Below are 144,179 nucleotides of genomic sequence, written 5' to 3' on the forward strand. Positions count from 1 at the left end.
CAGGATTATTTCTCCAGACTTCTTGAAGGCACTCCAAAGTGCTTCTTTGGCTTCTGGCTCTCTTTTGATCTGTTCTCTGTTGCGTTTTTTTAATTAATTAATTTATTTTTAATAATATCCTGTCCTGTCTGACAGCTTTTGCAATCAGAATATAGAAACAAATAGAAATGCACACACTTTTTTGTGGTTATGTTTCAACGTTATGTTAACCTTAACGCATTGACGCTGATTAATCCGTCATCATCATTGGCACAGTTAAGATTTTTAACTAAATTAACCCATCTGGAGTGCAGAATGACTTAAAATCTCTGAAATGTCTCTGTCAACGGGCAGTTTGTCCAAAGTTTGTCCGTTCTGCGCTGCAGATTGGTTAAATATGTTAAAAATTTTAATTGACTTAATCGTGATGACGCATTAGCGCGTTAACGTTGATAGCTCTAGTTTCAATATGGTCTATTTCTCTACCCAGGTATGCTTCTAGTGCATTCACACTGTGTTTGGGATCACTGTCATGCTGAAAAATGTCAATCAAATACTTTCCAGATCATATTGCATGGTGGATCAAACTCTAACAGGACCTTTCTATGTTCATAATTGATTTGATAAGACCCCCAACACCACTGGCTAAAAATGCAGACCAACTATGACAGAGCTTCCATCTACTGTGTTCTACAGATCATTGTGTATCCTCATTATTGTCATACATACCAACAATAATTTGGAACAAAAGATCAAATGTGAAATCATAACTCCATACAATCTGTTGCCACTGGTCTTCAGTCTATTTCTTGTGTAATTTGGCATAACACGGCCTTTTCTCTCCCCATTTCCCTTCTGGACAGCTACTCCTTCACTGAGACGATTTCAAGTTTCATCAAGCAGTAGATGCATCAACTAGCCCCATCTCAGGTCTTTATTGGGTTATTTTCTCTTTCTTAAGGAGATGATTTTCATACTCTGTTCATCTACTGTAGATCATAGGCCTGACACTTCTTTTGTGCCCAAAATAATGAGATTATAAAAGAGATCTCGACTGGCTTGGAAATGCATTGACGGCACAGCTGAAGCCAAATGGTGAATATCACAGGTGGGGAGAGGGAGCTCTGGATATCGCTGCTTAAACTGCTGCCACTGGATAAGTGGCAGAAAATAGATGGATGAATAGACTTCTGAAGCTTTTTCTCCATTTTCATTTTTAAGTAAAGAGAATTTCTGAAATCTCCACAACAACAAAAAACGAAGCAATACATTGCGTTACTTATACTTGTTAGCTTAGTGCTTTCCCACCCTCTTTCTGATTTATTTTCTTTGTTTTGTATTGTCTTTCGGAACCTCTCTCTGACGAAACCTCAGATGATAAAGAAAAGATGACCTTCATCAGTCCATGCATGCCCAACAATCAATAAATCATTGAATATCTTTACATGTGGACTTGTGTGTCTCATGTGCATGTGTTTAAACTCTCCAATGCCATTGTAAGATTGCAATGCAGTGGTGTAAAATTGTTCTTTCTTCTTTTGGCTGGGCATTAAGCTGCTAGGCACAGCACCTTCTGTGACTAGTGGCAGTCTGACAAGTCTGCAGAGCTTCAGATTAGTGCCACACACCAGTGCACTGTGGGCACAGTCAATGCAAGTACTCTAGAAAACCCACCAGAGAGTGTGAATGAGTCCACACTGAATATAGGCCAAGTGTTAGAGAATGAATAACAAGGGCATAAGAGCACTGACTCAGAGAGCTCATCATGCTGTGCTTTAAGAAAACAGGAATCGGGTAAAACATTGCAAAGTTTAAACATTTTCATCCACTGCTGGTGTTTACCAGCAGATATCTAAAATAGTCATATAAACCATGTGACTAAAACCATTAAACAAAATAAATTTCATTTCAGCTCATTTTACCAAACCTCTCTTGACTTCATCAGCAACAGTCACCATGGCAACAACAAGCAAGTCCCAGCTGTGTTCAAGTTGTAAGTTCCACACAAATGTGACAAAAATGGTCCCACTTTCAGGTTTTCCTCATTTCAGCTTAATATTTTTTATTATTGGACACTACTAAAGTAGCATTGCATTATTCCATATCAAAATAATCAAGTGGTATAAATTAGCAAAACAGGGAATCTGATGAAACACAAGATGGGATAAAATAAAATAATTCAAATAAAAGGAGGTAATAAATAATATGACATGGGCTAAAACTCATAACTGGAATAACAAAAATGTCCCAATAGGAACCAGCACAAAACCAAAACCCTTGTTAGAGCTAAAGCTTAAGATTACTAAAATGATAATAAAATCAAGCAATTTTCCAAAACTAAACATTACAACACAAACCCCGGACTGGAAATTCATGGCCATTGACCTAGTCAACCTCCACAACCTATTTTCTGTTTGCATACAATGGTAAATGGACTGGTTCCTATATAACGTGTTTACCCGAGCATTCATTTCTACTGAATATTTACACTCCAGTGAATGCATCGGGGTTAGTATCTTGCCCAAGGATATTTGGCATGCAGAATGGAGCAGCCAGGAATTGAACTACTACCCTTTTGATTAGCCAGATAACCTGCGCTACCTCCTGAGCTACAGCCACCCAAACAATACACCTTCCTGATTTGCCAGTTGGTGTTAAACATACTATAAGAGACACAGTACTCTTGAAATCTATTTTAAATAAATGGACAGTAGTCTTTTGAAGTTTTACAGAACTGAGATAAAGATAAAGTCATCCATTCACACACAAATTCATACGGTATTTTAATCTTTACACTTTAAGGCTTTTTTTTTTTTAATTCATCACCTGCACCTTCAAACTCTGAGGTATACACAGGGGGGTAAATTGGTGTTCTGTGTTCTTTCCCCATGAACACTTCAATATATACTGGGGAAGCAGAGGATCAAACCGCTGACCTTATGTTTAGTAGATGGCCGACTTATTCACAGTAATTCACAGCTGTTCCAGAAATTCTAGTAGGGTAAAATCTCCTGATGTGCAACACATTTTTAGTGAGCTGCTGCCAGCTTTACAGTAACTGCTGCATTCTTACTATTGTTGTTAATCGCTGATAAAAATGTAAATGTTAAGAAGGGTCAGGGCAGTGGGTTCAGGGGGAGGCTGCCCGACACAGCTGGCAGTCAACACTCTAATTATGTCTTCCCTATTTAAGCAGCACCTTGAGTCCCAGAGGAGAAGGAAGGAGAGCTGTGTGTGGTGTGCTGGGCAGCAGAAGGCAGTTGGCCCTGCTGAGAATGTATGCAGGAAGGAGTTTGGCTTTATTTTGATGGGCACGCCATGCAGCCAATCACATGCAAAGACAGACTCTACCATTATGTGAAAAAAGGAAGGGGGCAGACGTCACGCCACGTAAACGGAGGAGCGCTGGATTTAAATGCAAGCTAAAAGAGTGGGTAAACAGATACAGCAAAGGGATGTAAACAGAAAACGCGGGTCCGGACATGCCGTCACGTGTTAAAGTCGACATCTCACCGAAAATGCAGATTCCGTCACTCTGACCAAAAACCAGCAGCAAAAGAAGACCTAAACTACACTTCACTTTTGAAAAAAAATGTGATGAATTCCTTCTTACTTTTAATCGAAACTTCCTGGACAGCTCTATCTCTCAGTGTGCTTCGGGACCGCCTTCCCATCAAAAATCTCTGCTTTCTTTCGCTTGCTTGTCACGCACCGTTGTGTAGTGTTGTCGACCGCTGCTTTTTCAACTTTCACAAAACCTGACAAATTATAAAACGCTTAGCTATGTCTCTAATAAAACCTCTGTAACTTTGTGAAAAGTTAATTTTTTTACTTTCTACTATAAAAATCTAAAGTTAATCTTGAAAAAAAGTTGACCAACCAGAACTTTTTCTGTAATTTTACACATTTAAATCTTACATTTTAAGTCCAAATAGTTGTGCTGACAGCAGCTTTTTCATACAGAAAAACAGTTAAATATGCAACTCTTTACACTGACAGAAACGGGATCCCGAGTTTCTTTGGTCCGGTCCGCTTAAGATCAAAGTGGGCTGTATGTGGCGCACGACACCCCTGGTTTAAAGCCACATATTGTATTACACCATACCAAAATTATCTGTGATATAATGACGCACTACAAAATTATAAAGAATAATGATAATATTAATTAATATCTAATATTGTCAATTGTAATCACTTAAAATTCGTAATTTTAGTTTTTACTGAGAAGTTATTTTTTATATACCTATTTCTTTAAACAATGACATTACTACACACCTTAATTAAATATGATTGCATGTGAACTCTGTGCATAATGGTAGAGAATATGAGTTATAATCAAAGATTTGACAACTGCAAAAAATAAATAAAAATATACTTAAATTCAAGATCTATCAGCAGGTTCCAGGGAAAACTGGAGTTTTAATGTACTGGTGTCTTTATAATCTGAGAATAACAGCAAGCCATTGTCTACCACTATGCAGGATATTGAGAAGATGGATTTTTGACTACACCAACTCAATCTTCTTCACCACCTGCCCTACTTCTGAAAATTTGTTTAGTTTAAAGGTTGCTGGATGAGATCATTGCAGAGGCAAAAAAAAAAAAAAAAAACACCCCAAAATGTAACCATGCTGGAAAGCAAAAGTGACAGTCTTGAAGGGGACACTGATCAATTTTGAACCAGATTATCTTCGGGTTAATTCCAGTAACTTTGTGATCATATAGCTTGTTCCCTCAGTATGTACCAACAGAATGTCAATGTCACGGTGTACAAGGTGGACTCATGCGCTGCACTCCGGGGATTGATGCACACAAGAGAATTTATTAATGAACAATGTCCAATGAGTGTATCTACAAAGGTGCGGGGCAGTGCTATATACAAAAGGTGAGAGGGGCAGGGCTCCGGGGGAAATCCAGGTGAACACTCTCGTCTCTCTCCAAACACAAATCCACTCGAACACTTGTCACTCAGGGAACACCAGGGAAAACAGTCCAGAGGGTCTGCACACAAAGAAACGCTCGTTTTGCTCATTTACCATTTACCTCAATCACATATTCAATTCAATTCAATTCAATTTTATTTATATAGCGCCAAATCACAACAAATGTCGCCTCAAGGCGCTTCATAGATACAGAGAAAGCCCAACAATCATATGACCCCCTATGAGCAAGCACTTTGGCGACAGTGGGAAGGAAAAACTCCCTTTTAACAGGAAGAAACCTCCGGCAGAACCAGGCTCAGGGAGGGGCGGCCATCTGCTGCGACCGGTTGGGGTGAGAGAAGGAAGACAGGATAAAAGACATGCTGTGGAAGAGAGACAGAGATTAATAACAGATATGATTCAATACAGAGAGGTCTATTAACACATAGTGAGTGAGAAAGGTGACTGGAAAGGAAAAACTCAATGCATCATGGGAATCCCCCGGCAGCCTACATCTATTGCAGCATAACTAAGGGAGGATTCAGGGTCACCTGGTCCAGCCCTAACTATATGCTTTAGCAAAAAGGAAAGTTTTAAGCCTAATCTTAAAAGTAGAGATAGTGTCTGTCTCCCGAATCCAAACTGGAAGCTGGTTCCACAGAAGAGGGGCCTGAAAACTGAAGGCTCTCCCTCCCATTCTACTTTTAAATACTCTAGGAACAACAAGTAGGCCTGCAGAGTGGGAGCGAAGTGCTCTAATAGGGTGATATGGTACTACAAGGTCATTAAGATAAGATGGGGCCTGATTATTTAAGACCTTGTATGTGAGGAGCAGGATTTTGAATTCAATTCTGGATTTAACAGGAAGCCAATGAAGGGAAGCCAAAACAGGAGAAATATGCTCTCTCTTTCTAGTCCCTGTCAGTACTCTTGCTGCAGCATTTTGGATTAGCTGAAGGCTTTTCAGTGAGTTTTTTGGACATCCTGATAATAATGAATTGCAGTAGTCCAGCCTGGAAGTAATAAATGCATGAACTAGTTTTTCAGCGTCACTCTGAGACAGGATATTTCTAATTTTAGAGATGTTGCGCAAATGGAAGAACGCAGTCTTACATATTTGTTTAATATGTGCGTTGAAGGACATATCCTGGTCAAAAATGACTCCAAGGTTCCTCACAGTGTTACTGGAGGCCAAGGTAATGCCATCCAGAGTAAGAATCTGGTTAGATACCATATTTCTAAGCATAGACTCCGGAAAGCACAGCTGAATTTTATTATAGGATCTACCTTACAATATAAAGCAACTGTTGTTGTGATTTGGCGCTGTATAAATAAAATTGAATTAAATTGAATTGAGCTAATCATCTCTATCATTTAGGAAATGTCAGCTGTGAAGATAACAACCTACCAGAACTTCAAAGTGTTTAAACTGGACCTCTCTGCCCAAAGGCTCACAAATTCAGCTAAACTACAGCTATTCCAGGTATCTCCATTTTTCTGCTGATACTGCTGTCCTGATGTGGAATTTTACTGATGTTCATATTTCCATTTTGAACAATTAATCAAATGATCATTTTACTACAGGTCACGTACACTGCTGTCAAAAACTCAAACTCAATTGTGAAGAATATTCTTCTTGCACTTGACTCTCACCATCAGCTAAGTAACACTGTTACTAAATTGGTTTCCCTTCATCCTTCAGTATTAAATATCAGAATTGGCAGCTGTGTTCCGGGGTCCTCCCTGAGGCGAAGTCAGGCAGTCTCCTGCACCTGGGACTAATCAGCTGCAATGTGGAGGCTGCATTTAAACCCGGCCTGGCCTACTCTCCTTCACCGATCCGTCAGCTACTCATGGTGATAACAAGCTGCTTATCTCTGTGTCTCCTGTGGTTCAACGTTGGCCTTACCTGTGTTCTCCTTGTGCTTGCAGCTTGCTTCAATACTCACTCCATTGGCAGCCTCAAGCTGGGAAACCTCATCATTTGCATCGATCCTGCTCAGTCTTGACTTAAATTACCTTCACTCTCTCTGCCTGCCGTCTGCTTCAATGTACTGGACTCACAGGTCGGACTTCTTTCCCTGTCACAAAACCACTCACTCGGATCAGCACTCCTCCCCAAAACTGAACCGTCTCTTTGTACGAGTAAGCAGCAACACCTACTGATTAACTCTTCGGTCTCCCTGCCTTTGTTTCCTTCACTTACTCTGCTCTCCCTGTATCCTAGAGACTCTGTGCTCCCCGCCCTGGAAAAAACGGTCCTTTGTGCTTTCCCAACATCCCCAGTGTTTCCGGAGAAACTTCATGGAGCCCTGCACATTCCCCTTTGAACATAGATTCTTGTAAATAGTTGTCACCAGATTAGGTTGAGGGTTTAGGTGTTGTTATTCACTGCCGTCAATAAATAGATCACTTGTGTAATCATTGCTGAGTTCACTCTGTCTGCATCTAGGACCTCCTGTTTTGTGCCAGCCTCTGGGCCGATTGTAACACATTATATAACTACTATATATACTGATCAGCTATTCTGTTATCAGTTATCCTGTTTTTGTTAACTAACCTAGTTAAGGAGATGAGAGATGAGATAGCCTTTATTTGTCAGTTGCAGGTCTTTTGCCCACAACCGAGATGACAGACCTTGCCGACCGTACATGCAATACACAAACATCACATTGGGGAGACAGGTCAGGCTAGGTAGAGAGGAAAAAAAACATTGAAATGTGTAACACAGAAGGATAATACAGGAATGCACAGAAATCAACACACCATAGCACAATAAACACAGACAGCAACATAAAACACAGACAGCAACAACAACAGGAAGAATTAACTGCCACTTTTTGTAAGGTAGACCTTACAATAATACATACAGGGAAAAACCCAACATTCATATGACCCCCTATGAGCAAGCACTTTGTGACAGTGGGGGAAAAAACTCCCTTGTAACAGGAAGAAACCTCCAGCAGAACCAGGCTCAGGGAGGGACAGCCAGCTGCTGCAACCAGCTGGGGTGAGAGAAGGAAGACAGGACAAAAGACATGCTGTGGAAGAGAGCCAAAGATTACAATTTATCACCTAATAGACAAATCCAGATATTTCAGCCACAATAAACGAAAAAGAGAATTTAAAGCTTAAGCTGCAAGAGGCACAGACACCAAACTGCCTGTAACAGGTTATCAACTTGACTTGGCAAAATGGAATCCAAGATTGTTTGATTTGGGGAAAAAAAAAAAAGATTAAGCTTACCATTTTCCAGCTCACCTTGTACATATACATTGCCATCTGCATTATATTTTACCGCACTGTTGCTAATATTTGCAACTTGGTTGAAATGCGTATGAACTTGAGTGTGATGTCCCTTTTTTTTTTTTTAAATGCAGGTGTTGCACGTTCAACTCTTCTGGGAAGACTTTCCAAAAGTTTCAACCATGTATTTATGGGAACTGTTGACAGTTTTTCCTGAAGTATATTTGCGATGTCAGACACTAATGAAGATCTGGCTTACAGTCTCCACTTTAACTCATCCCAAAGGTGTTCTGTTGGGTTGAGGTCAGTCAACAGTCCTTCCATACCTAACTTGTTGAACCATGTCTTATGGGCGTTGCTTTGTGCACTGGTGCGCAGTCATGTTGGAACAGGAAGTGACCATTTCCAAACAGTTCTCACAAAGTTCAAAGTGTCGTAGCATGTTGAAGCATTAAGAGTTCCTTTCAGTGGAACCACTGAAAAGGAAAGGAAAAAACACACGCCATAATCCCCCCTCCACCAAACTTTATATTTGGCACTATGCAGCAGACAAGTACTGTTCTCCTGGCGACTGCCAAACCCAGACTCATCAATCAGATTGACAGACTTAGAAGCATGATTTGTCACTCCAGGGATAATGTCTCCACTGATCTAGAGTCCAGTCGTGGTATGCTTTACACTTTGGGGTGGCTGTAGCTCAGGAGATAGAGCAGGTCATCAACTGATTGGTTGTTCGATCCCTGTCTCCCCCTATTTTGCATGCCAAATATCCTTGGGCAAGATATTAACCCCAAGTTGCTCTCCGATGCATCTATCGGAGTGTGAATGATAGTCAGTAAGCACTTAACAGCACAGAAGACAGTGCTGGTGTATGTGGCATGTTGTATAGAGTGCTTTGAGTACGCCGGGAATAGCAATATATAAGAATCAGTCCATTTACTGCATCCGACACTTGTTTGCATTATGTTTGGTGACGTATGGCTTGGATTCAGCTACTCGTTCATGGAAACCATTTAATGAAGCACTTTATGAACTGTTCTCGAGTTCATCTGTAGTGACTACGGAAAGTTGGTTACCTCTGCACACTATGCACTTCAGCATCTGCTGACCCCATTTTTAAAGGGCCTACCACTTTGTGGCTGATTTCTGTTGTTCCTAATCCCTTCAGCTTTGTAGCCATACCACTAATAATGACTTCTAATTTTCTGCTTCTAAATTCAGATGGTACCTGGTTCTAAAAATCCTAGAAACATGGTGTCTAACTAGATACTTACCCTGGATGGCCTCCGGTAGCACTGTGAGGAGTCCTGGAAGTCAGTTTTGAACAGGATGTGTCCTTTGATACACATATTACAAATACAACAGGTAAAAGAAGTATTGAACGCATCAAAACAATCCAATCTACACATGCAAAGTAATCACACCAAAAATGTCCATAAATTATATCTAATAATGACAAATTACACAGGGAAAAGTATTGAAATGTAATTAATACTTGAAAAAGAGCCTTTGTTTGTGAGAACTGTCATAATGAAAATTGGTGACGTGTTCAATACTCCTTTTACTGTATGTAACACTGCTTGTTTTGTACGTTCGCAGTATCTCTAAAATTAGAAACATTGAGTCTTAAGTGATTCTGAAAAAACATTCCTGCATTTATTACATCTATCCTGGACTATTGTAATTTGTTATTATCAGGATGTCCTAAAAACTCCCTGAAAAGCCTTCTGTTGATCCAAAATACTACAGTAAAAACACTGAAAGGGACTAAAAGGAGCATGTTTCTCCCATATCGACTTCTCTTCAGTGGCTCCTTGTTAAATCCAGAATCAAATTTAAAATCGGTCCTGAGTAACCAGGCTCTATCTTAAAACCTCACAGTACAGAATTTTGTGATTCCTACGATACTGGAAGGCTGAAGTCTTTTGTAAGACCAGCTTCCAAGTTTGGATTCAGGTGACAGACGACTTCTATACTTTTAAGATTAAGCTTAAAAATGTTCTTTCTGATAAACCATATATTTAGGGCTGGATTATGTAAGCCTGAATCATCTCTTGGTTGTGCTGCTAGGCTACTGGCCGTTTCCCATGATTCATTTTTTTTTTTTACTTCACTCACCTTTTTTTCCACAATGCGTTTATACACCACACATTTAATGATTAATCATTATTAATCTCTGGATCTCTTCAATGTGACTTTTGCTTTGTCTCCCTCCCCTCACCCTCAACCATTTGCAGTAGATGGCTGCCCCACCCCAAGCCTGGTTCTGCCTTTTCCTGTTAACAGTGTTGAAATTGGGCTGCATGGCCGGAATTTTTATGGAGAGAATTTCTAGGCGTAGTCAAGCGCTCGAAGGCTTTCACTTGGGTGGTCATCTCTGCTTTTCGCAGATGACACGGCTCTGTTGCCTTCATCGGGTGATCGCCTCTAGCTCGCACTAAAACGGTCCACGGCCAAGTGTGAAGCGGTGGGAATAAGAATCAGCGCCTCCAAATCTGAGGCCATGGTGCTTCGCTGGAAAAGGGTGGACTTCCTACTGCATGCCAAGTAGCGTTGGGCAAAATACTAACCCTGAGTTGCTCTCTGATGCATCCATCAAAGTATGAATGTATCTGAATGTTAGATAAAAAGCACTTCAGCAGAAAAACCAGAGAAAAAAAGTGCTTGTACAGATGAATGAGGCGAGTTGTATAAAGTGCTTTGAGTGCACAGATAAGAACCAGTCCATTTATCCCTAATTTCAAATTTCAAATTATTTATCAAATTATTTCTAAAAGTGTTTGATCTTCTTAAAGCATGAAGAATATTTGCTATTAAAACTTTAATATATGCCTGAAATGTTAGACTGATAAACCCAACAACACAGTGCAGAGACACCTTTTCATTTCCTAAATAAAAAATATCTCTGTACAATACATTAAAAATGTGAAACCTTTATTTTCACATTATGTTAAATCTGTTAGACGAGGAGGGCAAAAGCTATAATACAGTCTGTAGCTTTGATTTTTTTGGTGCACATTGCCAACTTGTTGAAGCTCTACATATCCATCCTGGAGGACAGAGCTTAGATTCAGAGGCAATCAATGAACAAAAAGTTAAAAAAAAAAAAAAAAACTGACAAAAACACAACAGCCAAAACAAGTCTTTTTTTCAATGTTAGAAAAAGAATGACTTGACACTGGTGAAGTTTCAGAAACTTCCACCTTGCTCTGCTGAAGCAGACATACATCCTACAGGACCATTTTCTAACCATTGCTCTCTTCCTCTCATTTTCATCTTTGTCACATTTCTGCCAGTCTTCTTTATAGGGATTGTAGATTTAGGTTGATGCTCTCCATATACAAGGCTATATATAGAGAATGAACTGACAGGTGGCAGAGGAGCCCGTCTATTGCCCAGTCTTCTTCTCCTTCTGGAAACTGAAGCTGGTCCGGCGGCTCAGTTTTCGCTGTTTCTGGGCAAAGTAATCAGCACGGGAGGTGCTGGCCCGGGACTCCAAGATGTAATTTACCTGAAAAAAATTGGGAAAAACTGGCGTTAATTATGAATTGACTTAAAAGATTTGTGTGATGCATTCATTTGCATTTCAAACACTGCACTACAGTACTGTGAAAAATTATTGAGCCACCCCTTTTTTCTTTACATCTTCTTTCCAAGGATCCAGACTTTCTGCTGTTTCTTTCTTTCTTTCTTTAATAACTGGTCTTCAGTATTAGCTGAAGGTGTTTCAAACTCAGGGGATTAAACACTGTCACATAACAACTTAGCAAAGAATCCATTTTAAAATTGTATCTTAACGCACTTTGTTTCTAGCGGCATAAAACAAAAGCGCATAATTTGCTCTCATTTCTTCAAATCCCAACAATCACACAGTTTGATAGTCACAAACTGCACAAACAAGATGGAAAGGATACAGGCAGTCATAGTAAACATTTACTTTCAAGGACAGATCTGCTGGACTGGTTCAGCTATTTCCCCCTTGCTTCAGCAGCTCTAGGCTGGAAGCAGAGGACTAACCCTTTGCCTATGCTAAAAGGCTGAAGGTTGCAGGAATCAGCGCCAGCACCAAAGAGAAAACTACCTGCTGCCCCATCAACCCAACCAAAGCTACCAAACGGCACTCTCGTTAACCCTTTATTCATGCATTTCACTCCTCAGAACCTACAGGTTACAAGCACTTCTTCCAGCTCTTAGGAAGCCACGCACACATCAGTCCAGAAGTGTTGGAAATGCAGACAGCTACCTGATCCATGTGGTCAGCCTTATAACACAACCGGCATTGATTGACTCGAGCTGTACACAGACGCTGATTTAACAGAACCTGGTTTGCCCTGGGGCTTTGGCGGAAGCAGAGTGGGTTGAAGCGTACATGGTGACGTTTACAAATATCCCACGGTGATTAGTGGACATAAAACACAGGCAAAATGAACAGAAATAGCTCCTAGTTGACTGACCCAGGTTTAATAAGTTGGTAGAGCAATGTTTGGAGGTGTACTAACAAGAGCTATGAATATGTAGTGTCCATAGCACAAAAGATACAGGAGAGATAAGGGACAGACTTTATCAACTGAGTCCTGACACTCGCACTGAAGAGGAACAGTTTTTGGTGGGAAATAATTGTGGAGGCATATGGTATGCTAAAAACTTTGGACCAAACTATGACCCAATTCTAGTGGCTGGGTATCTGAAGAGAGCACTGCTTGTGTGTATCCTGCTCAGAATGTTAAATAGCACCAACTAGCCTTTCCAAAGTCACCTTTATGCCCTTTCCTATTAATGGATGTTCCATTTGAGCGCACTGGCAAGGACCTCATTGAGCCATTTCACCGACTGCACGAGGATATAAGTTTTGGTTTTGTCCTGTTGGATCATGAAACATGATATTCCGAAGCACTGCCTGTGTGCAGCATCTCTGCAAAGAGTGTCACACATCAGCAACTACAGACATGCGAGTCTCTTTGTACTCATGGTGTACATTCACATTTGATGGTGACACATTGGAACAAAGCTACTTTCCATCGTTCTGATGAAATCTAAAAATAAAAACGATGCAGTTTTTTAACGAGTTGAAGGGTACTGCAATCTAATCAAAGCTGACCAACAAAAGGAAAATCATCAAGGGAAATACGTACATTAAACTGTACTTGCGTAAACACTCATTCTTTTAACATAGCAGAGATTGTTCTGATCTGCTTAGTTTCTTTTGCCACTCCTGCTTTGCCATATTTAGCAGGTATTAGAATAACTAACTAAATCAAAACTGTTAAATCTTTGTCCTCACAGAAATGTGTTCCAGCACAGACATTCAGCTCAAACTCACCTTCAGCACTATTTCATTGACAGTAGCAGCATCAGACTCAAAGTAGAGAGGCTTGTAGTCATGATTGCTGAGATAAGTGAGTTTAAATATTGCATGACCTGTAAAACAAAAAGGAAAAACATGTTTCATTAGACAAAAATGATACAACAAACTTGTCCAACAACCATTCTGGGCTGACTGCAGGATAGGAGCAGGAGATGAAACCATTTGAATGTCAACAAGAATGTCAGTATGATTTGGCGTGTGTGGCTTCTAGTGCACCTTTCATTAATTTCATTAACACCAAAACAGCTGAAATGCATCAATAACCCCGTAAGCTACTTAAATTGACCAGATCAATATACCAGAAGTTTAACTGACTTCTGGGAAAAGGAACTCAGTGTTCCTTTAATTTTTGAGTAGTGTAGATGTAGATAAATGGATAAAAGCAAAATAAACCTTAAAGGTAACGAAAGTTTAAGTACATGAATATTGTGTTGACATGTGCAGGGTGACCTAATGTTTCTGTGCTCCACTCACTAGGGCTTCTTTCCTCCACAAGGTCACAAGCACAAAGGTGGTCCGAGTCAATGGAAATGGGTTTCTGCCGAATCCAGAACTTAGTACTGGCTTTCTGATTGGTGACAGGATCAATCTCCAGTTTTTCTCCTGAAATCCCTGATGAGATACCCATACGTAAAACATGATGGTCAATGTATTTCATACATGATACACATTCACCGTTGGCGCTGCAGAATGCTGTGGTAGCCACGCATTTTTTAATTTTAGTTTTTTGTTTTTCAGTCTTCCTCGTGGTCGTCGGCTTCCAGGGTCGAGTCAGAGGGCTTTTCTTGACACCAAATTCTCCTCAGCGCGCATGACATGTCCATACCACCGTAGGCACGCTTCCCTCATCTTTTTTTCGATTGGGGCAACTCCGAGTCATTTTCGAACACCTTCATTCGTCACACAATCCAGGCGGGTTAAGCCCACCATCCACCTGAGCATCTTCATCTTCACATTGAGGATCTGCTAATTTATTCCATCATGCATACTTGCATAATTGCAATAAATTCTTTCAATTCATTTGTTTGTTTTTTATTTGTTACCTCTAGTTGTTTTATTACAAGTTTAAACAATGAATTTAAAAAAAAAGTGTTTTTTCTTTTTAAATTAGTAGCCAATACAGCTGCTATTCAAAAGTCACTAAAAATGAGATGCATCATTCTTTGTCGAGAAATAGGGACCCATTGTATTTCAATTATTAATAATCATAAAACATCCATTAAAAAAATCTTTGTAAGCTGCACACAATGAATTTAATTAAAAAATACTGACTACAAATTGTAAGCAGATAACGTGCATCAAGCAGTTTGTACCTAGCTGGACATCTGTGGTGAAACGCAGTTTGTGGATCATGCTGATCTTGAAGGACTTGTAGTGATGACTGCTCAACATGTCTTGGACTGTGGTGATGTCAATAGGAGGGTCTTCCTCTGAACTCTCCTCACCTCTGGAGCCTGAAGACAGAAAGAAAACAAGAGCACTCAGAGTGCAACTACCCCTGAAGGGCAGGGGCTATACTAAAACTTTGATGTTGCTCTTCCAGAATGAAGGAAATATGTAAGCGGTTTGTTTGTTTGTTTGCAGTCTAGCGTCCACATTTTTCAAAATATCATTTTTTTATTCTGTGGGACGGTAGATAACAATAATAGCTCCAGCTGGTTTCATTTTGGTAATAACTGGGTCAAGGTCACACCAACTCCAGGTATTTTAATTTAGCTGAAAATTGGGTCAACATCAAGATCACACCAAATCTGAAAATCAGTTTACATTTTGTATTTTTTAATGAATTGACTTTAAAATTCACAGTGTAGTATGACTTGGGGGATAATGAGTACCTAGGTTGGCTAAGCGTCTGACCTCGACCTTCCTGTTAGTGCCCAAGGTCAAAGTTGGCCGTGAAATTCTTTTTAAAGAAACCATATCGAGTACTATATCATATGAAAGGACATAAAGCAAGCTGTACAACACACCTGACATATTCTGACATCAAGAATATGCGTCAGGACTTCTTTAAGTTTCTTGAAGAGGTCTTCTCAACCGAGAAGCTTCTTCAGTTCTAAGAGCAATTGGTGGCTAGTCCCAGATTTTAAGCCCTATTTGGGAATGTCCCCAAAAGGGTTATGGACCCTCTTCGGGTCCTCTGCCTAATCACACAAGCCAAGGTGTGTAGAAGCCAGGTGAAGAAGCTTCTCAGATGAGAGGTGAAATGTCGTCAAGAAACTTAAAGAAATCCAGACACTTATCTTTCCAAACATAATAACTTTTTTATGTACCTTACTTAGTCCATGCAAGAGGTTTGCTGTCTAGAGGTCTCATGACAACAGTCATTGTAAGATCACTTACTGTTTTCTCTGACCAGGCAAAATTCCAGGGTACTCTGGCTCTCCAGTGAGGAGTCCAGGTCTACTGCTACATTTGGCTCGGTCTGCTTCTCGAGACGATACAAGGGCCCTGTTTGAGAAGAAGAGTATTTACATCAACACAGCACTGACAACTTTTATTGATATTGCAAAACTCTTATGAGAAAGTTATTTTTTAACACCTTGGGTCTTGTTTTTAGTTGTTACTTTCAAACTAGTGCCAGACTAACTGTATGACTGTGCTGCAGTTGTTCAAGTAGAATGAAATGTTAACTAATAGGAAAGCTACTGGTAACAACTGGAACTGTAGATATATAAATATATATTTTTTTAAAAAAGAAGCATATCCAAAATAATCTGGGATCCTCCTTTGCCCGTGACCTTCAGACTAATCAGATACTGTAACTCCTCCTGAAGTCTGCGTATCTCATGTGTAAAATTGTCAAATTCATATTCATTCATGTGTCAAAATCATATTTTAGAAGGTGAGTTTCAAAGTGAAACGTTTTAGGCTCTACAACCACTGGTTGCTGTCACTAATTAGAGACCAGTGTCATTAGGGTCACTGCAGCTCTACTCCACCAAACTTCCCTTTTAAGATCCCAGATATTCTATGTATTATTAAATTTCTAGCCTTTCCTTTTGTCTCCTCCGAATTCCTGTAATGTGAACCTTCTTTGGTTTGACTTCTTTAGATCAAACGCAGTTAATAAAATTACTGTCTCTCAGAAACAAAACTCTTGCTGATGAAAAAAGACAGTTATTTCCATCACTGACATGCTATCCTCACATACACACACTTGGTAACATTCTGCAACTTAATGAAAAGTGTGTTCATAGTAGAAAGCAGAGATGTCCCAGGAGAAGGAGGGAGGACTCCCAGCATCTGGGAAGTGACTGGAAAATGGCTGACACTCAGCTCTCATAACTGCCACCCATTGCTTGCTAAGGGCCTGTATCTGTACAAGGCACTCGGGGTGGAAAGTCAAGTTACAATCTAGGCAGTCTGTAGGTTAATCACTCCTTATCTAGCAATGTGAGGTATATAGTAAAACATGCCAAAAACTATTTTCAGACACAAAATACAAAGATGTAGAATTATGCCAAATGTATCCAAAAGAGATTATATTTATGGATAAAGATTATATTTATGGATTATATTTATGGATAATTCAAGGAAGACAGCACACTGTCTTTTTATGATTAACAGATCATAAAAAGACAGCACACTGTCTTCCTTGCATTAAAGAGAGAAGGGAATAAATGGTGCAAACATCATTACCCGAGCCTTTCTGTGAACCTTTCCTCTTCTTGAGAGCTTTCTGGAGAATTTCCTTCATAGTCACCTTCAAATTGTCCACCGGAATTAGAGAAAAACCATGAGCAGCATTTCTAAAATAGAAAAATAGAAAATAATTAAGAATGCATTGAGCAACATTTAATTGTTCTGATTGTTTCATAGCAATAAGATCCGAGTATCAGAGTACTGCTTTTTGTGCTAGCACAAACTGCTAAGCTGAAGACACGAAGACAAGATTGTAATCTGAATAAATAATCTACTGTGTTCTGCTTTCAATTTGCAAACAGCAGGAAGCTTCAATATGTTGTTTGTTTTGAATAGCCACCTCATGTATTTTTAATCTCAACTACTTTATTTGGAACATTTTACTTTAAATAGTTTTTGGAGAAATTATTATCATAGACCTTACTTTTAGCAATTAAACATTATTACTGTTGTATACAAATGCCTTCCTGTTGCCAAATATTTATTTTAATGCAGCACAAAATAATCAGCCTGTAAAAATTTACTTGTGCACACCCTAACATCGTTTAATACTGGAAACATTTAAATGCTTTTTTATTTATATAGCGCCAAATCAGGCAGGGCGTCCATCTCCCAAATACAAACTTGAAGCTGATTCCACAGAAAAGGGGCCTGGAAGTTAATACTCTACGTCCCATCCTTCTTTTAAATACTCTAGGAACAACAAGTATGTTTGCAGTCTGAGAGCAAAGGGCTTAATTGATGGGATTAGATTATTAAGATAAGATGGGGCCTGTTTACTCAGGACCTTGTATGAGGTGAAGGATTTTAAATTTGATTCTGGATTTAACAGGGAGCCAATGAAGGGAAGCCCACATAGGAAAAAATACGTTCTCTCTTTTTAGTCCCCGTCAGTATTCCTACAGCAGCATTTTGGATTAACTGATTTTTACATCAGTTTATAGGACATCCTGATAATAAGAAATTACAGTAGCCCAGCTTAGAATTCAAAGAAGTCAGCATCACTCTAAGACATGATTAATATAAGCATTGAATAACATGCTCATATTAAAAAAAAAAAAAGGGTCTAAGATTCCTCACAGTGTTGCTCGAGGCTGAGGTAATGCCATCCAGAGTCGGCATCTGGTTAGATACTATATTTCAAAGACTTTTAGGGCCAAGTACAATAACCTCAGTCTTATATAAATTTGTGAAAAGAAAATTTGTGGTTATCCAGGTCCTCAGATCTTTAAGCCATTCCTTCAAGTTGGATATCTTTTAATGATACTGCCAAAGGGAAGCATGTATAATGTAAACGGAATTAGTCCTAGCACAGAACCCTCTGGAACTCCATAATTAACTTTAGTGTGTGAAGAGGACTTCCTGTTTACATAAACAAATTAGTCTATTAGATAGATATGATTCAAACTGCTGAAGTACCTTTAATACCTACAGCATGCTCTAATTGCTGTGATACATTATTATGGTCAACAGTATTGAATGCTGCACTGAGGTCTAGCAGAACAAACACAGATGAGTCCACTGTCAGAGGCCATAAGAAGATCATTTGTAACCTTCACCAAAGCTGTTTCTGTATTATGATGAGCTCTGAAAGCTGACTGAATCTCTTCAAATAAACCATTTTTCTGTAGATGATCACTTAGCTGTTTTACAACTACTCTTTCAAGAATTTTTTTAGACAGAAAGAAGATTGGAAATTTGCCTATAATTAGCCAAGACAGTTGTTGTAACTTTATTACAGTTTATTGTTTGATAACAGCATTTTGGTTATTTTGTAAGTGATTTAAGTGTTAGCCACATGTTTAGTGAGTGCTGTTAATTATAGATTTAATTTTCTGCTAAAGGGGAGCATTTAACAGGTATTTTCATCAGAAAACTGCGTTTCCCAGAATCCTTTGTGGTAGACAAAAGTTACTCTGGGTTTAGCTAGCAAAGAAAGTTTCGGGAAGCCATTATATGTTGCTTTGATGTCGAGAAGTTTATTTGTTGTACATTCCCCTTTTTGAAGCCTTATATAAAGACTATCGTTTCTACAATTGATGTCCAATCCATTTTTTTGGCTAAGTGGATTTGGCACAATAACAGTAGGGTCAGGTGATGGCTTTTTAGGCAACGGTTTAACTACCTCCTATCACCCCTTATCACCAGAGGTTTTGCATGAAACCATTGTGAGACCTTGCCTCACCCTATCTTCTGACCTACTGAGATCACCTAACGCAAGATGTGCGACTCCTTTGTGGATCTTCGGAAGTCCATATGTACAGGGTATAGCATTGATGGGGCAAATGTAGACAATGGCTTTTTCCCTTTCAGGCTGTTGTAGCCAACTGATTATTTTCTTCTTTTTTTTTAAGTTGCTTGTGGTGTCTCATCTTAAGACTTCATAAATATTGCTGTCACTAAGGAGTGTAGTCATTTTGTATGATAAGGAGTGGGTTCTTTTTACTGTGAATCCTGAAAAGGATGTGCTAGCTAAAGGTCTCATTTCTACCATAACTCCACAGCAGCTGCCCATAGTGAATCTCCTCATAGTTTAATAATGCTTATTGTTGTTTCTGTTGCTAACAACCGGAGGAAATCAGGATGAAGCTTTCAGCTATCCTCTCCAGTGCAAGACCATCTCCATCCAACATCACAATTGAAGAAAAGGCCATTAAATCTCTAAATAAAGAACAAAACATCACCATGCAACCAGCTAAAAAGGGGAATGCAGTCTAACCGTTAACCGTTGTTCTAAACTCAAGTTGCGTTAGGTGACCTTGATAGGTCACATGACAGGACAAGACAAGGTCTCACAGTGGTTTTACCCAAAATCCTGATGCTAATGACCCATGCCTTTTTTCACAACTTATGTGATTATGCACATGATTAATAGTGGGTCAATAATCACCTCCTATGGGACAACCCAACTACTGTTTAAATACAATGGCTGTCAACTTTTAAAACTGAAGAAGCCTCTTGTTTGAGAGGTGAATCGTCTTCACAAAAACAAAAACAAAACAAAACAAACAAACAAACAAACAAACAAACAAACAAATAAAACTTAAAGTCGAGTTGCCTTCCTGTTTAGCTCTTACACTCATTTCATACTTACATTCTAACAAACAGTGACTGCCTGGAAGCGATGCCAGGGGAGGAGTATTTCTCCACCAAGGCCAGAGTGCTGAAACCAAACTTGTGTATTGGCTCATTGGAGTCTAGCGGAGGGAAGTCAGTGTCTACCTCGCCATCATCTTCAGCAATGTGAAGGCAATAAGCATTCACATTTTCACTGTTGGATATGTGGTGGTGGAAGGATTTGGATATAGAGAGACAGAAAAAGTGTGTTACAAAGAAAAAGACATCCTGTGAAATGTAGCAGTTTTATTTTTTTTAGCCATTTTGTGCTCACTTGAGTTTGGGTTCTCGTCCCTCGCTTGTGTATTGCCAACAGATAAGTCCAATGAGGTCATGGACACGGGCATTGGCGATGGTCACCACTGTCATTGGATGTACTTTCTCCTGAGTCATTTGCATTGATAGGTAGACGTCTATCTTTTTTGTAGCTGTGGTGCCGATGTGGCCCTAAAAGTGAAGAGAGGATTGTGCAGTAAAAAAAAATTACATCGAATAAACAGACAAAACGTAGACAAATATTAACTTATTGTTTTTCAAATAAACACTAACAGGCAAGTTATATTTTCCACATCCACAAGGCTGCTAGAGTCAGCATGGGTCAAAGTGATGTACATTTTGTCATCAGATTAGATCATTAGCACAAGCACGTTCGTACGTCTGTCAATTTTGTGGCTGCACAGATTCACCTGCTGAGAATGCTTGATCGCACCATATGCCTTTGAGGCAGACTTCAAAACACAACGCTGATCCTATAAGTCCTACCAGACAAATGAAATTATTTATTTCTACTGTGGCATTCTACCATCAAATGCCAAAGGAGAAATAAATACACAATTAGATTGAAACTGTGTTGTGATTATTTGGGTAATAACGTCAATAAAATTTATAACTGCTTTTTTAGTTAGAAACAAATTTTTCACCCTGAATTGAGTGAAAATTGAGTACTGTCTTGACTATCATGATATATGGAAAAACCTATACAAAGAAAAAGCTTATCAATTCTTGAAGAAAATCAATTTGAAGACAAAGGTTTTCCCACTCTACAAAACTGGATTCAAATCCTATTATTTAATGTCCAAATAAACCTAAATAAAATGTTGAATAATTCACCTTGCCATCAAATTTAGAGTATTCATTGAAGGGATTATTGAGCTGCTGGGGACACTGCTCAAGCCTCAGCGACAAAGTGGATTTTGTACCAGTTGTCTGCGGCCTGTCTTTAAAGTTGCGCTTTTCAAACAGAGACCCCAGATCTTCCACTGGACAGAACACACAGAAACAGAAAAAAAGAGTTAACGTATACTGATGGAGTTTTGTCAACTAAAGAGCTTTTGTGTCTAAATCTAAACACATTATCTTAGAGGTTTTGCTGAGAATTTCAGGAGACTTTAATCAAGCAGCTTGTGTTGATACAGTGTGAAAAAACATCTGACCATTTCCCGATTTCCTATTTTTTGTATGTTTGTCACACTTAAATGTTTCAGATCATCAAACAAATTTCAATCTTAGACAAAGATAACCAAAGTAAACACAAAATGCAGTTTTTAAATGAAGGTTTTTATTATTAAGCGGGGAACAATTCCAAACCTACATGACCCTGTGTGAAAAACTTATTGCACCCTAAACCTAATAACTGGTTGGGCCACACAACAACAGCATTTGCAGCAACAACTGCAATCAAATGTTTGCAATAACTGACAATGATTTTTTTTTCCAGCAATTTGGAGGAATTTTGGCTTACTCATTTTTGCAGAATGGTTGTAATTAAGCCACACTGGAGGGTTTTCGAGCATGAACCACCTTTTTATGGCCACCGAATCTCAGTTGGAATCAGGCCACTCCAAAGTCTTCACAACAGCAAGGTGGACTTGCTATTGTGTTTTAGATTATAGTCCTGCTGCAGAACCTAATTGTGCTTCAGCCTGAGTTCAGGAACAATTAGCCAGACATTCTCCTTCAGGATGTTTTGGTAGAGAGCAGAATTCATGGTTCATTTACCACAGCAAGTTTTATGGGTCCTGAAGCAGCAAGACAGTCCAAGACCATCACATCACCATGATATTTTACTGTTGGTATGAAGTTCCTTTTCTGAAATTCTGTATGACTTTTTGATCCACCACCCTGTAATAGGACACACACCTTCCAAAAAGTTCAACTTTTGTCTAGTCAGTCCACAGAGCACTTAGCCAAAGGTCTTGGGGAATGTCACGATGTTTTCTGGCAAAACTGAGACGAGTCTTTATGTTCCTTTTGCTCAGCAGTGGTTTTCGTCTTAGAACTCTGCCATAAACACATTCATTTAGAAACTGTATTTTGTCTACTTGTGTTATCTGTGTTGTGTTATTTGTTTGATGATCTGAAACATTTAAGTGTGACATACAAAAAAAATGGAAATTAGGAAAGAGGTAAACACTTTTTCACACCACTGTATAGAAGTGCCATTCACTTCACTGGTTCAGTTACTGATTCAGGTTCAATGATACAGATTTTTGTCTTTGATTACTTAAAATGTTAACATACTCTTCTATAAATGCTTCAGTATATGTTACTAATGTAGTGGTCAGTGGTCTGTGGCAACAGAATATTTGATGTCATATTTTAGACAAAATCATTTGAACATGCAGATCCTCAGCAAACTACGTAATCAGAATGACATTAAGGGATATAAATGACAAGCAAAAACAACGTTTGGAAAACATGGTGTTACAAAGTTTGTAAAATGTTCAATTTAAAAAAGTAAAGGTATTTAGAAATGACTAGGAACAGTACCTGACTGGGAGGATGCCCGCTCTTTCCACTGAATGTTTTTGCATTTGATTTGGTTCTGTCGTTCTTTTCTTAGTCTTTCAAGTCTTTGGGCTACAAAGAAAGGACAGCTGGTCATTAACTTCTTTGCATACAAAAACAGAGTCACTAAAACTTAGTTAAACAGACAACAGATCATCATTTACGACACATCATGAAAATTATTGTAAATTCCTGTAAACAACTGATTCTATAGAATGTAGATCATTGAACAGTCATTGTTCTCCAAAAGTTTGATTCAGTTGACTTTACCATTTTATTACACATGTAACAAGCATAGCCGGTATAATGAAATTTGCAATATGTTGTTGTATGTTATTGTGCAGAAAGCAAAGTAACATAAAACACAGAATAAGATAAAAGATTTAAAAAGAAGGGAAATTCAAATGCATTACAATATCATACAATAAAATATAGAATAAGATGTATATAAAATATAGGATTAGTAACTTATTGCTAGTCTGTTATTGCTGAAGTGGTGGTATATCACAGTTTCAGATTCAGTCATTGTGTATGTGTATAGCAATATAGTGTATGAAAGTGTGTTTAATAGAGTCCATTTGATAAAATACTAAGAAATATGGTCAGAGATAGAGTTACACTCATGTCGGATGCAACACTTTTAGATGTCTTTGATGACAAGTTGCTGACAGTTACACTATTAACAGTGTGCTCAGCTTCTTTTACTACCCACTGCAGGGCCCTTTGACCAACGGTCGCCTAGTTACAATACCACACTGTTATACAAGATGTTGTAATGCTTTGTACAGTGCAGTAGGAGATGCTACCAAGGTATTTTTCAACCTCCTCAGAAAGTGTAGGGATTATTGACATTTTTGTATCAGACAGAAGGTGTATCTATAGAAAATGACATAGATTAAGGAATTTAAAGCTTGTTGCCTGTTCAGTTTCTGCAGTTGATGAAAACCGGGTTTTCTCTGCATTTGCTGGACAAGGTGAAATAATTTCATGACCAGCTTAGAAAGGAGAGAGGTAGTAATGGTACGGACATATAATCATTAAGTAGTGTTTAAGGGCAAAGTGAAGTAAATTTACTTCTACTTCTATAGCACGTTTTTACTCTGAGCTTTTTACCACAAGTCTCTCACACATTGATAGAACCTTTAACTCTTATTGATATAGCTTTATATGTAAGGCAATAATTGGATTGCTGCCTTCTATATATGTTCCCTCCTTGCAATCAAACATGCTGGTCGTTATACTCTTCATCCACAAGATTACTTGTTGCTTTCTGTTTCATTTGCAAACTGAACTTAGCAAAAGAGCTTTTGTCCATTTAGCACCCTTGGCTTGGAACGAGCTGCAGAATGACTGGAAAATGACAAAATTATTTTTCATTAAGTGCTTTTAATCCATAACATGCAACTGTTTCAATTAGATTGCTTGTCATTTTAATTAAATTTTATTTGCATTTTTGTGTATGTGTGTTTTGTTGTTGTTGCGTGTGTTTAATTGTGACATTTCTGTAACTGCGTGATACTTGCTGCTGCCAATCTTGGCCAGGTCTCCCTTGAAAGGTTTCAAGGGTTTTTAATCAAAATGGGATCTTCCTAGTTAAACAGAGGTTAAATTAAAAAAACAAAACAAAAACAAAAAAAACACCTTTATATCTACGAATGTTTAACTTTCTAACAGTCGCACTCTGGTGACTACATCGGGGACAACTTGGGGATTCAGGATCTTTCCCAAGACTGAACTAGCTGGAGAACTGATCCACCACCCTTCTAACTAGTACATAACCCACTGTACCTCCTGAGCCACAGCAGCCAATAAATAGTACAGTGAAGACAGTACTCTCCATCAACCTGCTGGAATGATAGGCAAAGAGATGATGGTCGAGAATGGTGGTGGTAATGGTGGCTTTAATATGGGTAAACACAAGTCTCTCAGAGTACTTCATTACAGTAGGAGTAAGGGCTATAGGGAGGTAGTCGTTCAGGCATAGGATAAGGGTCGTCGACTTGTAAGCATTTGAGGACAAGTTAAAGATGTTAATAAACACCTCGACCAGCTTACTGCCACATGCTCTGATCATGGGTATACCGTCAGGGCCAGCAGCTTTGTGTTAACTCACTCTGTTTAGGGAGGACCTGACCTCAGAGGGCAGAGGTACATGGCCATCTGGTGGTGGCAGGGTTTTGATGGGAGTCTCTGTATCGAGTCTGTCAAAATTGGCATAGAAATGGTCTAATACAACAGGGAGTGAAGCATTATGGACAATAGGGGAACTGTCTGTGCTCATGTGATCAGTTATTGCACGTATTCTTTGCCACGGGCTCCGTAGGCGATTGTGTTATAGGAGGGCATTATCAATTTGTCATGTATAGTTTTGCTTTGCAGTGCTCTTTTGTACTTGCATCTGTGGGCTAGAGTGCCGCCAAATCTAAATGCAAGGTATGTCTATCAGCAAGAGACAAACGTCATCCTTTATCCAAACTTTATTCAAAGTTTTCTGATTTGGGTATACGTCTATTAAGTTCTATATTGTGACAGACTATGCAACTTTTTATACTGAGGAGGAATATACTTCTATTTCTGTGTAGGAACCCTGGGTAGCTTCGTGATGATACGGATTCCAATCAGTACTGGAAAAACAGCACTTGAGGGTAGACTCAGCCACTTTTGGCCAGACTGTAACCATCTTAGTTACAGTTTGTCCATTTCTGTAAGTGGTCTGTTTCTGAGTAGTAAGAACAAAGAGTGGTAGTCTAACATGAGCGCAGGGTAAGCTCCTTTGTTGTTAGTACAGTAGAGATCAATTTATGTCCAAGGTAAGCCAAGGCAGCTCAACAGTCCACAATAATAGTGGTAATAAATGTTGGAAGGGTGGTATATCAGTACCATGCTGAGAACCAATTAAGTGAGCTCTTTAGAATGACCCATTTCTCTCAAAAATGTTTAAAGGCTTTCAGAATGACTAGGTGCTTAATTTTATACCCCTGAATTAAAAAATTAAGAGATGTGACTCACTTCTTTTGTCCATATAGAGTACCACTAATTGAGCCTTTAAAGAAAAAGACCAGTTTTCATGAAGCTACACTGACTATCTGGCATGTAAATCTTTTTAATAATATGACCAACCCTTTAAATACAGTCGTGTACACAAATAAGTATAGCAGTTCAAAAAGGGCTAGCATAAAATAAAACTTGCATGGTTGTTAATCCATGTCTTACCAGCAGCCACTGGTTTGTCACAGCTATCTTGGTGAAGTCCTGATGAGAGCCACAAGAGGTCAGTATCCAGTGTCAAGTCTGAAAGTCTCAGAGGATTGCAGCTTTCTACCCACAACCCAAAACCATCCCAGTCACTCTCCAAAACCTAATACAAAAGTCAAGGGAGCCAAAAGGAGACAATGTCTACCTTTGGACTCCCTCTTTCACCAAAACCAACTTTTCCTTCCAAATAAAATTTCTGAAAGTAGTTGCAAACTCACTTTAACCTCACTATAGACAATTTTTACAAAACAAACAATATAGTACACCAACACCCTCAATTGATGACTGATTAGATTAGATTATAACACCAAACTTTAGGATTATAGGGAAAATAGAAGAACATAACACAACCAAGTCTGTATTCTGGTGGGTGGCAAGACTCGTGGGTTAGTGAGGTCTGTTAAGCCAGATAGTCTTTTTCCATGGCATATAGTCTCAGCTGAGGATATCCCTGATGAGCCAATCAGCAACAAAATGAATACCACTGTCAAATGACGTTAATTACATAGATTATTTTAACAATTTTGGATTCTGATGTCCCAGCATAGACAACACTGGAGACCAAGCACCCTTCGCAGCATTATTTCGAGTCATTCTACCCTCCAAAACTCCTGAGGTCCTCATCCCATATCCCATTAAGATTAACTAAGACATCCAGCAACAAGCCCAACCATTCACCCATGGGATGCAGAAGATCTACTGCCTGCATCCCATTACTGGACTCTGCAGAACAGCCCCAGCCCTGAGGTCCCTTTTTTCTGTTGGGTCAAAGTTGTTTTGGAAGCACAAGTAGAGATGCTTTCTATATGTTAGGAGGGCACCATCATCATTTTGCACTAAGAGTGTAAAATACTGGTGGGTGTTTGCAATTTAATTGCTTAACAGTAATTAAATGGCAAGCAAAAACAGAGCATGTGCTTTAAGATAATCAAATCTAAATGGTGAATTATTCTATTAAATTCTGGTCTTGTTTGTAGTTCTGAATGTAATTTTTAACAGTAGAAATACAGCAATTTTGAAACTGAGAATGAAAACTTTTTTTAGGGGGTTGTTTTTCTGTGTTACTCATCCATTTGAATAATTAACAAAATATAAAAAGGACAAATGAACTTAAGCATGGTTCGGAAGAATTGTTGTCCCATCAGTTTCTCAGTGCTCGGTAGCACACTAAATTTCACACATGATATGAAATTTATCTATTCATTTATTTATTTATTTATTCATTTATTATTCATTCAGCTTATACCACAACACTAGCTGTGGCTTTTCAAATTATATAATACACTACTTTTATACTGGCTACCAGGAGCACTAAAGAGCACATTTAGAAAGGACCTGTATTAAATTAGCACAATTTTTACTGTGATTCTAACCACATAAGGACAACAAAACAAACTTCTTACACAGGGCAAAATATCCGGACACACAATTTGTGAAACTACGGGTAGGCAATATAGCCTCAAAATTATATCACACTATTTCAATGAAATTTACTGCAATTGTGTTTCTGAGACTATCGAGTCAAAAAAACAAACAAACAAAACAAAAAAAACAGAAAAAAAAAAAGAACTTCATCTGTGAGAGCAGTTTCGAGGCAGCAGTATTTATTACTGCAAACAAAGTTAAGGATAGCTTAGTCATTTCTTTCCAATGAGCTATTGTCATTGATAGCAACCATGTAATTCACAGTGTGACTATACTGCCACAAGATGCCAGGAGTAGCAGTATTATAGTGGAATATTCTTGCATTACAGCAATACGATGATACACCATTAGTCAAACATAAGCACAAAAGCAGCCTAGGTAATGTTTTCCCTGCTCAGCCCACTCTTGCACAGGAATAAATTACCACCCCAAGTGGGGGGCTTCAAATATCTCACAATCTTGTTCATGAATCATGGCAGAGCAGAGCTTCAGCCTTGCATATAGACTGAAGAGCTCGGCCACTTGAGAGGGGCTTGCAGTGGAGCCGCTGCTCTTCCACATTGAAAGGTGACACTTGAGCTTGTTCAGGCATTCAGGTCTCTTGGAAGGCTCTGAGAGGAGGTGTCCAAAGCATGTCTGGCCCAAAAGGAGACGTATGCCCCAGAAATTAGCTGGCTTGGAAGCGTCTGGGTATACTCCTTCCAGAAGAGTTAGAGGTGGTGGTCAGGTAAAGGGAGACCTTGGTTACAGGGGTAGCCTAGACCTAGCAGAAAATAGATCAGTCCAAATGGATGGACTGTTCTTTTTCCACTGTGGACTGATTGTACAGTTTATATTTTTAATGACTTAATTTAATGAAACAAGTATTGTTGGAACAGTGCTTGGGTCTAAAAGCCTCATCTTTTCTCCTCAAAACACACATCCTTTTACTTTCAAATACACACCTTAAAGCATAACTCATAAGCTGGAGAGGAAATGGCAACTCACTCATTAAGAAGATCATACTTTAGCCTGGAAGATTAGTTTTTTGCTCTATAAAAAGCCCTCTGTAAAGCTGGAAGATCTTACTATTCAATACTGAGTGAAGAAGAACCACCCTAGGTTTTTCTTCAGCACTGCAGCCAAAATTGTGCTTTTTAGATTCCATTCCTACAAGACTACTCAAAGAAGCACTATTTACCATTAATTAATGCTTTAAGCTTAAACATAATCAACCTATCTCTATGACTTGAGTACGTAAGACAGGTCTTTAAGCTGTCAGTAGCTAAACAGTTACTTAAAAAGCCATAACCTGACCCAGATGTCTTAGCTAATTTTACGGGCCAATCTCCAATCTTCCTTTCATTTCAAAAATTCATAGTAGTTGTAAAACAGCTAACTGATCCTCTGCAGAGGAATGGTTTATTTGAATTGCTTTAGTCAAGTTTAAGAGCTTATAATAGCCCAGAAGCAGCTTCAGTGAAGGTTACAAATGTGGACAAACAGTGGACTCATCTCTGTGCTTGTCCTCCTTGGCCTCAGTGCAGCGTTCCATACTGTTGACCATGATATAATATTACAGCAATTCGAGCGTGCTGTAGGAATTAAAGGCACTGCAGTGCAGTGGCTTAAATCATAGCTAACAGACTCCAATTTGTTAATGCAAATGGAGTCTTCTTCACACACTATAGTTAACTATGGAGTTCCACAGGGATACCCAACTTTATTTATCCATGAAGCCAGATAATATACATAAATTATTTAAACTGCAGGAATTTCTTACAGACATAAAGACCTGGATGACCTGATTTTCTGCTTCCAAATTCACATAAAAACTGAGGTTATTGTAGTCTGACCTAAAACTCTTAGAAGTTATTATTGGGAAGGTCTTTACCTTACAATATTAAGCGCCTTGAGGCGACTGTTGTTGTGATCTGGTGCTACATAAATAAAATTGAGCTGAATTGATTGCAAGCCAAATAGTTCAAGCTTTGTCTTGTCTGACCATAGCGATATTTTCCACATTTGGCCTGGGCATGTGGGCAGCTACAAATTTCAGTTGAGCTTCTTTATTGGTCAACATCCTCTCAGTCCATGACAATGTAAAACTCGCTACAAGTCTTTAGGTAAGTCATTAAAAACGTATGCTGAATCACCATTCCATCCTGAAAAATGAACAGTTTAAAGACATTATTAAAAGTGCCAAATTACTATTACATTCATGCCCATGATCCACTGGAGCCACAGTAGTAATGGTAATAACACAAACAAAGAACAACAACGATATGAAAACCGAAAATGTAAAAGTGAATTCCACATTTGCTGAAGTAGTGGGTTTCCCTCACTTTTTGTCATCATGGTGGAAATGTTTGCAGAAATTTGGTTTTATATAGAGTAGGCACTTGATTTTGGAGCACACAGAAGCTGGGTGACACATAGTCAATGATTATTCATTTTGCTGTGTCATTTGTCATCTCCATAACCATATTTAATGCAATATGTCACATCATATAAATTACTTAAATGCACTATGAACCACAGTGTAATCCCAAGCTTTTCACATGCGCTGCACACAATTTAACTCAGTGAAACCACTGGCCCTGATTAGCCACACAAAACCCCTTCAAACAGCAGCAGAACAGGCTTTCTGGCTGCCTCCTACCATAATGACAGGAGGGAGGTCTGACAGAAAGCTGGCCCAACTAACAAGCTAAAGTCTGAAGATGAGTTTACCTGTGTTGGAGCGCCGACGAATGCCAAAGTCCCAGCTGGAGGTGATGTCCATAGACTGAGAGAGGTCACAGGGATGACTGTCTGTCACACTACTGCCCCCCTCATTCAGGAGGCCTGACCCAGTTGACCCAAAGCTGCTACCAGGCACCAGAGAAAGCTGGCACTTCTCAAGATCAACATCCTGATCTATTAGCACCATCTCACACATTCCAGTATCATCACTGGTCACATGAGATTGTCTGATGTGAGCCAGGATAATGGCCGGATTGTCCAAGAATGCCATTTCCTGTTTGGCTAAGTGTGTCTTTTCGCTTTGGAAATTTTCTCACCCTCTTGCCTTTATGCCAAAGGGTTCCTTTTCTTTTCTTATCAGTCTCTGTTTGAGAGTGTTACAGCTCTGACTGATGACAAGAGAGGTGTCACCTTTTCCATCTTTTGATGACTATTTTTTCAGGTCCAAGGTAGGCAAAGTAGTCCCTAAGGAGAGCAAAGAAATTGTTATTACATGTTGCAGTCTAGAAGTAGGATTTCAGCTCAATCTTTTAAAACTGATATATTTAAAAACTATAAGCTCAATTCACACATCCCAAAGCCCACTTTAACTTCCAACTTTCACAATTTAAATAAATAAATACAATAAACTAAAACAAGAAGCAAACCTCTGCCAAGGCAGCTCACTATCTGGGCAGTATTTGCTTTTAAGGGACTAGTATTGTATTTTATACAATCTTTTGTTTTTGTTCTTTATACAGTTGAGATCAAAAGTTTAAGACCACTTGAAAAATGGGCAAAAGAAGTTGGGTTTTTTTTTTTTTCATATTTTGCATGGTTGGATCTTAACAAGGTTCCAAGTAGAGCTTCAACGTGCAACAAGAAGGGATGGGAGTGAGACAAAACATTTCTTTTGAGCATGCATTTTATTGAAAACAACACTTAAACTGAAACAGGCTGTTTTACACCCGATCAAAAGTTGAGGACACAGCTAGCTGTTTGATGTGGGACAGTAAACTTTAATGTTTAAATGGATCTATTTTAAAGATGTAGAGCTCTAATGTGCAGCTGCTGCCTTAAAAATCCTCAATGGCAGCAAAATCCCACTCAGTGATAAAACTGTTAAGTAGAATTAAAATTATTATTGTTTGCACCAAATCACCGGATTAAGTAAAGAATTTTCTCGTCATTTTTAAAAACAGTGATGCATTTTACTGGTATATTTTTATAATAAAGATTTTTATTGCAATTTGATAACATCTCTAAAGTATAGGTAGCACTCACAGGGATAATTTTCTACAGAAGAAGAGTTACATGATTCCTGAAACGCCTATTTTGTGATTGGTCAGATGTCTGCCAGTGCCACACATTTCGTGTGAATGCACAGGGGAGACCCTTCGTTCCCACAGTGACTTGATAACCAGCTTTGTGTGATCGGTTATCCTGATCGTCAATTTTAGGATAAGTGAATCCAGACAATGGAGAGATACCCTAAATATACTGAAAACACATAGTTTACCCAACTTCTGCTTTACAGTATAGGCCTCAGCTTGGCTGAAGAGGCTTTAAAAGTCTCAACAGTTAAAACAAAGATTGTCATTTTGCCAATAATCTCTTTAAATGGGTTTGAACTTTGATACCAATAAACAAAAACTGAAGTTTGAATGTCCGTGATATTAACACTGAACATAAAGATGTTGATAATTTCAACATGTAAATAAGAGCTGTAAGCCAGGCCAAAACAACCCCACACTCAAACTAGGTTGAATGAGATACCAACGTTAACACGTCCAATAAAGGATCAGGACCAGAGCACCAAGATTTTTTTGTAACTTTAGTAAACAAACGTCAAACTATTAATAAAATATTGTTAGGTTTTGAATAGTTCAAATTGTATGCGGCGGGCCTAATCTTACATTAGAAGATCCAGTTATTGCAAAGAGCTTCTAGACGACGCTAACTGCAACTAATGAAAAGCTGTAGTGAATTGTCAGGTTTGTCCTTGCTGACAACTTAAGGGTCTTCTTCTCTAAAGCGAAATGTGTTATGGCGTGTAATGCCAAGTGATACTGTTTGATACCTGCAACAAGCACCTTACTTAATGATTCATCGTAGCTGTTTTTAATGATAGGTGATGTAGCTATTGTCTTTTTTGCTAACCATCGTAGCCGGCTGACTTCAAAGTAATACTTTTTTAAATCATAGTCCGCCTGCTTAGAGTGGCAAAAAGGTTTGTTTTTAGTATCAGGATTGGAAAAATATTTCACCAGAAGCGGTTCAATCTAGTAGCTTGCAAGCTCATTTAAGCTAACGCGACCAGCATTTGGTTGCACCTCCCTTGTTTAAGACGACGTCTTACCTTTAGATTTATCCACCATTCTCCATATTATACAAGCATGATCATAATAGAGTCAGAAACTCTGTTCATCACGACTAATGTTCCACATTAAAGTCATAATACAAACACAAACCAACTCAACCTGGTACGCTCTGCCTAACAACCAACCTACAACCAACCCGGCTATACTTCCGGTTCCGTTACTTCGTGATAAAAGAAAAAAAAGATTTCGTTTTCACAGAAAGCATCAGTCATCGACATATTTTGCAACATTTTTATCCCTATTACGCTTTTATTAAAATATAACTGTTTATGAAAATATCATGTGACTTAGTTTGATTAAGTCTAACATTATACTAAATTATAATTAATTATAATTTAGTTATAATTATAATTGTAAAAGATATACCCGACAGTCAGGGAGGGCATTTTATGTGCTTCGACCTAAAATTAGGTCCATATATATTTGGAAACTGTGTTTTTTTTTAACCTGTTTACTGAAACATATTCCAATTATTGTTATATAATTGACATGGACATAATATGTAGAATCTCACCTTTCATCTGAGGGTATCCACTTTTAAACTGTAATGAAAAGTTCAGGAGATTCAGGTCCTTAAAATGTGCCACCCTTTTTTTAAAGACACCAAAAGTAATTGGACAATTGGCTCAAAGGCTAGGGGAGCCTATGGTGAAAGAGTTCATTACGTTTTGTTCTGCACTGATATCGATTGGACAGTGTTAACTGCACAGTATTGCAGGCAGCATTTAGTGGAGATGGACAAGCCGCAAGGAAATGCTCCAGCGAGCCACGATATAAACATGCCATTATTTGCATCTGTCACTTTTACATTGTGTTAATCAGACCCTTCCCAGCTACATCAGCTCAGAAGTGTTGTTGCTGGAATAATTTAATAAGCATTTGGCTGCATCCTCCTCTGTGCAAGGATGATTGAAGGTATGTTTAAATTCTTCCAAAAAGTCCTTAAAGAGATGTGAGTACAATTATCGATTTCGTCAAGCCTGCTAAAGAAAATAAAGTGCTTAATTTATTAATCCATGCATAATTTTAAGAGAATGCCGTATAAGCTGTATAATGTGTGTATTTGTCACGTTCCATGAGAGTGTCTGTTGGTGTGCTCCCAGGGTCCGCCCTCTGGGGCGGAGGTTTTGGTGTTGCATCAGATAGCATCACCTCAAGGGTTGTCAGGTCCTGCGCAGATCAACTGTATGGGGTGATGGAGCACATCTTCGAACTGAGCCTGAGGCTGTGGAGAGTTCAACAGCTCTGGAAAACCTCTTGTGCTGTACCAGTGCCAAAGACTCCACGTCCCAAGAACTTCAAAGGCTACAGGCCGGTAGCTCTGACATCCTACCTGATGAAGACCCTGGATCAGTTGGTCCTGGCTCAGCTTCAGCCCCTGGTGAGCTCATCACTGAACCAACTTCAGTTTGCCTGCCAACTTGGCATTGGAGTGGATGATGCTGTCACTCTCCTCCTACATCGTTCCCTCTCTCACCTGGAGACTGCTGGGAGCAATGTGAGAATCATGTTCTTTTATTTCTCCAGTACCTTTAACACTATTATTCCCACAGTCCTTAAGGACAAACTGGAGAATTCAGAAGTGGACCATCATCTCACAACATGGATACTGGACTACCTCAAGAAAGGACAGAGCAGGCTGTACCTGCTGCAGGGGCTCAGGTCTTTTGGATTGAGGGGCCCACTCCTGAAGACCTTCTGTGGCTCTATGCCCCGGACAACATCGACCCTGGAATCCTTGGGAAACAAAAACCTGTTCTAAACTGCAGCAATTACCCCTCTTTGTTTTCCATAACTGGGTGTACTAATTGAAGCTTCTTCTGTGTCTAAAAAATAATAATAGTTATCTGAATACCTAAACAGTTATCAAAATACAATAGCTATAATAACATGCTCAATCATCCAGGTAAGTAAGTTGGACTACAGATGAAAGTTTGAGCCTGTTTCAGCAATGCTAAGCCCCCAGCATCCAACATCAACATGGAGTGGAGGAAGGCACTCACATCACTTATAATGACAATAACATTATCTGGCAGACAAGGGTAGGTGCATGGTTGTGCACCAGAAAGACTATCATGAGAAAATGTTGTCACTGCTCAGTGACAAAAATACTTATGAGCTCCTGAAACGAGACCCAGGAAGTGGTTACAGGAAGAGGGTGATAGATTGTCTCAAGCAGTTAGAACAAGAAACTGCTATTGACTGGATCTCATACCACATCTCATACCAGGGGAATCGACACCAAGTCTGTATGGTTTACTGAAGATGCATAAACAGGGTGTAGGGTGTACCAATTGTCTGTATGATCAACTCGGTCACCTATAACAATCCAAGGTTTCTGGTTTGAAAACACTATGCCCAGATGAAAAGAATCAACCTTTTGGGATTTGTTGCATGGTGGACACAAAAATGTACATTTACAATTAAACAACAGGATAAGGTTTCAAAAGATTAAAAGAAATGTTCCCAAAATCTAATAAACTACAAAAAGAAAAAAGCACAGGTTAGAAGGATCATGATTATTGGAGAAAATACTGTGATTCCCTGGGTAAAAATACACCATTAGACAGGGTTTGGTGTACTTTAAAAAAAGAAAAGAAAAAAGAAAAAAAAAACCTTTTCATTTCCCCCATGTAAAGGTTGGCTACAATAGGTGACACCGAGGAGCCAATGGCACATCCATGTTTTTTTTTTCTGTAAAACCCTTGCTGTAATTAAAATATGTGGTGGTAAGGCAGAGGTCTAACAGTGTCCTTAAACACTCCTGAGAGAGAAGTATTACTGAGTAATCTTAATAATAACAAAAAAATTTAAGGATAAGGGAATTCTTTCAAAGAGACTCAGGGAATATAGTTTTTGCTGATATTTTTACATTTTTGAAGGAGACAGGAATTTTAAAAAGAAATACATTGCCGGTACTGTAGATTCTGTGCTATACTCCAATCTAAAAGGTGGCGGTATTGCACCTAGAAGTTATTTGCCAACCGCCAAAAAACAGGAGAAGAAGAAGAAGAATTTTTTGCTACTTGCCAACCAATAAATATTAAGAAGAAGAAGAAGATCGCGACGACTCCTCCGAATCCGAACGGGTTCTTTCCGCTTTTCGAACAATGATATCTTCCTGAAACCGCTAGCTGGAAAACTGTTATGCAGATATGAACAGAATAGGTTGTGTTTAGTACTGGTTTGATGAATAAGGCAATTTTCTAACAATGCGAGCTTTTCCAAAGCTGTGAAACGACCTAACCAAACAGAACACTGGGGAAAATTTTCTGAAACCTCTCACATCCAACTGTTAGCCTGTTTCGGTAAGTGGTCATCCCAGTTAGATTGCTAACATTATCATTTATTGCAAATCCTGTGTCTTCTCAAGAATGTGATACGTAAAGCTGCCTTTGGTGGTGTAATTGACTGAGGTATGTGATATAAGCGCTTAAACGGTCCAAGGGATAACAGACCGTTGGCTGGCCAGTAAAACCATAGCTGACGTCTGTGGTCGGTTGCAGCTGGCGTGTGGAAGATACACTATGTTACCCGACTAGCTTGTTAGCTTGATCGTTTATTTATTATTTCACAGTTAGAGTTGACAAACGAAGGCGAGTTATGCTCGCACAATAAATAATTTAGTTATGGCTGTTGTTAGTAATTTGTGTTAAACCTACGAATCAATGCGTAACTTGTCCTGTATGGGGAGAACTTTTGAGTGACATCTTTTTATCTCATAGCACTACTGGAATTTTGAGTGTTTGGACGTAGAAGAGAAATCCAGTCCTTTGCAGAGGAGTTCGCTGGAGACCAAAAAAGCAAATTTATGTCCTTAACGTAAGCTGTTTGTTTATACCCCAGATTTTTTTGTGACTTATGTAAAATAAGTTGCATCAAGATTTAAAAAATATGGCAATAGAAGTTTTTTATCACAAGCCAATAAAAATGTACATGGGCCATTAAAACTCTGAGCCATTGTCCTGAGGGTTGTTTGGTTGGACACAATTCAATTCAATTTTATTTATATAGCGCCAAATCACAACAAAAGTCGCCTCAAGGCGCCTCATAGATACAGAGAAAAAACCAACAAACATATGACCCCCTATGAGCAAGCACTTTGGCGACAGTGGGAAGGAAAAACTTCCTTTTTTAACAGGAAGAAACCTCCGGCAGAACCAGGCGCAGGGAGGGGTGGCCATCTGCTGCAACCGGTTGGGGTGAGAGAAGGAAGACAGGATAAAAGACATGCTGTGGAAGAGAGACAGAGGTTAATAACAGTTATGATTCAATGCAGAGACTATTAACACATAGTGAGTGAGAAAGGTGACTGGAAAGGAAAAACTCAATGCATCATGGGAATCCCCAGCAGCCTACGTCTATCGCAGCATAACTAAGGGAGGATTCAGGGTCACCTGGTCCAGCCCTAACTATATGCTTTAGCAAAAAGGAAAGTTTTAAGCCTAATCTTGAAAGTAGAGATGGTGTCTGTCTCCCAAATCCAAACTGGAAGCTGGTTCCACAGAAGAGGAGCCTGAAAACTGAAGGCACTCCCTCCCATTCTACTTTTAAATACTCTAGGAACAACAAGTAGGCCTGCAGAGCGGGAGCGAAGTGCTCTAATAGGGTGATATGGTACTACAAGGTCATTAAGATAAGATGGGGCCTGATTATTTAAGACCTTGTATGTGAGGAGCAGGATTTTGAATTCAATTCTGGATTTAACAGGGAGCCAGTGAAGGGAAGCCAAAACAGGAGAAATATGCTCTCTCTTTCTAGTCCCTGTCAGGACTCTTGCTGCAACATTTTAGATTAGCTGAAGGCTTTTCAGCGAGTTTTTTGGACATCCTGATAATAATGAATTGCAGTAGTCCAGCCTGGAAGTAATAAATGCATGAACTAGTTTTTTAGCGTCACTCTGAGACAGGATATTTCTAACTTTAGAGACACTGAATTACTATTTATAATTATTATTATTATTGACATCTACTGGGGATGGAACAGTTTACAAAATCTGTGGTTCTGTTCATAGCACAGTTTTGGGGTCACAGTTTTTGATTCAATTTGGTATATCTTGGCTCTTGTAAGTTAGTGCTCTAATACAGTGATACCATACTTTAAGATCATTAAGATACGCATCTGGTTAGATACAATATTTCGGAGATTTGTAAGGTCTTATATGGAGGTGAACTATTTAAACATTTTAAAAGACCTGTTTTTTGTCTTTTGAATATTTAGTACTGCTCATTAATAAGTATTTCTTATTCGATTTTTGATGCAATAACAGATACTCAATTACTAAAATGATCTAAGATGAGACCCAGTACAGTCTCTACTTATCTGAAAAAAAGAAATGTCCTGCAAAACTCTTATAGAACATAGTGCAAGCAGTTTCAAAATTAAGTGTATTTCAAACTAATGAAATGGGAGCGGTAGGGTGAACAAAAAAATTAAATGTATTGATGATAAATAATTCACATAATCACAAAATGTATTTTTCTAATAAATTATGTGAGGATAATGCCATGATCAAAATATAAAAATGTGCTTTTTCAAAACTAGACTATATAATGGTGTTAACTATGTGCATTTCAAATTATGGCCAAGTGTGATATGTATAGCTTAATGGTTTCTGTCTCAATTACGAGTTTCTGAATGTGTTATTTGATCCAAGATTTGTCATTGAAAGTAAATTCATAGATTTTATTATCTGACTTGCAACAATTAAAAAAAACTATGCAAGTGCTATGCAAGTTGCAGCTAGGGCTGGGCGATTTTTTTTTTTGTGTGTGTGACTATGTTATGGGTTTGTTTTTTTTTACTTTGAATACAAAAAATCTGAGTGAATTTAAATGTTTTATTTAAACCATTTTTTTAAACCATCAGCTGCACACAGAGGTTGTTCGGAAATGACAATACTGTCCCAGTAAGTCTCTTTCTGTGGTAAGACTTTTAACAAACAAAAGATCATTACATCAAGCAAGAATTCATGAGGCAAAATAAAACAATTTAAATTTAAAGGTGCTATTTTGTGCTTATAATGTATTTAAAAAAGTAAAATAAATATGTGATGATCTCAAATTACAGAAACAAAGTCTAGATAGTGACTATAAAAACAACTAACCAAGAACAGTCACAGGTATGACAGCTTTAACTTAAAAAAAAAACACAAAAAAAAAAACCAAGTGTGTGGCATATCCAATATAAAAAAAATTAAAAATATATTAAAAACATGGCAGACCCAAAAGAACATCATGATGATGTCATTCTTAACATATCTTTGATTACAAGATTTTGATCCACATTTTGAGTTCATGAAAATTAAACCTTTGTATATTCCATATTGCATTACAGGTAAAGTGATATACTTTCATAAAATAAAATATTCTGTAGTTTGTACTATTTAAACCGTATATAATAGAGTATATCTCATGGTAATCTCAGGAGATTGGAAAGAAAAGCATCTGGACTCCTTTAAGTTTGAAGATGTTTCACCCCTCATCCGAGAAGTGTCTTCTAAGACCATTAGGTGGAGAGTAGCAGATTTTTAAGCCCTCTTTGGAGTGTCCCTAAGAGGATCCTGGACCCCCTATTGTTCCTCTCATCTCTCAGTGAGCTTCATGATATAGTCACCTGAAATGGTTTCCATCAAGTGCTAGGCTAGCCTGGCTTGCACGAGGACCACCCAAGGAAAGGAAGACCAAGAGTCACCTCTTGTAAGGTTCAAGTGGAATATGCAGAGGCCTGCAGAGCAGTAAAGAAGAGCATTAGGATGGATAAGAACAACTACATAGATGGACTTAGAAGCTGACACTGAACAGACTGCATACAACGATAAGATGAAGCAGCTCTACAACACAAGCAAGAAATTGTGTGGGAAGCACAGCAAGCCAGAACAAGGACAAGGAGGGAAAGGCCATCACAGGACTAGTGCAGCAGATGAAAAGATGGTCTGAACACTTTGAGGATCTCCTGAAGAGACCTGCACCACCAAATCCACCAGACATCAATCCAGCCAACGAATATCTCCCCATTAACTGCAGCAGACCAACCAGAGAAGAGATCAGGAAGTCCATCACTCTAATGAAGAACAGGAAGGCTGCTGAACCTGGCGATATACCAGCAGAGGCCCTGAAAGCAGATTTGGAAGCACCAGTGGAGTTGCTATATACACTCGTCTAGAAGCTCTGGGGAAAAAGAGGAGTAACCAACTGCGTAGAAAGAGGGATATGTAATCAAGCTCCCCAAGAAGGGTGACCTCAGCAGCTGTAACAACTACAGGGGCATCACACTCCTGTCAGTAACAGACAAGGTCTTCAATCGGGTCGCTACTATGGGATGAGCAAGCAGGCTTCCGACAGAATTGATCAAGCACAGATTAGACCGCAGTGCTACGCGTCATAGTTGTGTTTGACAGTGTGGACCGAGAAACTCCTCTGATACTACGGCATCCCAGCCAACATGGTCAACAGTCTGTCAGTCTGCCCCAGTCTGTAGCTTGCCTCCACCAGTGTGTGAATGTGAGAGTGAATGAATAGTGGAATTGTAAAGCGTTTTTAGGGTCTCGAAAAGCCCTATATAAATTCAATCCATTGTTGTTATTATTATTATTATTATGGCCAAGGGCTCATATGAGGGCACGACCTGCAGAGTGATCCATGGAGGGCAGCTCATCAACAGCTTCCAAGACCAGAGTCCAACAGAAGGTCAAAAGCTAGCAAATGTGTCCTCCTGATTGAATTTGATAATGGTATATTTTTTAATTACTGACTCTCTGTCTCTTTTCCTTCAACAGAGCTTGAACTACTTAATTTAAATAGTCTTTAAGTACTTGTGTATTAGAAAGAGGTTTGTTATTTTTTCCTAGCATGCAGAACCATTCCTGTAATCACCATTAAAACCTTTACTGGGAAAAAGTGGGAGTGAGGTGTGTCTATTACACATTTCTCTGATACTGGGTTGAGGCGGAGTTCTTCATCAAACCACCTAATCAACAAACTCCAACATCAAGAAAAGTGAACTTTGTAGTTGCTCCATCCACAATTGTTTGTTTTATACAGGAAACCTCCTTGGTAAAGCTGCAGAAGTTGCATTAAAAAATGCAGCTGAACTGTTAACTTGATACCATGTTTAAAATGCGCAGCTTGCTGACGGCTGCCATTCCACTTTCTGTCGCCTTTTTTTTTTTTTTTTGTCTTTATTGGAAAACTTTAAATCATATTTGCTTGGAAAATAAAACAGTGGAGATTTTTGGGGGGCGGATGCTGCAACAATGTAACTCCACTTAATGCAGTAACCTGAGCTGTCCATGAAAGTGACCAGTCACATTAGGACACCTGCTTTCTTTGGGCTCCCCCTCCAAACAGTCAAAAATCTAATGATTTAAGCAAGCAGGATTCATATCAGAGTTGTGCCCAAGAAATTTAATTATTTGCTCGGATTATATTTTTTCCCTTTGTGACTTATGGTACAAAAAATAATTCCATACTATAATTTCAAAACGGTTAGATCGGAGCTCAGTAAGTAGAGTAAAAGAATTTACCCTGTGTGAACAGCAGAGAAAAGTACATGTCTTATCTTACCAATCAATCCTGATGTTTATTCCCGTTCCCTCATTGTCCTACTTTCTGTGCCTGTTTTCCAATAATGTCATCTGTGGGGATTTTTATTGCAGATCTCTATAAAGATGCCTGAGGTTCGGGACCTTTCTGAAGCTTTGCCAGAGATGCCAATGGACCCAATCACTGGAGTCGGAGTAGTAGCCTCTAGGAATAGAGCACCCACTGGATATGATGTGGTAAGCAACATAACATAACTCAAGAATGATTGGTCAGAATTGCCAAATACCAGAATTTTCCCCACACTATTAGATTTAATTTTTTGCAGTAACAGAAATATCTAATTTGCGCATTTATGCACTTGTGTGTCCGCACGAAAGGAGGCACTTACATGCTTTCTTAAATTAATTTAATTTCTTAAATATTCTATTGTGACAAAATTAATGGAGCAATAATTGCATGTGTTTCCAGTGAGGGCTTCTCTCGTGGATAAACTCCAACATCTGACATACAAACCTGTTTCTGATTTGGTGCACATTCTGGTTAGCAAAATGGTTAGCTGGTTGTTAGGAAAATATAAGCAGTGACTGAACTTGAGTGATGCACAAATTCCTTTTTTTTTTTTTTTTTTTTTTTTTTTCTTGACTGATTTTATTTTATGTTTTTTAAACTTGCCAATAGTGGTTCTGTTTTTTTGTTTTGCTTTTTTGTCGTTGTTTTTTGTCTGTTCACCCAATTCCAAATGTCTATGGAAAAACACATGTATTATTCTCCGTGTATATGATGATAGCCCAGACTTCAGAGTGTTTTGCTGTGAATTAGTCTTCATGTATCAGGTGGATGACAGTGTGTGTTTGCCAACAGTAGCAGCTGCTTTAGCATTTGTAGCAACTTTTCACCTGGTAGTTTACAATTAAAGAGGAGCAGAATCACTATCCTTCTTTCCTATGAAATAAGAGATGTGCATGACTTGTTAACCAAGCAACTAATCGTTGCTATTGTCACTAGTCAGTACAAGACGTAGTAATCATTTAGCCTAATTGCTATCATTTTAATAGATGCGAAGTGATGGTAAATTGTTGTGCCTAAATGTTATACAGTCATGTGCTGCCATTTGGTGCATCATTGTTGAGAAACTCCATTAATCTGTTAATTTTGGGCTAATCTATTGTTGTTCTTTTATAAGCGAAAGAAAAAGATTGAGGATACGAGTAACAAATATGAGCGTGATGGGCTTTCCGTTAGAATAAGATTAATAGTTCAATTATTTGTGTGGGGTTCAGAGTAGGACTGCCACGATTAGTCGACTAGTCACGATTACGTCGACTATCAAAATCGTCGACGACTAATTTAATAGTCGAGAATTCATAGCGCAGCCCTGCACAGTTTCCAACAATGGCAGCAGCTAGTTAGTTTTAACATTACTCTTATTATTCTATCTGGGCCACAAAATAAACGTTTAAAATATTTTCAGGCGAGAATGTAGCTGTGTAAACCTCAAATATCTGCTTGGTTTATCAAGACACCACATATTTTCAAAAGCGCTCCGACGTTTTCGGAGACGTCTGTTACCCACTATCTCGATAGCTAACCGGGGTTCAAGGCTCACTAGAGCCGGTGAGAACACCGGACTCCCGGCAAATTGTTTTCAAACCCACCGCCATTTTTCGCTACTCAGGTTAAACATGATATATAAGTCACTTAGATAACTTAAAAATGTTATTGTTTGGCTTTTTTCAGTATTTTATTTGTTCCTGAGTAAATCGGTTTGGCTGAGATTAAAGTTATAGTTTTTACACAGCTGAATAAACGTCAAGCAGACAACTGATTATCAGAAGTATGAGATGCTCGAGAGTATACTCCGGTGTCCTGTTATATTTTAGATAGCAAGGAGCAGATGGCTGAATTTATTAAACTCCACCGAAACAATCTGCAAATGTCATTAAAATTTAATAAACTATCATCTTGTCTTTATTTTTAGTTAGCACATACCTTAAACACTTAAAGCTGTAAGCTAATGATAGTTATATAAGAGCAGATGCATGCTGGTGCAATAAGCTGTACGTTTTACATCCAATAGATGCATGATCTGATTAGTCAACTAATTGCAAAAATAATTGGTGACTAGTCGACTATCAAAATAATCGTTTGTGGCAGCCCTAGTTCAGAGTAGAGCTGCTGCTCCTGCACACAGAAAGGAGTCAGTTTAGGTGTAAGGTAAAGGTGTTTCCTCTCTTACCGGGAGACGGTCCGGGGTAAACCCAGAACACTCTCAAGAGATTACATCTATTGGCTGACCTGGGAACGACTCGATATTTCTCAGTATAGGCTGGAGGAGGTGGCTGCAGAGAGGGATGTCTGGGCTTCCCTGCTTAGACTCCTGCCCCTGCAACTTCAGATAGGCGGAATAAAATTGCTGGATGATTTATTGATTTACTATTTTAGATATTCATTTTTTTTCTTAATATCTTGTCCTGTCTTATTCCTGTGTTATTTCACATATTACGTTATACAGTGGGGCAAAAAAGTATTTAGTCAGCCACCGATTGTGCAAGTTCCCCCACTTAAAATGATGACAGAGGTCAGTAATTTGCACCAGAGGTACACTTCAACTGTGAGAGACAGAATGTGAAAAAAAAATCCATGAATTCACATGGTAGGATTTGTAAAGAATTTATTCGTAAATCAGGGTGGAAAATAAGTATTTGGTCAATAACAAAAATACAACTCAATACTTTGTAACATAACCTTTGTTGGCAATAACAGAGGTCAAACGTTTACTATAGGTCTTTACCAGGTTTGCACACACAGTAGCTGGTATTTTGGCCCATTCCTCCATGCAGATCTTCTCAAGAGCAGTGATGTTTTGGGGCTGTCGCCGAGCAACACGGACTTTCAACTCCCGCCACAGATTTTCTATGGGGTTGAGGTCTGGAGACTGGCTAGGCCACTCCAGGACTTTCAAATGCTTCTTACGGAGCCACTCCTTTGTTGCCCGGGCGGTGTGTTTTGGATCATTGTCATGTTGGAAGACCCAGCCTCGTTTCATCTTCAAAGTTCTCACTGATGGAAGGAGGTTTTGGCTCAAAATCTCACGATACTTGGCCCCATTCATTCTGTCCTTAACACGGATCAGTCGTCCTGTCCCTTGGCAGAAAAACAGCCCCATAGCATGATGTTTCCACCCCCATGCTTCACAGTAGGTATGGTGTTCTTGGGATGCAACTCAGTATTCTTCTTCCTCCAAACACGACGAGTTGAGTTTATACCAAAAAGTTCTACTTTGGTTTCATCTGACCACATGACATTCTCCCAATCCTCTGCTGTATCATCCATGTGCTCTCTGGCAAACTTCAGACGGGCCTGGACATGCACTGGCTTCAGCAGCGGAACACGTCTGGCACTGCGGGATTTGATTCCCTGCCGTTGTAGTGTGTTACTGATGGTGACCTTTGTTACTTTGGTCCCAGCTCTCTGCAGGTCATTCACCAGGTCCCCCCGTGTGGTTCTGGGATCTTTGCTCACCGTTCTCATGATCATTTTGACCCCACGGGATGAGATCTTGCGTGGAGCCCCAGATCGAGGGAGATTATCAGTGGTCTTGTATGTCTTCCATTTTCTGATGATTGCTCCCACAGTTGATTTTTTCACACCAAGCTGCTTGCCTATTGTAGATTCACTCTTCCCAGTCTGGTGCAGGTCTACAATTCTTTTCCTGGTGTCCTTCGAAAGCTCTTTGGTCTTGGCCATGGCGGCGTTTGGAGTCTGACTGGTTGAGGCTGTGGACAGGTGTCTTTTATACAGATGATGAGGTCAAACAGGTGCCATTCATACAGGTAACGAGTGGGGGACAGAAAAGCTTCTTACAGAAGACGTTACAGGTCTGTGAGAGCCAGGGATTTTCCTTGTTTGAGGTGACCAAATACTTATTTTCCACCCTGATTTACGAATAAATTCTTTACAAATCCTACCATGTGAATTCATGGATTTTTTTTTTCACATTCTGTCTCTCACAGTTGAAGTGTACCTCTGGTGCAAATTACTGACCTCTGTCATCATTTTAAGTGGGGGAACTTGCACAATCGGTGGCTGACTAAATACTTTTTTGCCCCACTGTATATGGTATAGTATGACGATGTCTAAGGCAAGACTGGCAAGAGAGGGGAAAAAAAGAGGAGAAAGTGGTGTGGGACAAAAAGAGACAAAAAACCCCAAAACAAAGTGGGTGTGGGAATGCCTGCGTCTTTGTAACAAATGCTGCACCAAACAAGCAGAACGGAGTCAAAATGCACCGCAAGCCGCCTGTTGACTTCCGTCCCACGCAGGCCGTGGATTTTTTTTTGTTTGTTTGTTTTGTTGTTTTGTTTTTTAAGGGATACGGGAAGATGTCCCTCCTCCTCACTTAGTGTTTAAGGTGCTATGGTGTTAGATTTTAACTTTTATTGAAGTAGTTGTTATGAATTTCTGAACAGCACGCATTGTCCAGAATAGACAGGAACACTGTGCCATGGTTTTCAGTTGCAATTCATTAGATTTTCAAATGTTAATTTGTCATAGTTTAATAATACTTGAACATCTTTTATAGTAGGTTTATATTATAACATTTAATATTTATTTATTTAACATCGGTTTATTTTCGTCTTCGTTTTCTGTTTGGAGTGTAATGTGGTCAGTATGCACAATGTGAGGTCCTGCACGGTTAAGCAGCATGATTCATAATTGAAGAATGTGATTAATGTTTTCAAATGCCTTTGTTTACAGAGTTTTTGTCATTGGCGTTAAACGGTTCTCAAATTTAACTTGATATTTGAGTGTCTTAGTTTTACAGTTTTTTGTTTTGTTTTGTTTCTCAAGTGATTTTTATTTTTTCTCTCCCTCGTTTAGCTGACTAAAAAATTGGCCATGAGGAAAATCTTTTCAACTATTTACCTTCACAACTGCAGTCAACCAAATTTGAATTTCTGTTACCTACCAGGAATTTAGCTTGTTAATACAATACAGTTTTATTTATATAGCACATTTAAAAACCCAAAGGCACACCAAAGTGCTTCCCCATTATACAGAGAATCAACATAAATCAATCAAAGTACAGATTGGGCACTAGCACAGATAGAAGGCATGCACTGATAGACCAGAAGAGTTAAGTAAAATAGGTATCGAACCTCAATTCAGGAGGAAGGTCAGTCCATGAATACAAAATATCAACGAAGAAGTTAAAAACCAGCAATAAAATTATTTATAAGTTTAATAAGGGTATTAAGTGGTCAGGAAAGCCAGGTTAAATAAGTAAGCTTTCAATCTTGATTTGAAGGATTGAATAGAGTCTGTGGCACGAATAGAAGCAGGGAGGCTATTCCAAAGTTTAGGTACAGCTGAAGCAAAGGCACAATCACCTCTGGTCTTCAGCCTAAACTTAGGTTGGGCCACGAGTAATTGACCTGATGGTCTTAAAGCTCAGCAAGGAGTGTACAGATTGAGGAGATCATCCACAGATATAGTTATTCTTGTCTCAGAATAATGAAAATCTATCCCCCTCTGCTTATAGATCTCAACAACAACAGATGGCCTGGATGCTGACCTGTGGAAAGACGGACTTTTCAAATCCAAGGTGACCCGATACCTTTGCTTCACCAGAGTTTTCTCTAAAGAAAATGTAAGTTTACTTACCTCCTCAACAGTTAAATAAGTGTCCCACCCCCTCTCCAATAAACATCTTCCACCCCCTCTCCAATAAACGTCTCCTTTCTCAATACCATATTCTTGTACTCTATTCTTTCCTCTGCAGAGCCATTTAGGTAATGTTCTTGTGGACATGAAGCTGATTGATATAAAGGACACTTTGCCTGTGGGCTTCATCCCAATCCAGGAAACTGTTGATACTCGTAAGTTATTATCTCAAGTGGAAAGACACTTAGAGCCTCAATGTGTGGTAAGAATATGTGAAAATAATTAATCTTTTTAACCTCTGAAATAAGAATTGTTTGTTATTCATGAACCACCTTGTTGTGGAATGACCGTCAGTTTGTCTTTTCTGCAACAGAGGAGCAGGCCTTCAGGAAGAGGCGACTCTGCATCAAATTTATTCCACGGGACTCCACAGAGGCAGCCATCTGTGATATCCGCATCCTGGGACGCTCCAAGCAGGCACCTCCTCAGTATACCTTTATAGGGTGAGCATTGCAACTTCCAGTCAAATTTAACTTTTTTTTTTTTTTTTTTTTTTTTAAACAGAAGAAAATAGTTTATAAATAAATAAAGTTGTTTGTACTGTAATGGAATCACTCCATTTGGCATAACAGTTTCCACTTACTCCAGAAATCAAGTCACATTAATCTTTTTTACATTTTTAATGAATGATGGAATGTTCAGGGCATTTCTATCAGAAAGTTTTCTACATGAAAAGACACTTCCAGTATGTCAGATGTGTTCCACATGAGAGCTAAAGAATCCAAAGCATTTCTGGCAAAATGTTTATTAAAAAAAACCTTTGTCCCCAAAACATTTCTAGGATAATTGCTTAGAGAATGTATGAAGGGGAAAGGAGGGCATGGATTTAATACACACACGTTTTGACTAGCAGGTTTACATTAACCTTGGAACTGGTGTCAGCGCTTTCTGCTTAATAATGCTTCTAACGTTGTTTGACAGAGAGCTCAACAACATGGGAATCTGGTATCGCATGGGAAATGTGCCTCGGGCCCAGGACTCCACACACACACAAACCATCAACAACACCCAGAATGTGAATTCCTCCAGCTCAGGATCAGCCCCACCAGCTCCCATGCCTAAGTAAATTCACTCTAATGATGTGTTAGTACTTGTATGTGATTGCCTTCACACAAGAAATACAACACAAAACAAAGCAAGTGCACTGTAACAATACAGGTTGCACAGATTAGCACTTTAGTTTATCTTGGTATTGCCTAGAGGTTATGGAATGTACATGCAAGTAGTGATTCATTCGCTTGTGAGTGCCCCAACACATAGAGAAGATGTATCTTCAGATGTCACAAAAATTGTTATGATGATATGTTTAAATTAACAGTGGATATTTATTTTTACACCTTTGAATGAATCAGTGGAGGAACTTTGTTAACTTTCTTGTCATCTTCCTATTTCAATTGTTCCAGATTGTATGCCTCCATGTCCATATTACCAAATCCAGTAAACATCTGTGGTCTTTCTCTTTTTCTCCTCCCTGGCAGCTCCATACTCGGCATCCTTTTTCCACTATACCTCATCTGCACATCTCCAGACCAACTTAGCCTTGCCTCTTTTATTTTGTCTCAAACTCCTTCAACCCAAGTTGCCCATTTGGAGCGATTTAATTAAACTTTTATAGAAAATGTGCTTAAGAGTTCAAATAATAAAATAATGAGTAACATAATTTCTTTTAATATTAATGGAACAATTGAGAATTGAGCAGAGCACTTTACAGATTTAAAAATGATTTTTTTTTCTCTCTCAGATCTTGCACAACAATATATATAAAAGAAATCCCCTCTCGCCCCTGCGGGCAGTCTGTCCTTTAAGCTCAGGTCCTCTACCAGAGGCTTGAAAGTCCTGCGCAATATCTTCATTTCAAGCGCTTCTCTGAGTCCTTGGTACTTCTCTAGCTTCTCGTGTTCCTTCTTCCTGATGTAGCTGTCATTCGGTATCGCTACATCTATCACTACGGCTGTCTTCCTCTGCTTGTCCAACACTACTATGTCTGATTGGTTACCCACCACTATTTTGTTCGTCTGTGTCTGGAATTCCAGGATCTTGGCTCGATCATTCTTGACCATCCTAGGGGGCGTCTCCCATTTATACCTCGAGACTTCCAGGTACTCGGCTCAGATGTTTCTGTATACTAATGCCGGCCACTTGGTTATGGCTTTCCATTTATGCCCTGCCTGCCAGCATCTTGCACCCTGCTGTTATATGCTGGATTTCTCCGAGGCATCTTTACACAGCCTGCACCTGGGATCTTGCCTGATGTGATAGACCGCAGCCTCCATGGATCTTGTCCTCAGAGCTTGTTCCTGTGTTTCCATGATTAGTGCCTCTGTGGTGTGTTTTTGTCCAGCCACTAGTAGGATTTGTGGACGTCAGCCGCTTCATCTATCGATTGATTGATCACAGCAGAAACCCGTGAAAGAGGAGGAGCCACTATCAAAAATATATATATTTCAGCTTCTGTAGCAAAGATAATTTTCAAATTAAGTACATTATAACAATGTATAAATAAGTACTCTAGGATGAAGAGAAATTACCCAACAAGCCATAGTCAAAAATTTGGATACAGCTCTAATGTACAACCCAACTTCCTTTGCTTAGCTGTGCAATTTGACAGTCCAGGATTAGTTCCAGCTGACACAGCAGGAGTGGATAGTGATAGTTTCTTTAAAATCTTGAGCTGTTTGGCTCACTTTCACATATATTGAACTACTGAGGTGCTTAATGTTTTTTTTTTTTTTTTTTTCTTTTTGTTTCAAGGCATATTTCCATGACCCTCCCTGCCAGCTTCAGAGGAAAAAATACTACCAGACCAGACTATGAGCACCAGAACTCCAACTTGTATGCTATTACAGGTCAGGTCTTTACAGTTTCAGTCGCCCTTGTTGATTTAAAGATGAATACACACACACACACACAACCCCGTTCAACTATCTTAGTGAGGACCTTCATTGACATAATGGTTTCCCTAGCCCTTTACCCTAACCCTAACCATTAAAAATGAATGCCTAACCCTGACCCTTACCCTAAACCTAACCATAACCTAATTGTAACCCTGACACTAAAACCACATTTTGGAAGGCCTTCAAACTTGTGAGGACCGGCGAGTGTGTCCTCACAAGTGACTGTTGGTTCACTAAGTATAGCAGAATGCAGATTTCGGTCCTCACAAAGATAGCTAGACAAGAATATATATATATATATATATATATATATATATATATATATATATATATATATATATATATATATATATATATATATATATATATATATATATATATATATATATATATATATATATATATATATATATATATATTATTTCAACACTATATATAGTGTTGAAATAATATAGTATAGTTAAGTCATTATAGTGTAAAGAAATGTGTAGGATTAAAACAATAATAACAATAATAAGCTTTCATCTAATCAGAAGGGGAAAAAATAGCTGTAGCTTACCAGTTAATTGAACTTCTACCACTTATCTTGGGCTGGGTCATGGGGGCAGCAGCCTAAGCAACCTGTCTCTAAAGCTGAGCCCATCCACCCTGCAGAGAAAGCTAATTCTTACTGCTTATAGCTTCAGTCTCATTTTTTTTTTTTCTCATTTCCCAGAGCTTGTGGCCATAGATGAGGGTAGGGATGACACGTCAACAGCTTCACTTTTGTGTGCTTTTAAGCTCTGTCTTCATAATAGACTGCGTGTTGAAGGTGACCGTGTCCACATCTCTGTATATGTGGACACGTTATATGTGTAACGTTTTTTTTTTTTACCTTTCTCTTTCAGCAATGGACGGGGTGCCTTTTATGATCTCTGAGAAGTTTGCCTGTGCCTCATCTGATGTAAGTTTTAATCCTAGTGATATTTGCCAGCATGTCCCCCTGTATCAATTTCCAGTGTTGTGCTTTAACATCTCTGCTCAAAAAGAGTACAACAACCACAGTATTTGCCCAAAAGCTGTAAAAAGAGAGTAGCCTTACATTCATACACAGCTTCATTACATTGTCTGATGTGTATTTGGTACGTGGATGTCAGATTACATATATTTCTTAGTTGAGATTGCTGTACCCTGCAAGAAAGGGATACAGTGCTTAACAAATTTATTAGACCCACATGTCATAAAAGCAAGAAAACGCACACAATTTAGAAATCTGTGAAAAGCTTGTTTAAAACTAAAAAGTACAGAATTAACTTAAATGAATTCATATTTTTAATACCCAAACTTAAGCCAGGACACTGAGAAGTCAGAAATTAATCAAGCATAACAACAAACCAAAAAACCAATTTTTTTCTGTTCAGGAATGCAACTGAATAACAGTAAAAATAGGCATAAACTTTATTAAATCCCAAACTCTTGGGAAATAACTTGTTACAGCAGCACAAGTAATAAAAAGAAAATTAGAGATATGGTAGAAAAATAAAAATATGGAAAAAATAAGAGAAAAATATAGATAGTATAGAAAAATACTATTTATAGATGGTTACTATATACAGTAAAATACATCAAGATTTTTATATGTACTTAAAGTGCAGTGAGAGTGGTAATAATACACATTTGTTTTTAAACGGTATTTATCCTGTGTAGTTACAGTCTGACTGTTGTTAGGATGAAAGACCTACAATAGAGCTCCGTCCTATTGGCTGAAACACTCTACTGCTGAAGGAGCTGCTCAGGACCTCTATAATCTTATTTAGGGGGTCAGAGATGTTGTTCATAATGGCCATTAGATCCTTTTCTCACCCACCTCTTCTATGCGGTCAAGGGAACTGGCCAGGCAAGAGCTGGCCCTTGTTTTCAGACTGTTAATCTGTTATAAAGTAAGGTTATGGTCGACTCCTGCTCCTTTTCAGCTTTCACCTTAGCAGTGCCTGTTGAATTGTATTGAAAGTGCTAGAGAAGTCAAAAAACATGACCCTCACAGTGCTTCCAGTATTCTTAGGTATGACAGTAATGTATGGAGGTAGATGCTTGCATCATCCACCTCAATTCCAGGACGTAAAGTGAACTGCAGGGGTCTGGCAGCAGCATGCTTACTAGAGTTTCGAGGTGGTTGAGGACGATCCTCCCCAATTGTCTTCATCAGGTGGGAAGTTAAGATTACAAGTGTGAAATGGTGAGACAGTACTGGAACAACACAGGATGTCTCCAACAGATAAACATGCACATGATCACAGAGCTGATCTGCACAGTCCCTGAGCAGTGGGGAGCTTTTCTGGTCCTGAGCTTTTTTTTTTTTCTTTTTTTTTTGTAGTTTCTTCCTCATTCAATCAGCACTCAAGAAGTGTTGTCCAGTGTTATTTCACTTCTCATTCACAAACATCGCTATTCCTCCTCCCTTTCTCATTCATCACTCTCTGGTGATATCCTGTGGCCGTTGCAAGCCATCCAGAGTGATGAGTGAGCCTCTTCAAAGTTCACTCAGCCAAATCTCAGTGAAGCACTAAAGGGTACACTGTCAATACTGCTATTTCTCAGCTAGCACAAATTAACTCTTGCATCTTGTTGGGAAGAGATTAGTATTAAGTAACATTTTCCATAATGACAGATGCTTTAACATGCTTTAATATATTTAATGCTTATTTATGAAATGGAAAATTTGAAAATGACTGGATAGTAGCAATAAATATATATTTTAGCATTCAAAATATTTTAAAGACCTTCGGCATACTGGTAGATCAATTATTACAGAAACATAAAAACGGATTTTGCTAATAGCAGTGTTACCAGTATTGCTCTAAATTACCAATTCTGTTAATTGAAGGCGACTGTGGCATAAACCTTTTATTGGGTGATGAGCTGATAAATTTGTTGAGCCTCTATCACAATGTTCAGACTGCACCTAGAAAAATGGCAAATTTTTATTCAACTTAACCCTTCAAATAAGTCACGTTGTAGTAATACAAGTCTCCCAACACTACTCCCACACAATTGCAACATGCTTGAAGTTGAGCTTGTTCACACATCTCAGCATTCCTGTTCTCCATGTACAGCTGCAGCAGGTGGATCTGATGGGTATTACAATTAAATCACTGGCTGAGATTGAAAAGGAGGTGAGTAGACATAAGACTTTGTTACATTTCTGATAGTATAATTTATGGTCTCCAGAGATGAATAATGAAGTAGTATTTGCTTAAGTACAGACTGTCCACTAGAGGATCAATAAATTACTGTATATGATTGTTAATCAACACTGTATTTTGCACATAGGTAAATGAAATTATGATTTTAGTGAACAATAAGAAATTTTCTGTTAGACCATACTAATTAATAATAATATGCAACTCTCCCTATGTAAGTATGATTACAGTTTCCGCACAGAGCATAGTGCAGCGGCTCGCCTCCCTCCAAGTCCAACACGGACCTCTCTGAGTTCTGAGGCCTAAGCATCTCTTATATGCACAACAGTCATCTCCACACTATAGACAGCAGCCGGAGAGAAGTGCACACAACTACTGAGAACATACCTACAACGGGGATATTCAGTCTGTAAATGAAAAGAAAAATTCCCAACAAAAATTGTGGATTTTCTAACTTCTGGGACATGTTGTAGGCCCTCTGTGTGCTGTTGAAATGAAAAGGAAATGGAAAACAATGGAATTCAGTCAGACTCGAACTACTACACAGCAGAGCTGGGACAAGAAAACACATTTTATGCTCATCGAGATACTTCAGTATCTCACTCAAATGACTTCAAAAATACATTTTTGTTAAGTGAAAAATGGTCAAGTGTCGTATTGTGGTGGAAAAAAAAAAAACCCTGTCCCATCAAAAGATTTTGTTAGAAATAAGATAAAAGGATCACACGGTACTTTTTTCATGGAGGACTTCTGTTGGATCTCACACCAGTCATGTTGCCTTTTTTGTTTATAACATGCTCTGTTCTGAATCAAAGCGCACCATAAAGGCACCTTAGTGTGTCAGAAATTTAAAAGAAAACTGTGACTTTAAGTTTTGTTGTTGAGCTTGTCTTCTTGATGGGGAAATGCTTCTCATTGTTTTCTAGATGTATTGCCATTTACTGGTGTGACTGTGAGTGCACTTTTGTGTTTGAGGTTGTTATTGTGCTTCCTGATTGCTGTAGATATTCTGTAAACCACTTCTCTTTCTGTGAGGTAGCAGCTTGCCTGACAGAACCATGACTACAGCTAATATTCACTGTGTGGAGTATTCGCATCAAGATTTTCTATTTATACCATACTCTAATACCTTACTTTGCATGCATATAGATGTTTTATTGATACATCTTTTCACTGAATGAGTAACATTGAGCAAACCTCACACATTTTAGCTAAAAAGCACTGATAGTTAGTCCTTATATCTTAATAATATCAGCTATATTCATTGTTTTCTTCATCTTCATTGGTGTTATATCAGAAATGGATGCTCCAGTAAAAGTATAATATCGCAAAGAGTTTTATTTTAGTACATTGGTTATGGAACGTGTGTACAGGCTTTTACACTCCTGGTCAAAAGTTTTAGAGCACCCCAATTTTTCCCATTTTTGTTGAAAATTATGCAGTTTAATGTCTCAGTGCACTCTGAAATGAAAGCCTAGTACAAATAAGGACTTTAAAAAAAATCATGGGATCAATTCATAGACCAAAATGTATTCTAAATCTTTCACTCATCAAAGTAGAAACCTACCCATGGCTTTCTTTCTACATTAGAAATCAAATATTCTTCAGAAAGTTCTTCCCATATCTGTTAAATAAGTTCCCATAAATGTGTGGTACCCAAACCAGCTCGATGGGGTTTAAGTCTGGAGATTGTGCTAACCCCTGACCGACTAGGCACATACCAGAGGCTATTGCATGGCGCTACAGAATGCTGTGGTAGCCGTGGCCCAGGCAAGCCTCTTCGTCTTAATCTGACGTCTTAGCAGTGTCTTTCTTGCTGCAACTCGTCCTGTCAAACCTGCAGCCTGAAGTCTTCAGTTGAAACTGAGACTTGCCTGCTACAATCACTATTAAGCTGTGCTTGAAAGGGTTGGGTTGTCCTGTGAGCCGTCTATCATGCAAGCTTGTTAACTCTCAGAAACTTGTCCTCTGATTCATTTGTGGCTTTGGGTCTGCCAGACCTCTTCATGTCAGAGTTTACCCCAGTTTCTGAGTGCCTTTTGATGGTGGAGAAAACTGTACTCATTGACGCATTTCTTTGCAGTTTCTCTGTAGGAAGACGTACATTTTGATGGTCAGTCTCTCTTCCATTGCTATGCCTTTTTCAACTAATGCCCACGAGAATATGGTAACACAATGTGTTCCAACACTGCTTTTATACAGTCAGAGGGGGTTGGAAGTAATCCAGAAAAGTTGGAACACCTGTAGGAATTAGTAGCACCAGCTTTCAAGGCTTGATAAACCTCCATTGCTGCAGAACAGCTTTAAATTGTTAACACATTTTTGTTTTCCCTGAAAAAAGGCCTCTTATTTAACTCTGAAATGTACATTATTTTTCAGTTTGGGGTAGGGGTGGTGTTGTTGTTGTTTTGTTTTTTATTTTTGTAAACCTCTGGCGGTTCACCATTTACCTTTGTTCCATTTCAAGTTATTCATTAGACTTAAGCAACTTGAATTCCAATAAATAACTGAAAAAATTGGGGTGTTCCAAAACTTTTGACCATTAATATTAAAATCACCTATTTCACATGTGATGACAATAAAGACCAACTCAGAACCATGTGACTTTATGGAATTTTGACCCTGATTAGAGTCACCACTGGTTATATGCAAATAACTATTTTTATTTTTTTAATTGTCTATAGCACTAACCACTATTATTAAAACCACCAGATAAAATAAGTATCAGTTAGTTACTTTGTTTGTTTTTCTTTACTACCTACATTATACATTGAGCGTTTGAGATGTTTAGAGAAAAACAGGAGAATAAATAGGATATGTTTCATGTAGATGGGGAGGTATTCTCTGGCGTATTGTATTCTTATGAACTGCTACAAAAAGGTCATATTGGAAACTTTCTTTTATTTGTAGACTATTGCTGTTTGATACTTTGAATCTGTAATACACTAAAAAGGCCTATTATAATTTTTTTTTTAAAGGGAAAATAAGTGGTTCACTTAATTCTCAACTTTGATGTGAACAAAATGGAGTTTAAACCAACTGTGTGATAATTTATCTCATGTTAATTAAGCTTAATTATCTCCATGTCTGTCCTGTAAAAGAAACAGTTTCATGTTTTCTCATATCGAACAAAATGTACACTAATAGAAACATGTGATAGGCCAGTATAAGTTGGGCTCTTATTATTGACCTTATGTTCAGCCTGAACAGGTGTCTGTGAAGGTCAGTCTGTCTGCATCACCGATTATGTAAAGAAAATTAAATCAGTTTTAGTTTTGCTGAATTCTATTTTTTTTTCCACAGGTCATATGTGACAAGAAAAAATGTTCTGCAATATATCAAGTCATTAAATAGAGTAACTCCTTTTGCTCTGTTTGTTTACTTTGTCAGTATTTCAGTATAGCACCTACTTGGTCTTAAATAAATTCTTTTTTCCAGTGTGTCCTATAAAACTTAATTATACTGCTGAAATTAATAGGGTTAGACAAATGGCTATGTGAAGCTCTGTGTATTTCAGCTGTGCGTAACTGCCTGCTGTGTGATAAGCTACACATGTATATTTCTCAACTTTGTTTACTTCCAGCCAGGTGGGCTGCAGTATTCATTTGCTAAGTAATGTAACTATTAACTACAAATAATCTCTTTAATGTATTAATAGTATGCATGGTGACATGTTGGCTTCAGTGGTTTCAGTATTGCAGTTAATGCTAATATTTTTAGTGATCAATTTGTCTCAAAATCGTTTCATTTAGTAAGCTTTGAACAAAACATTAGCTTAATTTGTGTTTGATTAACTTTTAATGAAGTGTGATGAACTGAAGTCCTTATAAAAATTCCCCTCACCCCTCAGGGTGATCTGTCCTTCAAGGTCAGGTCCTCTACCAGTATCCTCTACAGCAGCAGTCCCCAACCCCCGGCTTTGGTACCGGGCCGCAAGAGTTGAGGCTCGGGTGTGATATTTATGGTTTTCAGGGTGCTTGTTTTTTATCGTTATTATTATTATTATTATTATTTTATCGTTAACTCGTTTTCCCTGGGTTTTATTCCCGTGTGTTGTGAATAAATTTTGGGTTTTTCTGGTACTGGTTTTATTTTGTTGTATTTATCCACAACACCTTAAAGGTCAGTCCGTGAAAATATTGTCAGACATAAACCGGTCCGTGGCGCAAAAAAGGGACCACTGCTCTACATCGTTGCTGTTCCTAGGACTGCGCTCTTCTGGATAGAAATCTTGGATGTTGTTCCTGCAATCTACTGGAGCCACTCACCTAGCTTGGGGGTCACTACAAAGAGTTCTGTGATTACCACTGGCACCGCTATAAACTTCTCCCTCCACATCTTCTCAAGTTCTGCTCTCAGGCCTTGGTACTTCATCAGCTTCTTGTGTTCCTTATTCCTGATTATCATCGTCATTCGGTATAGCTACATCTATCACTGTGGCCGTCTTCCTCTACCTGTCTGCCATTACTATGTCCGGTTGGTTAGCCATCACCAGTTTGTACGTCTGTATCTGGAAGTCCCACAGGATCCTAGCTGTCATTCTCAACCACCCATTTTGAAGTTTTGATTTCCAGGCACAGATGGTCCTGTATACTACGTCAGTCACTTGGATATGGCGTGCCATGTATGCCCTTCCTGCTACCATCTTGCACCCTGCTGCTAGAGCAGCCTGCACCTGGGGTCTTAACTGCTGTGGTACACCCCTACCTCTAAACATAAAGGTTTCTTCCTATGCTGCCATGATTAGTGGATGTGAGCCACTTCCTCTGTCTGCTGGTGTTACACACTGTGCAGGGGGCCTGTCCTTCCATAAGAACGTGGTAAGTTGTGTCTATCTTCCTGATGTACTCGTGGATGTTCATTGCCTCATCCTGGACAGTGATTCTGACGTGTGTGTGTATATACACACACATACATACATACATTCATGCATATGTAAGTATAATTCTAAAGGTGATATTGACATAAAATTCTCTCATCCTATCTGACTGGATTCACACATTTTGACTGTCCTACGAGATCAAATGAAGCCCTTGATCTTCATCTTCATTGTCAAAGAAGCTTATAGAGCTACTGCCTCACCAACACATGGTAGATTGGACCACATCTTGGTTCTTGTTACAAATCCTGTGTGCAGCCTCCAACTAAACTCGGTCAGGAAATGGACACCTGATACTAACAACTACTGGTCCAAATGGCCCAGAGGAGGAAGCCGGTTGTAAGTCTGGAGGTATGGGACGTGATTGACCTGAGGTGCTGGCCGGAGGACAGCAGGTCAAATAGGTGGTAAGCAGGATGCAAAGACGTCTTGATTCATGCTCATCACCTGGTTTGAGCAGGGAGTCAAGGAGGCCATCTCTGAATCGTGGAGGGGGCCTAAGGGTACATCTTTCGCCATCTTACAATGCTGTGATTGCAGCCTTTCCCCTACTCTCTGTGAATGGCCATTGATTAGTGGTCTTTGATCAATGAGCTTTGAGCTGTTATTGTTGATCAATGGTCATGACAATTTGCATATTAATGATCAAGGAACTAACCTCCCAGCCCATTGTTCCTTCAGTAGTGCTAGTTTCAGTCATTGTGCAAATTTACTGTTTCTAATATTGGGGAAACCTGCAGTCAGCTGAGAATGAAAAAGTCATTTAGATGAGTGATGAAACATTTCTCCCACTGAAAACGCTATGTCCAGATGAACAGAATCAACTTTTAGGGGCAGGAGTTGCATGGCCCTGGTTATACTGAGAGTGCAGGATCAGAAAAATGGTGATGTGCATTGATAAATGAGAATAAACAAGCTGTTCTCCACTCACCCCTCCAAGATGTACTCTTAGTAGTACAAGAAAAATACAAGAATAGTCTGACTACATTGTGCCAAGTGTAAAGTTGGGTGGTGGTCAGGGGTTATGGTGTGGAGTTTTTTTGTTGTTGTTTTTTGGGAGTTTGGCATAGACCTTTAGTTACAGTGAAAGGAACTCTTAGAACTCATAGAAGACATTTTGCACAATTTCATGCTAATTTTAGGAAAACCTCTGCACACCTGAATCAAATGACAAGTGCTTAGAGAAAGAAAATGTAGAAAAACATAATATAATAACATAACTGCTGCTTACCACTGTTTTTATTCAGTTACAACATTTCTGTCTGTGCAACCTTCATCATTTACAGAGAAAAGCACAATTTCATGCTACTAAATTTGTAGGAAGGGTTTGGTGATGGCCCCTTTTTGCTCCAACATGACTGCACACCAGTGCACAAATGAATTAAGGTCCCTAAAGACATGGATGAGTGAGTCTGGTGTGGAAGAACTTGACTGGCCTGCACAGAGGCTTCACCTCAACCCAACAGAACACTTTTGAGTTAAATTAGAGCAGAGACTGTGAGCCGGGACCTTTCATCTAACACCAGTGGGTGACCTCAGCAATGCAGTTCTGGAAGAATGGTCAAAAATTCCCATAAATTCCTAAACCTTGTGGAAAGTTTTCACAGAAGAGTTGGGGCTATTATACTTGTAGAGAGTGGATAGAAGTCATGTTAAGCTCTGCAGATTAAGAATGGGATATCACTAAAAGTGAATATTTTTAGCAATATTGTGTATATGTTTAAGATGTATAAAGATTTTCTCAGTCAGTCACAAACTCCATTGTATGTTTTTGTAAAACTAATTTCAAGACTTTTCAAATGTATCTGAGTTTTCTGAAACTGAAACTATGGAAATTTTCATTTTCAACTTGTTTTTCTTTTCATTTTTTTTCTCAATTTTTTGGGAATTCTTGTCTGGAATTTTTGTCATTATGCTGAAGCTTCTCATCTGAAAAAGAATAACATGTCCATGATTTCTGAAAGCACAGAAGACAAGTGTTTGAGGGGCAACAGATAAGTCCTGAAGGCTTAATTACTAATTACTACTTCATAGGTAATTAGCAGCACAGGGAAGAAGAGAGTTGACAGGATCTACCAACCCCCACCTTTTTCCTGCCACACAACCCCCAATCTCTTGCACCTCATCTATCCCTTTAAAGTATGAGGAGATAACCTGTGAAATGCCCTTTAGCCCCCATGCAGCCATGCAGCCATCCAGCACATGCCATCCCCCATGGATCCACCAGGAGAGGCATGCTAGGCCAGTCCCCTCCCCCAAGAATCACAGAGGACCAGGCCCCAAGTGAACTGGGATGAAGAGAGAGAGAGAGGAGCAGAACAGTGTGAGATGTAAGGACACCCCCCCCCCCCCCCCCCCCCGCCCCCCTTCACCATGACACCTCCAAGCCGGTGAAAAGAAGGAAAAAGAGAAAGGAAAAGAGAAGTGATTTGCATTAAAAAGGAAAGCAGGTGGAGTAGGGGATAGCAAGTTTGGGGGACCAGTGACATTATTGCCAGGAGATCACCTGGTAGTGGAGATTTACCAGCTTGGAAACAGTTATGACGTTTAATTGAAACTGTAATAAAGGGGAGGTCTGAAAGTTTACTGTTATTGTAATTATCTAATTCTATCCAAGCGAATTATCTTATAATATATTTTACTGTGTTGTACATTTGTTTTCATGAAGAGTGAAAAGACTGATTTGGGTCTTTTGTTTTTCCAGTAAAACTTAATAATGTTGGAGTCTAAAACCACATGGATGTGGTTTGAATGGGATAATTGAGAAAAATAATAATTTGGGGTAAGGCTTTAACCCTTAAGGACCCACAGTGACACTGGTGTCACTGCCCCTTTACACTTAGAGACTTGGTTATATATGATTCATTTGATATAAGACCCCCGTAATTTTCATGAAAGTAGAAATAGGTCTGGGCTCTTAAGGGTTAATTTTAATGGTAGCTCTTCACCCTAATATTGTGATGGGAAGATTTTTCCAGCATTTCAGATTGTTATTAATCTTAAATTGCCATATGCGGTAATATACCGTGCTGTAAATCGGGCTGATGTACATCAAACGACCAGCTGATGTCAGATGTTGTGTGACCTGCCTTTTGGCAAAGCAGCTGGCCGGAAATATTCGAGATGGGGCTTCATCACACCATCGCTACTTACCAGGTTAGCAATTAAATGAAAAATCAATAGAAAGGCACTATCAATTTTGATGCTAAACATTTTTTTTATATGTCAGGTTATTTATTTAGTATGTGATGTGTGTTTGTTGATGGAGAGGGTGTGGGAATTTTAATTTGGTAGAGATCATCACCTCTGGTCTTTGGAGTCCATTGTCCAACAGGTATTAGATTTTTCCCTTCTGTAACACACCTGAATAAAACTGGGTGGTTCTTTAACATCTTGTCATGTTCTGTGCATCCCTGTTAACTACCCATAAATTTACCTCAAAAATTGCAATGCATTTTTTCAATAGAATAATTAAAACTTAGTTTCAAGACTTTGCATATATTTTAAAAAGCTTTTGTTTTAATGGTGATTACTAATAGTCAAAGGAGCTTGCAAAGAAAAGCATCTGGACTTCTTTAAGTTGCTTGAAGACGTTTCACCTCTCATCCCAGACAGACACTATCTCTACTTTTAAGATTAGGCTTAAAACTTTCCTTTTTGCTAAAGCATATAGTTAGGGCTGGACCAGGTGACCCTGAATCCTCCCTTAGTTATGCTGCAATAGATGTAGGCTGCCGGGGGATTCCCATGATGCATTGAGTTTTTCCTTTCCAGTCACCTTTCTCACTCACTATGTATTAACAGACCTCTCTGTATTGAATCATAACTGTTATTAACCTCTGTCTCTCTTCCACAGCATGTCTTTTATCCTGTCTTCCTTCTCTCACCCCAACTGGTCGCAGCAGATGGCCCCGCCCCTCCCTGAGCCTGGTTCTGCCGGAGGTTTCTTCCTGTTAAAAGGGAGTTTTTCCTTCCCACTGTCGCCAAAGTGCTTGCTTATAGGGGTCATATGATTGTTGGGTTTTTCTCTGTATCTATGAAGCGCCTTGAGGCGACTTTTGTTGTGATTTGGCGCTATATAAATAAAATTGAATTGAATTGAATTGAATTGAATTGAATTGAATTGAATTGAATTGAATTGAATCCGAGAAGCTTCTTCAGTTCTAAGGTCAAATGGTGGGGAGTCCCAGATTTAAACCTAGTGGGAGTTTCCCCCCACGGAGGAACAAAAGGACCCCCTGATGATCCTCTAATCGCCTGAGCCAAGGTGTGAAACTGGGTGTGGGTCCCAATCAGCCAGGGTTTCGGGTGAGTTCATTGTGAAACCTGGCCCCACCTTATCATGCGAATTCCTGAGGTCAGATAGCCCAGGATGTGAGTGGGCATTAAGGCGTCTGGGAAGGGATCTCAAAACTGGATTAAAGATGGCAGAGAGTTGGTGTCGTAAACCACCGCCTCTGTTCAAAGATGGTCGCTCACAGTGGACATAGATGGCTTCTTTCACTGCTCTTTCAAACCATCTGTCCTCTCTGTCCAAAATGAAAACATTGGCATTCTCGAAAGATGTTCACAGATGTTCACGTTATTCCTTTAGCTTTAAGGTCTTTGGAATAAATTATCGTTTTTGTTTGTTTCAATGTACATTTGTGACTGTGGGGGAAAATAGTTTTGGCTTATTTTAAGTGCATATTTAAGTTTCAATCAAATCAGAATTGTTGTCTGAGTAAAACTAATTTAGCTGTAACAAATTAGAGTAATTTGTAAAACTTGTAAAACGTGTTACTCTGTCTGCCCTTGTGTTCCCTCGCTGACAAGTTGGTTCAAAGTTCAAAAAATGTAGTGTACAATAAAAACATTTGAAATATATTTTTTAAACTTTACTTCACATAACTTGTCACTCTTTGTCACACTTTTTTTCCACATGCAATTTTTAACCACATGGTGTCAGGATTGATCACTCAATGGTGGCTATATATTTTGCCTTTCAGGAGACCTTAAAATTCCATTTGAACAATAATCTCCACTCAGCCTCTGACTCCGCCTTCACCCACTTTATTTCAGGATTAGGTTTGGTCCAGGTGCCAGCACTCCTAACTGAGGCAGAGCTGGAGCAGTAGGATCGTAGGATGGCACTATTAAGTCAGGGTTTTAAATAACAAAAGAAAAGAGAGACAGGGGTGGAAATTAAACTCATAGCGAATTTCATATGAAATAAACTGACAGACTTTCCTCTTATTCCTTTATTTTTAGCAAAGAATAATGTGTTTGTGTTATTTTAGTCAACATGTAAATGGTACTGGCAGATCCAATGTACACATCTATACTAAATCACTTATTTAGTATAGATAAAATAACTGTATTATTTTGGATATATTTTACATACTATATGACTGTGCAGGTGGTGAAAGCTTTCAGTAAGCTAAATGAGATTAAAACCTATTTGAGTTCCACTAGGTCTCAGGACAGAGTTGTCTATACTTTGAAAAGTGCTATCCTGAGGAATGGTAAATGGACTGCTTCTTATATAGCACTTTTCTACTCTGAGCACTCAAAGCGCTTTACATAACTTGCCTCATTCACCCCAGCACTTTTTCCATGCTCTTTCTACCTAGTAGTTTCTATCAAACATTCACACACATTCATACTCTGATGGATGCATCAGATAGCATCTCATAGTATCTTGCCTAAGGATATTTGGCATGCAAACTGGAGTAGACAGGGATCAAACCACCAGCTTTCCAATTAGTAGGTGACCTGCTCTACTACCTGAGCTACAGCTATCATTTAAGTCATATTTGCCAATAAAAAAAAAAAACCTGTTTAAGCAGTAAAAATACATATCTACTTATCTTAACTTTTCTTGAAACCATCTTCAGCTTCATCCCACAGTCCAAAAACATGAAATTAATGGGGTTAGATTATTTGGTTGTTCTAAATTGTCCATAGCCGTCTCTGTGTGATAGTCCTGCATCAGACTGGTGACCTGTGTACCCCGCCTCTCGCCCTTTGGTAGCCAGGATAAGCTCCAGTGAGCCTGTGGATGAGGAAAAAATAAAATAAAATAAAAAATAAATAAATAAATATATATATATATATATATATATATATATATATATATATATATATATATATAATGTAAGAAATTATAATTATAATGTAATTATAATGTAAGAAATTAGTTGCACATATCTCATGAATCTTGCATGAATGAAAAAAAATCGATTTATCTGTACAGAATGTTGATCCATGTCTGCACAGCTGAACAACATTTTTAAGATGGCATGATTTACAATATTAAGTGGTGGAGCCCAATGTTGTATTTTTTTTTCACGGGGTCCCGAATGCCTGCCGGCACCTCTGCCTCGGAAAGTTTTATTTGGTCGGTGCTTGTTTATTTCAGTAATATTTTACTAAAATTGTCTATTCTAATTAATCCTCCGCCGTGCTGAGGCTCAGTATCAAGCCTGACCTGCTCACATCCTTCATTTGTTTCATTTGTTTTTCCCCGATAGTGAAAGCTTCCTCCTGCTCTTCAAATATCCTGACGCTTTCCACATGTGACAGTGAGGGCTGTGCGAACAAAATCGCACACGGTTGACACAAATCGTTCTTTACTGCGGCTCACATTGTTTGTATGTATGACAATATGCGACGTTATATGACGATTGGTGAGATGTATTTCATATGCCAAACTAAAGTGAATGTGAGCGTGGGTGTGGGTTTATGGGGCATCAGGCTACACAGATTTAATGAGAATTCATCATGACAATCTGCTCCAAAACGGTCTTTCACGTGAATAGATTACCATTAGGCATGGAGACGTTTAGAGCTGTCACGTGACAGGGCACCAAACGCCAGTTTTGCATATTTAATAATATGGATAAGAAATAATTTCAGATAAAAATTGTAGTCGTTATGTTACCCGGGTTGTAGACTCAATTTAGTCAAGTTAGTATTTTCATTTAATTTTAGTATTGCAAAATATTTTTGATATTGTTTCTGTTTTTATTTTGCAAGTTGATAACACCAGCTAGGAGTATTTTTATTTATATTATTTTTATATTATATTTATAATATAAACATATTATTATATTTATTGTTACATGTATGTAGTTACTCGTATTTACTTTGGCTGCTTGATTGTAAGCAAGAGCGAGAGAAAGAGAGCTATATGGTTGTGTCAAACTGCACATATTGTAAATGAGTGTCACGATGCCCCGTCTATTATTTGTATTTTGAGTTTAATTCGTTTGTATACGATTAACACAAACTAATTCATTTTTTGTGGTCACCACCATATGTGGGGTGTCTGCCGACTGATACAGTTGTCGCATATAAACAACACAGTTTGGAAAGGATTGTTCTTTCCTTCCATTGTGTGCAGGGGGATCTATCCACAGCAGTGCCAAGAAAATGCTGTGCCGGAGAGCATGGGTAGGCTTCATATCTCTGCTGTTGCCCTGTATAGAGAGATCACGGCTGAGATATCAAGTTCAGGGGTGCTTGAGAGTTTCAGTGCAGACCTCTTGACTTACAAGAGGTGCAAACTTGTTGAAGGTTTCATCTTTGCGACCATTTATGTGCTCTTGATTTTGCCCATATTTTACTCTCAGGCAGCAGAGACTGTAGATGTGAAAAACGAGCCACAGGCCTGGATCTCACGGCTTATGGAAATTGCAACAAGTGTAGCTATTATATGGAGACGTGCGACTCGAACAGCAAGGCTAACTCCACTACCTTTTTAAAGATGTTGAATGACTTTGAAATGAAGGATCAACTGCGGAGCGATACCAGTTCTTTGGATGGTAAGATCGGTGAGTTTGTTTTTTGTCTGCACAACGGGATGGTCGGCTTTCCCATCTCCTGACAGGTTTGGAAGAGTGTAAGCTAATTTTGCAACGCCTTTGTTTCTGGGTCTGTCCAGGTTCGAGACTGTGTTTTCAGTTTTATATTTTCATGATATTATTATGGCTACATGTTCCCCACTTGATTTTATGAAACATGTTTTATATGTGTGCTGCTACGACGCATAATTTCTAACATAAAAACTCTTTCAAATTACGTTGTTATATTTCCTGCTTCTGGGGCAGTCTTGTTGTTTATTTTATTTAGTTATGTTTTATGTTGTTGTTTTTAAAATTATGTTTCGGTTTAAAGAGATATGAATAATCCCTGTGTTAATTTATGGCGTACAACACTGAAACTCTCCCACTAGTTTTCTCAATAAACCTCTAAGAGAATTCTTTAGTCGTTATAAAAATATAAGTAGCGTTTAATACGAATATACAACCCCAGCAGGTTCTGTCCTCTTTATTCACTCAGGCGATTCTCTTGATTTACTGAAATGAACCATTCTAGGGAAAACGTATAAATAAACAAGAGAAGAAATTAATTTTTTATGTATTCGCAAAAAAAAGTGAATTTATTTTTTGTTACCAGGTTTGCAGATTTTTTCCAGTAGAATGGACATATTTTTTTTATGTGCTTACATGATGACCTCTATATTCCAGCAAGAGCTTTGTGACTTGCAGGTTCGTCTGGGTAGCGCTTTATTTGGATGATTCGGACATTTAACAAATAATTCATATTCCCGAGTTACAGGGCTATGTGCAAATCACAGTCGCAGTTTTGGGAGCATTCTCCCCTTTTACATCAGCTGTAGCCTTCTAGTTCATGCGGCTCATGTCTGTTCTGTTGTCAATCAGGCGCTGACTTTCGACAGCGGGCCGTGTGTGAGGGCTGCGCGCAGATCATTTCAGACCGTTTCCTGATGAGGGTCAATGGCGCGTCCTGGCACCAGAAGTGCCTTCAGTGCGCTGCGTGCCAGCAACCGCTCACCGACACCTGCTACTTCAGAGACACAAAGCCGTACTGCAAGAGCGACTACCAACAGTAAGAACGCTTCTCTGTATCCATGGACTTGGCCTCTGTGGGCCCAGTCAGCCAGTGGCTCAAAGTAAGAGAAAAGAGTATAAACTGGGTTGTTTTTGTTTATTTGAAGGCGCTTTTTATGCAAATTTAACCTTGAGCACGTTTTATAATCTGGCTTTTTTGTTGTTGTTTAGTCCTAGCACATTGATTGCCTTTCTGTTTATTTTTTACGGGTTACATTTTTACATATGCACCTTGACTCCTAAAAGATGTCTTATTTATTTGTTTTTGAAAGGCGTTTATTCTTGATTCATAAAATAATAAATATTAAAATTTAACAATTCCATAATTAATTGTAATGCTTCCAGTAATTTTATTTTAAATGGAGCTACTGGCATCCCAAAAATCTCTTTAATACAGTTCTAAGTATCCACTGTGGTGCATTGATGTAAACGTTCTTTTAAGGAGTTAGAAATTAAAGTTTAGTTATTACGTTATTTGGAAGATAGAAAATAGAAGAAGAAACTGATGCGTGTTATCATAGGGGTCTGTAATCTTTATTATCAAAAGATTCATTATTTAGAAATTTTCATCTTAAAACATCTGTATGGAGCTGCTTTAAAGGAAGATAACACAGTTTAATCAGGTGCCTCTACTCTTAATTGTCTGGAAATGCCACTTACCCTGCCCACAAAGGGATTTGTGTCTCTTACAGGGATCAAACTGGGGATCTTCTGATTGTGAGGTAAATTTGTAAACCTGAGGTATTAGTAAACCTATGGAGCCACTACTCTGTCGTCTGTGTAAATTAATCATATTGAAAGTAGCTTATTGGGACAATTTGCTGCAGATGTCATAGCCCATCTTTGATGGTATAGTAAAGGAGACTAATTTCTTAGCATTGATACTTGACAATAAAATCAGTTGGAAACCTCATATCAGACATGCTCGAAATAAATGATCAATCAATCAATCAATCAATCAATCAATCAGTATTTTATACTTGAACACCTTACTGTGAATGTCTTTGTGCACCACCTGTCTAAAGCAAATGGCAGCCTAAGTGTCTCCTCTAAGATGACATAAAGATCGAACTGCTCTCCAGTTGTGAATTTACTCTGTTTCTTTTATCTGCACATGGACGGTTCTCACCAAATGAAGTGTGGTTTCTCTGAAATGTCTTTCCACAATTTTCTTTTTTCAATTAATGAATTAATGTATTTGTTGTTGTTTGCAACTTCTCACTACAGGTTAAGCATACCAAACAAAGAAAATTGTAAATAAACTGTATTATTTTCCTCTGTTACTTTTTCTTTTGGAATCCAGACCTGGGGCCACTCAAAACTAGCCTTTGATGCATTTCTACTAACATTGCTACTAAGGTTCAACAAAATTAAAAGGATAAGGCATCAGGTGACAGATGTAGGCTATGAAACACATTTTAATTGATACCATTTTTTCCTTTGTTTTATTTTTAAATACTTTAAAGTAGAGATGGACCGATCTGATATTACGTATAGGTATAGGTCCGATACTGACCCAAATTACTGGATCGGATATTGGCGAGAAATAAAAAATGTAATGATCCATTAAATATAAAAAAAAAGCACTTCACAAAACTTGCAACATGGCGTAACTCGGCTCATAACCGTAGCACGTCACAGCAGTATACCTCATGTGATAGAGCGGCTGTGTGTATTTGTAGCCTGGCTACCAAACCAGCATTTCATCTCCGAGGAAGTTTTCCCAGAGAGAAGTAAAGCAAGTGTGTAAGTTCATCTCTGAATGTTTGTAAAGCATTCCCACGTTAAGCTTAACAACAGATATATGGAGCGACTGCCTCCCTCTCTCTCTCTCCTGCTGCTACTTCAATCATGAAACTGCTTAATGATCAGCTGATCGGCTTTTCTGTGGCAAGTCCGTCTCTCTTCTTAGTTTTTGGCCCACTTCTCACCAGAAAGAGGAAACCAGCGGCTGAACAACAGCAGCACTATTAAGCTTGATAAGCTGTTGTTAGAATTTATTTAATATTACTTTCTACACCAGGATCTTTTTCTACAGCTGACGGCTGGTAACTGTGCAGGGGCGGATCTAGCAAAGTTTAGCCAGGGGGGCCGATAGGGCATGAACAGGGAAAAGGGGGCACAAAGACATACTTTTCTTTCTTATTCTCATTTAAAATGTCTAGCTTTTAATAAATAATTATCTGACTCTTACACCCAAAGTTTTAATCTGATGTAAAATATATAGCAGTCCATTACTGTATATAGTAACTGTTAAGTCTAATATACCCTAGTAAGCTATAGTACTTTTTCCTTTGGGAAGATACCATCTGTGCAGTCTGCAATTCTGTTGAAGAAAGATGTTGAATCTATTTAATTATTCTTGAAAAATAATTTATTTCTGTGCATTTTCCCACACTGCATCAAATTAAATTTGATTACATCGATTAAGCATCATGTGGTGGGGGGTGGTTCCCTATTTTTTTTTTGCTGGGAGTTTGCAACCCTATTAGTTAGGTTGCTTAATATTTCTGCTATGTACTCTTTAAAATACCAGAATAGGGAGGATGGGGGAGGTTTAAGTTTATTAGATTGATCAGTGTTGCTGAACTATGAAATATTTTGGGCGAGGTATATTTTTTACATACAGGTATAACAGAATAGCTTTATTGTTGTTATTTATTTAAACTTGAGTATAAACTTATACAAAATGCAGCAAGATATTAAAAAAAACGTTTTATTGATTCAAAAACACACTATATCGGGTTCATATCGGTATCGGCAGATATCCAAATTTATGATATCGGTATCGGTATCGGACATAAAAAAGTGGTATCGTGCCATCTCTACTTTAAAGACAGCATGTAGGCTACACATTTGATAAATAATTAATAATTAGTTGCACAACCATTGTTCATTTTCATAGTGAAAATAATGTATTTTTGTTAAAGCCACTCAAAATGGGTAAAAGAGCTGAATGTTGTTGGAAACCTGTTGGTGACATGTATCACAAAACTATTTTCTGGATTTTTTACTGAACATACAAGAGCCAGTAATCGCACTGACTGTAAGAGTTTCAATAGAGCATTATAATAAACCCAAGTGGGGACTGTCCCTTGAGAGGATCGTTGACCCACTATTGATCATGTGCCTCATCACATGAGGATAGGTGTGAAAAGGGGTGTGGGTCATTATCAGCAGAGGTTTCAGGTGAAACCACTGCCTTGCCTCACCCTATCATATGCCCTTGAGATCACCTAATGCAAGATGTGAGTGGACATTAGGGTGGCTGGGAAAAGATCTCAAAATTGCATTGTAGTGTCAGACAGTTGTTGTCTGTTCAAAAATGGGAATTCACACTGGACATAAATGGCTTACTTTACTCCTCTTTCAAACCATTTGTCTTTTCTGCCCAAAATCTGAACATTGGCATCCTTGAAAAATTGAGTTTTATTGTTTAAATGCAGATGGACAGTTGAGTCATGTCCTGTCAAGGTGGCTCTTTTATGCTGTGCCATGTATTTACAGTGTGGCTCATTGGTTTTTGCAATATAGAGGTCTGAGCTCTACTTGCTGCACTTCAACGCAGACACTGTGTTGTTTAGCTTGTGTTTGGGAGTTTTGTCCTTGGGATGAACCAATTTTTGTCTGAGGCTGTCACTGGGTGGGAAGTGCACAGGGATGTCATGCTTTAAGAAAATTCTCCTGAGTTTATCTGCTAAGCAAGACATGGCAATGTTGTTCTGTTTGGCTTTCTGTTTCTCGCTAGTTGGTGTCTGACCTTCTTTTCTATTCATCTTTGTTGATTTGATGAAAGCCCAATTGGGATAACCACATGTTTTAAGAGCTTTCATTAAATGTGTGTGTTACTCCCACTATTTGTTGTGTTGCTGGAGGGGGAATCCTGCAGCTTGGTGGTCTTGCCTGTTGTATTGAGGCGTCTTCCAGACAGGAGCAGCACACTGATAGCGGGCTGACTTACTGTCACATTATCTCTATATGGGATTTTCTTTGGGCCTGTCTGCTCCTCTTAAAGCACCATTGTCCACTCTGAAGGTCACCATATCATCTGAAGGTCTTCTACAAGATGTGACTACAGCACTATAAACAATCTCTACTGCGATCATCACCGAAACCAAGCAGGTGATCTACAACTCGGCATCAGTGATGACTGAGATGCTTGACTATAAGACAAACGAACACAAGGTAAATGGACTGATAGCGCCTTTCTTCTCTCCTGGAGTACTCCAAGCACTGTATACAACATGCCTCATTCACCCAAGCACTTTCTTCTATACACAAGTGCAATCTAAGCAACATTCACACACATTCATTCATGCTCCGATGGAGCTAACTTGGGGTTAGTATCTTTCCCAAGGACATTTGGCATACAGACTGGGGGAAGCCAAGGATCAAACCACCAACCTTCCAGTCAGTAGCTGATCTGCTCTACCACCTGAGCCACAGCCACAATGTCATGTAAGGAATTGTGTGATGTAATACAAGTAGGCAAAAACAAGGTGATTGATGATATCCCGAAGGGCGTCATTGACAAGTGCCTGGAAGGCAGAAAGAATGTTAGTCAGTGAGTCTGTTATGTATTTCTCCATGTCTTCTTTTTCCAGTTTGGATAAACTATATAAACTGCTAGTGGGCAAAGGTCCACTAGGATAAAGGTTGATAGCGAATTGATAGTTGATAGTAAATTATGTGAGGAGGAAGAGAAAGAGAGACAGGGCTTTTTAAAGTACTTAATCTAAACAAGATACACGGGGTACTGAAGCTAGATCAGGCAAGACACTTCACCCGTTGCCCACGTTCTGTGTTAATGACTGTTTCCACTCTGTTGTTTCCAAGCCTGGTATTTTGAAGTTAGAAAATGGAAATGTTTGGGACTCTTTTTCACCTGCACTAATTCATTCAGGGGAAGCTGTAAACCTCACCGAAACAGTTTTTCCTGATCATGTTCTCCCATCCACACGTTCACCACAGTCTAACGTTGGGTCTGCAATACAGTTAGCAGTTCAGTCAGCAGCCCAGCTGCCCGCAGTTCAGTCAGCCACTCCACCACCACCGTCATCTTTGCTACCTGTAGCTCAGTTGCCACTAGTTCAGCAGCCTGACCACTCTTTCATTCAGTCACCACCCTCACCGTCTCATTACAAGCAGGGAACATACTACATAAAAACTTTAGCTGGTTCTCAGAAGATGGTCATCTCTGAGAAAGTAACTCCCTCCAGGGCCTCCCCAGAGGTTTGGTGCCAGTCGCCAGCCAACTCTGGACCCCTGGAGGTTAAGCCACCAGCTCCAGCAACTTCACCCGAGAACTTTTCTGAGCAGTCTCAGCCGTCATCCCCTGCTGAGAGCTTCAGTGAGTTCGCCCTTCTGCCTCCGTCCTCTGCTGGAGGATCAGAAGGACCTATTCAGCCGTCTATCTCAGCTGGAGGGCCAGAGGAGCCCGTCCAGCCTCAAGCCACGTCAGCTGGGGGTTCGGGAGAACCCAGCCAGCCTCAAGTTTTGTCAGCTGGAGGGCCCAAGCCGCCCGTCCAGCCTCAAGCCAAGTTAGCTGGAGGTTCCGAGGAGCCCGTCCAGCCTCATGTCACGTCTGCTGGAAGGCCCGAGGAGCCCGTCCAGCCTCATGCCACGTCTGCTGGAGGTTCCGAGGAGCCCGTCCAGCCTCATGTCACATCTGCTGGAGGGCCGGAGAAGCCCGTCCAGCCTCATGTCACGTCTGCTGGAGGGCCCAAGAAGCCCATCCAGCCTCAAGCCAAGTCCGCTGGAGGGCCCAAGTTGCCCCTCCAGCCTCAAGCCCAGTCCGCTGGTGGGCCCGAGGAGCCCGTCCAGCCTCAAGTCACGTCTGCTGGAGGGCCCGAGTCACCCGTCCAGCTTCAAGCCAAGTTAGCTGGTGGGTCCGAGGAGCCCACCCAGCACCACGCCTCGTCTGCTGGGGGTCCTGGAGGACCCAGCCAGCACATCCTCATGTCAGCTGACGGTCCGGGGACGTCTGTTCAGCCGTCACCTGCTGAATCATCCCCTGCGACTTCTATGCCGTCACCTGCAGCATCCACATCACCGCCTGCTGCATCCGCAGCATCACCGCCTCCTGCATCCACATTGTCGCCTGCAGCATCATCTCCTGCAGCATCGCCACTGCCAGGTTCTGCAGCCACCACGCTGCCGTCAGGTTCCGCAGCAGTGTCTTCATCTACACCTGCAGCATCAGCCTCATCCACGCCTGCAGCGTCAGCCTCATCTACGCTTGGCCCAGCCTCTGTGTCTTCATCCACGCCTGGCCCAGCCTCCGTGACTTTGTCTTCGCCTGGTCCAGCTTCAGCGTCTGCTTCAGCCTCGTCTGGCCCTGCCTCGTCTGGCCCTGCGGTTGCCACACCGTCATTGGACCCAGCTCATCCTGTCCCGCCTCGCCTCTGCCGGCCGCTTTTCAAGGCCGGCCTCCGGAGAGAGTTCGTCGACACCACTGGTTTCGCGGCCGGCCTCCGGACCTGCTCAGTGGCCGCCACTGCCTTCCAAGTGGCCGGCCTCCTGATTGGTTTTGTCTGCACTGCCGCTGTTGCCGTGTGCACGGTCGGCCCCCAGAACTGTTTTTGCCCTGTGCTGTCGACCTCCGGGTCGACCCCCTGAACTTTTCATGGACTCTTGTTGAGCTCTGGTTTGGTTTTTGGTTTTGATTCTGTTTTCCTGTGTTCTTGGACTCATGAATGGTCTTGTTTTGTGTTGGACTGTTTTCTTACGTCTTTGGACTGATTTGGACTCTTGTGCTCCTTGTTTTTTGTTTCGGACCCTCCTTCCTTGACCCCCTCCGTCCGCCCTGGTCTGGTGCTCTGTTTTCTTTTGTTTAGGGCTGTCGGGAGCCAGTCCTTGGGGGGGGGGGGGGGGGGGGGGGGGGTTACTGTCACGGTTCTGGGTCAGTTTCAGCCCAGTATTTTGAGTTTATTATGTTTTGGTTTAATTTTGCATCAGGGACTGTTTTCTTGTTCTCTTGTTGTGTTGATGATGTTTATTATTAGAGTTTCATGTTTCTGTTTATCCATGTTTCAGGAATTGTGGTCTCATGTATTGTTTGACTTTCATGTATTATTTTCTGTCCACCCCTCAGTGTCGAGTCTGCGTCTTTGTGTAGTGTTCTTGTTTCCTGTTTTATTGTGAAGGTCTGCGTCTCATGTGAGTGTGTTCAGTTTTCCCTCTGTCTCGTCTTGTTGATTACTCCCAGCTGTGTTCCCCACCTGTGTGTAATCTCCCTGTGTTTCTCTGTGTGCATTTAAGTCGCGTCTTTTGTCATTGTAGTTGCTGGTCCGTCTGTGTATCCACCATGTTTTATTCGTGTGTTCCCTGCCGTCATCGTCATGTACCATCGTCTTCCTTCCTTTATGTCCAGGTTCGTGTTCTTGTTCATGCTCAGTAGTTTAGTTGTCCCAGTATAGTTTAGTTCTCCGTTTTGCCGTTTGCCTATCTATATTTCGTATTCAATAAATCACCTTCACACCTTCACAACTGCCTGCGTTTGGATCCTCCTTTACCTTTTCCACACGGCTCTTCTCACTCGCCGTGACACAGTGTGTGAATGTGTGTGTGAATGGGTGAATGACTGGATGTGTAAAGCGCTTTGGGGTCCTTAGGGACTAGTAAAGTGCTATATAAATACAGGCCATTTACCATTTAGATCAGGTGGAGATGGGGGAGGCTAAGAGGAGAATGATGGATAGTATTTTTCAAACAGAATTGATGACAGTGAGTGCTCCAACTAGAAATAAAAATTTTTTTTTCTCTATTTAGTGTTGGGATTATTCTCTCTTAGCCATAAATGACCGAGGACGAGAGGAGCGAGTGGTGCAACAAATAGATAGAGGCATATTTGTTCTGTGTGGTTGCCTGAGACAGTGGGAGTTGCCAGCTGGGTTTTGTGAGTTATGTTGAGTAGTCTTTTTCCATTGAGAGCAATGACTTGGAAACACTTATAGGGCGGGGATTCAAGCGAGGATAGCTCATCATTTAGTTCATCATTTAGAAAGCTCCTTGAGGGGCCTTTTACTGCAATCCCATGTCTTCTGCCAGAATCCAAAGATCAATAGACAAATGGCCTCAGGGAAAAAAGCAGAGGCACTGAGGTTTGAACCCTTGTCAAAAACACTGCAGAACTTAGCAAGAAACTCCTCACAGGAGAGATGAGTTAGTTTTTAATACAGCTTGTGCCCCTTTAACAGCCCAGTATGTCAGCGCTGTCACATTAGAAAGAGACAAAAGACACACATACAACACAAAAAGCAGTGTTTCAGGTAAAGTGTGTTTTAAATATGTACTGATTTGTGTCATGAAATTACCTCTTTGTCTTCTTACTGCTGCAGCTGTTTTATTAATAACAAGCCATGCTGTTAAAGCAGAAAAATCTTTGTGTGACAGTGTAACATCAAGATGACCGGACATTTAGATGGGGCTTGTTGGAACTTGTTGAGCCAGACTGGGGTTGGCGCTTGCTGCTGGTGTTGGTTCCGGATTTGCTTTTCCTTACCTTGCAGTGGGGTGTAAGAAATCTCTCTTTCCGCGTACAGTTGTCTACCCCCCGCATCCCTCTGACAACTGTTGCAGCAATGGTGCTATATGTGTGTGGTTTTCTCTCGCTCCCCTTTCTCTGTTGGATTTGTCCTCCCTCTGACAGCAGGTGTTTCTCCTCATAGTCGTGGGCACAGCGTATAAAGGGGAAAAGGAGGAGAGCAAACAAAGCTGTTGGGCCTTTCAAAGCAGTGTGTACACCATGTGTGGATGTGAGAGGACGATATCATGTTACTTCCGTTGGAGAGGGTGTCTAAATAGTGTGTTATATCAGGAGTTGGTTGTAGCCGTTACAGTTTCCTTTCAGATTTTACTTCCCTTTCTCCTCTTCCTTTAGTTTTCCCGGGAAGGGACGTGACTTCAGGTTGGAGATTGTTTTAAGTTCTAGTTACTTTTATATTAATGAAACAAATAATAAATAATAAAGTAATTACAGCACATGACACATGAGCTATAATGACTTTATTTTTTAAGGCTTGGGGGCAGTTGTGTTATCCAGAGGTTGGTGGGTGAGGTTGATGACGTAGTTCCAGTCGCCTCTTCGCTGCTATTTTACCTGCACCTTAGACATTGAGGGTTTTCAGGGAGAGGCCAGCAATCATATTCTCATGTTGCATCTGTCCCCTCAATTTTATTACCACTCTAGTTTTCACACAGTCATACTCATTTACACCTCATACACTCACATACAACACATGCACAAAACAGTTGACCTTGAACACTGTCAAGTACGGAAGGATAGATAGATAGATAGATAGATAGAGGGAATTATAAACATAGAAAACTACCATTAGATCTTTCAACAGTGCAATCACGCAAAGTCCTCTTCAGTTCTTTTTGGCCTTTCAGTGCTAGAGTCAACTCTTTGGTGGAGCTTTAACCCATTGGACCTGTGCCCTATGCTTCCAGCAGCTTAATAAGCATAAAGAGGTACAGGATTAAAGAGGATAAGAGGAGAGGAAAAGAATGAAGCAGTAAAAACAGACTGTGTGTGTTCCTTCACTATTGTCTTGTTTGTTCTCCCTCTTCATGGAGCTGGGTGACCTAAAAGAGGAGGTTGGGTGGATGAGTGGGTGGTGGCTTTGGGTGGCAGCTTGATGGACTTTTAATTAGCCAGAGTAATCAAAAGATGTCTATGAAGGAGGCAGGGGGGAAAAAATCAGTATTCAGAGAATGGATTTGCTGTTTGTTCAGTGAAAGCTCAAAAATTCATAGTAAAGCCTAGAGATTCTCTAGAAACTCACTTCAACATGTTTTTAGCATGGTAATGATCTCGGCTATCAGTAGAGCTATCGGTGAAAAAGGGGAGTAGGAGTAGTGGAAAAACCCTTTTGTCATTTCTGTATAATATTAAACAAAAGTAAATGTGTGATTCTCACAATATGGATCTTAAACATTAAAAATAATTTTTATATTCCATATATGACACAGACTCTAAGTGTTTTGAAATTAAAAAAAAAAATGAACCCTTTGCTTTTGCCTGCCTCTAAATATAACTAAAAGCTTGCAAATAGAAAGACGTTTTCACTCTGCCTTTCAAAGATGACACATTGCACTGTATAATACAGCATGGGACTTTTTTCGAGTGCCTAAACATACTTACTGATTCCTGATGATACTTGGCAAGGCGAAACAGTATATAATGTACTTTTTTTTTTTTTAATGTAATGAGTATCTTTGGGGTATTTCAGAGGAAAGAATAAATAATATTTCCCCTTCATTCACAATTATTAGGGGTGTAGACTAGTCTAACCAACTCTTCTTACACTGTATTTTCCACACATTTCTTTCCAGGCTTTTATTTTACTTTAGTACACTTTGTTTATAGCATATATGAAAGCCCACAACAACTGAAAAACAAAAGGTTGTAAAAATTATACGTTTACGTATAAAAGAGGATTTAAACTGTTGCAGTCTATGCAAGCTTGAAAAGTTGTTGTTGTGTTTTTTAAGTTGCAGAGAAGCTGTGGTCTCTCGCCCCAACCAGTTGCAGCAGATGGTCGCCCCTAACTGAGCCTGGTTCTGCCAGAAGTTTCTTCCTGCTAAAGGGGATTTTTTATTTCCCCACTGTCACAAAGTGCTTGCTCATAGGGGGTCATATGATTGTTGGGTTTTTCTCTGTATGTATTATTGTAGGCTCTACCTTATAATATAAAGCACCTTGAGGCGACTGTTGTTGTGATTTGGCGCTATATAAATAAAATAGAATTTTAATTTCCTTTACTTATGCAAATTTATTTATTAACAGCATTGCAAACATTCTTGGTGAGTTGTGTAACTGCTCACACTATTGATAACTGAGTGAATCAAGGTGTGGTGTTTGTTTTTTGTTTTTTTGCTGAGAGAAGTTCAGGAGACAATCTAGCAGTTATCAGGCAGTTAAAGATTTGGCTTGCACAGCTGTGGACTTCTCAATGTCAGGCAGTCTGCACGTGGAGAAGTGAAGCACAGTTCATAATTCAAAGCATATATTAGACACATGACAACCGGAAATAATTTTCATTGGCTATTGATGGAGAGGTGCCATGGTTTAGACTTGATTTGTTCTCCTCGGGGTCCTTCCACATGACAGCAGTCATTAACCTCCAGTCAGGGATCTTGTCCTGTATGAAAAAAACCCTCCCTACCTTACAGTTGTTACCAGGGATGTTTTATTTTTATGCATGAAAATGAGCACCCTGTTATCATACACCCAAGGACAAGCAGCCCTTCCTGTCTGATAGTGTGTTCTGTAAGCGTGTAGCAATTCACCTTCACTCAACTCTTTCTATCCCTCTTAGTTATCCCTTCACACCATGTGGTTAATGCTTATATCCATTTAATGAGGAGTGTATCAACGTCGGCAGTGCGTGGTCTGAGGTGTTGTTGCAGGGGAGATGGATGCAATCACGCCTCTGCCGGCATAAAAAGCTGTGCTGTCTGTCATTATGTTGTTGTTGTTGATATGTGTCGGGCTGTGAGCGGCGGAGCTGCAGCTGACTGTTGTTGTACAGCGACCAGGAGAATAAAAGTGTTAAATAAAGAAATGCTGAAAACCATGAACTCATCATCGGGTCTGTCGTGGTTCTGTTACACAACTCTATTATCAGCATACATTGCAATTAATGTAAAAAGTAACTATCAAATAAGGTATTTCTAACAAAGGGCAGTTGAGGCAATCGTCATATTTGACAGAATCTCAAGTTAATTAGTAGCAGCATAGTCTATCACTAAAAATCTAAAATGCAACTTAACATTCATCTGCCACCAGTTCACAACAGCCATCTCAAGCTGTTTTATTTTGTAAGGTAAACAGTGATTTAAACCAGATTGTGGTGTGTTTTTATTTGTTAATTTTACTTGGCAATGTCTTATACTTTATATACTCTGTCCATCTTTTTTTAAAGGGCCTTTATGGCAAATGTTCTTCTCACTTTCTGAATTGACAAATGGTAAGACAAAGGTTGAAAGAGAAGATCAATGAGATATGGGGAATGGGAGAAAAAATATTGAACAGAGAAGGATAGTGTCATTAGAAAGGAACAGTGCAGCTGTCCAAAGACTCTTGTGTACCCGCCTAATGCTACCTCTTTCCTCCTCTCCCACTCTTTAACTAATAAATTACAAAAACGTATCTACACAGAAGCTCATGTGCTGTGACCACAAAGATACCAATGGTAACTAGAATAGACTAGCCTTTTATTGTCATTGTACAAAAACGGTCTCTCAGAGCAGTGATACCAGATCCAGCAGCAACTTGTAAAGCACACTAGTCTCCTCTGGTCTAATCAGTTTTCCATTAGACCAGAGGCTCATAGAGAAACAACCAAAAGAAAAAAAAAAAACTACTGGCCTCTAAGATTGGCAAGCTCCAGTTATTGTTAGCAGGACATGAACACACACATGAAATTTAGACATGGTTGTGATTCAGTGGAATCAAAGGTAAGCGACGCTTCCTGTGACAAACGTTAGCTGTGGCTAAAAGTAACAGAAAAGTAACACCAAAACTAGATTCAGTTTTTTTTAACCTAGGTGTTACTTTGGTACCTTAATTAAAGTAACAATTTATGGAAAATTATCCATCAAACTTAGTGTTTTGTGGTTTAAAAGCCACAGAGATCCTGTAAATTGCGCACTTACAAAGGTTCCTCTGTAAGTGCGCATGCGCCATTAGCGTGCTGCCTGCTGTAACTCTAATTTCCTTCGGGATTAATAAAGTATTCTGATTCTGATAACTTTACACTTCAGCGGTAATGGGATGGTGAGAAAACTGTAGAAAGAAGACATTTTAAAGAGAAGCCTCTTGTGTTTAAATACTGTTGAAAACTGTTGTTTGAGTACGCCAGTTTGTAAACCCATTCAAATGAAAATAATCAGTGAAATTAGTAGGTTTTTCAGCGTGACAAATAATTTTTCACCCGAATTTCAATTTGAGCAGCAAAATGTGTTGAATTATGGTCAGAAGGAAAAACAACTTTTATTAGATTTAGCTTGGTAGCTTTTGTGTTATGTGACTGATAGGTGGATTAACAGCAGCAATCTCATTGCTCCTCCTCCGCACTCTGTTGGAGGAGAAACATAACTGCTAGAATGATTCAATTGCAAGGAAAAATATGTCAAACACAATTTTCCCTATAAATGCTGCATCAATAACACTGTTCTTCCTTCCCCTTGTGCTCAGGTTGTTTGCTGTGGAGTGTAGCAACTGTCTTGGAAAGATAGCGCCCACAGAGTTTGTTATGCGAGCTCTGGACAGTGTTTACCATCTCAGCTGCTTCTGCTGCTGTGTCTGCCAGCGCCAGCTGAGTAAAGGAGATGAGTTTGTACTGAAAGAAGGTCAGCTGCTGTGCAAGACTGACTATGAGAGAGAGAGGGCCCTGCTCAGTACACTCAGTCCAGACATCACAGACTCAGGTAATATTTTATAGCAGATTATTAAAGAAAAGAACTGAATCAAAAGGAACGCACCTAATTGATGACTTTATCTAGAAATGGAAAATTCCCATGCAATGCAAAAAACTGAACTCAAGTCAAATCTGCAGCAACAATTAAACAAAGGGATTAATGGAATTATTTGTGTCTGGTGACAGATAAGAGTGAGGATGAGGATGAGGATGTGAAATCAGAAAAAACCCTATCAATCAGGAAATGCAGCAGTGACAGCAAAGAACCCCTAAGGCCCAAACGCCCACGCACCATCCTGACCACCCCGCAGCAGAGAGCCTTTAAGGCCTCTTTTGAGGTTTCTTCCAAACCCTGCAGAAAGGTGAGTAGAGGTATAGAGTATATTATAATTGTATACTGGTATATTTGAGTGAAAAAGCACGCATCAAGTACTACAATTACATTGCATTTCATTTCTTACATTACATTTGAATTCAGTATCATTTCGTTTATATAGCATCAATGCTTAACAGCAGTCACCTCAAGTCTATTTCTTAGTCATAGTAGAAAAACTGTATTATGTTCTTAATAAAAGTAGCAGTTTAAATATGAAGGAAAAGGCCCCAAGACAACCAGCCAAGCAAATATTTAAAATTATTTTAACATCGAAACTTAAAAATTAGTTCCTCTAGTTTTAACAACCCAAATTTAAAATGAGGAGTTGAATGAATTAACAGTTGAGAATTCATTAAACTTATTAACACATATATGCAAAAAAAATTAATATGTTTAAGCACAAAACCTTATTTATGTTGTCATGAAAATTATCTTATTTCCAAGCAACATTTTGTCTAGATGTAAGTCATTTTCTTTTCTTTTTTTTAAAAAAAATAGGGTTTTGTCAATCCTGCATCAACGAGCCTACATTGTAATAGATTATGTTGTTGTATACATGTGTGTGTTGTATTTATACTTCTGAGCTGGTGTGTCTACAGTTGTCCTCTATCAAGGGTGACACTGAGGGTAGTAGAATTTAAAGCTAATAAAGCAAATGCCTGCACTGCCGGAAAACTGGTTAATGCATTACACAGTTACAGCCCAGAAGAGTTTGTTTAATGGAAGCATGTTGGGTTTTTTTTTTTATGTATTTGTTATAATAAAAAAGTAAGAATACTAATAGTATTAATTATTTTATTAATATAATTGTTTTTATTATTAATAATAATAAAATAATAATAATGACGACAACAACAACAATAATAATAAAATTTAATTGTGCTGGGATTTACAGGTAAGAGAGACCCTGGCTGCAGAGACTGGACTTAGTGTTCGTGTGGTCCAAGTCTGGTTCCAGAACCAGAGAGCAAAGGTAAGGAGCACATCCCCAAAGCTATAAGCATTTATACATGCATAACGTAGCTGTCATAATTATATGGTTGTAACTTCTAAGCATTCACATTGTTGGACTACAGTTACAATTTTTAAATTGCTTCTTCTAAGCAAAATGAGCCTTTAGGTGTTTCACAGAAGTCTTAGTCGCTGATGGCCCCCCACATTGCATCCTCTGAAAATGGGCACTGTTTATTCCCAAAAGTCCTTAGTTATGTAATCAGTTTTTCATCAGTCAAGCTTCAGTGTACTGAGAGTTTCTAATCTAATTTGTCTGGCTTGGTGGCATTTGAGAGAATAAACTCATCATAGTCTCACTAGCTACAGGGGTTTTACTATTGTCCATCATCGGTCTGATGCAATACTTGCTCAAGTCTAAAATATATCATAATCATGCCGTTTAATTTAACAGCCATTCATTGCTCTTGCATGTCTACTAATTTCTTCTTTGTAAATTAAAAAAACAACATAGTTTTTTAAAAAATCTCTCGAGGTACTCTGGCTTTCCACAGACATGCATGTTAGGTTCCCTCCTTCCACAAGACATCGACGCACACATAGACACAGTGGCTTACTGCTCTCCACATTCGGTGCTTGCTTTTCTAGATTTTCTACATGTATATGTGTGGATGTATGTGTTTTTTACTACTGTATGGCGAGTAGTATCTACTCAGGACCTTCTGAGTTTGGGATTACACTGTGCAAGGAACATTATGTTGGACTATCACCACTTCCACAGCATTACGGAGGACATAATAAGAACTCCAGGCGTGCTGCAAGCCCAAAAGGAAGTGTAAACAAAGGAGGCGAAAGCGAGGCTGCAGGGTGGGCCCGGTAGCACGGTTAAAGAAAAAAAACATTTAAGCCACCGCTCCCGAGTATTTGCCTCACCAACATTGGGGGTTTATGCATCTAGATCAATGACAGCTGGTCTAAAGAGACAAAAGACTGTAGACAGCCACTGTTCTGATTTGGAATATTTGACTGTTAAATGCAGACCTATCTACTAGGGGTGCAACAATACACAAAATTCACGGTTCGGTTCGGTTCGATACTTTGGTGTCACGGTTCGATATTTTTTCGATACAAAAAAATGTTCATGCCTTTTTAATTTGTCATTTATTAAAATTATAAATATATATTTTCACTCAAAAGTACAGTTTTTAAATTTAATGTTGCTGAAACAACAAAGTAATAAAAAAAATAAATCTATCTGATTGAGAAATCCCTCATCTTTGGAAAACAGAGTTTATTACAGAGAACTGGCTCTTTCCAAAATAAAAGCTATACTATACGCTTCTTCTGGGCTATATTCTCAGCAGCATATTAAACATATCAGGTCCCCATAAGGAGAATCATGTGCTAACGGCTGTCTAAATGACTCGGGTAAAGTTTGTAGCATGCGTGCTTGTTGTTTTTGTCTGTTTCCACTTGTCTTTTCACTAGGATGATGTCGGGGTAAATGTGCAGTCATATTCGTTGTGTTCCCACTAGTGCTGTCAGCATTAATCTGAAATGACGTTAACGCCACAACACGGCAAATCTCTGTTAACGAGCTACCGCGGATCGCCCCGTGCATGGGGCTGGACGGCAACACGTTAACGAGCAAACTGCGCTAACGCGCTAGTTCCCACCAATGTAATTGAGCATTGCGTGGCACATCCGACATACTGTTTTACTTTTGTCCATGACACGCTTACCTTCAGGGGCATACGTCACATGAAGACCAAAATAGTTCCAAAGGCCAGATCTAAATGAGGGTGGGGGAGGTTCAATTTGCCATGTTGCAACGAGCTTCGCTTCTGTCTTGCTAGCTTGCGCTGCGTTCAGTGGATCTGTGCTCGACAGTGCAGCCTAGGCGAACTAGTCGAACGCAGATCCACTGAGCTCTCAACACAGACAGTATCGTCAGAAGAAAAGTTGATAAAATAAATTTAAAAATTTGTATTGTTCGATACATATGCGTACCGAACCGAATGCACTGTATCGAATGGTTCAATATCGATACGAGTTTCGTTGCACCCCTACTATCTACATACCTTATGAGTTTACTGTCATCATGGTAATGGCTGTGTATGTACCACCCGATGCTAATGCTAACTCAACCATGGATGAGCTGCACAAGGCAATAAGCAGTCAACAGAAATCCTGGACAGAATTCCCCAGGTTTGAACAGCATTTAATTGTGCAACAAGGTGGAAAAATACACTGGATAAAGCCTACAGCAACAAAGGCTCATACATCACGGTACTTTTTGTTGATTACAGCTCCGCCTTCAATACTGACATCCCACTCAAAGTCACTCACTTTGTGTGTGGAAGTGGAGAGGGTGAGCAGCTTTAGATACCTGGGCGTCTACATCACTGAGGACCTCACCTGGACACTGAACACCACACAGCTGGTGTGGCTCAGCAGTGGCTGTATTTCCTGAGGAGGCTGAGGAAATTTGGTATGTTGACCAAGATCCTTGGCAGGTTCTACAGCTGCATTGTGGAGAGCACCCTGACCAGCTGCATCACTGCATGGTACGGCAGCACTACTGCTATGGACCGCAAACGCCTGCAGAGAGTGATAGCAGCTGCAGAGAAGATCACCAGGACTCCGCTGCCCTCTCTGCAGAGCATCTACCATCGCAGAGTCCAGAAGAGAACTGCTTCCATCCTCAAAGACCCCACACACCCCCAACACGGACTGTTCACACTTCTGCCCTCGGGACAAAGGTTTAGAAGTGTGAAATATAGAAGATCCCGACTCAACAACTCCTTCTTCCCCACTGCTATCAGACTCTTGAACAGCTGACCTATTTTAACTAGTAATAATAATTTTTGCACATCAGGTCATCTCATGAGCTCATAGCTCTTTTGCACATAAATCTATTTAACACTTCAATTTTTTGCTGTCTCCACTTATTTATTCCTATTTGTATTTAATCTATTTGTACATATTAACCAATAAGAATTTCATTGTACAGAGAAATGCTTTTTCTTTGCACACATGACAATAGGCGCTTTGAATCTTGAACATCCAAAAAGGCTACAGAACAACCGTTACCACATCTGGGTTCTTCAGACCAGTTGTCCATTCTTTCTTTTGAAAACACAGACTGGAGTGTGTTTGAACACCAACAGAGCACACAACATCGGTGCTCTCATAGATCAACTTCTGTGTCGACAGCGTCACTGTAGACAACCTTCTGCAGGTGTATTCCAACCAGAAACCTTGGATGGATAAAGAGGTCCAAGTCACACTGAAAGAACGTGATGCTGCTTTCAGATTGGTGACTGAATGCAGTACAGTGCAGTCAGATCTGATCTAAAAAGAGGTATCAGAGAGGCCAAGCCAGCGTACAAGAGACCTGTTCTGGGTGTACTTTGCCTCTCGCATTATGTCTGTTACTGAAGAACAGATTCCATTTTTAGAAACTAGAATGATGCATTGGTACAATATTGAGTAAAAGTCTTAAACTACCTCTGATTTCTTTACATTTTGCTAGAAAATGATAAATAGGAGCATTGATTTACTGAAACATGTGCATACATGAAAATAAAGCTTCAAAACAGAAATTAGCTCACATGAGGACCGCCCCAAGAAAGGAAGTCCAAGAGTCACCTCCGTGTTTTGTCTTTATGGCTGTCTGCTTTACTGGTCTTATCAAGTTCCTATGTGGCTCCGCTTCACATGACACAGTCCTCTTTACTGTATGCTGTAATGCTGCCCCACACTCATACCCGGGCAACTGCTCAATCCATTTGGCATGCACAATACAAACCTTTTCCTGAAAACACTGTGGGAACTAATTATTTGTTGCAGTTATGAGCTGCAAGTAACAAAGTACCTAAAGTGCTATGTCCAAAAAATATCTTTGAAAGACCTTAAGAACATTGCTTAGAAAAATTGCTGGTCCTTAGAACCACAATATAAAGAAACAGCACAAGACTTTGCACAGTATTGCATGTGTGTTTTTGGTTGTGTGTGTGTGTCTGCTTGTTTGCCTGTCAGTCATGTATCAAACTGTTTACTATTTATTTATTTGCAGATGAAGAAGTTAGCCCGCAGACAACAGCAACAGCAGGAGCAACACACCAGCCAAAGGCTAGGCCAAGGTAAGGATTTATCTTTGTTTGCATTTCCAGTTCCTTTTTTTTGCTACTTTTCTCTAATGTAGCAAAATGAAACGCACCACCACTGATGTCCTTCTGCGTCAATGGGGCAGAAGGACATTAGAAATGTAACTGTCATTACAATCTGTCCTTTAGAATTCTAATAACAGCGATTCCAGAAAGCTAAGTGATTTATCAATAATTTGAGGAGAGACAGCTTGAAATATTAAATTTTTTATTGGAACAATAAAAAGAGTAAAGTCACTCAGCAAACACTCCGAGTTTTGTAGTTTTTAGCACGCCCCATATTGTTAAACCAGAATTTCATCTCTGCTGGTAAATATGGATTTTTCAACAGCAGAGCTATAAAGCGGGAGCTGAGATTCTCTCTGCAATATAGTTCCACATGGCTAGTGGGCTTATTGCCACTGTGGTCTCACAGTGGATATGAACAGACAGTTTAGATAAGTGTCTCACTGGTTTGGCAAGCACTGCTTCTGTCTGTTCAGGGACTTCCAGCATGTCAATATTGGCATGGCAACAGGGTTTATTAGAGTCGAAGCCGCTGCTGTTAACCAAACGAACTAAGCAACCCAGCAGCAAGCAGCCGGTTGTTTGAAGGTGAGATTAGCAAATGAAATGTTAGGTGAGACATCTTTAAGATCAAACAGCCAATGATAATGATGATTTATTTGTTTCTATGTAAGACACGTTGTTGTACAAGAACATTTTAACATTGGTGTGCTGCTTAAGTCCTGCAGGAGAATAGGTCAATAAAATAGAAAAGGAAAATGAATGAAACAGCTGCTTCGAACAAACAGACAATACTGTCATTGTGTTGTATAATATCAGGATAAAATGTCAGATCTAAACTGGCAATTTTATTTGTGTATTTACCTCTATACGATATACAATATTTACATGTCTTTTCAATATGTCTGGCACTTCTATATTCAGCATCCTTTGAGCAATATATCCACAATCCTATTCACAAACCATCTCAGCTGTGCCTCTCTTTCTCTCCAGACTGCTCAACCTGAGCTGACACAGTGATTTACTAATTTCTGAAGATAAATACAAGTCTAAATAAGTAGTGAAAGAACAGCACAAATTTTTGGTGTTAACTGAGGTAGTAGTAGTAACTAAGGAGGTAGGAGGTGAATATAACCGATTGGTAACTTAGAGAAATAAAATGGACATGTACAAGATAAAGGTTTGATAAGATGTTCAGTTAATCTCTTCTGGTTTCTTTTGTCTGTCTTTCTAAATAAGTTAAACAATTCCCTGCACTTTTTCCAACCTATATTTTAAATAGAACATTGATAATAACAGAACTTTGTTAGCAGCGGCTCAGGTTATGTATAATTTGTAATAAAATATTATTAAACTCTCTCTACATGGTTCTTGTTTTTACTTGTTTATATCTTCTTCTTCTCTAATTTTGACAGGTATTGACTTCATCCATGACATTGACAGTGAGACCTCTCTGACAAGTCTAAATGATTGCTTCATGGCCACTCCAGATGAAGCCTCTTTACATGAAAGGGTGGGGAACACCATTGACTGTCTTTACTCCATGCAAAGCTCATACTTCTTAAGACACATCATCAGTTTCAGTCCTTCTCAGCCCACCATACCTCCTACCAGGCTGTGGACGGTGAGCCCACAATAATGCAGACAAAAGGCACAGAGTCTACTTGGCCATAAGACACAAAACAGCAAGCAACTAAATATGACCGAGGCCAACCAAATACACCAGACTAACCTCTATCCAAGGAAAGGCGCACCTAAAGCAGATACTGGATTCCTTTGTTTCACAAAACCTGTTTTGTTGCAGTGGGATTGCCTTTTAAGCTATTTTCTTTTTGGTGGACAGGCGGTTAATTAGGATCAGAACTAGTTGAGTCCTGTTTCACAGCAAAATGCAATAGTATTGAAAGTGTTAGTTCATAGCTGTGTATGTGTAATTTTACTAGCTGGCTGAAATGAGATGACTGGCTGAGAATGACTGGTTTACTGGTGGGTCAGTGATGGTACAGGAAGGAATATTCATGTTATCACACCTCTATTGGCTAAGCAATGCCACTATTAGGTATCAGGATGAAATCCTTAGACCCACTGTCAGCCCCTACGTTAGTACAATGGGTCCTGGGTTCCTCCTGGTGTGTGACAATGCTCGGCCTCATGTGGCAAGAGTATGTAGGCAGTTCCTGGAGGATGAAGGAATTGATATCATTGACTGGTCCCAACACTCACCTTTTTAAATCCATCCTCTTGGACATTATGTTTCTATCCATCTAACACTGACAGGTTGCACCTCAGACTGTCCATGAACTCAGTGATGTGCTGTTTCAGAGCTGGGAGGAGATCCCACTGGACATGATTTATCATCTCATTACTTACTGTAAAAGCATGCCCTGATTTTGTCATGGCATACAAACTAATGAGTATCATTCTCAGTTATCGCAATGGAATTTCAACAAAATGGACTAGCCTGCCATCATTTGTTAACTTCAATTTTCACAGTGATTTTGACTTCAGCCCCCTGTAGCTTGATAGTCCATATTACTATGGATACCCAACGTGATTTTTTCCCCATTGAGATAAAATATATTTTCAACACGTTCCTTTATTATTTTTTTAAGCAGTGTATATTTATTGGACAAGAATAATAATGCTCTGTACTAATATTGTAAACATTTTGCAGTTTGTCTGTTCTGAACTAGTTCAACTTAAAGATTTATTGAAGTACTTCAAACAGTGTCTCAGAAGCACAGAGCTTTGTGTTTCTCTATGTGCCACTCAGTAAACATACCCGAATAATACTGTAAGTTGTTCTAAAGGAGAAGTTAAGCAAATATTATATTTTTGTTATGTGAAGTATTATGTGAGCCAGCTGATTGATACCCATTGTTGAAGGTATATAGTATTCCATCTACATATACTATTCTTGAAGAACGTGCATTTTTGCATGTTAGAATGGACTAAGTTATTTATTTCTCACCAGCATGCACATACAATAAATAAAGGAGGTTCTATTTAAAAAAAAAATACAATATCATGTTTTAATCTATTTATCATACTATATACATTGTTTATATTCTGTGTTTAGTGTGACTTTGCTATTTATTTTTTTCCAATGGGGTCAGCTAGAAATGATCAGGGATGCATTTTAAATTTGCTGCTTTACTAAGTGTTGGTACTTAAAATAAACAATTAATTGCCTTGAATTCTTATCTACTTATTTTTTTATTCTTTGAGAAACAACTAATGCTCTTTTTATTTAAACACCATTTAAGCTATATTGTCAAAGTCATAAAAGTAGTGTAAAAGCACTCTGAGTGCTCAGCAAGGCTAGAGGTGCAGAAAAATAGTCAAATATGCTTAGGAAGGTTGCTAACTGAGATAAGTGACTTGGAATTATCTGCATGGTAGCCATAATGATAAGCTGGTTAAGTTCTTTTAATAATATGTATAAAAAATACTTAAGTACTTTGTTTGTAACCTCCTTTAGTATAGGATACACAGATCCATTCAGCCATTCGCTTCCGCTTATCCTTTTCAGGGTCGCAGGGGGCGCTGGAGCCTATCCCAGCTGTCATAGGGCGAGAGGCGGGGTATACCCTGGACAGGTCGCCAGTCTGTCGCAGGGCTAACACACAGAGATGGACCAGCATTCACACTCACTCCTGCATTCACACCTATGGGCAATTTAGATTGATCAATTAACCTATCCCCACCAACTGCATGTCTTTGGACTGTGGGAGGAAGCCGGAGTACCCAGGGAGAACCGATGCAAACACAGGGAGAACATGCAAACTCCACACAGAGGGACCCTGGTCTGATGGTCAAATTAAACTCAGGACCTCCTTGCTGTGAGGCAACAGTGCTAACCACCGTGCTGCCCTCCAGAGGTTCAGACAATTAGGGAGGTGATGCTAAATGGATAGAACATTGAGTTCAGCCTCTGACATGGAAAGGTCGAAGGCAGGAGAATAAACCAGCTGTTCTCCACAGAACCAGCCAAGGTGTACTCTCAGTAGCAGGGGAACAATATGAGAACAGCACCACCAAAGCTGGAGACGGAGCAATACTGGAAGAGCATATGGGAGAAGGATGCAACTCATAACGGCAATGCTCAGCGGCTAATGGATCTGAGGGCAGACCACAGCAACCTCCTCGAACAGGGTCCAGTAACCATCACAGTGGCAGACATCCAAGAAAGGGTCTTCAGTATGAAGAGTTGGACAGCACCAAGCCCCGACATGGTTCACGCCTACTGGCTGAAGAAGCTGACTGCACTCCACGAGCACCTGGCAGTACAAATGAACCAGCTGCTAGTTGACGAGAGACACCCAGAATGGCTAACCGAACGCTGCACAGTCCTGATCCTCAAGGACCCCCAGAAGGGAAGGGAAATGTAGTCAGACGATAACAAAGAGAAGGAAGGTAGACAGAACTGAAGGGATCGAACTACCAGAAGGCAACATTGTAGACATAGAAGACAGCTACAAGTACCTGGGGATCCCACAGGTAAATTTTTGTTTCACACATGGTACAGCAGTAATGCATTCCCATACACAACCTTCCTTTCAATTAAAGTAACACTGTTTCCATGCATGAAAAGGAGCAGGAAGAAGAATAAATTCTTATTGACACCTGCCCCCTATCTGTGATAATACAAGTAGGCAACCAAAATTACACTATGACAATTTTCTGCACATAACAAAACAAAACAAAGCAAACAGAACAATATACTCAACAATGAGAACCATGGGAACCATGAAGAGGCTGCTAGAAAAGCTGCAACCACCAAGTACCTGCAGAGGGTCAGGAAAGTACTGAGAAGTCAGCTGAACGGTAAGAACAAGATCCGGGCTATCAACACCTACGACCTGCCCGTGATCAGGTACCCTGCTGGGATAATAAGTTGGCCAAAGGAGTAGATAGAAGCCACTGACATCAAGACAAGGAAGCTCCTGACCATGCATGGAGGGTTTGCTCCAAATCCAGCACCCTGAGGCTGTACGCTAAGTGGAAGGAAGGAGGCCGGGGACTGGTGAGTGTCAGCACCACAGTCCAGGATGAGGCAGCGAACATCCACGAATACATCAGTAAGACTGCCCCAACCGACCGTGTGCTCAGTGAATACCTCAGGCAGCAGAAACCCAAGAATGAGGAGGCACCATCATGGAAGGACAGGCCCCTGCACAGTATGTACCACCGGCAGATAGCAGAGGTGGCTGATATCCAGAAATCCTACCAGTGGCTGGACAAAGCCGGACTGAAAGACAGCACAGAGGCACTAATCATGGCAGCACAGGAACAAGCTCTGAGCACAAGATCCATAGAGGCTGGGGTTTATCACACCAGACAAGACCCCAGGTGCAGGCTGTGTAAAGATGCCCCTGAGACAATCCAGCACATAACAGCAGGGTGTAATATGCTAGCAGGCAGGGCATATATGGAACGCCATAACCAAGTGGCCAGTAGTATACAGGAACATCTGTGCCAAATACAGCCTGGAAGTCCCAGGGTCAAAATGGGAGACGCTCCCTAGGGTGGTGGAGAATGACCGAGCTAAGATCCTGTGGGACTTACAGATACAGACGGACAAAATGGTGGTGGCTAACCAACTGGACATAGTGGTGGTAAATGGTAAATGGCCTGCATTTGTATAGCGCTTTTCTAGTCCTTAAGGACCCCAAAGCGCTTTACACTACATTCAGTCTGTGAAGGTTCTCAGTCATCCAGGTCATCGTAGTCAAAGGAGCTTGCAAAGAAAAGCGTCTGGACTTCTTTAAGTTACTTGAAGACGTTTCACCTCTCATCCGAGAAGCTTCTTCAGTTCTAAGGTCAAATGGTGGAGAGTCCCAGATATAAACCTAGTGGGAGTGTCCCCCCACAGAGGGACAAAAGGACCCCCTGATGATCCTCTAATCGCCTGAGCCAAGGTGTGAAACTGGGTGTGGGTCCCAATCAGCCAGAGTTTCGGGTGAGTTCATTGTGAAACCTGGCCCCACCTTATCATGCAAATTCCTGAGGTCAGATGGCCCAGGATGTGAGTGGGCGTTAAGGCGTCTCGGGAGGGAACTCAAAACTGGATTATAGTTGGTGTCGTAAACCACCGCCTCTGTTCAAAGATGGTCGCTCACAGTGGACATAGATGGCTTCTTTCACTCCTCTTTCAAACCATCTGTCCTCTCTGTCCAAAATGTGAACATTGGCATCCTCAAAAGAGTGTACTTGTGTACTACGCAGCCACTTCACAAGCGCATGGCACAACACAGAAGAGCCACCTCCATTGGCTCCCTGTTAAATCCAGATTTGCATTCAAAGTCCTGCTCCTCGCATACAAGGTCTTAAATAGTCAGGCCCCATCTTATCTTAATGACCTTGTAGTAAAATATCACCCCATTAGAGCACTTTACCCGGGTGGCTGTAGCTCAGGTGGTAGAGCAGGTCATCCACTGATCAGAAGGTTGGTGGTTCGATTCCTGGCTTCCTCTAGTCTACATGTCAAATATCCTTGGGCAAGATACTAACCCCAAATTGCTCATCCATCGGAGTGTGTGTGAATGTGTGTGAATGTGTGTGAATGTTAGCTATGAAGCACTTAGAAAGATGTGCTTGTGCAAATGGGTGTGAATGGGTGAATGCACAAGTTGTGCAAAGCGCTTTGAGTGCTCAGATGAGTAGAAAAGCGCTATATAAGAACCAGTCCATTTACCACTCTTGTATTACAGGCTTACTTGCTCTTCCTAGAGTATTTGAAAGTAGAATGGAAGGGAGAGCCTTCGGTTTTCAGGCCCCTCTTCTATGGAACCAGCTTCCAGTTTGGATGTGGGAGACAGGCACTCTCTCTACTTTTAAAATTAGGCTTAAAACTTTTTGCTAAAGCATATAGTCAGGGCTAGATTAGGTGACCCTGAATCCTCCTTTAGTTATGCTGCAATAGATGTAGGCTACTGGGGGATTCCCATGATGCACTGAGTATTTCTTTTTCAGTCACCTTTCTCACTCACTATGGGTTAATATACCTCTCTGAATTGTATCATACTTGTTATTAAGCAACTGGTTCTTTTGTGCTGACCTCACGCTAATGGAGTGCAGTGAGCTTCTTTAGCCAATAGGCATGAATCATGTCAGGGCCTGGTGCTGTCCAGCTCATCATGCTAAAGTCTCTTTCTTAGATGCCTGCCACTTTGACAATCACTGGGACCTGTTTGGGAAAGTTGCAGTTAGCTCTACTTGCCACTGCGCATTGTTGTTATGGGTTGTGTCCTTCTCCTATATGCTCTTTCAGTATTGCTCCAGCTCCAGTCTTAGTGAGGCTGTTCTCATATTGTTCCCGTGCCACTGAGTAGAGCTGATTTATTCCCCTGAATTCTATCTCTCTGGTATATCCCTTCAAGCAGCTGACCAATGCTGTGAGTCATTGCTTGGCAGTTTCCAAGGCTTCAGGTATAGACAGATTGCTGTACTTGTTAGGTATCCCTTTCTTCATCACACCTTTCTTCAGCTTTCATACAGTAGTTGGCTAACTTTTCTCTGCATTGCCTTGATCATGGCCTCTAGTCTCCATCCCTTCTCCATGAAGGGTACTGCTCTGTTCACCTTCTACCCATGCACCTCAAGTATCACTTGTGCCATGGTGTACATCAACTGGTTGGTTTCAGTGAACGTCGCAGTAGGGATTGTCGGTAATGCTGCATTCACATCTTCTAGTAGACCTGCAGAGGATACTTCACATAGACTTGGTAATCAGCCACAGAGGATCCAGGTTTCCAGCTTAGCCATGATCCTACCTCTCAGGTCAGCTGTTCTAAGACTCATCGCACCTTCAGTCATACTTGTGGCTTCCTACCCAATCATGGGTGAAGATGACGCCCCCCTTGCCATTTTTGTTTTGTACCTCATTGATCTTCAATTGTGGTAGCAGTTGCTTCTTCCGAATATTGGAACACTGAGTACTAGTTGTTTACTAGTTGTTTCGCCATTAGTCTGGATGTTGGCTATCAAAGATTCCATGTCAGGGTTCTGGGTCTGAGCAACCCAGGATCCCTGAGCAGTTATGGACTGGTTATATTATATGTATATTTGGTGTTGCTGTCCCTCTTCTCCCTGTTTGCGGATGTGTGTGTGTGTGTATGTGTATGTGTTTCTGCGAGCGCCGGTTTGCGGGCGCCTTCAGGCCTGGTGGGTGTGGCCCTGCTGGTGGACTGGCCACACCCGAAGCCACACACCTGCTCCTGATCAGGCCTCGTCGGGGGAGCTACTTAAGAGAGTCTTGGAGCTCCCACCAACGCGGGATCATTGCTTGAGACTCCACGTTAGTCACCCAGTTGTGCTTGGTTAGTGTGTGACGGCTGCTTCTATTATGTCCCCAGGAGAAGGGTGGAGTGCCAGACAGCAGCGAGCATGGGGAGTGCTGAGACACGGGAGCGGAAAGCACAAACACTGGGAGAAGACACGACACGGGAGTCTGGGGAAAGCACGGGAATTTATTGTTGTTTAGTTTCATACACTGTAAATAAACGCACTGTTTACACACAGGGCACCGCGCCTGGGTCCTCCTTCCCTACACCCCCACGGTCTGCCATGCCAAACCTTGACATTCCATAGGTCCCACATTCTCTTCATGTAATGCTTTCCGCTGGGGTTACTTGCATAGTAGAATTCTAACAGCGCCCTGTACTCATCCCTTCCCCATGTATGCCTTCTTGTTCCAGTAGTATCATCAGTGTATCCTGATTCCCAGACACCTGACACGGACCTTGTTAATCCAGAATTGAATGCCTGACTCCAAAGACGAGTAGTGTTACCACTACACTATCCAGTTGGTAAACATAAATATATATTGATTCTTTATATATGTTCTAATAGACACATATATGTTTTGGGGTTTGGTGGTGGTGGCGGGGGGGGGGGGGGGGGGGGGGGGGGGGTTGTATGATGATGATGGTGATGATATGGGCCTATGATGGCCTATGATGATAGGCCAGTGTGACAAAGATCGGACCCACACAGTGCACTTGATGTGTTTTTGTTTGCTTTTATTCTTTTTGCTTAGGAGTTCGCTCAGTGTATCGCAGCTCCTCCACTGCACACACTCCCTGTCAGTCTCCACCATCACTATATACAGGGAGAAAGTCATTAGTCACAGCACACACACCTGTTCCCTCTGCTGCGCCGACACCGCCCCGAGAGCTCACTGCACCACCCCTCCACTGCACTCCATGCACTGAAAGGTGGCAGGGGCTCCAAACAAGCCAAATTGAAGTGTGACAAATTGGTACAAACCGTACGGAGTGGAGAAAGCTGTTTGAGAAACCCTGTGTGAGATGGTTATCAATTGGAGGGAGACAGCAATGGTGGAAGTTGGCACCTTCGGCCCAAACTCATCTCTTTCCTTCACCAGGCTCACCAGAGAAGTGGTCTCAGTGAATATCACTACACACCCACTTCACCTCCACCCACCCTGTTTCCAGCACCGGGGGAGGGTGCTGGAGCACCGGCGACGCAGCATCGTCCCACTTCCATTAGTGGACAATCCCACTTCAGGTGGCCCAGCCGCCCACACCTCCAGCACTCCAGCCCCTGCAGCTGTGCCATTCTCCTATGCTCGGAAGCAGTGCTGGTCACTTGCGTGTGGTCAGAAACCATGGATAAAACATTTATAAAGCATTTTTAACCACAACACCACCAGCAGCTTGAGACAACTGTATATTCACTATTAAGTGAGAGAGTTCATTGCTGATAGAGAAAATGAGAGCAGGTGGTACAGTTTAGAAGCATTTGTTTGACTTCCTGTTTTTGTCTAAAATTGGTATCAATGTTAATGTATCCACATCTTAGTCTTTCTGTCACTTGAATGAGATCAAGAAAGCAGAACTGAATTAGATTTTTATCCAGAAAAGCTCCAGAAAAGTGTTCATTCTCTTTGAGGGCTTTGAATGTGTTCATCCAAAAACTGTTTTCCTGGTATTCCCCACCAGGATTTAATGCACTGCCCATACTGCATCCAGAAATAAAACTCCTATTTCTGGCAAAAGTGTCCTTGTGGTTTCTCCCAAGAAACATTCGCCTGCTGGAGACTTGTCTGTATTCTGTGCCCGGCACGAATCCTCTCTGGACAACCACCCAACCGCGTAACTCTTTGATTATAATAGTTAGCATGACCTCTGACTCGTTATTTCTCGTGGATGCCTCCATCCAAACAATAAAACAACTGAAACAATTAATGCATCCATTAATTCCTATACCAAAGGGCACTGATTTATCATAAGAGTTCATGTGCCAAATAGCATTTGGCCCTTTAGTGCAGTACTGCTGATGCCTAAGATGCTGTGCTCCAAACCATGAGGATCGATTACTTCAATAATCTGTGGGATTGTGTCCTGCTGTACCACAAATCCCATTTGAATAACTCAAATATGTAACCAGCGATATCCTTGCATCTCTCCATTGTGCTGTAGTTCTTGATACACAAAGGCTATCAACTCATCCAAATCAGTGTGTTCTTTTCTTCTGAATAAATCCAGTTCATGACAAAGTCCGGATGCTTATGATAACGTGGTGATTCTGAGCCAAAATCAAAAGTATTTCCTTGTTGCTAAATCCAATTTAAAAGTATGATTCAATTAGGTCCTCTATTGTTGGAATAGTGCATGGCAATCTCAATATGCACAGTAATGAGTTTTTTTGATTTGAGACTTTAATGCTGAAATCTTTCTTTTTTTTTTTGTCAATTGTTTTAAAGTAAGCTATTTCAAGCTTTTTGTTTGAAGTACAATAACATAAAGAAAACGGAGAAAACCCCAACAATCATATGACCCCCCTATGAGTAAGTGTTTTGGTGACAGTCGGAAGGAAAAACTCCCTTTTAGCAGGAAAAAACTTCCAGCCGAACCAGTCTAAGGTAGGGGCAACCATGTGCTACGACCAGTTGAGGGTGAATGGATGAAGACAGGACAAAGACATGCTGTGGATATCCCCCAGCAGCCTAGTGCTATTGCATGTAACTATGGGAGGATTGAGGGTCATCTGATCCAATCCCAACTATATGCTTTATGAAAAAGGAAAGTTTTGAGCCTAATTTTAAATATAGAGAGGGTGTCTGTCTCCAAACTGGAAGCTGGTTCCACAGAAGAGTACCTAAGATAAGCATGTATAATGTTTTTTTGTTTTGTTTTTGTTTTCTTAAATCCTTTCCTGTCTGGCAGCCTATGCAATCAGAATTGTGATCTAAATGCACTGTGATACGTAGAAATATATTGAAATTACAGAGTGCAAATAGAAATGCGCAATCCCAACTGCTGCTCCTGTAAGAAAAAACAAACATACAGCACAAATAAACTGGATTTTGTCCACTAGGGTGGACAAGGCTAAGCATCAGGTTTCAAAGGAACTGAAGCTCTGTCTAGGTGTTTGGTTAATGAAAAAGCTGGAATGGAAGAAACCCTAGCGGGTGTGTCGCTGAGTGGTGAAAAACAATTAGATTTTTCTGAAACATCATGATTAGTTAATGCATTGTCTCTACTGTTCCCCAACACTCTTTGAACTCACAATGGTACCTAAGAGCTGCCATCTGGTGGTGTGATTAAAAATGGCACGCACAAACACCTTTAGTGAACATTTAGCAACTCCAACAGTTAGTTTACACATGACCACACTAAGGTTTGTTACATGGAATATACATGAAGTTGGCTCCAGGGAAAAGAGGCTTAATATTACTAATTAGTTTAATGACTTACTTGGCAGACATTAAAGAAAGACATGTCTTTCTGCAGGAGACTCACATGTCCAAAACATCTGCACACACACTCACGTCTCCTCAGTTCCCTCACACATTCTCAGTCTGTTATAATCCAAAACAAAGAGGTGTAGCCATATTAATTAACATAAAAACAAAACTTCACTGTTAGCAGCTCTAGGTTGTTGAGTGACATGAGATCAAGAGAGACTGAAGTCCCCCCGGCCACCCCTGTCATCACAGTTTGGGCGGGGTGGGGGGGTGGGGGTAAAGGGTTTAACATCCAGGTTTATGTGTTAAAGATGACCAGAGGGCTACAACTGAGCCATTTTCATTTATTATTTTCCATATATGCTAATAATAGATTATCTTTATTCTTATTCCAAAACATAAATCAAATCCAAGCTGAATACCAGAATATTATCAGGTAAACATAATTATGTTTAAGTTTAGATATTGGTGGATCCTATTTAAACAGAGTGATAGGATGTCTAGGGAGGAGAGATGGAGTCAGCACTTGAAAGGGCATAAATTGGAGCACCCAGAAATGTTTTGGGTCTGTTTCCGGCAGTCCTGCGAGATGAGCAGTTCAGAAGATTGGATCCCAGAAGTTCGCCGTTGAAAATTCCCGCAGTGACACCAGAGGGATCAACCACCACTGTCCAGATGGTGGACTTACAAATTAAACTTGGATTTGGCTCTTTCTCTGCTCATCATCACCATCATTGCCATGTTGGATTGTTTCCATTAACACAGAACACTGAGAAACACATCTCCAGGCCTGTATGTGCCTGTCTCTCCTCGAAAGAAAAATAAGCATTAGCTCAGAGTAAGTTAATTAGTAAAGGATTCAGGTGAATTGTTTATCGTTTTGTGATTATTACTATTTAATTTTGCTTTTGCTTTGCTCCTGCTAAATTGATTTTTTAAAAATATCCTGCAATTAAAGTCTGAATTGTGGACATTCACTTTTTAACCTTTTGTGAAATAGTGAAGTTAGAAATCTGGATGCTAATCATTAATAGTGCAAATAGCTCTTACAGGTTACTACAGCCCTTAACATATAACAGTCCCTTGGGGGCCTACTGTTGCTCATTGGTCCAGTGTTCTCTTTTTGTATGACAGTACATTTTTCACTTTATTTACAAATAAACGTCCTCAGACTGGGAGAATATTGCCATGCCAATGCACAAAGTTATCACAGCTGTTCACTGGAAGATTTTAAAGTACTTCATCCTTTCCGACTGTGTGTGCTGACAAGATTTTTGGAGATGCAGATTTGCTTTTCCAGGAGGACTGCACACAGTGCCAAAACTATTGCCAAGTAGTTTGCTGATTATGTTCCTACTGTGATTGACTGGCCAGCAACCTTGTCTGACTGAACCCAATGGAGAATGTGTGGGGTATTGTCAAGACAAAATCATCAGTCTTGTTTTGTATATTCAACAATTCCAGACAGAAAAATAACTCTGCTGTTACCTTTTAACTGCACCTCTTTAAGAAGTGGTCTGTTATATTATAGAAACACATTCTATATTGTGTTTTCCCCAATAATGTCCCCAACCCGTCCTCTAAATGTTGCAGGGAAAATGTTCTACCACTATTACAATTTCACAATTAAAGAAACATTAAAAAAATCATCTCAGCCATAAAAAGCATCCTAAAACATTTTCAGAATATTGCAACAATTGTCATGGTTCTGGGTCTTGGACCTAGCGTTTCTGGACCCTGCCCTGTTGGTCTGTATTGGTTCCAGCTGTGTGATTTATTATTAAAACAGACATAACATAATTTTTTCACCCCCTCCCAAAAAACACATGTTCAAAGCAGCATGTCAGACCAATATCAGACAGAAATGTCACATGATATCAAACAGAAGTTGTTAATTCAGCTCTGCAAAGTGGGCAAGTGAAGCAGTTCATTATAAGCTGTAGTTTTAAGTTGCTCTTCATATTTCTGGCCACCAGATGTCATCAAAGATGACTGTGTTGAAAAGCTTCGAGTAATGAACAGTTTTTCAATGCAAGCTTCAGTGCTTCAGAAAGCTTCATTTAGCCATCACAACTGTCAGGTTTGAACTTGAGTTTTGTGAGCTGGCCCCCAAGAAAGCTGAACTGTGATCTCAGAAGCTGTGCATTCTGTTCCCCATCTAACTCATTCAGAGACTATTTCTAATGTTGCAATCTCTGTGTATCTCCTGCTCATTCTGAGACGGCTTGATATGCTGCCTTGTCAACTCTCCCTGAGACTGAGAAATGTGTCCCTGTGCTTTCAAAAACTGCTTGTTCCAAAGCTTTCTAAACCTGAAACTGTGTTTTTTGTACTGTTTGCTGTGCTGCTAACTAAATTCTCTCAGAGACTGAGACTCTGCCCGCGGCCTACCAAGAGATAAGTTTGTGACCTTCTGCTTCAGCCAGAGGTCCCTGCATCAACGCCCCGTCCTGATGGGCAAGGGGGCCTCCAGACCTGTCTCCCTAGGGCAGTGGTTCCCAAACTTTTTTTGCTTGGCCCTCCTTTGTTTTTAATTTCATCATAAGAAGCGTTTGTGAACTAAAAATCAATAATGTGGGATACTGTTTTTCCATAATTTGGACAGCCCAGCGCGTGCTGTCGGGGATACTGTCAAGAGATTTATTCAAAAGACACTTCTTCAGCTAAGAATCTAAAGGTAGAAACACACAGACGCTGCAGTTTTTACTTGCAAGGGCATGATCACAGAACGCTCACACCAGAGTGGGGGCCCTGTGAATGTGCGCTCTGTTCCTGCACTTGCCTTTATTTATATACAAAAGTAATACAACAGTGAATACGTCTTATTCATTAACAGAGGAATGTTAGTATGTAGGGAGTAGAGATGGCACGATACCACTTTTTTATGTCCGATACCGATACCGATATCATAAATTTGGATATCTGCTGATACCGATATGAATCCAATATAGTGTGTTTTTTAATCAATAAAACGTTTTTTTAATATCTTGGTGCATTTTGTATAAGTTTATACTCAAGTTTAAATAAATAACAACACTAAAGCTATTCTGTTATACCTGTATGTAAAAAATACACTGCACCCAAAATATTTCATAGTTCAGCAACACTGATCAATGTAATAAACGTAAACCTACTCCATCCTCCCTATTCTGGTATTTTAAAGAGTACTTAGAAGAAATATCAAGCAACCTAACTAATAGGGTTGCAAACTCCCAGCAAAAAAAAAATAGGGAACCACCCTCTTCCTCATGATGCTTAATCAATGTAATCAACTTTAATTTGATGCAGGGGGAAAAATGCACAGAAAGAAATTATTTTTCAAGAATAATTAAATAGATTCAACATCTTTCTTCAACAGAATTGCAGACTGCACAGATGGTATCTTCCCAAAGGAAAAAGTACTATAGCTTACTAGGGTATATTAGACTTAACAGTTACTATATACAGTAATGGACTTCTATGTATTTTACATCAGATCAAAACTTTGGGTGTAAGAGTCAGATAATTATTTATTAAAAGCTAGACATTTTAAATGAGAACAAGAAAGAAAAGTATGTCTTTGTGCCCCCTTTTCCCTGTTCATGCCCTATCGGCCCCCCTGGCTAAACTTTGCTAGATCCGCCCCTGCACAGTTACCAGCCGTCAGCTACTAGAAAACGATCCTGGTCTAGAAAGTAATATTAAATAAATTCTAACAACAGCTTATCAAGCTTAATAGTGCTGCTGTTGTTCAGCCGCTGGTTTCCTCTTTCTGGTGCAAAGTGGGCCAAAAACAAAGAAGAGAGACAGACTCGCGACAGAAAAGCCGATCAGCTGATCATTAAGCAGTTTCACGATTGAAGTAGCAGCAGGAGAGAGAGAGAGAGAGAGAGAGAGGCAGTCGCTCCATATATCTGTTGTTAAGCTTAACGCTGGAATGCTTTACAAACATTCAGAGATGAACTTACACACTTGCTTTACTTCTCTCTGGGAAAACTTCCTCGGAGATGAAATGCTGGTTTGCTAGCGAGGCTACAAATACACACAGCCGCTCTATCACGTGATGCATACTGCTGCTACGTGCTACAGTTACGCTGTGTAGCAAGTTTTGTGAGGTGCTTTTTTGATATTTAACGGATCGGATTACATTTTTTATTTCTCGCCGATATCCCATCCAGTAATTTGGGTCAGTATCGGACCGATACCGATACGTAATATCGGATCGGTCCATCTCTAGTAGGGAGTGAAGATAAAAGTGGTTCAGGTGTATGTGTGTGTGTGTGTGTTATTCTGAAGGACGTGGCCCCTCTTCTTGAAGATAAGAGCATCCAGCTCCCCTCTTCCTGGCAGGAGTGAAATGATAACAGCTTGCTCAGCTATTATCACTGTGAGAAAGAATTTATAAAGCAAGTCTTGATTCCAACAACAGTAATAAAAGGGTCATCATGCAGTATTCTATAATATGCAAACTTATATCACTAAAAGATTATACTGACTACTAAGTACAATTTTATATTGACAGATACCTACCTTCGCACAACCATTGTGCAGGTGAAGCCAGAGGCAAGATATGCGTCATCATATTTTCTAGTCTTTGGCTTGGAAGGAAGTTGGTTTGGAAGCATATTTGGTATATTTGGAGACAGAGATATACAGTTACAATTGTGTCATTAACTGCATTGCTAAGTTTCTTCAGTTATCTGCATGAACATAAGAAATAATCAAAAATGCTTTTTCCTTCATGTACACTTGCACGCTACAGTGTGTCATGAGCTGAAATCAGACACCACAGCACCCCTACCAAATGCAAGGAGAAAAAAGAAAAGAGTGTGTTTTTGTGCTGGGAGTCTGCAGCTCCCATGCAGCTCTGTTTTTTAGTTCTCTCTTTTTTCTTTTTTCTTTTCTTTCTTTCTTTTTTTTGCCGTTTTCCACAACATGAAGACTTTTGTTGAATAGTTTATTAAATCCTACAAAAATCCTTTAAATTTTGAGTGACGATAATCACTAACATGTGTAAAAGACATGTATTATCATATTATATATAATATAAAATAATAAATATTAATCTTATTTGGGGTTTTTTTTTTTACATGAAATCTGCATAAATGGATTCAAAGATTAAATCTATGGCTCTCTCTTTCGGTTCTTCCTTCCATGCGCTTACGTTTTCACTCAGAAGGCTATTCTCTAACTTTTTTTCCCTTGTTGACAGAAATTTATTACATATATGCAGAATTCCATTAAATTCCCTCTTCAGCCATTTCTTGCGCCTCCAAGTGAAGCCTGTCTGCGTGTCAGTAGTCACGCACGCAAAAACCCCAATCTTAGACCGGTTCGTGTTGTAATCTCGCGTTATGTAGCGAGACTTCGGGTGTACCGGGCTCAGCAGACAAATGTCTTGCTCTTTTTAATGGGCGGTAAGTTGCCGGGTGCCTAGATATTGAAATAAAAACTAAAAGGGGACTTCAGAATGGAACCGTATTGTTTGTAATAGGTGGAAGTCGAACATACGCTGCTGTGGAGATATTTTAATAGACGCTTAGAGAGCAGACAGCAGAATTCTCATCATATCGACGCGTCTCGTTTCGCCGGCATCTTTCACTCGCTAACGTTGAAAATAGCTAGCTGAGCTGATGGACTCAATTGGAATTTGTGCTTGTGTGTGAGCTTCACGGTTGTGTTAGTGTTAAGTGTGCGTTGTACGCCAAGTAAAAGCCGTCGACTTTAATAGAGGCACGTGGTGACGTAGTAGTCAGGACTCGCGATATAAAGGTGATTCAGCCTTTGGTTAGTACAGGGTCAAGCTGTTCGGGAGAGGCGGACACATGATGCACCAGCAGGGCTCGTTGATGCCCTCTTTGCTCAGTGGTGTATTCTGCCAGTGTCGGTCGACAGACACACATCCAGGGGCCGACCCTGGTGGTGGAGGCAGGGTTCCCCCCTCCGTCCCTTCCTCGGATGCATCACCATCTAAACCAGTAACCCAACAGTCAGCGTCCGGCGTGTGGCACATCGACGAAGGAGATCATCCATGTGACATATGTGGGGGTTCGGAGCAGGAGCACAGACTCAAAGTGCTCTTCCAGGTCCTGGATGTGAACGGGGATGGAGGCATCTGTGTGAACGACTTGACAATTGGGCTGAAGAAGTTAGGAGTACATCGCACTGAACATGAGCTCATGGTAAGTGGACACAGCTCGGATGCTCAGTTGCATGATATATAGTGTCTTCACTTCCCTGTTTGTGTGTACTAACAGAATTTCAAAGCATTTCCCACGGAAAGACACCACATTCATTGTAAAATTTTCATTTAAGAAGAGTGAACATGAATGCAGGGTGAGACAATGAAATGAAACTGGTGCTCAGAGTTATTTAAATAGGAGAGTAGGTAAGGGAGTAAGATGACACCAGGGCATGGCTTGAAACAACTGGAAAAAAGTACAAATGCACTGAACAAGCTTTGGGGTAAATACAAACTGACATGTCATTTAGTAACAAAGGATTTAATTACTTGTACACCAAAAAACATTAAGATATATCAACTGTGATAATAGTGATAGCACTGTCAATAAGCAATGCCATGCTTTAGGGTGTTAAATGGTACAATGCACATTTTATATTTAAAATATCTCTCATACATAAGAAGTGCCAAAATATTAGGGATCTGCACAACTAGTTGACCAACCAAGTAATCGTTGCTATTGTCACTAATTGCTACCAGATGTACTAGTCGTTTAGTCTTAATTGTTTTACATTTGAATTGATACCCATGGCAGGTGTTGTGACAAAAAGTGATTTCCAGTATTTGCCAAAAAATGACTGTTGGAACTTAAGCTATTATAAAATAGGTCAATCATAGTTTAACAAAGAATATCAAGTCGTTTAGAGCCAGAAAGCGCATTCCTATCACAAAGTAGCTGCTGCCATCAGTTTTTGGTAAAGTTACTTTTTTTTATCAAGTAAATAAAGGATATATAAGTGTCACTGACATTAGTGAACAGAGATTCTAACAGAGATTTATCAAAGTGGCCTCTTTGCTAAATTGTAACAAATATAACATCACAGTTCTATAAACTTACTTGAAGTGACCAAAAAAGACCAGATTAATGACAGTATGGGTTCAAATACACAGTCATAAAGATACTTCAAAAAGAGGTAATTTCTTTATTAAATATATATAACCCCTTCATAAATTTACTGTACAATATAAAGCGACTTGAGGCAACTGTTGTTGTGATTTGGCGCTATATAAATAAAATTGAATTGAATTGAATTGAATAAATCCTATTCACTACAGTCTATTTACTACTGTAAGTAAAGATATTAGATGTAAAAAACAAAAACAAAAACAAAAAACCCACCTAAAAACAATGGAAATCACTTGCGTCTTAATGTTATGCAGGCATCTGCCACCAGATGGAGCTACATTGGTGAGAAACACATTAAATCTATTAATCTGGGCTTGATCTTTTTGTTAACATTATTATTGTTGGGGGTTTTTTAAGGCAAAAAATGAGATCACAGATACACGTGGTGGAAATGAGCTTTCACTGAAAGGTGGATAGTGTTACCCTTAGCAATAGGATGGGGAATTTAGTCAGGGGATCATAGTAGAGCTGCTGATTTTCCACATCGAAAGGAGCCAGCTGAGGTGGGCACCGCCTGAGTAAGGTGTTCTAACCAGGCATGTTCTACCAGCAGAAAGTGCTGGAGCAGACCCGGGACCAGCTTTGAATAACTTTTCCCTGGAGGAGGTGGTACATATTTCAGTTGCAGTTTCTGAGTTTTTCGGATGTTAATTTGTCACATTTTAATAATATGGGAACATCTTACGTAGTAACATGTTTTCATATCATATTTAACATCGGTTTATTTTAAGTGTTTTTCTTCTTCGTTGTCTGAAGTATAACATGCAATGTTCATAATGCATAATGCCAGGTGCTACACAGTTAAGCGGGAGGATTTATTATTGAAGAATGTGATTAGTGGTTTAAAATGCCTTTGTTTAATGAGTTTTTGCATTAAACGGTTCTCAAATTTAACTTTATATTAAGTGTTTCTTAGTTTTAGACTAGTCTGTAGTTTTTGTGGGCTTGCGCTTGGAGGACTTAGAAATTTGTTGCCAGGAACATCCCAACTAAATACAATTAGAGTACATGCTTAACGGAGTGCAGCTTTGTTATTTAAAAAGAAAAGATTTCCAGACAAGGTAAAAATGCCCCCAAGACCAGTACCGCAGGAACTTTGACAACAGCTTGAGATGCAGAGGGAAATTGGGGATGAGACTGTGTGAGTCTAAAAGAGAGACACAACACTGAAAGAATCCCAAAGAGAAGTCTCTGGGAGATGAAGTTGGTACATCAATGCCCCGAAAGAACCAACTGACAGCTGAAACAGGAAACATGATTCAACTGTGTTCTTGTCTAGAAACGTGCACAGTTGAGGTTCACAACCGTTTCACTTGTGTGTTAGTTGGTGAATCCTTGCTGATTGTAATGGTAAAGATATAGCTATGTATTTGTTGTTGTTTTTCTTGGAATACAGATAGCTTGGCTGTGTGCTAATAGGATAAATTCATTTTGTTGGCCTGCTGGGTTGAATGAAGGGGTTATGCTGTGTATAACTTGCAGTGGGGGGGAAAAAAAACCATTTCAACCTTCGTGAGGTAAATTCCACAAAATTTATACATTTGTAAAAAATGAAAATGTACCTGGTAATTCTATACCTTGTGTTTTGGGTCCCGGTGACCAATGAAATTCCTTTTCTAGTTCAGTTTGATACACGTTTCTGTACCTGAGTGACAAGAGTTGATGTTATGGTTTTTGGAGTGAGAGGAGAGTTGCAAATGATGGCAAAGCTTTGTTGAACACAAGCATCTTGTTAAAAATTTTGTTTGGAAATCTGTCTTAATAATTGAGGCACCACTCTATGTTACCATATTTATGGGTTTTGTTTTTTTTTTTCAAATATTTGTGAATTAATTCTTCTCAGTGTGACACACAATTTTTTCTCACTGTTTGTTAATAACAGTCTCTTAATACCTGATAACAGTGTCCTCCTAATACCATGTAACATGCTGTTCACAATGGGATTCACCTTCAACAGCTAAATGAGAATGGAATTTCAATGTTTCTGAAGATAATAGTGAAATCCTATACCCCTTTGACAGCAGGAACCTTTCTTTAAGCAGATTAAAGTCGAGTGTTTTTACTGGAGTATTCTGTATAGTTTATTGCAATGAACATCTAGTTTGTAAATAGTGACCCTGTGCCTGGAAAGCCTACAGACAAAGACAGAACATTTTTGACTAACCATTAGAAGGTGTGACAGAAATTCTCTGTGACCAAACACTGTGTTGTGCCAGATGTCATGTCAGCATAAGTCACATATTTAACCAAGTCCTTTTGACTGAAAATAATTATAAACACTGCATGGATCAACAAATCCAACCTGATGTGTTTGACACAGAAAAATTCTGCACTATATATTTTGTACCCAAGTTGTTTGACATATTTAACAAAAAATACATTAACTCTGGTGCATTGAAAACATTCAAGTTTATTGATATAGTCCCAAATCACCACAACAGTTGCCTCAAGGTACTTTATAATCAAAGTATAGACCCTACAGTATTTGGGATAAAATCCTACAATAAGGCAATCCACTATTAAAACACTTGTGGGAAGAAAAAACTCGCTTCTAACAGGAAGAAACCTCCAGCAGAACCAGCCTCAGGGAGGGGGCAGCTGTCCGCTGCACCTGGTTGTGATTGAGAGAAAAGAAAAAGAGCATACGAGGATTGGACAGAACACACACTATGGGGGAGAGACTGCACAAATCAGGCCTTTATGGTCAAATAACTGCTAAGAAACCAATACTAAGGAAAATCAGCAAGCAGAAGAGATTTGTTTAGGCCAGGAAACACAAGGAATGGACATTAGACCAGTGGATATCTGTGCTTTGGTCTGAGGAGTCCAGATTTGAGATCTTTGGTTCCACCCTCCGTGTCTTTGTGTGATGCAGAAGAGGTGAATGGACGGTCTTTACATGCATGGTTCCAACTGTGAAGCATGGAGAAGGAGGTGTGATGGTGTGGGGGTGCTTTAGTGGTGACACTGTTGGGGATTTATTCAAAATTGAAGGCACACTGAACCAGCATGGCTACCACAGCATCCTGCATGCGACATGCCATCCCATCCAGTTTGTGTTTAGTTGGACCATCATTTGTTCTTCAACAGGACAATGACCCCAAACACACCTCTGGGCTGTGTAAGGGCTATTTGACCAAGAAGGAGAGTAATGCTGTGCCAGGTGGCCTGGCCTCCACAGTCCCATGACCTAAACACAATCAAGATGGTCTAGGACAGTGGTTCACAAACTGTGGTACACGTACCACTGGTGGTACTTGGGATCCGTCTAGTGGTACACAGGAAGTCTCCAGATTAAATAATATACCATGTTCTGGTTGAGAGATTTCTAAAAAATTAAACAGCTCTGCTATCACTTCCGACATAAATTAAGGCTACGTCCACACGTACACGGGTATTTTTGAAAACGGAGATTTTCCGTTTTCGTTTTAAAAAATAATCCCATCCACACGTAAAGGCAGAAATGAAGGAAAACGCTGCTAGGAACATGCCAAAGCAACAGGTGGCGATATATTCCTAACCGTGCAGAGATGTTGGCCAATCAGAAGTCTAGAAGCCTCGGTGGGAAAAAGTAAACAAAGCTAGGGCATAGAAGCAGAACCAAGTCGTATGTGTGGAGGGACAGTAACTGTGTGTATATGTAAGCATTTAAACACTGCAGATAGTACAATTAACAGTATTGTAGAAATTCATTTCACCGAAACAATAACGTGGCGCACAGTGTGACGTCAAAAAATACGCACACTTTTGACGCTGCGTTTTCTCAGTTTTTCTCGTCCACACGTAAATGCAAAAACAGAGTTTTCAAAAATATCCACCCTGGCCGGAGTTTTTAAAAATCTGCGTTTTCAGTGACCAAAAACGCCGTTTTACGTGTGGACGAAAGGTGCAAACACATAGAAAAATCTGCGTTTTCAAAAATACCCGGACATAGCCTAAGACTAAACCGCAGTGGCGTTTGTAAGGTTACTGAAGTTGGGCTAGCTAGTATATAATTATGTGCTACAGCTATGTTAGCATAATATAGACACAGTGAAGCTGGAGGATGAACTTTTTTCCACTCGATAAAAGTTAACGTGAGCGTTCACGATGGTTAAGGACAAATGCAATCACATGGCAGGATGCTGTAAACGTACCAAACTTCAGTCAGAAGAACAACTGAGATAATCCATCCACAATACGAGGTTAGTCATTAGGGGTGGGGGAAAAAATCGATACTGTGTAGTATCGTGATATTTTGTTTGCTAATAATGTATCGATACAGGGACAGCAGAAATCGATATTTTGTTACAAAAAAAGTTTTTGTGGAATGGAATGTTGATCCTTTTTCTGAGCAAGAATCCTGACATTCCTTCACTGTCCAAATGTGTTTAACTTTTTTTTGGCAGCAATAAACATGACAGTTTACTTATTTTAATTTAAGACATGTTTTATTTTAATTAAGTGTAAAACTTTTTTATTTAATGCAAAATTATATTTTGTTTTAATTTACTTTCAAATTCTTCAGTTGCTGAAGGGGCTGCATAGTTTTCATAAATTGCATAGTTCAGAATAGCTATAATTGTACCAGATGGTTGCATTCAGTTAAGTTGGACTAGACTGTAATACAAACCATTCAAGTTTGTCAACAATAAAACTGAAATGAGAGAAAGACTGAGTGTGAGACTTTGATATTAGATAAAATGAATATTGATAAAGTTTACCTTTATGTACAGAATCTGAATATCGCAAAATATTAAAAAAAAAAATTGCAATAATATCGTATCATGCGTTAAGTATTGTGATTATATCGTATCGTGGGATGTATGGTGATTCCCACCTCTATTAGTCATTAATATACTGCTGGGCTGGGCTGTAGTTACATTGTAAGGTTTGAAAAACTGAGCTTTAAAATGAACAGTGGTAATAGCAACCGAGAGAGGCTGACAGTGATCACTGCCTTGTTTTAGGGGCTTGTTTGGATTAAATAGAACAAGATACAAAGCATTAAAATATGTTAAAAACACAATAGCCCTGATAAACTCAGAGTAGTTTGTTCATATGTCAACACTTAAAGACCATATTTCCCACTCGCTGGAATGTTTTAATGCAGTACAGTTGTTATTATTTCCACTTATCACGTCCTGTTTATGACAGTTAAAATAAATAACATTTATATAAGAAATAAAATTGTCTCATGTAAGCTGTATATGGTGTTAAATAGACCTATACTACTGTACTTTAATGTCGGTCATGAGCGTAGTATTTTAAGAGCCATATATTTTATGAGGTGGTACTCGTGAAAAGTTTGAGAACCACTGGTTTAGGATGAGATGAACTGGAGAGTGAAGGCAAAGGGCCAACAAGTGCTCAGCATCTCTGGGAACTCCTTCAAGACCATTTCAGGTGACAACCTCATTAAGCTCGTTGAGAAAATGCCAAGAGTGTGTAAAGCGGTAATCAAAACAAAGGGTGACTATTTTGAAGAATCTAAAATATAATACATGTTTTGAGTTATTTCACACTTTTTGTTTACTACATTATTTCATATGTGTTCATTCATAGTTCTCATGCCTTCAGCGAGAATCTACAATGTCATAAAGAAAACCCATTAAATGAGAAGGTGTGTCCAAACTTTTGACTGGTCACTCGCAGGGCGTAGGTGTTGTTTGGCTGGATTTTGTTCTTTTCATTCAGCAGGATTTCCTTACCCTCTGCAGGTACTTGGTGGTTGCAGCTTTCCTAGCGGCCTCTTCGTGGATCCCATTTGCCGTGGGATTCCCAGGTACTTGTAGCCGTCCTGGATGACTGCAATGTTGCCTTCTGGTAGTGTAAGCCCCTCAGTTCTGACTAACTTCCCTCTCTTTGTTACCATGCGACTACAATTCTCTAGTCTGAATGACATTCCAATGTCGTTGCTGTATATCCTCGTGGATCAGTGAATCGATGTTTCGTTCACACCTGGCGTACATATGTATGTATGTATACATATGTCACTTGGTCACCCGTCACTTGGTGTTCGCTCTCTCTGCAGTAGAATATCACTTCCTGTTCCTGTCACAATACACAATGGTGTCTTTGTGTAGCTTACCTGCATATTTAATAAAGAACTTTTAGAAAACTTTTTATTTTATAGTGTAATCTTCATGTGCTTCATCTGAAGCACACTCTCCGTGTATTCACTTGCTAATTTATGGTCACGGTATTCACTCACTGTGTCTTTCACTAGCTTAGCTGGTAGCTGACTCGCTAGCAGCATGGCCTTTCCACCTGTCCCTCCTGCACTTTCCTGCTCATTGTGTCAGATGTTTAGTTACTCCTCGGCCTCCCTTAGCAGTATTGACACTTGTAATAAATGTAGCCTATTTGCAGCTCTGGAGGCCAGGATCACTGAATCTGAGACTCGGCTTTGCACCCTTGAAAAACCTGTAGCTATCCCAGCTAGCTGTCCACCGGTAGACTGTCACGAGCAGCCAGGGAAACAGGATGCCTGGGTGACGGTGAGGAGGAAGCGTAGTCCTAAACAGAAGCCCCAGGTACACCACCAACCTGTTCGTGTGTCTAACCGCTTTTCCCCACTTTGACAGCAGTAATGACACCCAGTTACATCTATCAGAGTTGAGTAAAATCAAAGCTGAATCGGTGTGCAACTTGGCCAAAACAATGTTGGACTCTGTTTTCTCTGGTCCACTCCCCAATCGGACCAGTAGTGACATGTTTACCCGCATGTTCTTCTTAAATTGCTGGCTGTCTTAGTGGTGTCCAAAAAACGATGTGGGCTTTATAGATAATTGAGAAACTTTCTGGAGGAAACCTGGTCTTGTTGGGAGAGACGGCATCCATCCCATTTTGGATTTCTAGAAATTTATTTAACCCCCTAAAACGTGAATTTCCAGAGTTGGGACCAGGCAGCAGAGTTGCAGTTTTACACATCTCTCTGCAGCTTCTCCCCTCCTGTTATTCTCCCAAAACCTCACTTTCTTAGAACATCTAACTATTCATCATTGATTGAAGAAAATAAGAACAACCCTAGGTTTCGCTTCAGCACTGTAACCAGGCTGACAGAAAGTCAGAGCGCTCTCAAGGGATTATAAATGGGAAACATCCCTCTTATGGGACACTCCCAATAGGGCTTAAAATCTGGAACTATGCACCATTTGCTCTTAGAACTGAAGCTTTTCAGATAGAGGTGAAACATCTTCAAGAAACTTAAAGAAGTCCAGTCGCTTTTCCAAGATCCTTAGATCAGTGGAGGAAATGTTTCGTTACTCATCCAAGTGACTTATTCAGTCTCAGCTGAATGGAGATTTCCCCAACCTTATAAACAGTACATTTTCATCATTTATGAATAGCAGATGTGTTGATGCATGCTCAAAGTTGAGGCTTCAAAATGCAGAGTTCTCAAGCAGTGGGTGAAATCAAGCTAGTTACGTCCACCTTTCAAAAACAAAAGCTTTTTTCCAAACAAAATGGGAAGATGTAGGATTAATGACAACTGGCTCATGAACATTAATTAGTTACAAACAATAGACACAGCTCCTTTTTTGGTCAGGAGATATCTTGGAGCATTTCTGCTCTTTCCTTTTCATTTAATCTGCTTTTGCTGTTCCTGAATGTAGTGATGGAACTCCTCTCTGCAGTTAATAGACTGTTGTGCTACCTAGCTACGTACCATTACTCAGCATATTAAATAACAGGTTAAAATATTTCAAATGAATACCTTTTCGTTTCTGTCTATATACAGGTATTTGAACTGTTGTCATAGATTTCTACAGTACTAACCGGTGACTGGGACGATGCACGTTTCTGTGATTTTGTTTGATTGGTTGATGTTAAGATACTTGTAAATTAATGCCAGTTTTATCCTTCTATAAGCATAGAGATATTTTTTCTTTTCTGGTCTAGAGAGGCATGTTGACAGTGTGGTCAGTAAGGTAGTAAGCCAGGAAACGGTGGCAAGAAAGTGGCGTTTAATGCAGAAATAGAACTACTCTGCTATGCCACACTGTAACTCTCCAAGCAGGAGGAACTATATACGTGCTGAGAATGACAATCTGTCTGCCTTGGATGGTTCAGAATGCTTGCTTGATGCTGACAATGCTCTTAGAATGACTCAGAGCAAGTGCAGGAGGGTAGTGTGGGAGGGAGGAAAAGGAACCGTCACTCAGCAGATTTTCTTTACAGGGAGGGAGGTGCAGCTGAAGGGAATCCTGCTGTTTAGCCAACCCTATCCCTCTAAGTTCATTGACAGTCAGTGACATCACTTCATTTCCATGCTGCTACTCTGTCCTCTATTGGCGGAGACCCACATTCTGTGGTGAAGCAGTCAGACCTGCTTGTATGGTCTGCAGTGATTGGCCAGGCTGGGCTGCAGTGAGGATGCAGGTTTTGGAGGCTCTCACTGCTGCATTTCCCTGGCTGATGATACTGAAGCTAGCACAGTGGGAAATCCTGACTGTGTGTTGCTGATTCTATTGCATTATCAGCATCAAGAGAAAAGATTTTTTGTCTGCATCTAACAATTTGATGATCCGTGAAGTAACCGTGCCTCAGAAGCAGTGTGGTAAGAGTTAGATGGGAGAACTTGGTTTTGTACTGCTGCAGCTGATGCTGTGATCCTGAGCCTGGACATTTTAATAAGGAAAAAGATGCACTTAGAATATGAGGCACTGAGTCTGAGAAGTGAGTGAAATCCTTTCTGCAGCCCCATGCTGTTATTAGCTTGCCTTTCCACACTTGTAATACTAGTTCACCTCTCTGCATTTTGCAAGACCTATACTGTTGCCGTTGCTTTTGGTCTGAGTGCAGTCACCCAAATAGTGTGGGAGAGCCAGTTTGAGGATGCTGCTGGACATACTGAGCTTTCTATACCAGAGACTTTTTGGCAGGACACAATGTAAGCCTGGTGAAACCCCGCTGCCAGGAGAGAAACAGTCTGAGACTACAAAAAACTGCAGAGAGCTACAGGCAAGTCTTCAGGAAAGCACTAAAGAGTCCTCTAATGGTAAAGAAATCAGCAGGAATAATGTTACTCCAAAGAAGAACATGGTATTAATCATGATGGCACCACCTACAGATCTTCAACAGGTAGGATAAAGCTGGTAGTATACGGTCTGTTTTCTAGACCTGTATAGCCCTTAGTGAGAGTTACTTCACTGTTCAACTTTCTAATTATATTAAATAGAGACCTTCAAGACTGAAAAATAAACCCACTGTAGTCCCCCAAAATGCAGTTTCTCTTAAGAACACTTGGGCTGACTACCAACCATGATTTTGGTGTGCGTGTGTGTGGGCGTGTGTTAGTTAGTTTTCCTTTCTAAACAACTATAATGAGGGTGGATTGTTTAAATCACAAATTTATACTTATATCACTTATATCACTATGACAAATATTATGCTTCTTTGTGGTAAAAACCAACCATGAGGTTTGTGCTTCAGTTTTGATGATTGAAATTCTTGCATTGTAATAGTCTGTTACTTGATACACTAGTAGGTATCAGAGTCTGCAATAGCAGAAAAGTACAGTTAGATGGATGCAGTTTAGAAATCAAGTCATTCTTATATGATCTTAGACTTTTTTTTATTGTAAGGTAGATCTTACAATAATACATACAGAGAAAAACGTTGGCAACAGTGGGAAGGAAAAACTCCATTTTAACAAGAAAAAAACTCTGGCAAGTATGATTCAATGCAGAGGGGTCTATTAACACACAGTGAGTGAGAAAGGTGACTGAAGAAGAAATACATCAGTGTGCATCATGGGAATCCCCCAGCAGCCGACACCTATTGCAGCATAACTAAGGCAGGATTCAGGGACACCTAATCCATCCCTAACTATTTGCTTTAGCAAAAAGGAAAGTATTAAGCCTAATCTTACAAGTAGAGATAGTGTCTGTTTCCCGAATCCAAACTGGAAGCTGGTTCCATAGAAGAGGGGCCTGAAATCATTCTACTTGTAAATACTCTAGGAACAACAAGTAAGCCTCCAGTGCGAGAGTGAAGTGCTCTAATGGGCTGATATGGTACTATAAGGTCATTAAAATAAGATGGGGCCTGATTATTCAGACCTTGTATGTGAGGAGCAGGTTTTTGAAATCAATTCTAGATTTAACAGGGAGCCAATGAAGGGAAGCCAATATAGGAGAAATATGCTCTCTCTTTCTAGTCCCTGTCAGTACTCTTGCTGCAGCATTTTGGATTTACTGAAGGCTTCAGGGAGTTTTTAGGACATCCGGATAATAATGAATTACACTAGTCCAACTTGGAAGTAATAAATGCATGAACTAGTTTTTCAGCATCACTCTGAGACAGGATATCTATGAATCATTGAAGCATTAAAACATTAGTGACTGGAGTTGGTTTAAAAAGTTTAATATGTAACAATGACCTCTGCCAATCAACAGTGCCAATGGAAAAGTGAAGATAGGAGTGCAGGCAGGGTGGAGTGGGTGGAGGCAAGTGTCACAGCTGACTTGTGACAGAAGAATAGCAGCAAGAGTGCACAGTGAAGATTTCGTCAAAACAAAAGTTTTTCCCACTTCTTGTCTTAAAAGACCTCATACTACCATATCACCCCAGTAGAGCACTTTGTTCTCAGACTGCTGGCTTACTTGTAGTTCCTTGGATATTTAAAAGTAGAATGGGAGGCAGAGCCTTCAGGTTTTAGACCCCTCTTCTTCCCCTTGCCTCCAACCAGTTACAGCAGATGACTTCCCCTCCCTGAGGTTTCTTTCCTGTTAAAAGGGAGTTTTTCCTTTATTTTTCCAATATGAAGTACCTTGATGATTTAGCCTACTGTAATTGTCACCATAAGTATATGTATATCACTTTAAATAAAATTTTGTTGGCTCTTTTCTTTTTTCTGTAGGTCAGGTTATAAAAAGCTCTTTTTTTATAGTCCACTATAAAGTTTCATTTCAGTATGTTGAAATCTCTGATGATCATGTAATTTTCAGTAAGAGGAGTTACCCTGGTCAAATTGCTCTTCTGTGTTATAGCATAATCTCAATAAGATGTTTTTGCTGATTTTAAAAAAAATCTAACTTAATTTCGTTTCACTTCACTTCATTCTTAGCATATTAAAACTTCATGATGGTTCAAGTAGACAGTTTCAGTATATCTTTTTGTGTGATTTTTGACCCCCGTTTCCTAATAGGAGGTGTCATCCATTCTTCTGGTACCCATTACCTGACAGTAGATGGCATTTAATTGTGTTTTGGTTAAAACTGTTTCCTTGCAACCTTTTCAGTTGACCTGACAATCTTTGGTAGCACTAAGCACCCTGGATAGTCTTAAATATATAGTAACCTGAGATGTGTGGTGGTTGTAAAATACACTACACTCCAAATCAAGTCAACAAAGCACAGATGGTACGAGGCAGGGGATTGTACACCCTAACCTCGACTGCTGTTTGTCACATCACTCTTTCCACACAGATAATGCTATACTATTAGAGTGTGTCATTACTTAAATGAGCTGGCATCTAAATGATTTCTCTTTGTTCCCAGAAAATAGTGAAAGCCGGAGACAAAGACCTGGATGGACAGTTAGACTTTGAGGAATTTGTCCATTATCTCAGAGACCATGAGAAGAAACTCCGACTGGTCTTCAAGAGTTTGGACAGGAAGAATGATGGTAAGGCAGTTTGTTAGAAATAGAATGCCTTTTATTGTCACTATACACATGTACAATGAGATACAGAGCATCTCCTACTTAGTGCAGACATGTGGGAAACGAAAGGGGGTGAGGTGCACAGTTCTGCAGTGCCATATACATATGAACAGTATTCAAAAATATCAAATGTACAAATATACAAATCGGGGGGGATTTAATTGTGTTGTATGTTTACAGTGTGGGTTATTGCATGTAATAGTAATGGTAGTTGTGTATTCTGTGTATAGAGGGAAATCCTTAGATTGGGGGGTGGAACTGTGTTGTCAGTACACGGGTGAGTTCAGGGTGGTTATGGCTTTTGGGAAGAAACCATTCTTGGGTTAAAAGTTAAAGCGGAGTTTGAAGCATTTTCTGAGCAGTGCCAACAGCTGCTTCTGTGGTCACAGTTCATAAGTATTGGATTCTTAAACCAGAGTGCTGAGCCCATGCTGGTTTTTGAAGAACTGATAGGAACAGATGGTTTCTTTTAGACTTGATCTTAATCCTAAGGAAATGCAGAAGACATAGGATTGTGAATGAATTTGAATTGACTAATAAATCCTTGTGTTGCAGGTCGAATTGACTCACAAGAAATCATGCAGTCTCTGCGTGACCTGGGAGTGAACATCTCTGAGGAACAGGCAGAGAAGATTCTTAGAAGGTTAGATAATGCTGTCATCCACTGAACACATATCTATCAAAATGGTTAGGCAGCATCATTTTTTTGGGGTGTCACATTTGTGGTAATAAAGGTAGCGGCACTGTTTTCTTTAACCTCTTTCACACATGCACGTCTTGGATTAATTGTGTCAGTAAATGGTAATTTAACGTTTCATCATCATATCTGAAGCATCCCATTTCTGTCGAGAAAAGTACAGACAGAGATCTGCACATTTTTGTGTCCAGTCCAATTCCTGCAGTGTTGGGTATTTCAGGAGGTTACTGTCAGTGCACACCTGGGACATCAGCCTCTCCTTTACTGACAATTTCAATCTCTTCTGGGAACGCAGTCAGTTATTCAGATACAATGGCATACATCCAATTGGACTTTGAACAAAACTTTTTTCCTTCAAAACTTCTGGTATTATCTACTCGTGCATTCCTGTCGTTTGAACTACTCACAGTTTACAATTGCTAATATATCACTATATAACTTTCCCAAACCGCTCTCTCATAATACAATAAAAATTAACAAGAGACCAGTCACCTACAAACCAGCAAGCAGACCTGTAATACACACTGCTTTTGTAGACCTTATCGGAACGAAGCATCCTTATCAGATGCCTGAACCACTTCAACTGGCTCCTTTTAATATGGAGGACTCTATCTCTAAGGGAGAGGCCAGCCACCCTTCTGGGAAATTTCATTTCGAGCTTTGCTTTTACCCTCAGCTCTCTTTTCCACAATGGACCAGTACAACACTGCAGCCTGTCGATTGATGGTATGATCGCCTGTCAATCTCCCTCTCCCTGTGAACAAGACCCCAAGATACTTAAACTCCTCCACTTGGGGCAACAACTCATCCCTGAACCAAAGTGGGGAACAAGGTCAAATTCTTTTTCCAAGTGATATACAGTATGACAATGTCTAAAGCGGAACAGGCAGGAAAGGGAAAAAGATGAAAGATGTAATAAAAGGGCAAAGAGAAATACAAATAGAACACACAGTACAAAGAACTGCACAATATATCACCAACTGCTGCACCTGTAAGATAAACAAACATACAGCAACTGGAACACAAAAATTCTGAAGTGCACAATAACATAAATCAACAATCTTCTTGACTTTTTCACAAAATGTACTTGAAAATGAGAGTGGGAACCCACAATAATGCCCCCCAGGAGCCAGAGGCAGATAGAGATGAATCAAGGACAACCGGGCCATCCACAGTCCCCAAAAGTGCTGAAGACCTAAGGCCACAAATCTCTGCGATATCTGCGTTCCCATCCTAGCATGAGATGGAGTAAAACCCCATGTGGGGTGCCCACGGTCAAAGGGTGGGAGGGGGCAGACATTCTCTCCAGACTGATGTGATGTGTATTTGCTTCCATATCTTGTTAACTTATGTCACTTAATATTCACCGCTTGTGAGGTTTGGGATACAGCAACTAAACCATGTGAATAGGACCTCTGGACAGGCATGTAATACTATATAGCATGAATATAGTTTTCAACAGAGTTGTCTTTGCAATGGGTGCATATGCTTGAGTGTGTACCAGCCATTTGGAACAACCTTTATTCTGTGTTGTGTTCTGTAGACAATTTTGTATAAGTTGTAAGTTTGGGCTTTTAGTCATTTTGAAGGTGTTTAAGCATATTTGTGTCCAGAAGTTTTGATCTGGATTGATGGAAAGATGCTCTGATTTTCATCCCTTTTTCATGCCACAATGAAAAATTTAGTTTTTTCTTTTTCAATTTACAATGTTTTTCACCCGTGAAGTGTAGTTTTGGTCTTTTGCTGCTGGTTCAGTATATTTTGGTCGGAGTGATGAAACCTGCAGTTTGAAATTCTGTGAGATGCTTTCAGCAGCCGATGGCATGTCCATGTATGTGCCATCGGGTGCTTTGTGTTTACATCTTTTTGCGGAATCTGTTTACCTGCTCTTTAATTGTTTGCTGTTTTAGCTGTTTGGTGGTTGTTGAAATGGTTTTGTGAGCTTTTAACTGAGATTCTGACTTTTCTGTGGATACCACACATGTCTATATTTAAATAACAGATCTGGTGGTACACCCCGTTAAAGCAGATGTTCTCCCTCTCACCTCCAGTACCGGTGGCATTGAGATTCAACAAATTAATAATTTATTGCCTCTTACTTTCTGTAGTGTAAATGGCCATAAGGGGTTTTTAATCACTAGGAAAAGCTGCAAAACTTATGAAAATACAGTAAAGTCCAAAATTTCTGCTTATGCGGTTATGTGGTGAGCAGCAGATCAAACAAGTTAAGAATTATAAATGGCTTCAAGGGCACATTCGGACCTCTGAGACTCATTTAGACACATGCAGACATTTCTGCATCTCTGTCATTCAAAGAAACTTTGTAAATAGTTAATTTTATGCAATAGTGAATACTGAACTGTAAATGTAGTCTTTTTCAAGGAAGCAATGTTTTATTCAGTGTTTTCATAACAGCCTAATTTTATGCATTTAGTACTACTAGGGAGAACACACATGAGGTTTATGGACTGGACAAGATTGAAAACTTTTGCCCTCCACAATGGCTAAAAATAAAAACAGGTATCACTTTAGCCAGGTAGGTGGTATTGTGAGCACAAACATAACTTTGTCATTTTTAATTCCAATTTTAAGCAAGTCTTGAAAAGGAAAAGTGTTGTGATGTTGCTGTCAGATTGTCCTGTGATTGTTCTGTTTGTCACTCCCGTCTCCACTCATGTTTCTAATTTATGCTTTATGTCAAGGTTCAGTGTGATCATTGTCTGTTTCCTCTAACCTCCTCCGTGTCTGTCTTTGTCTCCTTTTCTCTGGCTGATCTCAGAATAAGGAGGGGTCATATCTGGGCCCCTATTATGTAGTAAGTAGTAGCTTCTATAGTCTGCTTGCTCAGCCAACGCTGCACAAATCACCAATGCATAGTCAGCACGTCTGAGTGCTGACTATCAGTTTTCAGCTTCAGTGTATTCCAGTGACGTAAAAACGCAACATTTAATTGTAATGATATGCTGATTCAGGTTTAGCACAAATCGCTAAAGAAAAGCATCCTGCTACAACAAACTGCATCTGAATCCATGGAGGCAAATGTCTAAATTACTGAGAAGAAACAGTGCATGTGAGCAAACTGCTTGTGTTTCCTCCTAAAAGCATCACATCTCTTATACTCTGCTGTGTTCTCTCTTGCATCTGCAGTATGGATAAAAATGGAACAATGACCATTGACTGGAATGAGTGGCGGGACTACCACCTCCTGCATCCAGCTGACAACATCCCTGAGATTATTCTTTATTGGAAACACTCCTCGGTACACACTCCTCCTCTCCATCCTGTAGCAACACAACAATCACAAAGCAAATCACGTGATTTCCACTTGTTTTTAATTGTGTACATATTGTATGTGATGGGCATGTTGACATTTTTATTCATTTTAAATTATTGAAAAAATAACAAAGGAATGTTCAAATGAAAAAAATTGCCAGTTTATTAATAGGATAGTTTATATATAGGATATGAGGAAAATTTAAGTAATAGAGACACTAATCCCACTTGAATAAGGGTTTTTCTCTTTTGCTTGACTGGTATTTTCTCATGGTGTTTCCCTGTCAATGCTGTAACTTATGTGTCCAGGCTAAAAACGGCTGCTTCCTCCACAGATCTTTGATGTAGGGGAGAGTCTGATGGTTCCTGATGAGTTCACAGCAGAGGAGAAGAAAATGGGTATGCTATGGCGACACCTAGTGGCTGGAGGAGGGGCTGGTGCAGTGTCTCGAACTTGCACAGCACCACTGGACCGTCTGAAAGTTCTCATGCAGGTAAAACACAACTATTGCAGTTTTCATTTTTCTCAGTTAAAGGAGAGGACGGCTAATAAGCATTTCATCCCACTCGCCCAGGTTCACTCCTCCAAGAGCAACAGTATGCGCATCGCAGGTGGCTTTGCTCAGATGATCCGAGAGGGTGGTGTAAGGTCTCTGTGGCGAGGCAACGGTATCAACGTCCTCAAAATTGCCCCTGAGTCTGCAATAAAGTTTGTGGCTTATGAACAGGTACACAAAACCATGCGTTAATGGAAAAGAATATGAAAGATAAAAAATTATGTAATTTGTATTTTTTTGCATAGCTCATAGCAGAGTGAATTTGTTTGGTCTGACTTTTATGTTGCTGCTAAACAACACTGACATCTGTCCATCAGATTAAGCGACTGATTGGAAGTAACCAGGAGACATTGGGCATCACAGAGAGACTGTTGGCTGGCTCTCTGGCTGGAGCGATTGCTCAGAGCAGCATATACCCCATGGAGGTGAGAGAACAATGAACACAAAAAATAAAGCAAGACATCAGTTTAACAATAGCTGTAGCTAGGCAGCAACTTACAACTTACTGCATGCTGAAATACACTGGACTGCTCTGCCATGGAAGCTCCTGGTGCTGTTTTTGTTCTTCCAGAAGAGGTTTGGAAATGTGGTTCTTTACGTGGTCTGACTTATTTGCTGTAGTTCCTAAACACTTCCAGGTTTCAACAATACCACTTACACTTGATCTAGAAGGGAAGAAATTTTAACTAACTCGTTCCAACACTGGCATCCTGTTATTTCAGTCAACTCTTTATCTTTCACAAATTCTTTGCAAAGGCAAATTGCACAGTCAGTTCCTTGGCTTTATGCATCTGCAATGGGGCTCAAAACACCTGAAATTAAAGATTACGATGTGTGGCCCAATAGTTTCATCCATATAGCGTGTCTCAGAACCTCCTTGCCTTGTGACTGATGACCTTCAGTGTGAATATGTGGTATATGGGAATGAGGTTCATAACATGAATTTGAAAAATGTTAATTTTATTTTTCCTCTGGCTTGTTATGTTATTGTAAGTACAACTGATTCCTGGGTGAGAAGTGCAGATTTTCTGTTTTTTTACAACGTGTGGCATTACTTCCTGTGCATTCAGGTCCTGAAGACACGGTTAGCCCTGAGGAAGACGGGTCAATACTCGGGCCTCCAAGATTGTGCTAAACATATCTTCCAGAGGGAAGGCGTGGCAGCTTTCTACAAGGGCTACATCCCAAACATGCTGGGCATCATTCCCTACGCTGGCATCGACCTGGCTGTCTATGAGGTTTGCTACTATTGCTGGGTGATAGTTTTTTGTTTTCTTTAAGGGTTTTTATTAGTTAAGTCTAACCTCTGTGTTCACCTCTCCTCTGACAGACTCTGAAGAATTCGTGGTTGCAGAACTACGCTACAGATAGTGCTGATCCAGGAGTGTTTGTGCTACTCGCTTGTGGCACTACTTCCAGCACATGTGGACAGTTGGCCAGCTACCCACTCGCTCTGGTCAGGACTCGAATGCAGGCACAAGGTCAGTCACTGGAGAGCTCAACAGCACTGCATAAGACAACAAAGATATATACACACACATGCACACACTACTTTGTACAGCTGTTTTGAAGAGGGTCCACATGGTTATTATACCAGGTTTAATGCTGTAAAGTTGGAGGTTTTAAAGTGAGAGTCTATGGGGATTGACAGCCTAAGGTGGCTACTACAAGAATTTTTGGATTTTTGCTATTAATGATGATTTTTGAATGATTAAAGTTTTCTTCTCATAGCGTATTATTAAAAATATTACCCCAATTCTTTTAATTTTTGTATTCATCATCCCCTCTGAATGCAATGTTTTGTTCTCCATTTGTATTTATTCAACGTACACCACCCGTACACAACTTAACAGTCACCAAAATTTTTATCCATAGCAGAATTTTGGAGCAGTCACCACTAAATGTAGAATAAAGAATTTGAAAAAGTGCTGCACATATTCAGGATTTATTGATACAAATTCTGGTTGGAGGTGTAAAGGACAAAAGTAAAAAGATGTGTTTGATGTGTGTTTGATGGCATCATCTTCCCTTTGTTCCTACAGCTTCTCTGGGAGGAGGTCCTCAGATGAGCATGACAGGACTGTTCAGAAACATTATTAGGACTGAGGGACCAATAGGACTCTACCGAGGCCTGGCACCCAACTTCATGAAGGTCATCCCATCTGTCAGCATCAGCTATGTGGTCTACGAGTACCTGAAGATTACGCTGGGAGTCCAGTCAAAGTGACCAGGGAGGCAGACAGAAGAAAATAAGTGGCCAAAGGTTTTTTTGTTTGTTTGTTTGTTTGTGGTCTGAAATGACCAGCTACGGTTCAACATATTTCAGTGCAGAAAATGAAGGACAAAGCTGAGATGTGTGATTTGAAGAGAGAAAAAATTTGACTGAAGTCATGTCTGTCAGTTGTTCTCTTAAGCTTTCTTTTAGCAGCTCGGTGGTGTTTCAGCACCTGTGAGTCTTAGTTTAACAAGTGTTTACATGACTCTAAATTACTGCTAGAACTGGAACATGTCCCTGCTGCTGAGTACTGTGAAAGGAACAGTCCTGCGTCTCTGTGGAAAGGAAGAATCTTGATCCTGGTGGGCTTTGCTCAGTCATGACACTATATCATCATATTGCTGTCAGCATATGATATCATACGCTATCAGCTTTGTCTGTGAAGCTGTAACTGGATTTAAAACGGTAGATAAATGGTCGATTTGGCTGCATTAAAACAGAGATGATATAAACAAGAGAAACTAGTTTACTTTAAGCTAAAATCAGTATATAATGAAATAAAGGATTAACGTGATCCAAAGTGATTAGGGCCATTCTAGCAAAAACTAATTACAGAACCAAGGGAAGTGTTCACTATCTCTGAGATTAAAGTAATAAGTATTAAAATAGGCTTGAAATAGTTATTATCGATGTCCTATGAAAAGTTATTGCTGCAAATCGAGGAAACCAACTCAGACAGTGAAACTAGCCGCTGCGACTTGAGCCATTGGTTAGTGAAGTCTCATTCTGATCCCTGAGCTGAGAGTATTTTTTTTCCATTGGCATCTTGGTGTTTTTAAACTTAGAACAATCGTTATTTACAAGGTAAGGTAAACTTCATGTTGCATTTAATATGACCTGAAGCCCATAAAGGAAAGTGTTCACTGGGGTCACATAAAAAGGGTGCTGAAGGCCGTTTTCCCAAAGACCTGTAAATAACCACAAGTCTTTGCAGCCAGAAGAATGAAGGAAAAGGCATTAAAAAGAAAGCAGGTTTAAGGCACTTTAGCACTGACTTCACTTTTCAGACCAAGAAGCTGTGTCCATATGTCACCCCCACAGTATCTTTTGTATGATTGATGTGGTTTCTTGACAACAAAGAGGGAAAGAAACAGACCATAATTTGGTCTGATCATTTCTGATGTGTGTAATTTTCTTTCTTTCTTTCTTTACCACTACAATCATTGAGAATATCCAAGTTTTTTTTCTTGCATACTTGTCAGTCCAAGTTTTTTCCATTTAAAATCATTATCCACTGTCATTTACTTCTGCTTTTTGTTTTTTTTTAAATGTAGAATAATACATAATAATAATAATAATAATAATAATAATAAGGATTTTCATATAAGTTTGCAGAGGAATTTCACAGAAAAATAGAAAGAAAGGCAATGAAACAATAACGGAACGATCATCTAGGGACTTGTTGACACGCTGGATAAAGAGCTCTGTTACATTCAGTCTATGGTCATAAACAGTGAGACGGAATCGTTTGTTTTTTGTATTCAGTTTTGTTTTAATTTTGGCAGATCCGACATGATCTGACCATAACAGACGTATTGTGCAGAATTCTGTTTTAAAAGAGAAAAAAGGCCACCACAGCAAACAAAACAGTGCTACAGGGAGAGTCACTGACCCAAGAAATTAGCATTGTTGAGCCACAAAGTAGTAATGCCCATGCAGTGAAAAGGTTTGCACTCATAATGCAAATCCAAAACAACAGACACCTCTGCATTAGATTTTCAAATTGAAAAATGCTTAAAGCAAAAAGTTTATTGACTTCCTCTCAGCTGAAGTTGAAACTGAATGTTGTGTTATCACACTTATCTTATTTTGCTAACATGTCCCAGAGCGCTGTTGGTTTCCTCAAAAGCTTCACCTCTCAAAACTGTAATGGAAATTGATAATTATAAATGAAAGTCATGTTTCCATTTTTGTATAAACACTCCATAAAATAAGTGGTACGGCGCCCAGGCAGCACTCTCCACCTGACTGATGTCTGTATTATATGATCATCTCAAGAGTGCCTTGTGTTACACGCATAAATCCACCTGAACACTATAGGATAGCATTCCTTTTTTACTTTAAATGTATTTACTACTGTATTCATTTATTTATTTTTACAGAGAAGTCAAGGTGATTGACTGAAACGGTGTGAAAATGTTATTTAGTGCTTTTGCTGTTTTCACAGTACTCATGATAATGGTGGCAGAATTTTTATTTTTGGCTTTAACAGACTTTCAGTTATACAGAAGCCCAAAATGTTTCAAATGAAAACAGTGAATCAAATTGGATAAATGCTATTTATATGTTATAATTCTGTATATTCAGTTTTCTATTAGATTTTTATTTAAGTACATGCCATTTTTGCTTTGTATTATTCTTTTATTTTGTCAATTAAGTCAGTGACATCAATCCTGTCAACATACAGAAAAACAGCGATGAAAACATTTCTCTCTCCTTGGCAATAATGAGTAAAGCCGTGGAAGTGACTGAATTAACCCACTGAGATTAGCTCCTGCTGTACTGGTTCTTAATGTGAGTGTTAAAAATATTGCGTGAGGTTTGAAAGAGAACAAGTTCAAATCTCTGTACAGATGATAGGTTGTAAAATAACACAAGCACCTACCTAACTATAGGCTATACTGGTAATTTAGAGGGTTGCATCCCCGGCTATGTAGCTAAATAAGTATGAAGATGATACTGAGTCTATATTTATTTATAGCAGCATCTACATAGTTAGACGTGCTAAAGGGCACTAATTGCACTTGCTAACTAATGGATAGGCAAAAGGGCAAGAAACGAGAACGTACAAATTCCACTATTATATAAAATGTTTGAAATAAACAGGGAAGAATGCTAAATAAAAACATTTTAACATGTTTAACAATTTAGTTTTTAAACCTGTTTGTTATAAGTCTTAAAATGTATGTAATGTTGAATATGTTGGGCCTGACAACAGAATTCATATCTGTGTGTATCATTGTTAGGATGATAAAACACTGCTAACCCTACAAAAACATGACTTTAGCTTGGAAGCGAGAGAGATGCAGTGTGGACAGGTGTATAGTACTAGAATAAACATGAAGAAGCCAGTTGCCCTGATGTATAAACCAATGTGCTAAACAATTTGTGTGCTTCTCTGGTAGAGCTGCAGTCCCACACACTGGACTGTCTGGTTGTGATCTTCAGAATGTGGGCTGTTCTCGGGAGCTGATTTACTCCAGCAACATGTCTGCTTAAGTCATCACTTTCTAGCAGATTATGGGCCTACACTTGCTTATTTGAGAGTTGAACCTCACTGATGTTGAATAACAGCAAAAAAGTAAACGGATGATATATACTTTATTCTTAATGTCAGTGTCTGACTGTTTCATGCCTTTATTTCTGGCACGACTGGTGTGTTTTGCACTCCTTGCTCTGTTATTGCATATCATGCATAAAGCGGTGACACAGAATGTCATTGTGTGGCTGTGTGTAAATGTTTTCTGTATTTGTATAGTGAAAGGTAATGCTGCAGTGTCTTAAAAGTAGCCATGTGTTGGCTGTATGCTGTACTGACCAACAGCCAATTAGGCAGACCCAGTGGAAGTGCTACCTATACAAACTAAAGGCTACGCTATTCATAAACGGTGGCCTAGTTTACAAAATATATATACACTTTATATATATTTGTATTTTATTTTATTATGCTAGCTGTAAGTGAATGAGTATGTGAGTACATGTATAGTAGTTTTCTGTTTGAAGCCCCTGCCACTCAAAAGAGTGTTGAGTTGAGACAAATATTTATGCTTTAATGAGTTCAGCTGTTAAATAAACTAGTTCATGACTGACTGTTTGTCTTTTTTTGGAAACTTAAAACATAGACATCCTAAGCTCCTGTAAATACAGAACTGCAAAATGAATTTGTCACATCAAGCTCCAGCAGTGGAAGACGTCCGTGTTTGGCAATTCGTAATTGTGAAGACGAATGTTATTGTTGAACAAATACAAAAGTGTCAGTCAATCCACAAAGAAAACTGGCCTTTGTGTTTTCCATGAGGGACTTGATCAAAACATCACGATGCAGTGCACCGTTTGATGTAATGAGTGTCCAAACATTGGGATGTAATTGGACAAGCATGTGTTAGCACATATTTTGATCATTTATATTATAACTAGTACATAATATGTAACCGTCGTCCCCATTTCCATTTCCTTCACCAAATTTTCATCAAAGCCATGACTTCTGGGTTTTTAAGTTAAATATGTGACTCTGAGGCAGGGACCCAGGTTAACATATCCTCACTCGCTGTGTTTGCCTCAAAGGAAGCTTAACGCCTAGTGACAGTAAGAGAAGACTTCAAAATAAAAAGCACCTGCTGCAAAACAATTTCACTTTCACTCAGACATTAAAGAACTAATCTGAGGTGCTTTCAACTTGGGATTTCTGGTCTGGTGACTTAGATGAATTTATCCTCAGCAGCAGAGGTGACTCTTGGTCATGTGAGCCAGTTTTGTCATAGCACTTGATGGGTTTTTACCACTGCAGTTGGGGACACATACAAAGTGTTAGCAATTTTCCATCTCACTGACTTTCAGTTCTTAAAGTGATGATGGCCTTTGTTTCCCTTTACTTAGCTGATTGGTTCTTGCCATAATATAAATTTTAACAGTTGTCAAATAGGTTTGTCAGCTGTGTACCAGCCTGATTTCTGCCCAACACAACTGATGGTCCCAACCCCTCTAAGAAGACAAGAAATTCCACAAATTAAACCTGACAAGGCACACCTGTGAAGTGAAAACCATTTCAGGTGACTACATCATGAAGCTCAGTGAGAGAAGACCAAGGGTTTGCAGCGCTGGCAACAAAACAAAGGGTGGCTACTTTGAGGAATCTAAAAATAAAACGTATTTATTTATCAGTTGTTTCTTTTATGCATAATTCCGTATATCATGATTCATATATTTGATGTCTTTAGTTTGTGTTAAAAGAAAATTGAACATAATGTGATCAGCTACATGAAATGTGCTCTTTTTATTGATCACCAAGCAATTCATATGTCTACGTGACTTTTCACCTAATAACTTTTGTGTGATAAACCTATTTAGCAACTAACAGCTTCCTCTTTTTGAGAACATACAGACTTAGAAAATGAGAACCTCAGCTCTGAGTTCTTAGAATAACTTTGTTGTCTTTGTACACACATGTAACGAGCTTGTATAAATAAAAAACGCAGACGGGGACACAGCGCGAGTCCGTGAGTGCCTCTTGTACGAGCGCTCTGTGACCGTCCTCGCAAGTAAAGACAACTGCAGTGTTTGTGTTTTCTAACTCAGGTGTCTCAGCTGAAGAATTGTGGGGTGATTCTTAAAAATCTACAATGTAGAAAGTAGTAAAAAAAAAAAATAAAGAAAGAAAAACCGTTAAATGAGAAAGTGTGTCCAAACCTTTGGGTGTTATATATTTAACTACCCATGAACTGAACCAAATTAGTTCCTCCCTTTACCGTTATGCCCAGTTACACTACAAAACAACTTTAGTCTGATCCGGTTTTTCTGTTGTCTTTTTAGTGGACGCGGCTGTGCAGTCACCTGACTACACTGTGCAGTCAGGTGATCAGACGCTGACTTAACAGCTTTGTCGCGAATTTGCTGTCGTGGCCTTTGGTCTCGTGGCGTGGTCTGACTGACAGGAAGCAGTAAACACGTTTTGACTTCTGTAACATGGAAGTGCATAAAGACGCTTTTGACTTGCCTTCTACAGTGTATCCTGTATGACAGGATTCCTGAGAGCTGCAGTCACGAGTTTTTCCTGACATTCAGCCACTTCCTCCGGAGCAGCGTGTTTCTGCTGCCTGATCGGAGGAGAAAGTTGGACATGTATTGATCTAAAATTGCTTCGGACTAAAACGCAAAATGCCTTCTTTTGAGCAAGTAAAGCAGAGTTTGGAGAGCGCAGGGCAGGCGCACGTCCTGCAGTTTTGGCCGGAGCTGTGTGAGGAGGAGAGGGATGTTTTCCTCGAGGAGCTGGCTCAGCTGGACCTGAAAGGGCTGAAGGATCACTGTGAAGGGGCCGCGAAGGCTGCAGCCTCCCCGCCTGACAGTTTGGATCAGCACATAGAGCCGATCCCCCCTGAGTTCATCGGCAGCGTGAAGAAAAGTGGGAGAGACTCTCTAGAGGAGTGGGAAAGACGAGGTAAAATACACATTTGGTGCACGAGTAACGCGGCGTTAAGACACGGAGGGAGGGGGGGGGGGGGGCAAAAAGTGCAGACAGTCGTTACATAAGTACAGATACTGAGTGGTAAATACTCTAGTAATCATCATCATATATGAACGTGTCCAAATATGTTAGTGATGGGATTTCCGGCTCTTTTTAGACATCCGGCTCTTTCGGTTCGGCTCACTAAAAAGAGCCGGCTCTTTCGGCTCCGAACCGGCTCTTCAGGTTGTTTTGTTGCTTTAATTAATTTATTATTAACAATAATATAAAATTATGCACAAAAGGAATTACTAACGTAAAAAAAAGTGGTTTTATTTATATATGTTTATATATAAATATATGCGGTGGCCCCTAGAGACAAAACACGTACAAACTCCAAAACACATTTCTAGCATGAACTGAACTTCCAAAGCAGAGCTACTAGATCACTTAAATTACACAATTGAAAGCATGTGTGTATTGTTTGTGTATTTATACACAGGCACTCATATATATTCAAATAATTTTAAAAAAAAAAGTTCATTTACCTGTTACTACCACACACCAAATCCGGTCGTTGGTACTTGCTGGCTTGTGTAGCCACTAGGTAACAAAAGCTCAACACTGCGCCCAGCATCCTGGAGCACTTCTGTTGTCTTTTGTACGTGTTTTGAGTTTTTACGTGCTTCGGAGTTTTTACGTGCTTTGTCTCTAGGGGCCACCGTAAATATACTTTTATTTATTCACTCCACATAAAATGTAATAAATAAATCATATAATACAAAAATCAACTATTCACATTTCAAATTTTAACTATTTAAATTTTCAGCTTTTTCCTTTTACAAATTTAAAGTGAAACAACACCAAACACTGCAAACCACAACACAATTAAATATAAATTAAAATGTGAAAACAAAAAGAACATGCGTATTCTCTGTCATATGGGCCCGCATGAATAAACTTTCTGAATCCTTTATCATCTGCAACCGAAAATAGTTGTGGATGATTACTATACCTTTCTAATGTGATGTTGTTGTCCCTGGCTCTCTTTCTCTCTCTCTCCCTCTGGCTCTGTTTCTGTGCTACTGAGTGTAACTACCGCCCCTCCCCCCTCTGCACAAGGCTCGCGTGCTGAGTGAAGCGAAAAAAAGTGCGAGAGAGAGGCTGAGATAAAGAAAGAAAAAAACCACGTGACGGCTCGCGATAAGGATCCGGCTCGCGATAAGGATCCGGCTCGCGATAAGGATCCGGCTCGCGTCGTTCACGTCAAAGAGTCGGCTCTAAGAGCCATTTCGTTCGCGAACGACCCATCACTAAAATATGTACACAGAACAAAAATAATTGTTTTAAATTACTTTGGAAACACTTTAGCCACCAGCTACCTGGCGTTAGGAGTGATAACCAGCCTTAGCAGAGAAGGGGAAGAGGGGGCATGGTAAAATTATATCATTTTCTTATGATGGAAAGGTTAATGGAATATACTTTTTTGCATTTTCTGATTGGGCCACCAACTATAGATGGAAACCTGGGCATGCGCACAGAAGGCTTATCCGATTATCTGGACTAGATTAGGAGTTAAAATTGGATTTAACAAGGTGTAAGAATGCTAAAATCAGTTGTGGTGAAAAGAATAACAAGTTGTAACAATTTCTCTTGTGAATTTCAGTAGATTTCCGAGTAGACTATAGGCAATGATCAGTTTAGACTTGCTGCTGCTGCTCTGAGGTTAACCGTCTTTCCACAACTCAGTTAATCCAAATATAAGCACATATTACATGAGAGGACATGGCGGATTTCCAAGTCGTCTACATTATAATCCTGAAATTCAGTGAGTTAATCTGATGAGCAACATCATCTTAAATTCAAATTGATGTCTGCATCTATAATAAAGCTAATAAGCCATAAAATGAAGATATAGGAAAGAGTTTTAGTAGCTAGGCTAAGAAGAGAGGTGACAATCGGAGAACAGAACAAATGTGATGTTTGCTTTGAGGGTGCTGATGGAGAAGTACATAGAAGGTTGGAAGGAGCTTTGCTGTGTCTTTGTGGATCAAGAGAAAGCATAGGACAGGGTGCCAAGAGAGGAACTGTGATACTGCATGAGGAAGTCGAGAGTGGCAGACATGTGAGAGTGGTGCAGGGCATGCAATGAAGACAGTGAGACAGTGCAAGAGCAGTGACAGATCAGTTAAAAATGAAGCTACAGACTTTGGTTGCACAAGAGAGGTGAAGAAAAAAGTGCAGGCAGGGTGGAGACGAGTCCCAGGGGCGATTTGTGACAGAAAGAGAGCAGCAAGAGTGAAAGGGAAGTTTTACAGAATAGTGAGCTACTGTGAGGTTTTTTTTCAGGCTTAGATTTAAATCATTTTGTTGACTATATTTTGATGAGATGGTGAAATGGTAAGGGCTAACAATAGCAACCTTGGTTAGGAAGCACAAACTCCTTCAGTGGCGCTAACACATCACAGGACATATTATTTGTTAATTCCTTAATCTTCCAGTATTTGAGCACAAACACAGTTAAGTCCTGGCCAAGTAGATGGCAGTCTGCTACAACTGCCTGTAGATGCAGACAGATGCACACATAACTTTAGGCCTTAAAAGAGAGGTTACATATTTAGAGAGATTTTTAAATCCTCTCTTAAATGGACTCTATAGAGAAATGTTTAATATACATATAATATAAAAACATATAATTTACATATAAGTTTATTCTGATTATTACTTTAAAAAAAATCCAAATCAAGTCAGAGCCATTTGCCCTGGCAGTACTTTAAAAGCTACGACATGAAATGATCTGACACTGGGCTATCATTGCTTCACTGCTGTCCTCTGTGATTGTCATGAGTAAGCACTGCTGGGTTATGACAGAAAATAAAACTGAGTAATTTCTAAGCTCCACAAAATTAATCTCTGAAGAACGCTTCTATAAAATTATGAATAGAGTAATAAGTCAGTTATAGTTATATAATTATAAATTAAAATATGTTTTTATAGAAAGTATCAGTTATAGAAGTAAACAATTCCCTTGTGTGTGCTTCTGCTCATTTTAGCTTTTTCTTCCCAATAACAGGACTGCTGGAAATCTCAGAGAACTGTGTTGGAGTCCTGCTCTTGGCTGGTGGTCAGGGGACCCGTCTTGGTGTTCAGTACCCTAAAGGAATGTACAATGTTGGGCTGCCGAGTGGCAAAACTTTGTATCAGATCCAGGCAGAACGCATTCGCAAAATCCAAGAGCTTGCAGACAGCAAACATGGCTCTAAATGCACTGTTCCATGGTAGGTTCCTCTTGCTCTGCTAATCTGATAAAGTGTAAGAGTATATACTCAAAGTCAAAGTAAAAACCCTGATGCATTTTCTCTTTCTATAAGTTTTTGTAATGTTAACTTTTTCAATAAAGTCAACATTAACCTCCTAGGACCTGGCGTCCACATATGTTGACATCACATTTTGGGTTATTTAGACCAAAATACTATCCACTTACGAGGGCATTATACTGCTACTGTTCTATCGAAATTTTAAACGAATATCCTCATATGTGGCTCAAATTTTCTTAGAAACAAAAATCAGGTAAAAAAAAAAAGAGAATTGGGTAATTTGTTAAGTTAACATTGGTTTGAAAACGTGGCTGTGGTTCATGTGGTTGAGAATGTCATCTACTAATCAAAAGGTCTGCTTGCCAAAGTGTCCTTGGCCAAGACACTGATTCTCAGGTTTCCCTGCATCCATCGGAGTGTGAGAATGTTTGTGAATGTTAGAAAGCATTTAGACAATAATAAAAGCACCGTATCAGAGTGTGCGTGATTGTAGTAGAAAGTATTTTCAGTGCTCAACTAAATAGAATGGCTCTATACCACTCTGCATCACTTCCTTTAGCGTTCACATGGATAATAGTTTTAATTTTTCAAAACATTTTTTTAAATAGATTTTGCTAATGCTGCATTCAGTTTAACCCCCGAAACAGGAGTTCCACAATAGTCCTCCACTGCTGCAGACTGTGTGTAACGGTGTATAATCTCTACCCTCTGTGCTCTTCAGGTACATAATGACCAGTGAATTCACTCTGGCTCCAACTGAGACTTTTTTTAAGGAGAACAACTATTTTGGACTGGAACCAACAAACATCGTTATGTTTGAGCAAAGAATGATTCCAGCTGTGACATTTGATGGAAAAGTCATCTTGAAGGATAAAGGGAAGATAGCCATGGCACCAGGTGGGTGCATATGAAGTTACACAGAAGAATCAGAAACAAATATGAGTGGAGTTATCTAAACTTTGGTTTCAGATGGTAATGGAGGTCTGTACCAGGCACTGGTGGACAATAAGGTGCTGGAGGACATGAAGAAAAGGGGAGTCAAGTACCTGCATGTGTACTGCGTGGACAACATTCTGGTCAAGATGGCCGATCCTGTGTTTATTGGCTTCTGTGTGAGCAAGGGCGCTGACTGTGGGGCCAAGGTGGAGTAATACAGCATCACACAGTATACATGAAAGAATACATTAAGATGTCTTTTACATTGTAATTGAATATAATCAATAGAAGGATTATATTTTGTGGAAATTGAATTTCGTTTTTGTTTCTTATGAATATTTTCTTTGGACTCTCACGTTAAACGAAGTTACTTGAATAGAAGTCCAACCCTTCAGCTACAATAAATCGTACAGAACTATGTCCAGTACGAGTATCTGTGTAGTCATTAGAGCAGACTGCATATAGCCAAGTGATTGGCTGTACATGAGTATGCTAATGGTTTCTCCTAATTCTTCCTTGTTCGTCCACCTCTGTCTTGCTTTAGGTGGTGGAGAAGGCGTACCCTACAGAGCCGGTCGGCGTGGTTTGCAGAGTACGAGGGGTGTCCCAGGTGGTCGAGTACAGTGAGGTCCAGCCACAGACGGCTGAACTGCGAGGACCTGGAGGAGAGTTGGTTTACAGTGCTGGAAACATCTGCAATCACTTCTTTACCAGGAGCTTCCTGCAGGATGTGGCAGAGTAAGGGGCGGCACAACATTATAAACAATTGAATGGCAGCTTTTAGTAGTACACAAATGACCAAAAATATTAAGAAAGAACAAATTTGAGCTCTTTTTATTCTGCAAGTTACACTTACAGTAAAGATCTGGCTGTTTCAGTGTATGCTCTTTGTTAAAGAGTCCACAAATAGACCAAAACAATATATTAGTGCATAAATGTGTACTGTCCCAGCCTGTTGGGGTATCTTAGCTTCAATTAGTTTTTAGTGAGCACACGTAAACCTCTAGAAGGTAGTAGTTGCTAATTCAGTGATTCTCAGTTCATAATCATTGTTGGGGAGTTCAGAGGACCCGGTGGCGCCAGTGTCCGGCAGCCTCGCCTCTGTCAGTGCGCCCCAGGGTGGCTGTGGCTACAATGTAGCTTGCCATCACCAGTGTGTGAATGTGTGTGTGAATGGGTGAATGACTGGATGTGTAAAGCGCTTTGGGGTCCTTAGGGACTAGTAAAGCGCTATACAAATACAGACCATTTACCATTTCTTTCTAGGGATCTGCAGCAACGCTTAGGTGTGTGGTGCAGTTCTATGCAAAAGTCTTAAAACACTACTTGAATTTCTTTATATTTTGCTTCAAAGGAGCTCGCCTTTGTTGTAATATTTTAAATTGGTCATGAGCAGTAGTTCTCCACGCTTTCTAAGTTTTTCAGTGGACATTGGCTGCTTTGTCACTTTCAGTCCAGTCCTTGAACCTGATCTCTTTTTTCTTTTTTTTTCTTTGTTTGTTAAGACCGGCGTTAGCACTGGTCAATGATTCATTCGAGCATAAAAGGCTATTTAACTGAAGGGATGAGTCAGTGCTTTGTTTACTGATAACTGACAACTTGGCAAAGAAGAAGTCTTAACATGTTTTTCACTGCCAAATTAACCAGATTTTAATTATACAGCTATCGAACTTCATTGCTCCTTGAGTATAAAACCGTTATTCCAGCCTTCCATTTTTATGGTATTCCATTTTGGTTGGTGCTGCTAACATATTTCATCTTTTAGGAAATACAAAGACCAGCTGAAGCAACATGTTGCCTTAAAGAAAGTGCCCTTTGTTGACGCACAAGGCGTTCAAGTCAAACCATCCAAATCCAATGGCATAAAGATGGAGAAGTTTGTTTTTGACGTCTTCGAATTCTCAAGGTATTAATTGCTCTACATTATCTTTCAGTTTGTATGTGTTTACACATGTTGTTTTTACTGTATAGGTGATTTGCAATTAATTAGAAATTTACTCCCTTGTATTTGGAAGGAACTTTGTTGCGTTTGAGGTTGTCCGGGAGGATGAGTTTTCCCCCCTGAAAAATGCAGATGGCTCAGCCACAGACAACCCGACCACAGCCAGGAACTCTCTGCTGGCTCAACACTGCCGTTGGGTCACATCTGCTGGAGCCACACTGTTGGATAAATATGGGAATCCCCTTCCTCTTCCCAGGTCAGAGATGCTCATATGTACTCCACACCCTAAGGAGCTGATTTGTTGTTACTACTATTGAAATTATAATATATACTTTGTGGCATGTAGCTCTTTTTAAAATGTATGTTAGTGTTGTTTTCAGGCTGACAGAAAAATTGAAACCTATTATTTAAATCTCAAGTTGTGCATTATTCATCCTGCAGCGTGTCAGCTGATGACAGTCCTCCGGCTCAATGTGAGATTTCACCGCTTGTCTCGTACTTTGGAGAGGTGAGAACAGTGCGTTAAATTGTGGAACCCTCCAGAGCACTTAGAGACAACGATTCTTTCTTGTACTACAGATACACTGTGGACAAAAAGTACTTACTAAATAATTTTTTAGTTTTGCTCATGACTTAACTCCTGTCTCATCTCCTCTGTCAGGGTCTGGAGCAGCTGCTGAAAGGGAGGACAATTCATACTCCCTTTGTTCTGGATGAAAAGCAGGCCAAAAAGTTGCAAGCTCAATAGCTTTTTTTTTGTCATTTAGAGAGTTTTTTTGACATTCCAAAACAGTGGATTGCAGCTTAGAGGTGTGTGCCAGGACTGCGGCAAGGACTTCTCAGTATGTTTTTTTGTTTTGTTTTGTTTTGTTTTTTTAATTTTGAATTGTATGTAATTATGATCAATCCAAATGTCACTTTGATAACCTACAATGTGATGTTGTTTCCTGGGAGGAGGGGGATTTCTAAAAGAAAAAAGAAATTGATCCACAAAAAATAAAAGAATATCAAAAATAAACCACTTTCATCTATTTTGTCTTTTGATAATCCAGAATACATATGTGTGAATGATGGGGAGACGTGTGGATGAGTGAATGCCTGTTGGGTTACTTACTACCTTGGGTTAACCCCACCCCCCAGAGACCCATGAGGGAGGGTGTTTTACTGACTGATACAGTCACTTAGATAATAAAGTATTTTAACTTGAATGTATAAGAAACACGGCAGCACGGTGGTTAGCACTGTTGCCGCACAGCAAGAAGGTCCTGAGTTCAATTCCACCATCAGGCCGGGGTCTTTCTGTGTGGAGTTTGCATGTTCTCCCCGTGTTTGCCTGGGTTCCCTCCGGGTACTCCGGCTTCCTCCCACTGTCCAAAGACATGCAGCTTGTGGGGATAGGTTAATTGGATAATCCAAATTGCCACTAGGTATGAATGTGAGTGCGAATGGTTGTCTGTCCCTGTGTGTTGGCCCTGTGACAGACTGGCGACCTGTCCAGAGTGTACCCCGCCTCTCACTCCAGCGCTCCCCCGCGACCCTGAAAAAGGATGAGCGGAAGTGGATGGATGTATAAGAAACACAACATATTAATGAAACTGAGCATATCTGGCTGTTAGGTCACGAAATCACCCCTTCTTCTGCAAATGCTGAGAGAGAGGCAAAAACAGACTTTAATAGATACCACTACTTACAGATTAAAATTAATAATACATAACCCTCCCACAGTTACATTAAGATGACTTTTTTCCCCTCAACTTTTCATATATATATGTGAAAATATGTAGATGAGGTATCATCACCTCATAACTGTAGCTACTTGGGAGCCATCTTGGTAAGGTCTTATATGATTAGGTACATTTATGGAAGCAAAATAGCCCTAATTGTCACATCTGACCAGTGTACGTTTCCTGCCCTGACTTCTAACCCGTATGTTTAAGAAATGATGTAAAAATCACCGTTTAATAAGTCAGTACGCCGTATTTTGCGCCAGAGAGTGGTGCCTTGAACCGCCCCTTCTGAGTGGCGGAAAGAACGCCGTTTTTCCCGGCCTATGAACGCCGCTTTTCCCAACTCTCACAAAAACAGCGCTCATTGCGCAGCTGCGTATAACGTAAAAAGCGGCGTTGGAAGACCGGGAAAAACGGCGTTTTTTCCTACACTCAGAAGGGGCGTTCAAGGCGCCAGTCTCTGGCGTAAAATACTGTGTTCAGATGGGATCAACGCCGTTTGTTTTTTTACGGCGTTCTGACTTATCAAACGGCGATTTTTACGTAATTTCTTAAACAGAAGGGTTAAAAAATTGGAGAATTTTGGCCTAGATTGTTTGCCATACTTATCGCTGCTACTGTGAGTCGTTGGCAGGATAAAAACAAATCCACTGGAAGGAAGCGAGCGGGATGTTTACTTCCCAGCTGCCGAAACTCGACATATGTAATATGTCCTGGGTAGAAAAAATATTCAACGATTTGAATATTTTGATTCGGACGTAACACATCGTTTAATACTCTGACGACATTACGGCTTGTATGACGCTTGCCCAGGGAAGAGAGTGGTGTTGTCGTTTATCAGCTCCATTTGCATGTTGGATGGCTGATCTATTATGCTAGGAACATGTTCAAAAATGTTTTCGGCTCAGGGTTTCTGGTGAGAACATCACATGTGATTCTGACATGGGTCATAACGTTAATCCTCTTCCTACATGATACAGGTGAATCTATCACTTTACATTCATAGGCTTTGCCTCTATGATCGCTCGCACACCCCTGGGAGCTGTGGTGGTGTTAAGTGTGTGAGTGATTTGTTCACAGAGCTGAGGAAGCAGGAGGAGACGGGCCAGCTTGTCCAGCCCGTGCTCTTCGTGCTGCTGGTGCTGCTGTCTGTGCTGCTGTACTTCGCGGTCTCTCTGATGGACCCGGGTTTCATCCTGTCTGATGGCACGGACTTGCAGGTGAGCACGAGCCTACTGTACATTACTGTTATCACTCCCACTTTTTACCTTTGTGTTGTGATGGTTTCAGGGTTTGAAGCAGCTTGAATGTTTACGTTGCTGGTTAAAAAACCTGATTTAAAAATATATATCTTAAAAGATAATCGTGTGCTTGCAGTGCCAAAACAATAATGATAACAATAATTTATTTAAGGCAAACTAACACTCTGCCTTTAATTCAGTTCAGTTTTATTTATATAATATCACAGCAATAGTCGCCTAAAGTTGCTTAATATTGTAACTTAAATGAGCTGTAGGCCACTGCTGGCACTGTCATCTCTTTAGTGGCCACTTTAGTGTAAGTAGTGCAAAAACAAACCAATCAAGAAAACACCCACAAGTATTTCCAAAAAATTAGTGTTTTGTTTGTTTGTTTTAAATTTCAAATATTGTATAAGAAGACAAAACTGCCAATGTTAATGCATTTTTTCCCCTCATGCTTAACTAACCGAAGCCTTTCATTAAACTACCAAAGAAGGAAATTGCTACTCTCTTTCTGGCCAGACACATGGCAGCACTTCTGTTATAATTTTGTTCGTATTTAACAAAATAAAAAAGCAGACAAGTGTACACGTTAGTTTTTGACTGCTGGTGAAAATTGTTTTTTTTTTTTTTTCCACAAATAACTCTCTCACTGAACAAACACAGCCAATCCCTCAACATGTTTGTACTCTCTCCTCATAATGCCTTCATATTAAATCATTTTTTGCTTTTTAAAGAACTTATTTTAACATTGCACTCAACAACAAACAAATCCTCCCTAACAAAAAGGTAACTTCAAGGGCCAAATTGCTTTATATTTCTTCACGTCAATATGCGGGCCGCAAGTAGGGGTGACGTGAGCCACAAGTGGCCATGGGCTGCGAGTTTGAAACCACTGCCCTATAGGGCTGTGCGATATGACCAAAATCTCATATCCCGATATAAGAATTCTATCGTCCCGATAACGATATAAATCACAAAAATGTAACATTTTCTGTAAATTCTGTGAATCTCAGGCAGCTTGACTTGCGGGAAGTGTTTCCAGCTGCGCGTCATGTAGCTGGAGTCGAGTGTTTTAACCGATGCATGAAACTATACATTTTTAGACATAAGTTGTAACGGCCGCCGTTTTCTTTGTGAGAATTTATTACATTACAAGCCTGTTCTAACGTTTGAGTCTAAGGTTTATTTTCTAGCACCTGGCGGCTCTTTTCTACTTCTCATCCGTAAATAATCTGCTCTTTCACGTGATTCAGTTTATTTTGAAAAGTCTCAACAGGATCTTGAGCTTTATTGTGAAAGGTTTACGTGGTACATAAACAAGCGGACACGCGATGGTGTTACCGTCGTTGTTGCTAACCACAACGCATAAAAACAGGTGCTTGTCTGTCAGTGGTGTGGTTATATTAAATATAAGAGAAAGAGAGAACTTTAAGAAATTAATATAGCCACTACAGTGACCATCAAAACGGTGAAAAAATATTGCCGTAAACAGTTTATTTTGCAACACCAGGAAACAAACGATAGCTTAAAATGAAACGATAGACTGTTTATATCGTTATATAGAACAGCCCTACTGCCCTACTCTAATAGCGATAAAGAAAAGTATGTGAGGGTGGTGCAGCACATGTATGAGGACAGTGGTGAAGGATCTTCTCTAAAGCCTTTCTTGTTTCCAGTTGAAGTTAGGGGTGGCTTTAAAAAATCTATTTTCCGATTCAAATCGATGTTAGCTTGAATAACACAAAATCGATTCATTAAATCCTGAATCGATTTTTAAATATAAATGTATTTTGCCAGAAACACCAGAATCTCAGGTTAAGGCTCACAAAACTATTTCAACAACCACCAAACAGCTAAAACAGCAAATGAGAGCAGGTAAACAGAATCCGCACAAAGATGTAAACACAAAGAGCGGATCGTTCACCCGATGGCATGTACACAGTAGTGATGGGATTTCTGGCTCTTTTTAGAGATCCGGCTCTTTCGGTTCACTAAAAAGAGCCGGCTCTTCAGGTTGTTTTGTTGCTTTAATAAATTTATTATTAACAATAATATAAAATTATGCACAAAAGGAATTACTAACGTAAAAAAAAGTGGTTTTATTTATATATGTTTATATATAAACACACCAAATCCGGTCGTTGGTACTTGCTGGCTTGTGTAGCCACTAGGTAACAAAAGCTCAACACTGCGCCCAGCATCCTGGAGCACTTCTGTTGTCTTTTGTACGTGTTTTGAGTTTTACGTGCTTCGGAGTTTGTATGTGCTTCGGAGTTTGTACGTGCTTCGGAGTTTGTACGTGTTTTTACGTGTTTTGGAGTTCGTACGTGATTTGAAGTTTGTATGTGCTTTGTCTCTAGGGGCCACCGTAAATATACTTTTATTTATTCACTCCACATAAAATGTAATAAATAAATCATATAATACAAAAATCAACTATTCACATTTCAACTTTTAACTATTTAAATTTTCAGCTTTTTCCTTTTACAAATTTAAAGTGAAACAACACAAAACACTGCAAACCACAACACAATTAAATATAAATTAAAATATGAAAACAAAAAGAACATGCATATTCTCTGTCATATGGGCCTGCATGAATAAACTTTCTGAATCCTTTATCATCTGCAACCGAAAATAGTTGTGGATGATTACTATACCTTTCTAATGTGAAGTTGTTGTCCCTGGCTCTCTTTCTCTCCCTCCCGCTCTGTTCCTGTGCTACTGAGTGTAACTACCGCCCCTCCCCCCTCTGCCCAGCGTAAAGCACAAGGCTCATGTGCGGAGTGAAGCGGGGAAAAAAGTGCGAGAGAGAGAGAGAGGCTGAGAGAAAGGAAAAAAAAACAAAACCCATGTGACGACTCACGATAAGGAGCCGGCTCGCGTCGTTCACGTCAAAGACCCGGCTCTAAGAGCCATTTCGTTCGCGAACGACCCATCACTAGTACACAGACACGCTGTCAGGGCTGAATTCTGATTCTGGAGGTTTTGTCATTATCCGATCAAAATTCACTGAACCAGCAGCAAAAGAAGATCAAAACTACAGTTCACATTTGATAAACATCATATTTAATTCCCTCCTACTTTTGCTGTTTTGCTTCCACCACAATAAAATCACACTTCCTGCACAGCTCTCTCTTTCTCTGTGTAATTCAAGAACAGTTTCCCGCAAACTCAAATCTGTTTTCTGCATTATTTGCTTGCTTATTACGCACCAGTCTACCGTTGTGTGCATTGCTGTCGCAGGCTGTTTTTTTTTTGTTTGTTTGTTTGTTTGTTTTGTTGTTGTTTTTCAAAAATGCCTAATTTCTGCTGTTCAACGACAAAGAAATGTAAACTTTTTAAAATTATGCCAAACTGCAAAAGGCTTAGCTGTGTCTCTAATAAAACCTCTGTAACTTTGCTCTGTTTCGCTTCAGCAGCATCAGGTAATGTTCATATGTTAATTCATGGTTTTCCTCTGTTTTTGATCTACTGCAGAGAATTTTTAAGGTGGTGCTATAAAAATTCAGGCCAGGAAAATCTCCTTCATGTTTTTCTGTGTTTTATCCTCAGTTACTTTGACACAAAGGTATGTGCTGTGATGCTTACACCTCTGATGAAGTCTGATAAGTGTTAGCTTTGTTTTTATACCTAGATATAAAATATGGATATGTACTGATAAATGATCAGAATTATAATATTTCTAAGTCAAAATTGAATTTAATCAAATTGAATCGGGGTTAGAATTGAATTGGGACCTCGTGAATCGGAATCAAATCGATTATAGAAATCAGTGATGATATCCAGCCCTAGTTGTAATGGACAGGCTAACAGATGAGGTCAGGCAGGAGTCTCTGTGGACTATGATGTTTGCAGTTGACATTGTGATCTATAGTGAGAGTAGGGAGAGGTAGAGGTATGCTATGGAGAGAAGAGGAATGAAAGTAGCAAGAACAGAATATGTGTGTGTGTGAATGAGATTGGTGGAAAGGGTGAACATGCAAGGACCAGAGATAGTGAGTTACTGTCGATGTGCCAGCACAGACAGTGGTACTCTGCTCTTAGATGAAGTAAAAGGATTTCATGCAAGTCAGAAGTTACTAGCAAAGATGCAATTAAAGGTTCAGCTGTTGTATAACTTGGTTGGGGTCCAGACCATCTAAAACAACAGAGGTGAAAGAGAGTGCAGGCAGAATGGAGTGGGTGGAGATAAAAGTCAGGAGTGTGAAAGGGATGATTTACAAGATGGTAGTAAGACATGTTATGATGTATGGTTTGGAGACAGTGGCTTTGACTAAGAGACAGGGGGCTGAGGTGAACATGTTAAGCTTTTCACTTGGAGTGACCAGGAAGGATAAGATTGAAAATGAGAACACCTCAGTCCATCTGATGTCCTTATCATATAGAAAAAGTGGGAAACAGTGACAATGTCCACTTTAACATAATTTGTTAGCTGGACAGTTACTCCTTTCTGACCACTTTGTCTTCTTTGTTGCATTAGTTCATGCTGGGAGTGACTGAGGAGCAGCAGGACATGATTCCACCTGCCACCAAATCCCTGCGACAGCGCCGTTGTGGCCACTGTCTGCTTCAGGTATGCTGCTCAGCTCGTCGGCAGAGGTGGTATACACACGTCATTAAAATAGAAGTAGAGACACTTCCAATAAAAAATACCCTGGTAAAAGTTAAAGTACTTATTCAACTTCTTTACTCCAGTAAAAGTAAAAAAGTACAGGCTTTGAAAAGTATAAAAGTAAAAAGTAACTCCTTGTTACTTCAGTTCTAATTAATAATGAATGAAATCAGTTTGCACATCCATAATGTAGAACACAAGCAGAGAAAAACAAAGGGAATTAAAAGAAACTAGCTCTGTTGCCTTCATTGTAGATATGTGGAGATCAGATGGAGCTTTCCTGCTGCCCTTTCTGGCCAAATAAATTCAGCAGGATATGAGCATCTTACATGAGGTATTACGGCTGATTTTCAACTCAAAGCAGTACAAAGCTAATTTAAAGGTGGAATTGATTGAGTGAATCTAATAAACATCATCACCTAATTTTCTGCCTGATGCCCTTGGTGTAACCTGACACTGACCACCACTCCATCATAGGGCATGGCTGTAAACGTCACTGTGTTGTGAGATAAGCAGTGTAGTCTGCACTCAGCTGCCTACAACTGTCATGGAACATGTGAATAACAAAAAGGCAGTATGCCAGTTTATTATCGTCAGGTCTCTACAATCTTGAGTGCCTGGAGTTGATTGTTCTTGTAATTTAGCGCTATACAATTAAAATGGAAGAGAATTGTATTGAATTTTGCACAATGTTTCATAATATGAAAACCGCGAATCGCTACCTTATCGTGGTGGAAGGTTTTGTGTGTCCCAGGGTTCCCAGGGGCTATGTTTTCCAGGTGCTTTTGCCTCCTGATAGGGTCTCCAATGGCAAATTGGTCCTGGGTGAAGGACCAGACAAAGAGTGATTCAGAAGACCCCTATGAGTGCAAGATCAAGGGAACACTTCACCTTGGGTGGATGATTGACATGCCTCTGCAATGTTGTGTGGAGATCAGGGGTGGTACCTCTGGATTTGCAGACTGGGGTAGTGGTTCCCATCTTTAAGAAGGGGGAACGGTCTGTTAGTCGAACCTCGGATACAGGAGGAACAATGTGGTTTTCATCCTGGTTGTGGAACACTGGGCCAGCTCCTTATCC

At 39.8% G+C, this 144,179-nt stretch overlaps 7 protein-coding genes and 1 pseudogene across 11 annotated transcripts in view; 7 read left to right on the forward strand and 1 right to left on the reverse strand.

The window, feature by feature from the left end:
- Positions 1 to 11,064: 11,064 nt before the first annotated feature.
- On the reverse strand, positions 11,065 to 32,963 carry mapkap1 (MAPK associated protein 1). Its single transcript, XM_087844016.1, has 12 exons — positions 32,804 to 32,963; positions 30,454 to 30,930; positions 23,044 to 23,133; positions 21,385 to 21,533; positions 20,549 to 20,721; positions 20,252 to 20,428; positions 17,155 to 17,264; positions 15,856 to 15,963; positions 14,826 to 14,966; positions 13,987 to 14,124; positions 13,468 to 13,565; positions 11,065 to 11,658 (listed from the first exon to the last, which is right to left on the reverse strand). The coding sequence occupies exons 2-12, from the start codon at positions 30,734 to 30,736 to the stop codon at positions 11,536 to 11,538; spliced, it is 1,590 nt and encodes a 529-aa protein (XP_087700142.1). The 5' UTR covers positions 30,737 to 30,930; positions 32,804 to 32,963; the 3' UTR covers positions 11,065 to 11,535.
- A 2,903-nt stretch (positions 32,964 to 35,866) lies between these two features.
- Positions 35,867 to 57,208, forward strand: mvb12ba (multivesicular body subunit 12Ba). The gene is made up of 10 exons (XM_006797369.2): positions 35,867 to 36,133; positions 41,482 to 41,604; positions 46,911 to 47,018; positions 47,151 to 47,247; positions 47,406 to 47,535; positions 48,014 to 48,154; positions 49,844 to 49,938; positions 50,874 to 50,929; positions 53,079 to 53,138; positions 53,385 to 57,208. Exons 2-10 carry the CDS (start codon positions 41,494 to 41,496, stop codon positions 53,469 to 53,471), a joined length of 885 nt encoding a protein of 294 aa, XP_006797432.1. The 5' UTR covers positions 35,867 to 36,133; positions 41,482 to 41,493; the 3' UTR covers positions 53,472 to 57,208.
- Positions 57,209 to 65,791: 8,583 nt separating this feature from the next.
- Positions 65,792 to 87,506, forward strand: LOC102777576 (LIM/homeobox protein LMX-1.2-like). The gene is made up of 7 exons (XM_087842726.1): positions 65,792 to 65,858; positions 66,750 to 66,936; positions 80,143 to 80,375; positions 80,552 to 80,727; positions 81,637 to 81,714; positions 85,771 to 85,837; positions 87,283 to 87,506. The coding sequence occupies exons 1-7, from the start codon at positions 65,792 to 65,794 to the stop codon at positions 87,504 to 87,506; spliced, it is 1,032 nt and encodes a 343-aa protein (XP_087698852.1).
- Positions 71,390 to 73,556, forward strand: LOC148102269 (uncharacterized). The gene is made up of 4 exons (XM_087844460.1): positions 71,390 to 71,494; positions 71,910 to 72,629; positions 72,834 to 73,074; positions 73,165 to 73,556. Exons 1-4 carry the CDS (start codon positions 71,390 to 71,392, stop codon positions 73,554 to 73,556), a joined length of 1,458 nt encoding a protein of 485 aa, XP_087700586.1.
- Positions 83,842 to 84,533, forward strand: LOC148102270 (uncharacterized; annotated as a pseudogene).
- A 15,429-nt stretch (positions 87,507 to 102,935) lies between the features above and the next one.
- Positions 102,936 to 126,962, forward strand: slc25a25b (solute carrier family 25 member 25b). 3 transcript variants are annotated; one of them, XM_006797372.3, is made up of 11 exons: positions 102,936 to 103,741; positions 116,194 to 116,320; positions 116,912 to 116,999; positions 119,833 to 119,868; positions 120,201 to 120,312; positions 120,662 to 120,820; positions 120,902 to 121,054; positions 121,201 to 121,308; positions 121,954 to 122,121; positions 122,214 to 122,364; positions 122,926 to 126,962. In XM_006797372.3, the coding sequence occupies exons 1-11, from the start codon at positions 103,385 to 103,387 to the stop codon at positions 123,108 to 123,110; spliced, it is 1,644 nt and encodes a 547-aa protein (XP_006797435.2). In that variant the 5' UTR covers positions 102,936 to 103,384; the 3' UTR covers positions 123,111 to 126,962. The 3 variants fall into 3 exon arrangements, with proteins under 3 accessions (XP_006797435.2, XP_006797433.2, XP_006797434.1); XM_006797370.3 differs by lacking the exon at positions 119,833 to 119,868; XM_006797371.3 differs by lacking the exons at positions 102,936 to 103,741; positions 119,833 to 119,868 and adding an exon at positions 113,102 to 113,773.
- Positions 126,963 to 128,759: 1,797 nt separating this feature from the next.
- Positions 128,760 to 136,526, forward strand: uap1l1 (UDP-N-acetylglucosamine pyrophosphorylase 1 like 1). The gene is made up of 9 exons (XM_087844017.1): positions 128,760 to 129,312; positions 132,392 to 132,596; positions 133,357 to 133,532; positions 133,605 to 133,777; positions 134,116 to 134,309; positions 135,337 to 135,477; positions 135,587 to 135,769; positions 135,955 to 136,021; positions 136,175 to 136,526. Exons 1-9 carry the CDS (start codon positions 129,033 to 129,035, stop codon positions 136,259 to 136,261), a joined length of 1,506 nt encoding a protein of 501 aa, XP_087700143.1. The 5' UTR covers positions 128,760 to 129,032; the 3' UTR covers positions 136,262 to 136,526.
- A 1,170-nt stretch (positions 136,527 to 137,696) lies between these two features.
- Positions 137,697 to 144,179, forward strand: part of zdhhc12b (zDHHC palmitoyltransferase 12b) — a 15,251-nt gene continuing 8,768 nt past the window's right edge. For 2 of the 3 annotated variants that reach the window (XM_087844019.1, XM_087844020.1), the window contains exons 1-3: positions 137,697 to 138,220; positions 138,321 to 138,460; positions 142,968 to 143,060. In XM_087844019.1, the coding sequence (XP_087700145.1) occupies positions 138,124 to 138,220; positions 138,321 to 138,460; positions 142,968 to 143,060 (330 nt within the window). In that variant the 5' untranslated portion in view covers positions 137,697 to 138,123. Of the gene's footprint in view, positions 138,461 to 142,967; positions 143,061 to 144,179 lie in introns of all 3 variants that reach the window. The other variant, XM_087844018.1, reaches the window with a different exon arrangement.

Source organism: Neolamprologus brichardi, chromosome 7, assembly GCF_056152115.1.
Source record: "Neolamprologus brichardi isolate AB-2024 chromosome 7, ASM5615211v1, whole genome shotgun sequence".
Classification (NCBI taxonomy): domain Eukaryota; kingdom Metazoa; phylum Chordata; class Actinopteri; order Cichliformes; family Cichlidae; genus Neolamprologus; species Neolamprologus brichardi.

Bases quoted from the DNA above. Each gene is read 5' to 3' on its own strand.
- LOC102777576 (XM_087842726.1), top strand. From the start codon at position 65,792: ATGTTGAATGACTTTGAAATGAAGGATCAACTGCGGAGCGATACCAGT. The intron at 65,859-66,749 runs GTGAGTTTGTTT...GTTGTCAATCAG, and splicing joins TTCTTTGGATGGTAAGATCG to GCGCTGACTTTCGACAGCGG. The intron at 81,715-85,770 runs GTAAGGAGCACA...ATTTATTTGCAG, and splicing joins TCCAGAACCAGAGAGCAAAG to ATGAAGAAGTTAGCCCGCAG.
- mvb12ba (XM_006797369.2), top strand. From the start codon at position 41,494: ATGCCTGAGGTTCGGGACCTTTCTGAAGCTTTGCCAGAGATGCCAATG. The intron at 47,019-47,150 runs GTAAGTTTACTT...TTTCCTCTGCAG, and splicing joins GAGTTTTCTCTAAAGAAAAT to AGCCATTTAGGTAATGTTCT. The intron at 49,939-50,873 runs GTCAGGTCTTTA...TTTCTCTTTCAG, and splicing joins CAACTTGTATGCTATTACAG to CAATGGACGGGGTGCCTTTT.
- mapkap1 (XM_087844016.1), bottom strand. From the start codon at position 30,736: ATGGCATTCTTGGACAATCCGGCCATTATCCTGGCTCACATCAGACAA. The intron at 14,967-15,855 runs GTAAGTGATCTT...TTCTGTCTTCAG, and splicing joins TTGCCTGGTCAGAGAAAACA to GCTCCAGAGGTGAGGAGAGT. The intron at 14,125-14,825 runs GTACAAACTGCT...GTATCTCATCAG, and splicing joins CACCACAGATGTCCAGCTAG to GGATTTCAGGAGAAAAACTG.
- uap1l1 (XM_087844017.1), top strand. From the start codon at position 129,033: ATGCCTTCTTTTGAGCAAGTAAAGCAGAGTTTGGAGAGCGCAGGGCAG. The intron at 132,597-133,356 runs GTAGGTTCCTCT...TGTGCTCTTCAG, and splicing joins TCTAAATGCACTGTTCCATG to GTACATAATGACCAGTGAAT. The intron at 133,778-134,115 runs GTGGAGTAATAC...GTCTTGCTTTAG, and splicing joins GCGCTGACTGTGGGGCCAAG to GTGGTGGAGAAGGCGTACCC.
- LOC148102269 (XM_087844460.1), top strand. From the start codon at position 71,390: ATGTCATGTAAGGAATTGTGTGATGTAATACAAGTAGGCAAAAACAAG. The intron at 71,495-71,909 runs GTTAGTCAGTGA...CGTTCACCACAG, and splicing joins GCCTGGAAGGCAGAAAGAAT to TCTAACGTTGGGTCTGCAAT. The intron at 72,630-72,833 runs GTCCAGCCTCAT...GGTGGGTCCGAG, and splicing joins CTGGAGGGCCGGAGAAGCCC to GAGCCCACCCAGCACCACGC.
- slc25a25b (XM_006797372.3), top strand. From the start codon at position 103,385: ATGATGCACCAGCAGGGCTCGTTGATGCCCTCTTTGCTCAGTGGTGTA. The intron at 121,309-121,953 runs GTGAGAGAACAA...CTGTGCATTCAG, and splicing joins GCAGCATATACCCCATGGAG to GTCCTGAAGACACGGTTAGC. The intron at 122,365-122,925 runs GTCAGTCACTGG...TTGTTCCTACAG, and splicing joins GACTCGAATGCAGGCACAAG to CTTCTCTGGGAGGAGGTCCT.